At 39.1% G+C, this 144,179-nt stretch overlaps 6 protein-coding genes and 1 long non-coding RNA gene across 18 annotated transcripts in view; 1 reads left to right on the top strand and 6 right to left on the bottom strand.

Moving 5' to 3' along the window:
* LOC145478547 (uncharacterized) overlaps positions 1-21,456 on the bottom strand; it is a 28,774-nt gene extending 7,318 nt beyond the window's left edge. The window contains exons 1-5 of the mRNA XM_081456607.1: positions 19,625-21,456; positions 12,284-12,486; positions 8,568-8,769; positions 7,080-7,169; positions 6,898-6,994 (exon numbers count right to left, since the gene is read on the bottom strand). Of these exons, the coding sequence (XP_081312733.1) occupies positions 7,156-7,169; positions 8,568-8,769; positions 12,284-12,409 (342 nt within the window). The 5' untranslated portion in view covers positions 12,410-12,486; positions 19,625-21,456 and the 3' untranslated portion in view covers positions 6,898-6,994; positions 7,080-7,155. The remainder of the gene's footprint in view (positions 1-6,897; positions 6,995-7,079; positions 7,170-8,567; positions 8,770-12,283; positions 12,487-19,624) is intronic.
* A 1,046-nt stretch (positions 21,457-22,502) lies between these two features.
* Positions 22,503-32,243, bottom strand: LOC145478539 (arsenite methyltransferase-like). The gene is made up of 9 exons (XM_081456599.1): positions 31,514-32,243; positions 28,348-28,498; positions 27,676-27,812; positions 27,334-27,403; positions 26,342-26,423; positions 25,771-25,905; positions 25,119-25,205; positions 24,179-24,234; positions 22,503-23,708 (listed from the first exon to the last, which is right to left on the bottom strand). Exons 1-9 carry the CDS (start codon positions 31,783-31,785, stop codon positions 23,442-23,444), a joined length of 1,257 nt encoding a protein of 418 aa, XP_081312725.1. The 5' UTR covers positions 31,786-32,243; the 3' UTR covers positions 22,503-23,441.
* A 710-nt stretch (positions 32,244-32,953) lies between these two features.
* On the bottom strand, positions 32,954-35,485 carry LOC145471581 (uncharacterized). The gene is made up of 4 exons (XM_081454868.1): positions 35,295-35,485; positions 34,477-35,134; positions 33,395-33,799; positions 32,954-33,280 (listed from the first exon to the last, which is right to left on the bottom strand). Exons 1-4 carry the CDS (start codon positions 35,483-35,485, stop codon positions 32,954-32,956), a joined length of 1,581 nt encoding a protein of 526 aa, XP_081310994.1.
* Positions 35,486-39,762: 4,277 nt separating this feature from the next.
* On the bottom strand, positions 39,763-55,757 carry LOC145478540 (arsenite methyltransferase-like). 2 transcript variants are annotated; one of them, XM_081456600.1, is made up of 9 exons: positions 55,328-55,757; positions 49,928-50,078; positions 48,897-49,033; positions 47,802-47,871; positions 47,289-47,370; positions 46,497-46,625; positions 41,556-41,642; positions 40,311-40,366; positions 39,763-40,217 (listed from the first exon to the last, which is right to left on the bottom strand). In XM_081456600.1, exons 1-9 carry the CDS (start codon positions 55,495-55,497, stop codon positions 39,936-39,938), a joined length of 1,164 nt encoding a protein of 387 aa, XP_081312726.1. In that variant the 5' UTR covers positions 55,498-55,757; the 3' UTR covers positions 39,763-39,935. The 2 variants fall into 2 exon arrangements, with proteins under 2 accessions (XP_081312726.1, XP_081312727.1); XM_081456601.1 differs by having other exon boundaries at positions 55,339-55,414.
* A 5,360-nt stretch (positions 55,758-61,117) lies between these two features.
* Positions 61,118-84,258, bottom strand: LOC145478535 (attractin-like protein 1). The gene is made up of 26 exons (XM_081456592.1): positions 84,068-84,258; positions 81,249-81,341; positions 79,304-79,423; positions 78,839-78,979; positions 78,365-78,555; positions 77,281-77,343; positions 76,985-77,090; positions 76,369-76,468; positions 75,296-75,521; positions 74,524-74,844; positions 73,963-74,047; positions 73,775-73,839; positions 73,302-73,379; positions 72,686-72,880; positions 71,999-72,187; positions 71,348-71,419; positions 70,238-70,303; positions 69,167-69,260; positions 68,642-68,691; positions 67,969-68,051; positions 67,496-67,580; positions 66,419-66,582; positions 64,164-64,225; positions 63,577-63,655; positions 63,396-63,473; positions 61,118-62,631 (listed from the first exon to the last, which is right to left on the bottom strand). Exons 1-26 carry the CDS (start codon positions 84,235-84,237, stop codon positions 62,404-62,406), a joined length of 3,204 nt encoding a protein of 1,067 aa, XP_081312718.1. The 5' UTR covers positions 84,238-84,258; the 3' UTR covers positions 61,118-62,403.
* A 569-nt stretch (positions 84,259-84,827) lies between these two features.
* On the top strand, positions 84,828-115,437 carry LOC145478548 (uncharacterized). Of its 11 annotated transcripts, none has more exons than XR_014048283.1 (10): positions 84,828-84,911; positions 89,551-91,067; positions 95,387-95,648; positions 96,411-96,489; positions 96,989-101,809; positions 105,447-105,634; positions 106,392-106,685; positions 107,195-107,330; positions 108,105-108,236; positions 108,795-115,437. It is a non-coding gene; the product is annotated as an uncharacterized LOC145478548 (long non-coding RNA). The 11 variants fall into 11 exon arrangements; XR_014048286.1 differs by having other exon boundaries at positions 106,392-106,529; XR_014048278.1 differs by having other exon boundaries at positions 96,989-101,303; positions 101,702-101,809; positions 106,392-107,330; positions 108,105-108,323.
* Positions 115,438-134,095: 18,658 nt separating this feature from the next.
* Positions 134,096-144,179, bottom strand: part of LOC145478552 (transcription factor coe2-like) — an 11,779-nt gene continuing 1,695 nt past the window's right edge. The window contains exons 4-15 of the mRNA XM_081456609.1: positions 143,964-144,019; positions 143,378-143,451; positions 143,142-143,210; positions 141,734-141,815; positions 140,498-140,615; positions 139,447-139,577; positions 138,783-138,909; positions 138,530-138,618; positions 137,920-138,250; positions 137,245-137,490; positions 136,575-136,775; positions 134,096-136,185 (exon numbers count right to left, since the gene is read on the bottom strand). Of these exons, the coding sequence (XP_081312735.1) occupies positions 136,088-136,185; positions 136,575-136,775; positions 137,245-137,490; positions 137,920-138,250; positions 138,530-138,618; positions 138,783-138,909; positions 139,447-139,577; positions 140,498-140,615; positions 141,734-141,815; positions 143,142-143,210; positions 143,378-143,451; positions 143,964-144,019 (1,622 nt within the window). The 3' untranslated portion in view covers positions 134,096-136,087. The remainder of the gene's footprint in view (positions 136,186-136,574; positions 136,776-137,244; positions 137,491-137,919; positions 138,251-138,529; positions 138,619-138,782; positions 138,910-139,446; positions 139,578-140,497; positions 140,616-141,733; positions 141,816-143,141; positions 143,211-143,377; positions 143,452-143,963; positions 144,020-144,179) is intronic.

Consider the following 144,179-nt stretch of genomic DNA (forward strand, 5'->3'; position numbering starts at 1 on the left):
CCGACCCCTACTCCTCTTACCCTTGGGTGCCCAGGCTAGGGCAAGGCATGGGTTTTGTTGGTGGTCCATATTATGCAATACATGCCCTATCCAGCACCACCTCCATCTCCTGATCTGCTCACAGATGGTGCAAGTCCTAGCTCTTCACCTCACTTCTTCATTGGTAACCCTCATCATCTAATATGTCTTCAACACCCTCTGTAGGTACTTGTGGAGGAATGTGTCTGGCTTCACCTCATCCCTCTTGGTCATTTTCCAAGCCTCACATCCATAGAGTAGCACTGCTATGACGTTGGACTTAAAGATCCTGATCTTGCTCAGTTGACCACTTCTCCAGATCTTGACTAGTTTGTTAAATGCTGCTGCAGATTTTCCTAAGCGGCTTTTGATGTCGTCCTCAGCCCTCCATGTTTGGTCACTCTTGCTCCTAGATAGTCAAAGCCATCCACGTCCTCTATTTCCTGTCCATCTACTACAACTGCATTGTTGTTCTTTGCGTTGATCCTCATGAGTTTGGCTTTCTTGGTGCTGACTTTCAGGCCCATTTCCTTCCTGTTTCTATTCAGGCAGTCAATCTTTGTCTGGATGTGTGTGAATGTACTTGAGATGAGTGCCAAGTAATCTGGAAAGTCTAAGTCCTCTAATGTAATTGTTATCTTCCACCTGATGCCTGTTCCTGCATGTTCAACTGTCCTCCTTATAACCCAGTCAACCACCAAGAGAAACAGGAACCCTGATCATAACACCTGACTTCACCTCAAACCAGTCTGTTCTTCCATTGCCATTCACCACCACACTTGTGCAGTAACTGTACATGACTTGTACCATTCTCACAATCTTCAGTGGTATTCCATAGCATCTCGTGATTCTCACAGAGAATGTCTCTCTTTATGCTGTCAAAGGCCTTCTCATAGTCCGCATAGCATAGGTAGAGGTTAGAGTTCCATTCAACTATCTGCTCAACAATATTCCTGACTACAAAGATCTGTTCTGTTATGCTCCTTCCCTTTCTAGAGCCCGCTTGTTCCCTTCTCAACTCAGCATCTGTCCTAGCAACAATCATCTGAATTGGACCTCTTCTCAATGCCTTGGCTACAATGGACATGAGGGCAATACCTCTCCAGTTCCCATAACTTGTCAAATCCCCTTTCTTGGGCAGGTTGATGATAAGCCCTCTGGACCAGTCCCCCAGGGTCAGTTGCTTCCTCCCAAATTGTGTTGAATAGCCCATGTCGGATATTTACTGTAGTGTCAGTGTCAGCCTATAGAAGGTCTGCTGTAATACCTTCTATACCTGGCGCCTTATCACTTCCCATGTCTCCCAGTGCACTCTTGATCTCCTCCCTTGTTATCTCTCCTATGTCAATGCTGCCATTCACCACATTTGTCTTGTCCACCTCAGCAACAACCTCAGAATCTGGCCTGTTTAGAACCTCCATGAAGTGCTTTTGCCATGTGGCTTTGACCTTGCCTTCTTTGGTCAATAGCCTTCCTTCAATGCTCTTCACTATTCCTACCTTCCTTGGCCCCTCATTGCCTAACTGCCTAGTTGCTTCATATACCCCTTTCATTTGACCCTGCTTTGTATCGTATTCAGCTTCACACGCAACACTGTTTATCCAGTCTCTCTTATCCTTCCTAAGACTCCTCTTCACCTCCTTGTCGTTTTCTCTGTACTCATTTTTGGTTTCGTTCTTCAGCCTTTCTGATCTTGCACCATGTATCTTCTTCTTTAGTTTCCCCCTCTCCTTGATCTTTCTCCAACTTTCCATGCTGATCCAGCTCTTACTCCTCTTCTTCCTGTGTCCCAATACATTCAAGAAAACCACGATGGCAACAGCAACGTCACTAAACAAAAGGTTTAATGAGCAGAACAATGGCTGTGCATGTGCGTTATAATTCTTGGTACATTTCTCTGCCATCCTCTGCGAAACAACAACATGAAATGACCAAATTTTGCGTTGTCTGGAGAGCGTGAGCCGTGACGGCTAATTTTTTAAATGTTTATTTCGAATTTATCAATGTGTCCTAGATTCAGTTTCATGATAGCTTTGATAGTGATAAACAAAGTAAATGACTTAAGTTTAGTGTACAGCAAGATTCATAGACTTAGGTAAAATATAAAATCACTTTTTCATCGACGTTGTCCTTGGCGTCTCCGTCATGGTTTCTTAAGCTCCCTACTACCACACACAGGCACCCAATACACCCCACAGAAATTTAAATTACTTAATATTCAATTTCATTCACTAATTACATTGTGTACCTAGTTTTAATAACTGCCTTGGTCAGACTGTACATAGCTTAGTTCAGCACAACCACTTCCTATCCAGGTTTGTCTACTGTCAGTTTAAAACTGTCAGACTATAGTATACTGTCCATCCATTGTTGACTAGTATGTAATGAGACTTTCAGAAAAGATTCTTGATTATGACCTGACACATGATCCACAGTAACTGTTGTTATGGTTCATTACGTCATATTATTATGTATTGCCCGGATGTGAGCCCACAGTCTTGTACACGTGAGAATACAGTTTGAGTTCCGCCATCTTGTGTGTTGTGGTCGTTGCATTTCTCATTTGAAAACATAACATTCTGGTGACGAGGATGGGATCGGATAATGCCGAGCCTAGGTAAAATAGAAGAGTTTGATCCAGACTCGACGAACATTGATCGCTATTTGGAGCGACTGGAATAGTATTTCATCACGAATGGTGTTCCAACAGATTCGACAGACAGGCACAAACGCCGAGCAACACTGATTTCTGTTATGGGCGCCAAGGCCTACGATGTCCTTTCGGACCTATGCTCTCCGTCGACTCCTTCACAGAAAACGTACGCTCAGCTGGCAACTATCCTGAAGGACCACTTCACACCCAAAAAGCTGGTAATTGCTGAGCGCTACAGATTTCACAACTGCACGCAACGCGAGGGAGAAAGCGTGTCTTCGTTCACAGCCAACCTAAAACATCTGGCGGCCACATGTCAGTTTGGTGCTCACCTCAGCGAGGCCTTGCGCGATTGACTCGTCTGTGGACTTCAAAGTAAAGAGATTCAAAAGGAACTCCTGACAGAGGAACACAATTTTGATGAAGCACTGAAGAATGCCCTCAGCCTCGAAGCTGCTGGAAAAGATGTCGCTGCGTTCTCTCACGAAGGCTCGACTCCAGTAAACAAACTCGGAAAAGGAAACCGCCCACGCTCCCGTCCACCCACACATCCAAAGTCTCCTGGCAAGGGCCAAGGCAAGTTAAATTCTCTTCCAAACAACTCACACAACAGCACCTCAGCATGTTTGAGCTGTGGGAAATCTTGTCATCCACAATCGCAGTGTAAATACAGGCAGTATACTTGTCATTCCTGTGGAAGATCTGGTCACATTGCTGAGGCATGCAAAAGCAAATTTGCGAAGGTTCACAAGGTTGAAGAGCCAGAGCCACCCCAGGGCACTTCTGCATCTGATTCAATGGATCCATTTTTGTTCTCATTGTACAACCTCTGTACAGAGAAAAATGGCATTGAAATACCAGTTCAGCTCAATGGAGTTAACCTCTTCATGGAATTAGACACTGGGGCCAGAGTCTCTATCATTTCACAAGAGACATTCAACAAGCATTTCAAGGGAACTCCTCTCAAACCTTCCAGCACTCGTCTACACACCTACACTGGTCATCCAGTCCAGGTCACAGGTCAATTTCATGTGCACCTCAAGTACCTAGACCAGAATGCAACCTTGCCACTGCTAGTCGTGGAAGGTTCTGGACCGTCCCTTTTTGGGAGAGATTGGCTGACCCAAGTGAAACTCGACTGGAAGAAAATATGCAGCATCTGTGTCTCTGACTCTGACCTGTCACAAGCTGTGAGGTCGAAATTGCACACTACAATTCAGTCCCACCCCAATGTGTTTCAGCCTGGCCTGGGAACAATCAAGGGTATCACCGCTAAGTTAGAAATGAAGCATGATGCTCAGCCAAAATTTCGCAAGGCACGCCCAGTACCCTACGCCCTTCAAGAAGCAGTGGAAGCAGAGTACAGCCGCCTGGAATCCGAAGGCATTGTCAGAAGGGTAGAGTTCAGCGATTGGGCCACGCCTATGGTTCATGTTCCAAAGGCTGACGGCACAACACGGTCATGTGGTGATTATGCTGTAACTGTCAACCCACAACTCAATGTTCCACGGTATCCAATCCCACTACCTGAGGACATTTTCGTCAAATTGTGTGGAGGTAAGCGATTCACCAAATTGGATCTGAAAAGTGCATACCAACAGCTGCCATTGGACCCGGATAGTCAGCAGTATGTCACCATCAATACCAATCGGGGTCTCTATCGCTACAAAAGGTTGCCCTTTGGTATTGCTTCATCCCCTGCTATATTTCAGCACACCAAGGATATCATCCTCCAGGGTCTTGAGAATGTAGCAAGTATTCAGGACGACATCCTTATCACAGGGAAGGATGATGAACAACACATCATGAACTTGGACCTTGCTCTAAAATGCCTGGATGACTACGGGCTGAGACTGCAGCTTAACAAGTGTAAGTTCATGCAGAAGTCGGTCACCTACATGGGCTGTATCATCTCCACAGAAGGTATCTCACCAACTGAAGACAAGATAGAAGCCATCAAGCAGGCACCTCGCCCCGAGAATACCACTCAGCTGAGAGCCTTCCTCGGTATGGTTAATAACCATGGCAAATTCATTCGCAATCTTAGTTCCATTCTCCAACCTCTCAATCAGCTGCTTCAGAGGAATCAAGAATTCACATGGTCCCCCCAATGCGAGGAAGCCTTTAATAAAGCAAAGTATTCACTAACATCTTCAAACGTTTTGGTTCATTATGACCCCAACTTACCAGTGGTCCTGGAATGCAATGCTAGCCAATATGGCATTGGTGCCGTCATTCTCCACCGCTTCCCGAACGGGGACGAGAAGCCAATTGCCTATGCAAGTTCGTACTTCGAACTGATCACAAGCCCCTGCTGAAGATCTTTGCACCGGACTCGGCCACACCAGTGTTGGCAGCAGCAAGGCTTCAGCGATGATCACTCCTACTATCCTCTTACCATTACGAGATCGAGTTCAAGCCCTCTGCCGAAGTAGCTAGTGCTGATGCTCTACCAAGGCTCCCGCTAAGGTACAAGAAGGATGCAGGTGTTGAAGAGGAAATATTCCATGTAGCCAGCCAGCAGCTGAACAAGCACCCAGTCTCGGCTACAGATATTGCTAGAGAGACTGCAAGGAACCCAACCACCGCGAGGACCTTGTCTCTGACTCAACATGGTTGGCCTAACAACTTCTGCACTGACCCTAACCTCAAGCCATACTTCCATCGCAGACACGAGCTCTCCGTCAAGCAAGGCTGCCTCATGTGGGGTATGCGAACCATCATACCACCAACCTTACGACAACCCATCCTGGATGAACTGCAGAGAGCACATCCCAGAATCGCACGCATGAAGGCAACAGCACGCAGTCATGTGTGGTGGCCAGGAATAGACAGCGACATTGAGGAGACCGCTCGCAGATGCCAACAGTGCATTAACCAAAGGAAAGCTCCCCCAGTTGCACCACTATCTCCATGGTCATGGCCCACCGCTCCATGGCACCGTATACACATTGATTTTGCTACTCATCAATCCAATCATTATCTCATCGTGGTGGATGCACACTCTAAATGGCCGGAAATAATTGGTCCTATGAAAACTACCACTGCAGAAAGCACAGCCAACGCCCTGCGCACCATCTTCGCAAGATACAGGCTCCCAACTCAAGTAGTAAGCAACAATGGTCCACCCTTTTCTTCTGCTGAATATGGAGAATTCCTGCAGCAGCACGGTGTTCAGCGAGTGCTTGTCTCCCCTTATCACCCATCCTCCAATGGATTAGCAGAGAGATTTGTTCAGACCTTCAAGCACGCCTTGGATTCATCAGCCTCAGATCCTGCTCGCTCTATACAGCAAAGGATACAGAACTTCCTACTATCTTATCGCAGTACACCACACGCCACCACTGGAACTTCACCATCCAAGCTTTTCTTGCAGCGAGAGCTACGAACAAGGCTGTCAATCACTAAGCCAGACCTCAGTAGTCACGTGGCTACACAGCAGGGCAAGATGAAGTTTTACCATGACAGGCATGCCAAGTCTAGAGAACTGTCTGTGGGCGACACTGTTCTGACACGTGATCACTTATCAAAGCAAAAATAGCAGTCGGGTACAGCGTTGAAGCACAGTTCCCCACATTCTTATCAAGTCCAACTGGATGACGGCCGAATCTGGAGACGCCATGTGGATGACGTTCTTCAGAACAATCCCACCACTAAACCAGCAGAGCCTCCCACATCATCTCCGGATGAAGTACTTCAACCAAGTTCTGTTGTGGAAGTCTCACATTCTCCAACCACTGTTACACCTGAGTTTAATGTTCCAGTTCAAGAAGACTCGACCTGGATGGAGTCACCACCCATAGCTCCTGTCACTCCCGAACTACGGAGGTCCACACGTGTTATAACACCTCCACAGAGACTGATTGAACAGATGTGACATTACTTAAGTAAAAAAAACTGTGCTTCGTTTCGTGACATTGCTCAAGAAACTTGTTTAGTTGTTTGAACTGAGTCTGACTTGCAGCTAGGTTATTTGTACAATCAGGAAGACTCACAAGGACTGTCTTAACTCTTATTTATTTCTTTTTTTTTTCTATGTTACTTGTACAACATATCTCAGTGGAGGGGTGTTATGGTTCATTACATCATATTATTATGTATTGCCCGGATGTGAGCCCGCAGTCTTGTACACGTGAGAATACAGTTTGAGTTCCGCCATCTTGTGTGTTGTGGTCGTTGCATTTCTCATTCGAAAACATAACAACTGTACATTTACATCTATTTACCTGATTGGTCAAGGTTTGAATGTTTCAGGTCTGCCCACTGTCCATCCAGGTTTGTCCACTGTCTTTCCAGATATGTCTACTGTCCATCCATTATTAACTATGAAATGACACATTCAGAAAAGATTCTTGATTATGACTTGACACATGATCCACAGTAACTGTGTACATTTACACATATTTACCTGGTTGGTCAAAGTTTGAATGTTTTGGGTTTGCCCACTGTCCATCCAGGTATGTCCACTGTGTTTCCAGATATGTCTACTGTCTATCCACTGTTGAATATGAAATGACACATTCAGAAAAGATTCTTGATTATGACTTTGCACAGTAAATTTTTTTGATTACTTGATTTTAACATCTTTGTGACAACTTTTTCATAACATTTAATTGCTGTACTTTTAACCAGCCAATCAAAACACGGGAGCTGTTGAGGGCGGAAATGTCAAATTGTCAAATTAACCATTCACTCTCGTGGGAATTTCAAAAGTCTCAAGCTGCAAACATCTGAAACCAGCAGCAAGTAGTCCCAGTTTAATTGGCCATTTGAAATGGAAGCCATCAGAAGTTGTCAAACAGATGTCAAAAACTAAATTTCCTAGGTGGCAATGGTAAGGCATGTAGTACAGTAAAGTTCTGAGTATATATACAACTAACAGAATTTTAGAACAAGGAACTTTCCCAAAGGTGAACCTGAAGAACTCAAAGGTTTCTGTCCATAATTAGCTTTTCAACAATCAGCAGCTGACGTTACGAACTACTTTTTAGCCTGAATGATCATTCCAACTTTGAATGCAATCTCCACATTCTAATTTTTTGTTACCTTCGCCAGTTTGTTTCTCTACACAGAGAAGTTTGACTTGCCGCACATCTCATAGCCTTCATAGCAGGAAGTATAAAATGGGGTAGACAAGGAGGGAGAGGACTGGGGGAGAGGGAGAGAGGAGGAATGCCTGATATAAGAACCCCCTTTTTTCTGACACTTCTGCCACTGCTGGCAGGCACAAAATTCTGATAGGCTGATTCACACTATTTTTTTTCCTAAACCCAAGATCCAGTGCTTTGAAGATCTGACTTCAGGGTAGTTTTAATTGTCACTGCTGGTAGGCACAAAATTCTAATAGGCTGACTGAGTAGTTTTTTTTTTCTGAATTCAAGACCCAGTGGTTTAAAGATCTGGCTTCAGAGTAGTTTTAATTGAGTAGTGCTAATTGTTAGTTCCATATTATCTCATCAAAAAATAACCATCACGGCTGAAAACAAAGACATATTAACAAGTGCTTTGAGAGATTAAATCTTGCCAGCATAAGCAAATTTAGGCTTTCTTACAGGAATTTGCATTGCCAGTTTTTCTAATTGGAGAACGTATGTAGTATTGACAGTCATTGACAATCTATAAAATCAAATTATGGAATATGGTAGGTATTAGGTGAAGAGCCTAGTTCTTATAGCAGACATTCCTACCCACTGTTCCTCACCATTTTTACCTTCCCTAACCCTTTCCTGTAACCTCTTCCCTGTTTACACCTGCAAAACATCTCTCCCCTACTTCCACCTCCAATACCTCAATATCCTTTCACTGAAAAGCTGAACCCAAGACCCAGTGTTTTAAAGATCTGGCTTCAGATGAGATAATCAAATTCCTAGCATTTTCCAGTATTAATAGTATTTACCTGGTGTAGCCAAGGTGACAGATTTAGTTTCTTCCAGGTACAACTGTTGCCACGTACCGGTACTTGTATCAGTCCCCTGTTTTTTTTTGGTCTGTCTCTCCACCATTTTAGTCTTTAGCATCCAGTTCCTGTCTACCTTCTTTCCTTTTTTTTTTCCTAATAACATATTAATCCTTATCAATCCAGCTCTTTCTTGAGTGGCCTGACAAAAAGATAAAGAATAAAATTGTGGATGTATATTCATTTAGCATCTGAAGTCAAGCAACTACTTTAAAAAATAGTACTTCCCTCTCCTGTTCACCCATGACTTCACACCAAATGTTCCTCTAATTCACTACTAAATTCACCACATTTTCTGTAGTCTACACTCTTAAAAACAATAGTCTGAACATACTGAGTTTGTAAAATATCCAAAACTTTGCTGTGAAACCACCCAGTTTGTCTGTAGGTTTCCTCAACCTTTTACACTGTAATACCGTCTCTTGCATCTAAGCTTGAACATGTGATGCCAAAACATGCTCTAACTGGGTGTCAAATGTGGCATGATTGGTCAACAAACATTTCATGTTTAACAGACTGTAACACAAACTTTCTCATTGATGTCTTTGAGGAATATATACTAAAAGACTCTGAGAGTCTTGCTCTTGCCAAAATTTCATGGTTATTACAGAAGGGCTTGAAATAATGGCTGGTCAACAGACAATGTCCAGTTTAAAATTGATTTTGTCCAGTCAAATCATTGGAGTGACCGTACATTTTGTCTGGTTGTTTACAATTCAAAGGAAAATTTGATTCAGAGCTAGTTCTAAATTAAGTTGTGCATTATTCACATTTGTGAAAGAAGAAAAACAGAAAGCAAACAAAAAATATAACCAGACAGCCTACTTTGTCATCCATTAGTCATAACTGCAAATTAGCAGGTCTTCCAGCGTAGTGTGTCTATCAGTGTGTATATGCTAATCAGTGTGTATGCTAATACAGTCCAATTTCCACTAACGGCTACCTCTCTACAAAGGCCACTACAACGCTGTTATCCCGGTGGATAGTCCATACATTCACTCTTAATTTACCCTCTCTACAACAATCACCTCTACCTAACAGCAACAGTCATTAAAGTGCGTCCCAACTTCCAAAATAAATTTTCGTCAATGGCCAGTAATGTTAATCAACGACCGACAAGCCGTGTATACAAAACCTAATTTTTTAGAACATCTTTAGTCTCTGTTTCTGTTTGGTTTCTGTTTTATAGATATATTTTGATAGTGTTAAGTATTTACAAGCTAAAACAAGCATTTTTAAAGATAAAAAATTTCCCCCCACCCCAAAAAAGGTGTCATATTACACCCCTTAAACCTCCCAATAACAGCCACCTCTCTACAACAGCAACTTTCCTCTCTCCACAAGGTGCTCATTGTGGGGAGGTTCGACTTTAATCCTTATTCTCCCCATGGAACTTGCTGCGAACTAACCTTGCGACCTACATGTAATGTGGGAAGCCTCTTAAAGTGTATGGTACACAGGTCCGGGCTACCCTCTAATACAAATTCAAACCAAACGTGTATCTTAAAACTTAAGGCCTTTATGTTAAGGTGAAATTAAAAATAACAAATAAATTTGTGTGAATCACTTCAGCTTGAATAAAAATTGAATCAAGTAGAGACAAATCTTTAATTGACGTTGTAATGACCACGAATGAAAACCAGCTATTAATGATCACGACCTTGTTCACACAACGTTGAAGCTTAAAAAGCCAAGAATCAAGCCCTCTTACGTAACTATCAGGTGCTACAAAAACTACAAAGCTGACAACTTTCTGCACGACTTGTCCTTTACACCTTTCCACATTATCAGTGTATTTGACAATTTTAACGATCAGGTTGATGCATTTTTATAATGACATCTTCCTGGAAGTCCTTGATCACCACGTGCCAGTCAAGATGGTCAAAATTAGATCCAAACCCAATCCCTTTATCACACCGGAAATCCGTCAACTGATGAGAAAACACAACCAATGGCACAAACTTGCTGTGAAAACTAAGGATCCTCTTCACTGGAACGGATACAAATTTTGCCAAGAAGTTAAAAAGGAGATTCGTATGGCCGAAAAAGCGTATGTCAGGGCTCAAATTCTAAGCTGTGTATTCCGTACTTTTTGCATTGAATATGAGCTACTCCTCCAATAAAAGCTCCCTTAATGTACGTGCTGAATATTAAGCATCATGCTGAGGGGGAGAAACACTTTTTTAAGAGTTATGATGTAATGCATATCTCAGGTCAAAATCGTTTCTTGTCTGAGCAAAAATAGATTTGACTGGACAACTTGACTGGCACCAGCCAGAAAATTATTTCAAGCCCTGTAGAAGTAAAACCACTTTTGTGAAAGGTGTATGTATATTGACACAGGTCAGGGTCAATTTCTCTGAAGAAGTCTTCAATGTCCAATCTTTCTGCCATTTTGTGTGCTGAAATTTTAGGGCAAAAGTTCGCACCACGGTCTGTTAAACTTCAAATGTTTGATAACCTATCATGCCACATTTGAAACCCAATTAGAGCATGTTTCAGCATCATGTGTACACACTTACATGCAAGTGACAGTATTACTCAGTGTTGGAAACTACACTTTGATCATTTGCCATTCAGACGAGTGTCTCTCAAAATGCACTTGCCCGGTGTAATTTTCACTCACCCAGAAAGATGCCTCCCCTCCCAATAACAAAATGTTCATCTCCATGATGATTCACAAACCAAACATTTTTCAGGTATCTCATAAACATGGACGCCCAGCTTGCTATTTTGTGTTGAACTTTCTTGTTCTGGCCCATTTACGAGACCCCTCCTTAGATCCAGGACTGATTTTACAGGGAGTGGTAGAGAGGTTATTTTTTTCATCTACAACAGCATAATATATAGATTTAGTCAAGCCTAAAAGCGGAGCTCCTGGGCTGGATTTTTCAAAGCCTGATTAAGCTAACCCAAGATAAGCAAGAATTTTGATTTGAGTTTGGTAACTTTACGGTGAGGTTTTCCATTTATGTTGTTTGGCCTTCTGTTTTGAGTCTGAATACATGTAATCTCAAGGTCTTCAAAATACACAAAACAAAAGCAGTGAAAAAACATTTGTATACAAGAAAAAATTATACTTCGATTAACTTTTATAATCCTGAGTTAGCATTAACCAGCTTCCAAAAAACCCAGCCCTGTTTGCAACAAGTTAACCTGACATGAACCCACAATCCAATAAAAAAAAAAAACAAGCACTTGGTCAGCGGTCAACTTCAAAAAAAACTTGTGACCTCGATGGTTTTAAACTTGAGCCAGCGATGTGGTCATGTGATACTGGTCAGTGGATACCTTGTTTTGACAGGTGTCCATTGACCATAACATGGATGTCCAATATCAAAGAGGGATGCCACAAACTGAGGGTGCATGTCTCTGTCAACCTATCAGCTGGAGTATGGCTGCCATCTTGCACAACTCCATTGCCATCATCGTGTGTACACACCCACCTGTAATATCACTAGCTATGATAACGATGAGAAAAACATTTCATGGGTCTCCTTTTCTTCCCTATATGGGTATGAGACGCCACTTGGCGGCCCTTTTGGGCTGCCAGAGCTCCGCCATTATTATTGGCCGAATCTGAGCCTCTCAGTAACCCCCACCCCTGCTTGAAAATTCAGATTCAATTTCCTAGCATTTTCCAGTATAGTATTTACCTGGTCAGGCAAAGTGACTGATTTGCTTTCTTCCAGTTGGAACTGTTGCCATATACATGTACAACAGTCCCATGTCTTTCTTTTTTCGGTCCAGATCTGTCTATTCACCCTTTCAGTCTCAAACATCCTTCCTTCCTTCTTTCCTTGTCTTCTTTTCCTAATGACTTGTTCATCCACATCAACCCAGCCCTTCCTCAAGTGGCCTGACAAAAAAAGAAAATTATATACAGTACATCTTATTTATCATCTGAAGTCAAGCAATTACTGTTAAAATAGTATATCCCTCTCCTGTTCACCCATGACTTCAAACCAAATGTTCCCAAAAATTCACTGTAATTTCACAACATTTTCTGTAGTCTAAACTTTGACTTACAAACATCAGACCATAATGATTCCATTAAAATATTCAAAACCTCCCTGTGAAATCACACACATTGTCTTTGGTTCTCCTCAACCTTTCAATAATACATTTTTTTTTTAACATCAAATTATTACTACATCTGTGGTCTTTAAGAGACAATTAATACCCAAATAAATAAACATACAAATGTAAATGAGAGAGAAGCTGTAAATTCCATGTTGCATTAAAGAAACGGACTTTTAGCGTGTGATAATGAAGCCTCAAAAGCGTTTGTTAGAGATAAGAAACCTTGATATATCATCTCTGTGCTAGAGTGGTGTACATTAAAAGGTGATCATGAAGTTATACAGTCGAACCCACTCCATAAGGACACCTCTCTAATATGGACAGTTTCTTACTGGCACAATAATTTCCTCTAAAAAAACTCCATAATACACTCTCTAAAACGGATAACAGACATTAAATCTCAGCCTTAAGGAGCAAATTGATACAAATTTAACCTCTTTATTACGGACACTCCGCGGACCAGGTGTCAATAATTTGTGGTATGTACCATTTCCTATCAGCAGTTACAAACATTGTACAAACATTGACACTTAATCATTCAGTGATACCAATACCAGAACATGTCAAAATGTTAGTTTTCAAAACTTACATTTAAAAAAGCAAACACTCTAAACTGTCAGTGGACACCTCTCTAATATGGACACTTCCCTCTGTCCCTTCAGTGTCCATATTAGAGAGGTTTGACTGTATATTTGGGCAAGTTTCTCCAACATTCATAAATGAAGATTCACAAGATGATAACACAAAAATGAAATATTATTGTAAGACAGGAAAGCTGTGTCCAAAGTCTCTTTAGTCAAATTATCAAAAGATTTGAAACGCCACCAGTTTTTTGGTCCTTGTGGCCACATTTTTGTAATTTTCTTTGGTTCTCACCAACAATCACTCTTACTCATGCCAAATTTAGTAAAATGCGATGTTTCTTATCAACTTGCCAATTTTTTCAAAGAAATGTCCACCAGGGGACAAGCATTTGCTTTCAGTTGTGACTTCATCAAAATGGTCCATTGTACTTTCAACTGGGCACCTGCATGTGTTCAAGCACTTGTTAACTTTTTACAACTTCAAGGTTTTAAATTCACCTTCTCAAGAATTTTGACTTCATTATCTTTTTTTTTTTTTTTTGAAGTGTTGTCCCAAAACTTCAGAAATACATGCAAGGGAGACTTTGTTAATTTGTAGACAGCCTTAAGCCGTTGCACACTAATGGCTCATAGTATGATACCTCAACCAATCAGATTGTAGCATATGCAAAAGTGTACAAGTAGAATTCTAAGTATAGAAAATAGAAAACAGAACAAAAATTCTCTTGGAATAATTAACAGACCCAAAAATATACTGTGTAGTTGATAGAAATTTATGACCTCAAAGTATAGTATTGTCAGTTTGAAATTCAAAACAATCGTTTCACTTCCCTGTTCCTTTTACAATCACTATGCCATTTGTAGCAACTATGTGCGTCTCATAACCTCATATATTTCACACAAAACTGTCTCAGAGTCTCAACCTTTTTTGCAACGCTAAGAGGTCTCAGAGTTCTGATCTGTTCATTGTCTTGGAGCCCATGTACGTAAAGAAAAATGCTATTCTCCCATTCTCACAAAGTCTTAGATAATTTAGCCATTCACCACCCCTAGTACTTGTATCTTGTCACACAAGTATTTTACAGGATGTACCAGTTGCCATTCTTATCCAATATGTTCCTAAAATTTGTTTCCTTGATTTGCAGTACTAACTGATGGCACAAGTCAGCAACCTTAATTTCTACATACCAAACCCACTACCCACAAAGTAACCCCTTTAAGGTGGCTCGATCAGATTTTTGAGCAACGATACCGTTCAACTTTGAGCGACTACAGCACCACTATTATCAATCCAAGAGAAAATCAAACGTTACTGGTGTCCTAGAGAAAGATGTCAAAGTTTCAAATGGGGTACATTTCATCAGGATCTCAGTTACCATAGCAAAGACATGACACCATATCCCATTTTAAATAAGACTGAATAACTTGCCATCATGGATAATTTTGGAAATATGACATCAGGATCTTGGATTTGACATAGTTGTCTTGACAATGGCAAAATTTAAAAAGAAATCTATAAGAGCATTTTCAAGAAAATTACGAGTGAAGTGTCAAGGTGTCAAAATACAACAAAAATGAAGCTGTTTTAAATGTTACTGCAAACTATTTCCACAAGACTTGACTAAATGGTCTTAAATGAATCTTATAAAATCTAATTGCCTGGAGTGAAAATCTCAGAGAAATCACTCTGTTTGACTTTCAGTTCTAAACATTGGCTTGGATATCATCTGGTGTGTGGTATTATTTTGCTTTTTATCAAAAAGTGTCCCCAAAATTATATCCCTAAAATTGGACAGCAATTAAAAAACAGTAGATTAATTTTTTTTAGACTTGGCCTTCAATGAGATTAATCCACATTCAACGTAATCCTGGAGTTGCAAATTAACTGAAACATTTTAAGACTGCCAATTTTCAACATCAACTCAGGATATTTTAGCATGCTTTGGGAACATCGCTGGATACCAATAGTGCATTTTATGAATTCATGATACAGTGAAACCTGTATTAAGCAGACCCCATATTAAGCAGACACCCTTCCCACATTTCTTCACACATTTACTGTACAATACACCTGCATTCAGCAGAAACCTCTGTTAAGAGGACGCAGACACCAATATTAGGCCATTTTGTTGCACAAAACCTACAATAAGTGGACACTTCAAGGGATTTTTACTTCTAGAAGCTCAACTGAGACTCCTTTAACATTGTTCAACAATGTCATTTTAAAGCTAAGCGATCAATCCAGATTGATGCATTGACTGACTGGACATTGCACTATGAGTAGTCTTAGCTAGTCTTTGATCTTACACTGCTTTACACTGTGTTACAAAAGGATTAATAATAAATTATTGCACAACATATTAGAACCTGTTTTGAACAGACACCCTGTATTAAGCGGACACTAGTGAGGGTCCCAAGGGTGTCCACTTAATACAGGTTTCACTGCATACAGAAATGTACAATAGCATTGCCTGATTACAAGCCAAAAAGGCTAGGTACAAGTCTGTAAATTATGGGATAAGCAACTATTGATCCACATAGTCAGAAAGAGCACACCAAGATTCACAAAATCCCTAAGTTTACTGTCAATCAGGCTAGTTTTGACTGAGATACAGCCATTTAAAAATGCCAAAATTGGAGTCCAATTGGAGACCAATCTCGTTAATAAATGTGGATGCAAAGATTGGATCAAAAGCAACTGCAAGAAGACTTCAGGAGGTTTTACCTGATATAATACATCATAATCAAAATGCTTATGTTAAAGGAAAGTATATCTTCGACGCAGTTAGAAGTATTGACGATACTTTAGAATTTACTGAACGGAAAAAGATCAAAGGCTTTATGCTAGCAATTGATTTTAAAAAAGCGTTTGATTCGCTTAACAGAGGTTTTATGTTTGAAACACTGTTAACCTTTAACTTTGGCCCTTCCTTCGTGCGTTGGATTAGGACTTTGTATCAAAATATAACAAGTTCAATTATGAATAATGGTTTCTCGACGGGCCCATTCAACATATGAAGAGGTGTTAGACAAGGTGACCCCCTATCAGCGTATTTGTTTATTATCTGTCTTGAAATTCTTGCTATCTCCTTGTGTGCAAATAACAATATCCAAGGGATTCAAGACGATAAGGAAGAAATTAAACTTGAAATGTTTGCCGATGATGTTGCAGCCTTTGTAAGAAACAGGAGAGGCCTCGAAGCCCTTCTCTGCACTACTGACTTGTTTAGTAAGTGCTCTGGACTTGAAATCAACTCTGAAAAAACTGAATGTATGCTTTTGGGTAATCAAGTCTCCTTGGCAGCAATGGATGTCATTTCCTCCAAAAACATACGAATTAAAGACACGGTTAAAATTTTAGGTGTTTACTTTACTTACAATGAAAGTCAAAGAAAAAAGTTAAATTTTGATGAAATTCTTAAATCCATTAAAGAAAAGTTGCAAAGGTGGAAGTGGAGGCACCTTACCATTCTAGGAAGAATTCAGATTGTAAAGACGTTTGTGACACCATTGTTCATGTACCGAGCGAGTTTAATTTGTGTGCAAAAAGATACCGTAATGGAAGTCAACAGATTACTCTTCCAGTTCATCTGGAAAGGAAAAGATAAAGTCAAACGTTTATCACTTGTAAGTGATATCGATAAAGGTGGACTAAAAGCGCCTCATGTAGAATCGATTATTAAAAGCCAAAGGATCACGTGTTGCAAGAAATTTGCTGATGATCAACAAAGTAATTGGAAGATTATTCTTTCCCATTACCTAAAAAAGGTAGGGTCGAAACTACTTCTGCGCTGTGCTTTTGACTTAAAGAAATTGCCTATTAATTTACCCATTTATTATGAAGAATGTCTGCGATGTTTTGCAGAATATTCATGCGCGAGTAAGATAACTGAGCAAGCACTTTGTCAAGAAATACACAATACAGTGATTTGGAACAACAAGTTTATTTGTATACAAGGTAGGTCCATTTTCTACGAAGAGTTATTTAGAGAAGGAATTATTACACTTGGCGATCTTACGACTAAAGAAAATGCGGTATTCACAGGGTTTCAAATTATTAAAAGCTCTTCGCTTACATCCAAAGAAAAGTTTCAGCTAATGGCGATCATAGACGCATTACCTGCACAGTGGCGACAACATTTAAAAACCTGCAATAATTTTTCAAAAAACTCTACGTTTTCCAGTAATGCACAGTTACACCTAAATGGCCACAATGTAAACTTGGATAAGGTCATATCCAAGAGCATTTATAACGAAGTTCACTCAAAGAACGAGAGTGTACCAACAGCACAGCTAAGGTATACAGAGACATACAGCGAGACACTGGAATGAGAAGAGATATATCGAATTCCCTTCAAAGTAGCTATTGATTCTAGATCCCGTGAATTCCAATACAAGATATTACAAAGATATTTAGGGACAAACAAGTTTCTCCACAAAATTGGCCTAGTACCTTCGTCTCTGTGCACTTTCTGCAAAAAAGAAAATGAGTCTATCGAACATCTACTAATAAAATGTGAATATTCCGACAGTGTCTGGAGAAAACTAATTAACTGGCTAAACACGATAGAAATAAAAATCGAAGCACTATCAGATGTTGACAAAATGTTTGGACTTTGGAACAGACAAGTAGACTTTTATCTTCTAAACCATCTGTTGATCTTAGCAAAACAACACATTTACTCCTGTCGAAATAAAGGATTTCCTCCGTCACTAAAGATCTTCCTTGCAAAAGTTTCCTCAGTATATCAAATCCAAACGGTTATTTCCGATTCTAATGGCAAGCGAACATTTCATGACGCCAAGTGGAAGAAATTTATTACAAATAATTGTATTTAGGCCGGCAGCCTAAAAAATGTAACAATTGACGTAGTTTTATTAATATACTAGTAAGTATTTTTGGTATATTAGTATTTTCCTTATTAGTGTTATTAGTAACAGTATTTCTTGTTTTGTTTTTTTTTCTTCATCTATACTGTTAGTCTATGTAGTTTCTTCTAAAAAAAGTAAAACTTAGCGTAGTTTTATTCATTAATATAGATAGTAAGTATTTTGGGTGTATTAGTATATTCCTCTTTTAAAGTAGTCTTATTAGTAATAGTATTCCTCGTTTTTTTTCCATCTGTACTCACGTTAGTTTATCTAGTTTTTCTTTCTTTTATCTGCAAATGTAATTTCAATTGTTATTGTCACTCTTATTTATAAACTTATATAAATATCAATAAAGTACAAAAAAAAAAAAAATTGCACAGAAATATTTGGTCATCCAAACACAACGTCCGGATGGCCATACATTTTTTGTAAATTTTGATGTTTTTAAATGGTTGTATCTTGCTTACTATTGGGTCTATTTGCGCCAAACTTGGGGATTTTGTAAAGCTTGGTTTGCACTTTATGAAAATGTGGATCAATAGCTGCTAATCCCATAATTTGTAGACTCGTACCTAGTCCTTTTCAGCTTGAAATCAGGCAATGGTAGGTGATTTGAGACAAAAGAAAATTATAGTGAAGACAACAAGCAACATGAGTGAAAATCAGTGCAATATTTTCCTGAGTTGACGCTGAAAATATTAGCAGCCTTAAAACGTTTCAATTAATTTGAAACTCTGGGATTACGTTGAATATGGATTAATCTCATTTAGGACCAAATCTAACAAAAAAATTCATTGAGTGAAATGTACCCCATTTGAAACTTTCATCTTTCTCTAGCACACCAGTAACGTTTGATTTTCTGTTGGATTGATAACAGTGGTGCACTAGTCGCTCAAAGTTGAACGGTATCGTTACTCAAAAATCCGATCGAGCCACCTCAACGAAAAATTCTCATTTTGCACAAAGGCGTATAAGCACACCACACAGAAAAAAGTACTATTCAAAATAGCTTATGTTCATAGTGTATTTGAGATTTATAAAGGAATACAAGAGTTTTACAAAAGTTCAAAGCTACCACGTGCAAAATAAAAAAATATGCAAACTTCAGTAGATGGAAATCCTCTCTGTCTTAGAAAAATATTTTTGGCACCTTCTACCTTTTTTGCAACTTCTAGCACCTTTAGTATTGTCTAAGAGGATTTCTAAGAGGTTGGCATTTCGTTTTGTAAGCTTATGACCTCAAACAAAGGCCAGTCTCGAATACCTTTCGCTCAGAACAACGACGGGCACGTGCGAGATGTACTGAGAATTTGAATTTACCGCTGTATAAATTGTCAAAGCTCGACACAATAAAATTCAACCAACTTCAACGTTTACTTGGGTAATAGCAGTGGAAAAACACCAGTAGAAAAACTAATTTTCGTAAACAGCAGCTTTTGGTTTTAACCTGAACCTTACCTTTATATTAGTAACAGTTTTGTGGAATACTGATTTGCCAGGCTGTTGTCAGTAAGCAGCACAAAAGTCAGCCATTTTTCTTGCGCCCAAATCCGGCCAAACCAGGAAAATGCTTCAAACGGAAACTGATACCATAGATGCCATATTAATCGTGGTATTGGCACCAAAATAAGTTTATAATCTTCTCAAAACTGCGAACTCACGTCGCCATGTTTGGATTCTCTTTCGTTGCCAGTGTCTTCCGCGTCGCGGCAAAACAAGTGACGTCACGGAAACTTATCGCGGGAAAGACGGTTTTACGCGGGAGCCAACGCGGGATCACCTTACCATCTCGCGTTACGCCGCGTGAATTTATTTTTCTTATTTCCGTCTTTCCAGGTATAAATGCAATAAATGGATTTTTTCCCTTTTTTTTCCAACGGTGGCGGTGTCACAGTGATATGTGTATCCCCGTGATATGTGTATCCCCGCACACATATCACTAGTGATATGTGTATCCCCCGTGGGGATACACAAAACACTGATACGCGCCTGGGCATTCAACGAACAAAATGGCGACTCGGTTGCGAGGTTCCGACGAGCGCTGTAAAGAGTAGAAGAAACCAGAAATGAATTCGCGCCCAACGGAGCAGATTAGGATTTCTTGAGTTTGGTTGAGTTCCAACCGACTCGATTGTATATCTGACTAAAACTTCGAACAGCGAATACGCATATCACTAATTATTTCATGGCGCAGTGATCTCAGTGTGTATCCCCTAAACACAGCCGTTAGATTGGCTATCTACCTGATCGAAGAAAATGGCCAATTATTGCCGAAACGTGCTGGCTGCTTACTCGCTACGACGTTTATACCCAGGTTGAGGTTTGCGGAGTTTGCAACTCGAATGTCTAAATATCTAAACTGAAATCGCGTGCAGGGGATACACATATCACTAATTATTTCATGGCGCAGTGATATGTGTATCCCCAGAAACACAACTGTTATAATATAGCGCATCAACCTTGTCAAAACTGCAGGCAATATTAGCACCCGACGTTTTTACACGGCTTGGGTTCACTGAAGTTTGAAACTCGATAATTCCACTAAAAACGCGTGCACGCGTGCACGGGATAATAAGGGATACACATATCACTGATTATTTCATGAACCAGTGATATGTGTATCCCCATGGACACAGCTGTTATATTGGCTTTCTACCCAAGAAGAAAAATGCCCATAACATTTGCATTGTCAAAACTGGCTTGCTAGAAATATTCACACCCGGCATTTATTCATAGCTTGGGATTTCTGGAGTTTCACTGACCTCGGTTGTACACCGTCGTCGACCGCATGCAGGGGATACACATATCACTAATTATTACATGGCGCAGTGATATGTGTATCCCCTGAAGACAGCCGTAATCTAGGCTAACTGCCGAGGAATAAACGTCGAATATTATGAAACGTGCTAGCAATATTCGCAGTATAGCAATGTATACAGCTTGAGACTTAACATATCTTACAAAAAGTCGAACTGAAAAGCGGGTGCAGGGGATACACGAGTGTCACTAATCATTTTATGGCGATCGGGTCGAAGCCGTGATATGTGTTTCACTCCACGAATAATTCAGATGCAAACAAGGCGATGAACAGTGGAGAATATGCGTTACTCGAGGGGTGAGAATGCACCGCGCAATTAATATCGTCCTAGAAATCCGGTGCCGTGAAACTCAAATTGAAATATATCTAGATCCATTTGGTGTTCAACTTTAAGTTCATTATATCCTGCTCGCAGAAAACCAGTTAGGATCAAGAACACAATTCCAGCAGCAGATACGTAAATTTTTTCAACTACAAAAATTGAGATTTGTGTTTTGGGTTAGTCGTTCGTCCAGTAAGCGACCGGACGACGAGAGGGCTTTCAAGGAGGATATTGCTTTTTAAAGTAGAGGGGAGGGGGGTGGGGGATACACATATCACTGGTCGCCATTTTGGAGGGGATACACATATCACTAGTGATATGTGTGCGGGGATACACATATCACGGGGATACACATATCACTGTGACGCGGCAGTGGGATGGGAGGTGGGGTACCCTGTTGAACCAATCTCGCGATTATGGCTCCTACTATACAACGACCGTCAAACATGTCAAAGGTTTTGATAGAGTGTAGTTTCGGGTTGGCCTGATTAAAATAGTTACAAGATCTTACAAATTATGCCGATTTGGTGACGGAGTGTCTAATCAGCGCGGGTCGCTAGTAAATAGCGCGGGTTGCGGGTAAACATAAGCAAAAAACTTGAAATAAACGTTTTGATAGACCAATAAAGTATGATAGTTGGTAGACCTATCTTAAATAATATTTTTAAAACACCTGTTCCTTTGGCCGACTCTCGTGACCCATATTATGTTTATAATATTAAATGACCGGCGTGGTAATCCTGATAAGCCGTCATTTTGTTTTTAAGACCAGTAAGTTTAGAGCAAAATTCGCACAGAATACGGACAGAACCAAACAGAACAGTGAAGACCATGTCTCGAGTAACTAATTTTTTTTTCGAGGGGAAAGTAAAGAGGTGCAAAGGTTAGGTTTCACTGACTGCTAGCGTCTATCATCCTCTGCTCAGAAGATTCATACTTCTCGCCACAATGGAGAGTAACTTATGGATGACTAGGTTTCGGCTCCACTATATAGCATACAATGCTGAGAAACGCAAAGAACATAAATCCTATTTCATTACAACCGAAGTCATGGATCAATTAACCAGGGCTTCTTCGGGGGCTATCGAAAGGTTAATCGTACTCTGTCCGTTGGTTTTAAAAGTGTTACAACTTTCTGTAAACCACTTTGTTGTCACAAAAATTGAAAATGTAGCCACAGGTACTCATCATTTTTTTTTTTTTTTTGAAAACTGGAAACTCTCTCGATTATCAAAGGTAAGGTCATAAAAACTATTTTTACCTTAAAATCAGTCTGTTATCGATACATGTTGGACAGTTCGAGTACTGCCAAGGCCTGCTAATGCTAAGAGGTACAAAGAGTCTCTCATACCGTGAGTTTTATTTCGACTATCACTTCAAGCCTTAAGGTTTCCAGCTTAATGCCTTCACGGTGGAAACGCCAAACGGAGATCTCCCTAAGGAGTGTTTCACTTAGACAAACACCACACTGACACACAAACGACACTTAGCAGACTTAGGAAAACAAACAACGTTGACCCAAAAAAAAACAATGAGAAAGACCATTGCTAAACGAAATCTAACCATAAATAAAATTATTCGTGGAGGTTTCAACCAAGGAAAATCGAAACACAGCTGTTAAAAGCTAAACGTAACAAGAAAAAAAATCAAGCAACAAAACTACCATACAAGGAAAGTTATGTGTGGGCTGACCCTGAGTGTTGCACAGCTATGGGTGGTCACGAGACTAGCTAACACAAGACGAGCTAACGTTATCGGGTTTAACTGTTTAGACAAATTTAGTGTCTTAAGCCGTTGACGAACACGAGACTAGCACAAGACAAACTAAAATTTTGGGAAGCATGATAAAACGCTACGTTTAACTTTAAAGTTAAGACTGAAGAACGTGTATAAACTGGACGAAGGCAAACTCAAAGTGATATGAGGAGAAAAGTATCTTGCGCACATATTATTATATGTGTTCACTGATCAGCCATTCATTTACTAATGGAAGCTACATATCATACTGGCACTGGACAGGATCTAATACTACACACAAACGCTACTGAACTTCTGAGCTTTTTTCCTTCTATACTGCCAAATTGTAACAGATACTCTTCAAATGTCAAATTTGACGTTTAGCAACAACGATCTTCTCAATCTGTCTTCGCTCGTTTCGGACAAAAGCCATTTTCCTGCTCAACAGGTTTGGCACAGAAACTTTCCTGTTTAGTCGGCTTAGCGCAGCATGCCGCAGGAGCGACATCGTTTGACTCGCAATAAGCAAATGGGTCCGCCTCACTGACAACATCATCAGCGGGTGCGACGGTTCCAGGCTCCAACGGATGGAATTCAAAATGCTTCGAGAAACGAGACGCACGAAGGAGGCTTGCCACTCCAACAGAAACAATCTTCGGCGTCTTCTGCAAAATTTAACAATTGAATACGAATAGTTATATACAAATTGAGGAAACAGTCCTAAGAAAATACGCGCGCTAATTGGTTAAACTCGATGGAAACACACAACTAGCACGAGCTGTTGACGTAATGATGACGCGAGCAAAGAGAATTTGCACTTTGAAAATCAAAGTTAACAAGCTGTTTTCTTTTTTTTTTTTTTCGTCGCGGTGTTTTCTAAAAGAAATAGAAAACACGTTCTCCGTGTTTCTATCGAGTTATAGAAACACTCGTGAAAGTTTGGGAGAACTCGAAAAAGCTGCGGAAACACACACCTGTGGCTCGTGTTCCCACAGCATTTCTCGTTCTCCCAAACGTCCACTCGTGTTTCTATAACTCGATAGAAACACGGTACATGTTTTGTGTTTCTTAAATGGTAGTTACGTTTTGGTATACGTAAATTCTGACAAAACTCAACTGGGCGTAATAAACGTACCGTGAATACATTGTGAACGTTCAACCTGAATTCATCTGGATTGTCTTCCATGGAACCTAGCACAAAGGAAGGATTTCTAATAAGTAACACAACTGGACTCTAACTGCAGGTTTTTATAACTTATTATACATATTACTGACTCTTCAAACTTTTCCAAACTTCTCATACCCACTGTGAGCTTGACATACTCAAGAAGAAAAATCATACTTCCAGATCTGTAGCGGTTACCATTCACAGAAAACTTACTGTTAGTAAGTAGAGTAACTAAAGTTATATTTTTATTCAAGTGTTTTAGTAGTTTGCAGCGATCTATTATTGGAAATTCTTTTCGAGTGATTTCTATCAATGGTATTCGTAGTGAACAAGACGTCTGCCATTTATTTCAATATATGTTCCGATTTTCAAAAGTCATCTCCTCTCCACAACATATCACAATTTCTCAGAGCGACCCTGTGGCGAGCGAACGCTCAGTTCGATCACGTTTTTCTGCTAGTCGCAGGGTAATTAGCACAGTTCAGCGTGTCAAAAAGTGTACAGGAAGTCGTGGACCAAGGACGTATGTGGAGAGAGTAGGGTGCGATATTTATTGCACTTATTGCCTTCACTCCTTCCCTCTTACTACTGTTGATGGCGCGGAGATGCTTGTCAAAAAGTTAACTTACACCCCAAAACGAGACCATTTGGGCGCAGCTTTAGCTTTATCCTCGTTTGACCCATAAAATACACCATTCTAAATTTATAGTGACTTACATGACGATTAACACATTCCCCATCGAATGTTTTCATCGATGAAGAGATGTTAGAGATTTCACACATTGACGGGCTTTCTATCTCAAGGTGAGATGACCAAAGTTCCTCCTCTCTCACTCGGGAGTCACCCCACAGCCCATTCTGATTACTTGTTGTTTTGTTAAGATTGTATATATGATATAACACGTACCTTTGTAGGTCACTCTGGACCCATCTGTCTTGTTGACTTGCGGGATTTTTAACAAACGATAAGTCGCGGCTACAAACTTTGCATCCCCTGAATAGCAAAGAACAGTACTTTTAATTGATGATAAATCCTTTAGCTAAAAAAAATGAAACTTAGAAATAAGGTGAATGACGGAACGGAATCAAGTTCGTGTGGCTAATGGAGATAAAAGAAAAATCATTAGGCAGTCTGCTGGTAGATCACAAAGCTGTGACCACAGTCTACACTTTGTTCACTGAATGCCGGAATTAAGGGAATGTTTACTGTTTACTATGGAAAAACGAACCGTATTTTTTATTCATTTATTTATTTCTTATATGTAGACCATTTCTACTATTAAACATTTAAATACTTTTATTGTAAGTACATATTGCTACAGTCATGTAACAAAATTCCAGCTTCCTTATACTGGTCTGAATTCTTCATGATATCACGTCTTTAGTTCAGTTCAGGTCGGTTATGCCTTTATATTTTAAATGGTTTACATAATCATGTGATGAATATTTTGTCAACCTTTTCCTGTATGCTGCTTTAACGCAGGAACAAGTAAAATATCCCTTGCATTATAGCCGCTCAAGAATTGATTAAACAAAAAGAAACATTTTTTTATCCCTACCCAATGGTCTTCTTGCACGAAGTTCTGGCTTAATTACAAATGGTCTTGCAGTCACCAAATGAGGTCCACAGAATCCCACCTCTTTACAGAGCTCAACCAATTCCTTCCAGTGTAAAGCTCCTGCAACACCCTCGCCTACATGTACAAGCACAAAAAACATACACACACACACACGAAAAAAAAAAACATGTACAAGCACAAAATAAGAAAGGAGTCGACAACACAAAGATACATATCAAAGGCCCCTTGGGAACTTGGGGACTCCCATATGAAAAGGTTGGGGATGTTCGTTGGAAAATTTGAATTAAACACATAAAGGAGACCAATCTGTGAGTGGCTCCAGCTTATTTGATCCCTAAAAGATACCACTTAAAACAGAATAGGCTCAATTAACAGCTGCTGTTAATATGAGAGTCTTATGGGAGTTTCCCCCAGAGGTCCCATATATGGGCAACTGTAAGGAGTTATTTCAAAGTTATACTGCACACAATTGTTAGGTGTATTGATGATTATAACTAACTCAGCTCTTTGCATCTCTTACATTACAACGATCATTAGAAAGAACATTTACCCCAAAGCACTTCATCATTTTTCGCTTCTTCGCATAGTTTTGTGTCTGTGTAAACATCACTGAAGAAAATTTCACCTCCATCCTAAGAAAAGCCACAATAAGAAGCTTATGGTAAACACTGAAGCATTGGTAGACAGTAAGATTAACTCTGGTCAGCAAAAGGAACTGAAACTCTGAGATGGCTTCAAGACATTTAACTTTGAAGAGGGAAAGATGATGAATTTGTCCTGTGAGATACATATTTTTGGAAGGATCATTTGCCATCCCTATAATAGAGACTAATGTTCAACATATACCGTAAAATTCCGTGTATACGTATAACTCCCGCCTTATTTTTCAAAATCCCAGTCAAAAATACCAATATATTCTTGAGTACTCGTAAGGCATTTTCATGTGTGGTGCCCAGACTCCTCTCCACATTTCAAAGCTTGGCTACTACTAGTACAAGTAAGCAAGTAAGCACTCGTTTGTATTGTTTCAATCGCCTACGAATTTCAACTTCATTGAGCGTTTCGAAGTGACAATATTGAAAAAATCTCATCGAGGGAGCATCTTAGACGAAGTTTGATGTTTGTTGTCTTTATTTTTTTCCTAACTTCGAGCTTCCAAATTGGGATGGGCGCGGGTTATAATGCATGGACGTACATTAAATAAAGTTGAATAAGGTCATGCCATGGATTTTAGACTTATATCCTCATCACCATGTGTAGCTTAAGTTTCCATTCCAGCCTAGCGACATGTTAAGCCAGTACAAAAGATGACTATGAATATTTCTAGGAAGCCCTCGGGATGTATGTTACTCTATAACAGGGTTACTTTCCTTAAGAGAAAGGCAGTGTGAAAGTAGCTTATTTTGCCCAGAACACTGAGGGACTCTGGCCAAAGTTTTAAAATGCGGAGCACCAATGATCCAGAGTCCAGCATACTGCCTAACCATTAGGCCACCTACAACCACTTCCTCATCGTTATAAACATAATAAAGAGTTTCTCACCTTAAGAACTCGGTAGGCTTCTTTAAGAACAACTTTTTTGTCAGCAGTCAAGTTAACAACACAGTTTGAGCTTAAATAGAATTTAAACAGAAAAGAAACATTTCAGTGGCTGCATTCTAGGGTGGCAATTTTGGATAAAAGGACAAAAAAAAAATTGGTCACGAAACTGATCCAGGGATTTTGGTATTGTAAGAGGTCAAAGTTTTTGTTACCAGTTATCAACACATGTCGTTAAGTTTCCGGTGGCTGAGATTTCCTTTCCATTTTATAGCAAACTGGTCCATGATAAAAAAGACAATTCTAGATCTGATGCTTATTTGCTTATATTACACCAGTACTTACATTATTATGTCCACAGAATTGTCCTGTATGCCTACATCAGACAGTCGTTCCATTTCACCAAGTTTAAACTCAGTATTGGGCTTGGAATATCCAAACTGCTTGGCATGATAATCGACATACTTGTTAGCAATATCCACCTAGATGTACATCGACGACAGAATTAGTATCACAATGTCTTGGAGGTGGCTCAAAACAGCTTTCGGCACTTAGATTTTGATGGGTCGTTATAACCACTCTTTCTCACTTTATGCTTCAATCGCGGTATCAAAAAACTGCCCAATCATTGGTGAACACGTTGTTATCATTTTCGTGACACAATAGGTTACTATAGCAACAGTATGATCTGTTAAAAACACACTTAATTACAGCTTTAGGGGCTTATGATTTATAAACGGCACGGTGAAATTTTTTTTATATTATCATATTTTAATAAGCATGATAAGCATGATAAGACCTTTGGCAAAATTTGAAACAATTCTGTACATAGGGTTCAGAGCCACCTTAAATGTTTGAAACGACCAATCAAAATCTAAGTGCTGGAAACTGTTTTGAGCCACCTTAAGGAAAGCATCTTTAAAACATAGGTCTAAAATGCATACGTGTATGACCTATGAGTTATGGAAGCCACACCAAGGTGTTATGTGCAAAATGACATCCCAACCATGAACATACCTGTTCTTTAGTCATATCCACTCCAGTCACATGACCATTTTCACCAACAAGTTTACTAAGAACAAAACAGTCCTGTCCTGATCCACTCCCAAGGTCCAGGATGTGCATACCCTCAAGGGCTTCTGGGACTGCTAAGCCACATCCATAAAACCTGAAATCGTTCCATTTAAGTCAAGGCCAGTAAGAAGGCTTTAAGGTAAAAAAAAAAAATTTCCAATGTCAAAACATGGGCAAGTGAAAATAAAATTCAATTTTTCGGTGTCATCATGTTCCCACTACCAAGGTGATTACAAAATTGTTCTGCGAGTCATTTCTAAGAAGTTCGCTAAATTTGTATGAATTGTATAAGACTTGTTTTCCTTTACTCTGAGAAGGCAGAATTAAATGTGATCCTTTCAAAGTAACAAGGGAAACCACTGACTGTTGTAATACTGTCTCTGCACGATAGTCTTACCAACATTCTTCCAACTGTTGCAAAGCATTTGAAGTGGGTATAACAGCATAGTCTTGGAAGCAATTTTATTGCTGATCAGAATGAACTGAAGGTCGTTTAATTTAAAACTTAAAATGCATGAGAAGTAATCATTTCAGTCCGAGAGCATAAGAATGCATTGGTTTGTGTGAGTCTCATGGTTAATGCCCAAGACTTGAAAACTCTGTTAAGGCCAAGTGTCCTCTCTTTATGAAGGGAAAACCGGAATTCAAAAAAGTCGCTTAAATCGAGTTAAATCGGCAAAATAACCACACCAGGAGCAAGCAACACACGTATGGAATAAGGTAAGCCAATTTTATTGAGAATTTTCACTTTTAACTACCTCCATGGATATCTTGTAGAAAATCCCATACAAACCCTTATAATTCGATGCCATATCGTGTTGCTTGTGTGGTTCATAGAGAGAGTCTGGGCTGCCTGTGGATAAACTTGAAAAAAACCCGTTCAAGCACGTTCAAGTTTACGCAAACGCAACTGTTTCAATCTTCTCTAGTTTTTCCCATCTATATGTCATTTTGACTCCTTTGTTTGTCATGTTCCCCAATGGTTTTAAGCCGTTATTTTGATATTTGCAGTTAATTTGACCAGTAAATATTTGAAAGCCTGGTTTACCCTTGTGAGATAAGCACAAGCATACGCACAGAGAGAAGGATGCTCACAGAGCTGCTATGATTTTCACACACCCAAATCATGTGAAATTATCACCATGGGGGTGAGTAAAAACACCGTAAATTCTCTTGCAATTACTTCAAACCTCCATCAGATGCTGACAGATTAACTAAACAATAACCTCCATTTGGCGCGAAAATATGCTCGGATATTTGTCTGTTCCGAGAAACGAACCGTTTTCCGAGAAGCTCGAGAAAAACTGTGAGCTCCGAGGAACAGATAATGCCCAAGGACAAATATCTGAGCATATTTTTAAAGTCAATTGGAGGCTATTGTGTTTATTATGCTTCAAATAACCTTCACAACATGCGGGATCTGAAATTTGCACACACGTTTTAGAGTTCAGTTTTTCTCGCGACTTTTATGCGGACTCAAGTTGTAAATGTGACTGACTGGTAAGTGAAAACAGCTATAAGAGACACAGGAGACGTACAGCCGATATCGTAAACGCAGTCAACATTCAGAGTTATTCTTACACCATTTCGACTTCAATTAGAATGAAAGGGACACTGCGCTGACAAACATCACAAACCAACACATGACGGAGTGTTATTCCACAAGCCCTTAATTTTGTCTTGAGTTCGTCGAGATCGGAAGCTTAGCATATTATTACATGGCTCTTTACTATCCAACTGTAGCGAATACCGTCCAAACAACAGTACAAATATACAGCGATATTGTACAGTTATTTCTACAGTAGAAAACCTGTTTGCCGAGCAATCTTTGGCAGAATAAAATTCAGCTCATCGCCGTTCGCAAGCAAAATGTCAGTTAGTACAAACCATTTACATTAAACGAATTAAATTGTTCTTGTTTGTGCCATATAATAAACATCTTATTTTAAAACCGAGTTTAGTCGCTCTGTTTGGGGTAATCTTGACCTCGGTCGTGTGTACAGACCTCACTGCTTTTGGTCCTCGGTCAAGATTCTCCCATACAGCCTTCCTGATCGGTTAACAACTGAAGAGCTAAATATTAACCCGGATCGTGGGATATGAACGGCCCGAAACGCGAAGGATTGGGCTGGAGAAAGTCAGAATAAAATTAAGCTTAGCAATCAGTAAAGTTTGTTACCGTGCAATTGGATCTTGTCCTTTTATACTTAGTGAACTCGATCGATTCTGGGCTGCAATCTGTAGTCTTGATATGACAGCTACGTAAACTGGGCTCAAACAAAGCATATAATTTTCGGCAAAACCACAACTTCGCGGGGTCTTTCCGTAAACCTTATGTCGTTTGTCTCAAATCATTCTTCGAGAACAAGACAAATTTGGCGGCGACTTTTCGAAGAATATTTCGGAAGAAAACTCTGTCTCGTTCGCTTTCCTGACGGCTCAACTCAAGAAGTAAACAACGCGCGGCAAATTTGTCTACCTTATCACATCATCGCTTTGTTTAGATCAAGCTGAAATTTTCACATCGTCAAGTCCATTAAAGAATTTAAAATAAGGCCCCGTCCATAATACGTCAGAGAAATTCGAAAACGTAGCTTTATTTCTCCGGTTAAGCCTATCCGTGTTTTCCAAAACGCTCTTCAAACAAGAGGAATTTGAAAATGCTGGCTGACAGAACGCTAGCAGGTTTAAACAAAAATTAATTACACAGTCTGGCGCGCACTAAAATAATTACCGCACAGAAAGCTTGATTGTTTCTCTATAAAAATCGCTTTGACCACCTTACTTTTGACCGGCTTTCCAGCTTTTTAGTGTTACGGTCAAAAAAAAAATGCCAGACTAGATGACGACATGGCTGAAATACAAAGGGCTAACTCAGCCTCGGTAGCATTTCTTCTTAAGACTAACTTCAAATGAGTCCATCCTTTGGCTAGTTCTCATCAGTCTACTGTTTATCGAGACATCAAGAAGTTTCAGATCATCTCTTTGAATCAGTTTTCTATCCTTCATACGAGCGAAATATAAACAGCAAACTGATTTGACCACTCAGTGGTTTGCTAAACATAATCTAACGTACTGATATGGCTAAACAAGACTGAAGTTGTCTTACTTGCTGGATACCTCCTCGTGTATGAGCTTCAAAGCGCTCTTGACAGCGGAAGTCATCCCACTAAACTCGTCGATCTTGCTGGCGTTCGACTGAATGTCGTCTGAAGTCTTAAGTATTTTACCATAGTAGTTCTTTACACTGTCTTTCACTTTATCAAGCTCTTCGGAGTTCATTTTCTTGTCAACCAAGATTTCAGATCCTTCGCGCGTACAGCGTTTCAAAAGAGAAGTTTTACGATACCCCTTCTTGAGGCATTCTGGTATAGCAGTCATTTCCTAGCATAGACATATTGAATAAAAACACGATCTAACAATGCTATTAGCATGGCATGACTGGACATCAATCATTTGAAGTTTGCAAAACCGTAACGGGATTTTTCGCCGCCCAAAGTACATTAATGAGTGTGAGTAAGTACAGTCCAAACTAAGACTGATTTTACTAGACTGGTTTCAACTTTGTTCAGTTACCTTTTAAACTATCGAAAACAGTTTGACGAAAACAATATTGATTGTGTTGTATTAAGCTGGAGCGACAGTTCCCGTTATGGTCTGCCAAACTTTGTTTGATCATGATAGATCGCGTCTTCTTATGCATATGACGTACGTCTCCACGCTTGAATGCAACCAAAGTACCACTTCAACTCAAAATTATAATACTCTCCAGCCTTCAGGCTTCTAACAGGATACCCAAAGGATACAATCCCGCTGGTGAGTCAGTTCAATTTAAGACCTTTATGCTTATTTTTATTTGTTTACTAAATGATCCAATCGATTTTCATTTGTTTATTAACTGATTCAATCGATTAGGCTCGAGACTCTGGACAACTGAAAGGGCCGCAATTCGTGCAAAATATCTTCCAGTTGTGGCATTCGCTAGCCGCGACAGGAGTATGAATATATTTACACTTTGCACTTTGCGCAAAAATTTAGAACAAGGATATTTCCGTAATTATGTCTTTTTTTCGGAAACTCACTAGGAAGTAAATTAGTAATATCTCTACGTAGGATCTTTGTAAAGACTGTAATGAGCTCCAAAGACGTTTAGGTTCACTAAGCTTTAATCACGAAACCATCAAGATGGCTGACTCACATGGTTAAGAATCAAGATAGAAATGCATCATGGGAAATCGGTCAATCAGCCTCGCAAGGCATGATAGCTTACACGCTTTCCTCTTTATAACAGAAGATCACATATTTAACAGAACAAACAGCCACCAGACAAATGAGAACTAATAAATCAAACCTATTCAAATAATTTGTTTCACTTCATTGCTGTCCTATCATCAATCAAGTTCTTTCAATCATGTTACGTCCAAAACCCTGTTTGCAGGATTGTCTTTCATCTTGTCTTAAGTAAGGACAAGCCTTGATCCTTTTTCCTCAAGTCTACAGCAATGGGAAGTGTTCACCTGCAAGAAATAAGAGCAGGTGGGTTCGAGAATTAGTCTGAGTAATGGGCTGGACGTCGAATTACTCGGCCACTCCGGATAACAGTTTGTCCAGCAGATGAACTGGTTGCTGCGGGACTGGGGTGTGGCACTGGCGAAGAAGGTGTTGGTGGTTGGGCTACGGTACAGGGAGGCAAAGGAAACATAGGAGATGGGACTTCAGATGCTGGAGGTGATTCAGAGGTTGCAGGAGGCACTGTTGTGGGTGCTGACATTGGTGGTAAATCTGCCGTTGGACTGGACTGCAAACTGAGTTGTGGTATACCAGTGTCAGAGGAATATGATCCTAGCTTATCTGGGAGAGGTGTTATAGCCTTAGGCTGAGGTGGTGTAGGACTTCATTGAGAGGGGGCAAGCTGCAATTGAACCCGATTTCCTCTGATTTGTGAGGTGCCAGTCTGTATAAGGTAAGATCGTGGTCCAGCAGGACCCACTATCTCTCCAGGGATCCAAGCCTTGGCTGATGAAGTTGGTGGTGGTTTGGCATACACATAGGACTCAGGAAGTAGTTTGGGAAGTGGTGGTCCAGCACGCTTGTCATATGCTTTCTTTTGCTGTGATTTGCAGTGAATGTGCTCAAGCACTACAATGTCCCGTGGAGGGGTGCGTGGATCTAAAGTGGTGGTAGACTGTGGTAGATCAGTGCGAAGAGTGCGGCCAAATAGACGTTGAGCCGGGGAGAAAGTGTGTCCAGCGGGTGGTGTATTGCGAACAGAGAGTAACGCTAGGTCTACATCTTCAGGAGTAAGAAGAATGTGTTTAGCAGACTTCACGGCTGCTTCAGCTCTGCCATTGGACTGGGACCAGTAAGGGGAGGAGGTAATGTGATGAAACTTTCTCTGCAAATGTTTTGAATGCCTCAGATATAAATTGAGATCCATTGTCCGTAATGAGAGTATAAGGCACACCATGGCGTCCAAAATGCTGTTTCGTCGCTTGTATGACTGACGAGGCCTGGACAGGGTTCTCCCTAGTTTTCAGCACAACAGGTAAGAGACCTTTTCAAACCGGTAAAGCATTTGGTTAATGTTGGACGTTCTGCAAAGGATAAGCGACAAGTTGAACTTTTGCACCACGTTGGTTGAGCTAAGGTCAGCGCTGTCCCTCTAAGTATAAAAATAACCTTCACACAATCAAGTTTTCTTTTTTTCTCTGTCTGGCCCTACTGACTGCTTGTGTTCTTCTGAACTGCCATGCTCTGATATTGCAGCCTTCCTGTATCGTGTACCGGGCGCAGTAGCATATTTCACATTTTCGCCTGTTTTAATATGCTTCGTACCAGTTCTTACAAATTAAAGACAACAAAACATTCCCTCGCCCTCTTTAAATGCCAGACACCATACACTACATTTACAGCAGAATACAATGTCATCATCGATCCAGTCATGCTTGAAAACATGGGGCTTTGATGGCAACTGCCTGCTTATTTCACTTTAAATGCATAATTTTTTTAAGACTTATGAGCGTTTACAGGCGGTAATAAGTGCTCTTACAAGCGGTAAATTTTACCGGTTACCGCCTGATAAGGAGAACCCTGCTGGATAGAAGGAAGTCGATCAAGTTCGTAATAGTCACTGTAATGGTCTACAGTGACTAAATAGGCACAACCGTTGAGTGCAAACAGGTTCTGAGAGACCAGTTGCCAGAGTAGTGTAGGCACTGGGTAAGGCTTAAGTGGTTCTCGAGGATGTTGCTGGGCATGTTGTGCACAAGTAGCACACTTCTTGCAGATGTCTTCAATTTGGCTGTTAAGCCCTGGCCAGAACACACAGGTACGAGCGTGTCGGAGGGTAAACTCGACACCACGGTGAACTGCATGAAGCTTGTGAACAATGTTTGATCGAAGCGAAGAAGGTATGACGACACGATCTTGTTTGAATAGGAGTCCTTCGTGTATGGTAAGTTCGTGACGAAGAGACCAATATGGATGTACAAGGACCGGTACTGAAGCTTTGTCGTTTGGCCATCCTGTCTCAATGAAGGTGCGAAGGGCTTTCTGTTCAGGATCTGTGCTGGCTTCAGCCCTGATTTCCTGTACAATAGCATCTCGGAAACCTGAAAGTTCTGGGTTGTTTTCTTCAAACTCCACGCGGTAGACCAATTCATCATGGACTCCTGCATGTGTTGTGTCTGGAAGTGGCGCACGGGAAAGGGCGTCAGCAAAGTGAAGATCCCTTGCGATATTCAACAGAGAATGAATAACGCTGAAGCGTGAGCGTCATGCTCTGCAAGTGGCGCGGGGCAGAGGCCAAGGGGCGCTTGAGAATGGTTTCCAGTGGTTTGTGATCACTGTGAACGGTAATCTCTGATTTCCCAAAGAGGAGTTGGTCAAACTTGCGGAAGGCATGCACAATGGCTAGTGTTTCTGTCTCGATCAGCGCATAGCGCTGTTCAGTTGCGCTGAGAGAACTAGAGCTAAAAGCAACAGGTTGCCAGTGGACGTCAGTTGCTTTGTTGGGATGGTTCATAGGCTGAAGTAGAGCTGCACCAAGACCATATTCAGACGCATCAACTTGCAGAATCATAGGGGCCTGTACATCAAAGTAGCGTAGGCATGGGGCTTAAGAAACTAACTCTTTAGCTTTTGTGAATGCTTCAGTATGCTGATCAGCCCATAGGAACTCCTTGTCAACGTGTGATAGGTCACGAAGTGGTCTGACCACTTCACTGAGGTTGGGACCAAACTTGGACAGGTAGGTTATGGTGCCCAGAAAGCGTCGGGTGGCAGCCTTGTCCTGAGGTTGAGACAGTGCTAGGTTTGAGCCTCTCCGGGCTAAGCACATGTCCCATAAATGGTGCAGTACATGTTTTGAACTTAATCTTGTCAGGATTAAGTTTAAGATTGTGTTGAGAGAGACGTTCCAGGAGTTCTAGAACTGTCTGGTCATGATCATCATGTGCATCAGTTAGAGATTCACCACGGCCAACCACAATAATGTCATCAGCTATATTGAAGACACCTTCCATACCACAAAGAATATCGTGGAGACGACGTTGGAACTGTTCAGGGGCGGATATGATACCAAAGGGAAGTCTAGTCCAGCGGTACCTTCCCCAGTGAGTGTGCATAGTGGTCAGAAAGGAGGACACATCAGATAATTTGATTATTTGGAATGCATCCTTGATATCAAAAGTGGAGGAAATCTTGGCTTGGTGAAAGCGGTGAATGTTTTCCTCTAAAGTCGGGATGGGGTACACTGGTCTGATGATGGCTTTGTTGATTGTTTGAGATGGGTCTAGACAAATGCGAACTTTAGCAGGTTTTGTTGCAGAGGCTGGGCGCTCACGAACCACCATATTTGAGATCCACGGTGTGGGTTTGTTTACCGGAATCAACTGTCCTGTGTTGACAAGTTTGTCTAAAGCCTCTTTGATGATGGGAAGTTTGGGGGCAGCATAACGGTGAGGAGCGGCTTGTATGGGCTTGACCCCAGGGTTGAGAGTTATGGAAAAGGGTTCATCCAGTTCACCTAGCCCCTCAAATAAGTAGGGATAAGCTGACTTTATGTAAATCAAATGTTAACTCACCAGGTGGTAGCGCAGGTAGCTCTGGGGAAGTATGCAGCTTATACGCGGTGTCCACATCATACTTCAGAATTCCCATGCGTGTGCTGTCGGCGAGACCCAATAGTGGAGCATAGTACTGCTGAGCAGTAATAACTTGAGCCACTATGTCATACGGCACGCCACGTCGAGTGCAGTGCAGAGTGATTGGTCCTCTGGTTGGGATGATGGACTTTGAGTAATCCAGTAGTCGAACCACTGAGGGTGTAATTTGGACAGGAGGCAGCTGCTTGAGGTCGTTGATGTGAATTGTATTCCAAGAGCACCCGGAGTCAACTTGAAATCTGAGGTGCCTTAGTGATGATGACGTGGGACTCAGGTCGAGGTCAACATAGAGTCCTTTGATGGCCGATTGAACCTGATAAACTTCATGGGTGACAATGTAATCATCTTGCAGATCAGCCCCAGGGCTGGCCGCGGCTTCTGACACGACGTGTACGGAGGTGGCCCAGCATACTTGTTTCCAATGACCCCGTTTCCCACAGCCATGGCAAGTGTCGTTTGAGGCGGGGCAGTCACGACGGTTGGCATGTGGTGTGCGCCCACACCAGAGGCAGGTCGAGGTGCTTGAAGGGCATGAAGGCCGGACCTTGACACGTCGACTCGAATGATGTGGGGTCTTTGATTTGTCAATTGCTGGGGTGACCTTGTGGGTTGCTTCTTCAAGGTGGTGTTTTGCGATGGCTGATTCGGTCTTGAGCCCAGCCTCAAAGTCACGAGCTTTAGAAATTACTTGTGTAAACGAAAGTGTTGATAAGTTTTCCCTAGCAATAACATCACTGCGGAAGGGTTTAAAAGTATCATTGAGGCCAATAATGAATATGTCTCTTTGAAGGCGATCGTCTACTGCTGGGGGAAAATGACATTTCTGATATTCTGACCTGACCAGTGTGTGCCAGTCTTGTATTGACATACCAGGCTACTGTTTCAGAATACGCAGGAAATTGTGGGTACTTTGAATAATAGGCTCTTCTCCAAGGTAGTGCTGTGAGAGCTGAGTGAGCCATCTAGCTGGATGCTGTTTGTCATCATCAGCAATTTGAGCGTCGATTGTGGTGGTGAGTACATCCCATTCGGCCGGAGGAAAAGCTCGACGAAGAGCAGCCATAACTTTCGGTCTTTTAGCGGCGATCCAGTACGTAGTCATTGCTGTCTAATGTTTTGTCGGGGTTGACATAGTCTTCCATGATACAAAAGTCTCCAAAGTTCGCCAAGAAGAACTTGGACGCTCGGCGGCGATCGTCAGAGTTGGCGTCGAAAATTGGCCGGACTTTTCCCATAGTGGCGAGCAGAGAAAGATGAGAGCGGTCGAAGAGTTCAAAGGCAAGAAGCCTTTAGGCAAGTGAGGGTTACGAGACTTCTGACACCATGTAATGAGCTCCAAAGACGAGCTCACATGGTTAACAATCAAGATAGAAATGCATCATGGGAAATCAGTCAATCAGCCTCGCAAGGCATGATAGCTTACAAAACCTGGTACATCAAAGGAACAAAGCAAATGATGGAAAAGAACGATAGTGTGTTCACACTGTTGACTACGTTACATACTTCTTTTAACCCTTTGAATACCAACTACGCATATATGCGTAATTAATGGTCGTGCTCTTTGTATCACTTGTGACGTCATCAATTTAAATGTCATCAGATATTCTTGATAAGCTGATAGTAGTGCTAGGCTAGCCCTTTCCGCACAATGGCCAGGTTTAGATATCGACGACATTCCGACGTTGCAAATCGAAAAACAAGGTTATCAGTTTTGGTGCAAAACCGGTGGTAAAATGGTCCACAATGCCTATGATTGATAAAGGTCCATTTCTAGGCTTCGCCCGTAATTAAGATCCAACTTTTCACTGCAGCCAGAAAGAACATACAATGCAAAAGGTAGCCAGTGTACAAGGGCAGAGAAAAACAGAAAGGAAAGGGCCAACAAACGAAATTGAGAACGGTTAATGGCAAAAAAAAAAAAAAAAGTCCAAATTTTGGCTTATGCGCATGCCCGTAATTGAAGTTTTGCTCAATTTTGTACCTAATCCTCGAAAAAGTTCTCCTTTTAGCAAAAAAAGCTTTTTTTTAGCACAACTTAGGCTTATTTAGTATTTTTTGGCAAAAGTTTGGTATTCAAAGGGTTAAATGTTTGCAGAAGCATATCACCTAGAACTAGGTGATATGCTTCCGATGTTTATTTTTGTTCCCTGCTATTAGCCCCTTTTTGGAAGAGCGATGGTGTTGTCAATAAATCGTTAAATAAATAGATCTGTCTAATAGCAGCAAATGTCTATCCCAGATGTTCTGCTGCGCGTGCAAAACAGTAGCCGCCGTTTCGGGAAATGAGTCTAAGCAGTACAGTTGCAGGAATGCAAATCTGACTAACTAGAGAGGTGACAGGACAAAAATACAAGTATCGAGAAAGATGAAAACAACCCATTTACTTTAACGCTACGGATAGGTTTCAAACGCAGTTAGCATGTGATTTTAAAACATGCAAAAGAATAAGTTATACTCTAATCACCCTGAAACGATTATAAAATATTTTGTAACTAATCTTAATAAACACAAACACAGCATCAGGGGCGGGCATCTCGTTTATTGATGCAGGATACAGCGAGCGTTACATCATCATAAAGAAAATACAGCAGTGAATAAACAGAAAAATTAAAAAGCAAAGTTGAAAGAGATGCCTTCGAGTGGCTCTTGCATAACTTACAAATTCTTAAATAGCCTACTAGCCCCTTTGGGATTCACGCCTAAAATACTTCTACAGTTAACATGAACCATACATAGTGAACATACTCCAGTGTAATTAGCGAAACGTTACAAAATATATAATCTTTGTTATATATGAAAGTCTGTCTCAGTGAGTCAATTTCAGTAAAAAAAGGTGAAAGCCCAGTTCTAACTCACGAGCACCAGTGGTAGGTATAGTGTGATCGTCTGGGCAAGGGTAGCTCTGAAAAGAACTGTTGTCGGTGACTTTATATAATTTAGGAGGGATAAAGAAACTTGCTAATCCTATGGCTAACACTGTAACGTATGACATCAGGTCAGTGTCTTATTCAACAACAGTTCTTTTCAGAACTACCCACACCCAGACAATCACAAGTCTCTGGAAACGTTAAATTGTTTTCTTATAGCGCCAAAGGAGCTATGCTGTGATCATAATTAACACGTCCTTTTGAGTTATCCCTTCATTCAAAGGTTTAATTCCCAAGAGCAACAGAAACAAAACAAACCACTAAGGAAACTTAAGGCATGTTTATTTCCTCCCATTCAAAGTTACATATTAAATGTAGCCCGTATTTTAAGTTATATTAGTACACAACAAATATTAAACGCTATCAGCTGAGCTATACTTCCTTCCTATCTACTAGAGTGTCAGACTCTCAGTACATCTTGCAGTTTTCAAGTGAACTTTTAGCAACAAGGACCTTCATATTCAGTCCTCGCACGCTTCGGACAACCATTTTCCTGCTCAACAGGTTTGGCACGGCAACTTTCCTGTTTAGCCGGCTCGGCGCAACATGCCGCAGGAGCGACATTGTTTGACTCGCAATAAGCAAATGGGTCCGCCTCACTGTCAACGCCATCAGCAGGGGCAGCGGTCCCAGGCTCCAACGGATGGAATTCAAGATGCTTCGAGAAACGAGATGCACAAAGGACGCTTGCCACTCCAGCAGAAACAATCTTCGGTGTTTTCTGCAAAATAAACATTAAAAGCCCCGATATTTAAACACCAGCTTTCAGTTTTGGTAACTGATCGACAAACTCCACTGAGTGTGATAAACATACCGTGAATATATTGTGAACGTTAAACTTGAATTCACTTGGATTGTCTTCCATGGAACCTAGCACAAAGGAACGATTACTAATAAAAAACTAGAACTACGTTCTCTTAAAATTAACTACTTCGGTTCATAATTTTTTATAGATTTCTACTTTTTACGTTTTTCAAAGTTCGACCTTCTCCCATGCAAAATGTTGACCTCTTACTAAACAAACGCGAGGCCGTACTGGGGAATATTGGCTAGAGGTTGTTACAGTACGGACCGAACGCAGCGAGGTCTGTACACACGACCGAGGTCAAGATCCTCCCATACAGACCGACTAAGCTCGGTTAAGATGTTTATTATATGGCAAACAAGAACAATTTACGTGGTTCGTTTAATGTTACTGGTTTGTACGTAACTGACATTTTCCTTGCGAACGGCGATGAGCTGAAGTTATTTCCGCCAAAGTTTGCTCGTCCTCTTTACTTTTTTTCTCATCAGGCTTTTTGGCACTTCGATAAATAAATATTGTAAGAAGAAAATGGTCAAAATTTTTGCATTTTACTTTGCAACTTTTTCACCGCAAAACATTACCGGTCTACAGGCCGGTCTAGATGGGAAAATCTAGACCGCTTCAAATATCGATTTCAGCCAATCAAATTAGCGAATTGGGTAGTTCCCAGTCCTTGTGAGACACAGCCTCTTACTAACCGAGCGCGAGGCCGTACTGGGGAATATTGGCCCGAGATTGTTACAGTACAGACCGAGCGCAGCGAGGTCCGTGCTATTCCCAAGTACTGCTTGAGCAAGCTAGATTAGTGCGTGCTAGTAGTTTATTATATGGCACTCGGGCCATGTTTGATTATTGAACTTGCCGGCTTTCAAAAGCAAAAAGCACACGGCTTATGACCATTTCCATGGAAACGGTCCGTGTGGCAAAATCCAGAGAAAGAAACAATCAAAACGCTAGGATCTACCACAAGACTACCTTGCCATATAATAAATTACAAAAAGTAACCAGTATAAATAAACCTCACACGACAAGCGGGTGGTGAGATCGCTCATTTGGATACTGTGTAACAGTCGCAAAGTAACGAGGGGAATCATGGAAAGTCAAAGGGTAGACCAGGGAGGGAGGGAGAGAGGTCACAATGATTTACAAATGAAGAGGGGTACAGTGAGGGTATGGTGAAATATTTCATTCTTCCTCTCCTTCCCCTTTTTTTTTCTCATTTCTTGACTCGCTTATTTAGATTGTATCCGATACCTTTGTATGTTACTCTCGATCCATCTGTCTTGCTGCCTTGTGGAACTTTGAACAGACGATACGTCGCAGAAACAAACTGTGCATCACCTGAAGTGCAAAGAATGCATTTAAACACTTAAATCATAAATAAATTACTATTCGGATGCATATGTAAACTTCAAACTGTAGAATCAAGCGGTAACTGCAGTATTGTAATAACGGAGTGAAGCCATATATTCCCGGGGGGGGGGGGGGATTCCCATATGTAAAGGTCGGGATGCTCGTCGGAAAATTTGAATTAAACACCCCAATGAGATCAATCTGGGCGTGGTTCAAGCTTTATTTGATCCCTGAAAGATACCACTTAAAACGGAATAGGCTTGATTACAAGCTGCTGTTTAGGAAAGGAGCCCGTGCTGGTAGGCCGGGCTCTCGAGCCAGGTAGACATCGACCCGTGAAACGGAAATAAAAGCATTTCTTTTATTATTTCATCGAGTACACCCTAAAAGATACTTTGACCGCTAAAAATAGTGGCGTTTCGTTATGAACACCCTAAGGGAGACCAGAATCCTTGATTATACCCCTAAGTGAGATGAATATGCCCCCCACCCCCAGGATATAGTCCTCCCCTGTACTCACAATGAGCTCACAGAATAAAACCAAGCTCATTTTTGATATGTAGACTTGTAGAAATCTGGAAAGATCAAGTGAATCGAGGAGATAACTGTGTTCCTATCAAGGTTAAGACCCGGGGAGGACTTCCAGAAAAATTGAGTGAGGGTGTGCAGCCCGCTTCCCAAAACCCTTACCGTATTTATGACCAAAATCTGTGATATTCCCTACCTTATTTATAACCTGACCAAAAATTCGAAACCTTATTTATTACCTGACCCTTAAATCAAAACCCTGTTTCAGACCTGCGTTATGATTGGTTCCCTAGTATTAAGTTACCATAAACATAATTTGTGAAGGGCTTTTGTTGTTTTTCTTTTCGATAATGATGAAAAAGTGGCTTCTTCTTAAAAACTTATCCATACGAAGGCTAGAGTGCAAAAACCATACCCTATTTATGACCAAAATCAGCTAAAATCCTCACCCTATTTATGACCAAAACGGCTGAAAAACAATACCCTTTGGGACCGCACATACCTATATAGCCCATATAAGGGAGTACCCCCCCCCCCCGGGGGTTAAGAGAAAAGAACATGGACTGTCCTCCAATCACCGTTGGTCTAAATTGGAGCATGACCATTTTGCTCTGAATTAGAGGATGCTTTGAGCACTCTGTTCAGCAGTTGGGTATAATTATCAGGGGAACCTTTTTTTATGATCTCTTGAGAGGCACAAATTTGATTAAAATCAAAAATTTGAAGCCCCTCTCAAATGTGTACAAAAATGTATGTATGTATGCAGTATGCAGTCGCTTTTTACCCAGGAATTCGCGTTTAGATCTATATTTTAAAGTCATTTTACCCTCGGTTACATATGCGCTACCAATTTGGGGGTGTTGTACAAATAAAAACGAATTTAATTCTTTGGAATCCATACATTGTGGAGCCACTAGAGTCATATATAATCTCCCGCACGACATGCCCTCTGAGGATGTAAGGAAAATAGCTAACTGGGACTCTTTATTCGACACTTATAAGGTCAAAATAGTCACCTTAATTTACAATATCTACAACCGCATAACTCCATCGTGCTTGGAGCATATAATCCAAAGGAAAGAGTCTAAGTATGACCTCCGTCATCAACATCGTGTCAGCGTACAACGTTTTGAAACTTATTACATGAAAAACTCTATTTCTCACAGAGGATCCATTGTTTGGAATATTTTAGAACCATCTGCTGCCAGCGCTAGGGACTATGCCAAAAGGGCAAAAGTCTCACGCCCTCAGAAACTTGAACTTTAATGAAGAGTCACCGCAAATGGGCCGTCCCCAAATTGACAGGGATTTTGTCTTTTATTAAATCTATTCATATCTTTTATTGTACATATCTTACTTTTTATTGTCTACATTCAGTTTTAATAATTTTTTAATAATTTTTAATTTTTTTTTATTACTTTATTAACATTTTTTACATGGTCCCATAAGCTATATTAGCTTTGAAACCCACCGTGTTTAAATAAAAGATGTTGTTGTTGTTGTTGTTGTTGTTGTTGTTGTTGTTGTTGTTGTTGTTGTATAGTCTTGTCTGACATACGGTACTATAAAAAATTGCAAGTTTGGGTCTGAAACCCAGGGGGGGGGGGGAGGGGGGTACTCCCATATATATATAACCTATATGGGTATGTGCTACTGTGAAGGGTATGGTTTTCAGGCAGTTTATTCTGGGACAGGGTATAGAAATCAGACAGTTTTGGTGTAGAATGGGGTATTATGTACCGAAAAGGTGACAAGTGCATAAATAATTTTGTCTAGACCAGGGTTCTTTACCCAGAGTCCTATAATAGAAACTGAAACTCAGAAGTGACTTTGTAAGAATTGGTTTAGTTAACAGATGTTGGACTATGATGGTGGTAGAGTTCCTGAATGGAAGATAGCTATGGTTGGCGAAATGGTGCAAAATTCACAAAGTTTATATTCATTCACATTTAATGTTGTTATTATTATTCACGAATATATTTATTCACATTCAACAACTAAATTTATATTCAAGAAATATACTAATTCACATTTAACGACGTATTTCGTATTCACGAATATATTTACTCACATTTACGGGATGTATTCATTCACATTCAACGGTTTATATTCATTCACATTCACGGTCGAAATATTGGTTCAACATGGTGCAATATTCATTCAACATTTTCTGCGCACCGTCTTTGCGCATCATTAGGTCCCAGCTCACGCTCTACAATTTCTGAACGCAATATGGCGGACGAAGGAAGCCTTATTATATGAAGGGGTAGAACAAAGACCAAAGACCCCAAACACAAATGTTACATTGGCAGGAACTTTCGATCTCCTACAAGAGTGCGAAGGGGAATGGAACACCGCGGAAGTAGGATTGAGAGAGAACATCCAAATAAGGCTCGAGTGTAGCTCTCCAGCAATTACTACCTTTCGTCAGTATCATAGGGCAGCACTGAATGAAATACTGGGAAATATATGTCTTTTGCATGGAGAATGGACACGACACGACTCATCAAACTGCACAAACCTTGCAGTGTATTCTGTGACCAGCCCTGAGGTCTTACGAACTCGATATTCAATATCGGAGGTAGTTCTTGGGGAGCAGAGATGGCGCAGTGGTGACCCTCGCCTCCCACCAGTTTGACCCGGCGATGAGTTTGTGGTTGGTTCTCGCCTTGCTCGAGGGTTTTATCCGGGTGCTCCGGTTTTCCTCCCCCCACAAAAAAATAGCATCTCCAAATCCCAATTCGACCAGGATAGAGGGTCTGAATAAACGCCCGCTCTTCCTCTCTAAATATTTTAATTCTAATTTTTATTTTCCTTCTGCAACAAAGATCGTCGGGTTTCACGTGGACAAAGCTCAAATGCTTCTTGTTTCAAGGTGGACATTGAAACGTCGTATTGTGGAGTACGGGCTTCTCGATGATTTCGCATGAGCAACTAGACAATCTCGTAGAACGTTTCATGATGAGTGATCAGTCAACGGGATGGAAGAGGGAGAGTATTGGCCATGTTGACCCTGGAGACTCTAGAATCAGCTGGGCTGTCGTAAGACACCCTCACATTTTTCACCCCTATGACCACTTCGCACCCTTGATGGCCACTCAAACCTTTGCGTCGCTGAGGGAAACAAATCTAGGACAATGCTACAGTTCTGTTATTAGTAGAACATTTAAACAAAAAAACCACAACAACAACGCTAGTATAGTTTTTTTTTTACATTGTTTTAGGAGTACCTTGTTAAAGATTAAAGGTTAATTAAAGGAAAATCATCAATACCCCCATGCATGACAGTAACCAGGCTATGGTGTCCGTCAATATGCCACAAGCTATTTGGAGCAGCCACAGAACACGCTCTCCTAGAAATTACGACAGCCCAACGGATTCTAGAGTTTCCAGGGTCAACGCGGTCAATACTCTCCCTGATTCCATCCCGTTGAACTCTGAGACCTATTATGATCGAAGATGTCCGGTCACCAAGGAATACCCGAGTCCCATAATCACTCATAAAACGTTGTACGAGATTATCTACTTGCTCATCCGAAATCATCGAGCAGTCTGTTATCTCCTCTAGCCCATGTAATGTTTATGTTCAGTTGTGTATGTTTGGGGTCGTTTGTCTTTGTTCTACCCCTTCATATAATAACGCTTCCTTCGTCCGCCATATTGTGTTCAGAAATTGTAGAGCGTGAGCTGGGACCTAATGATGCGCGAAGGCGGTGCGCAGAAAATGTTGAATGAATATTGCACCGTGTTAAACCAATATTTCGATCGTGAATGTGAATGAATATAAACCGTTGAATGTGAATGAATACATCCCGTAAATGTGAGTAAATATATTCGTGAATACGAAATACGTCGTTAAATGTGAATTAGTATATCTCTTGAATATAAATTTAGTTGCTGAATGTGAATAAATATATTCGTGAATAATAATAACAACATTAAATGTGAATGAATATAAACCTTGTGACTTTTGCACCATTTCGCCAACCATAGATAGCTATATGTAGTCTTGGATAGGGTAGGGGTTTTTAGTGTCTAGGCTAGAATAGGGTTGCAAAATCAAGCTGATCATGGTCTAGTATAGGGTAAGGGCTTCAGTGTCCTAGTGAAACACCCCTACCCAAAGATTTTGACCTCTCCCAAACCCGGGTCTGAAATAGTGAAAGGGCTCAAAAAGCATGCATCCCTGCACAGATATTCACTGAGTTCCACCCTGGGTTCCTTCTGTATACTGCAATCACCTGCTCTTGTGTTATAGCTCCTTGAGAAATGAAATGCTAGTTCAAACAAAATGAAATATATTGTTATCCTTACCCAGGGGTCTTCTTAGCTTTGGTTCAACTACAAATGGTGTGGCAGTCACCAAGTAAGGTCCATAAAATCCCACTTCTTTAGAGAGCTCAACCAGTTCCTTCCAGTGTAAGGCTCCTGAAACACACTCACCTACATATACAAGCACAGATATATGGAAAAGCAATAAGGTTTCAATTGTGAAGTAGCTCACATTTAAAAAAGAAAATGAAACTAATACTTTAGTAAAACTCATGGCCACTGTTATTTACCAGTATTTCAAAGGAAACAAACCAGAGGAAACTTTAAAAAAAAAAAAAAAATAATAATAATAATAATAATAATAATAATAGTAATAATAATAATAATAATAATAATAATAATAATAATAACAATAATAATAAAAGCACTTGCTTACAAGTCTCTTACCCTTCTACCAACCCATGTCTGCGGTTTATTATTGCAGTGAATGCACAGAATCATCTCATACACAGTGCTTGGCATGGACAAGTATTGGTGCATTTACCATAGTCTATGTTTGTTCTCAGTCACTCTTTGATTGCAACTGTATGTGGTTTGTTTTGTAGTTACTTTTTTTCACTTCATCCCTAGTCAATGATAGTAATTTTTGACTACGATAAAAAAAGTTAACTGACTAGCAGAAAACACACTACACATAGCTGCAACTTAGATCAAAAATTAACTACAACATATTCATCAACAAGAAATAGTACTTAGCCAGATCTAAAAAGAATAAATAGGTTAGAGAGATAATGGTGTGACCAATAAAGACAATTACAAAGTGCATTATTTTACCCCAGAGCACTTCATCATTTCTGGCTTCCTCAGTTAGGTTTGTGTCTGAGTAAACGTCACTGAAGTATACCTCGCCTCCATCCTAAATCAAATGCAAGAAATTTACAAAGTAAGATACATGTACTTACAATGTACATGTAAGTCACAACATCAATTTAGAGTTACATGCTCCTCAGTGCTATGTTTCAGTCTGTATGTAAGTCTATTGAGCTATTAGGCAGCATTTATCACCAGTTTCAGTAACGTGACCTCACTAAAAGAATTTCTACTCCCCCCTGGATGGGATACTGTTCATCCCAGGGTAACCTGCCCAGCAATAAATTCACCAAGTACCCATTTTCACTCTTCCAGCTGGAGGCACACTGTGAGAGTAAACTGCCATGACCAATAACAGAGCAAAATGAACCCAACTAGGGTTCCAATCTGACAGCTTCATCTGGAGTCCTATACATTAAATATTAGATTACCACACCACACACATCGTGACCCATCATCATAAAGGTTGTTTCTCACCTTGAGAACTCGATAGGCTTCTTTAAGGACAACTTTTTTGTCAGCAGTCAAGTTAACAACACAGTTTGAACTTAATTAAGCATACAAACATAGGAAAGAAAAATTTCTGTTAGCTGTATAAAGAATGTACATATGGAATATGAGAGGTGGAAAAATACAAAGGATTATTTGAGTATGAAGCTAACCTTGTAATTTAAGAAGTCATGCATAAAGTAATGTTCAGCACTCTTTACTTGTAATGTTTGATATGGAAAATTTCTTCAATTCAAAGTTGATCTTAATATTATTGGAAAGAGAATGTGTTTCCATTTCCTGATGCAAACATAATGAAAGGTTTGTGAGAAATAAACAATGTTTGAATAAACAAGAGCTCGAAACTGAAATGCAATTGGTCAAGTGATGTCACTATTGAATTTTTGTTGTTATGTTATAGTCATGTAACCAGCATGATTTTTATTTGCATTAAAATTTTGCATAATTATCCATTAAATATATAGCTTTTTGGTTTTATTTCTCTTTTTTTGTGTGTGTGACTAGGTCTGCTATTACCCAGTACATTAGGAAGATTAATAAAAGGACTTTATAGACATACAGTATCAAGCTATTGCAGACACTAGGAAGACTTACAAAGACAAAACTTTTTGTTTCTTTCAGAGTGAATCAGATTGTGGACAATCAAGTGATGATACACATGTACATGTATCAAAATAATTATAACTCATTTATCTCTGGTGAAGAAAGTTTACTACATAATTTTAGTAGCCACTCTGCTGTGCTCTATTGGCAATCTGCAAATCTGATTGATTCTCTTATTATTTTCTATTCGCTGATAGCCAACGATCTTGTGTGTGCTGCTATTAAAATTGAAAATTATTCTTAAGTTTAGGATTAAAAATGCACAAAATTGTAGGTTTTGTGCAGCTGCAATCCTTTAGAGTGTCCTTTAAAGAATTAGAATACTTGCCTTCATTTTCTATGAGTGATAATCAACTTGGTTACGTCTCATTGACTATTAGCTCAAAGAAAACTCATGCTCATCATCTAATTGTTAAATATTATAATTAACACTGTATATTACACCAGTCTACCACTTACATGATTATGTCCACAGAATTGTCCTGTATGCCTACATCAGACAGTCGTTCCATTTCACCAAGTTTAAACTCAGTGTTGGGCTTGAAATATCCAAATTGCTTGGCATGATAATCGACATACTTGTTAGCAATATCCACCTATGGTAAAGGCAAAGATAAAAGAAAATTAGGGTTATTACAGCAATGCAAGATTGCAGTATATTACAACATGACTTTGTTGTATGAGTAACAAAGCAGGTCTAAAGATGTCAAGGTATTTGTATGTCAAGGCAATGAGCTTCCTGTCCTAAGCAAGGAAGCACCACGTAGAGCTTTCCTTTCAGAGGTTCACATCCGAGTTTAAATCCTTGAGAAGGGCTTGCTTGTATATGTACAAAGTTTCAACAGATGTTTTGACATGAATGTAAGTTTCATGACTTGCACTTCACAGCAGAACTCAAGTCCAGGGGTTTCATTAAGGCCAGACTGAGACACAGGGCAAATTACCAAGCTGTGAGGATAATTTTGCCCATCTGGTTTGACTATCTGAGGAAATTTTTCTTACAAAGAAGTTCGGTTCAAAAAGTTTTGCCTGCCTGTGAAAACTGGTTGTCCTCCTGCTAAAAATGTTAATGAAACCCCTGCAAGTCAAGTCAATAAGGAATCATGTTATAGATCATACATGTAAATCAAAATACACCTGGGCTATAAGAGAGGGCTGATACAAAATGTAAATCAAAGAGGAAACATATCTTAACTTTCTGATTTCTCCAGGGTTAAAGAATTGCTGATGTCTTAAACAATGACAACAAACACCCTTTATATCGACAAAGTTAAGGACAAAAAGAAGTCCTCACAAACCGATGTTACTTGCTTAAAATTGCAATTCAAATCACAAGGGGGGTGTTACATGGAGAATCACTTGCAACCTTTTTTGAGGAAAACTTTAATTTATTGTTCAGCCAAAAGGTGAGCAAAAAGATGAACAAAGTCAGGTTATATGGGCTTGTTTTGTTAACAGGGCAATTTAATGACAAACCCAGCTTAACGTACCTGTTCTTTAGTCATATCCACTCCAGTCACATGACCATTTTCACCCACAAGTTTACTAAGAACAAAACAGTCCTGTCCTGATCCACTCCCAAGGTCCAGGATGTGCATACCCTCAAGGGCTTCTGGGGCCACTAAACCACACCCATAAAACCTGAAATAATTTTATATTATCAAGAATCCAATCAGCCTAAATACGGTTAAACTGATTACCTAGTGAGGCAGTACAAAGCACAACATTTACATTACATTTATCAAAATTCTCAACACACATTAATATAGATGCATCAGTTTGCTTGTTTAGAAGTTATCAGAAAATGATAAAATGACCAAAATAATAATAATTGTTATAATAACAATGTATTGTAATATATAATAATGTGTTGGGGTTCTTGTATGATCACAAGACCAGCTAATCAGGAACACAAAACACCAAGAATGGATTGGAATTTGGAGTCTTGGTTTTTGAAAAGGCAGGAAAACCAGAGAACCTACAGAATAAACTTCAAAGCATAGATGAGGACCAACAAGAAACTCAACCCACATGGCACACCAGTTCCAGGATATGAAACCAGGCATGCACTGTTACCAAAGCATAACCCCTGCTTCCCAGAGAAGTTTTCATACATACATGTAAATTCAAGGCTCATTATCTCCAGGAGGCAAACTGCCGATGAAGAGTATGACAGAAAAGCCAGAGATCTTGTTGAATATATTATCAAGCACAAGGGGTAAGTAATAATCAAGTAATCTAAGTGTCCACCAATAACAGTCAGCCTATTCCAAATTTTATGACGTCAACATGACCATAAAGAGCAAAACTGACAGTGAACTTTCTTACTTGCACTACCTTTGACTAGTAATAAATATTGTTAGAGCATGTTTTTCAGGGAAATCTATCTGACTAGTAATCCCAACTTCTTTTTTTGGCAAAAAAATCAAAACAGGAATACTGCTAGTACAAACCCTACTTTTTTCATGTTTGAAATTTGTGTCTTGCCAGATTCGATGCACTGTGAAAATTTTAGAACATCTCTCCGAGGGAAATTCAAGAAAATCACAACTAAGCCAAATACACAATCAAAAAACATTAAATGTTTGAACATTAAATTTTGTTTGGGCATTTTTACTGTAATTCAAGATAACACACCATGATTTTAAAAGAGATGATGGTAAAACACTATTTCATCACTGCTTGTTACATTTGATAAGTTTGAGAGAACTAGGTTTAAAAGCAGATGCAAAACCAGGTTTCAAAATAGAAGTGTGCAAAGTGATAATTACAGTAACTACCCTATGAAATCACCTAAAAATATCTACCAATCAGAGTCTAATGATCATATAGATTGTTCATCAAGTGTGGGAATGAGAATCATACCCACTGAATTTTAACAAGAGTTTAATCGCAGCATGAGTCAACTTCAAGCACAATTCATGTTCGAGCCAAAGTTAAGCTCAAGTCAAATAATTATATATTTATAATTTCATTTTTTTCTTTTTTTACATTGTACATGTATATAGTGTCTTTTGATCATAATTATAACAAATATCAAAACAACTGTCAGTTAGGTTTGACGCAGAACACATTTCCACTGATGCAGTCACAAGCTAAGCTTTCATTTTGCATTTTGAAACAATACATGCACAAGCTTAAAACTTTGGGTATTCCTCACTGAACCTTGCCATCTATTAATTTTGTGGAGAAACTTTCTCCATAACACCCATACACAAAAAAGAGGGTCTCCAATAAGTTTTTCGGGATCCAGGAATTGGTTTATTTGAAGGCCAGAATTAGCGATTCTTAAGGAAAAGGAGGATGAGACTCGGTATCGTAATTATGACCAAGACGTCAGATTTGGCGATTTTACTAGGTGGGAATCAGGAAATGTCACTTTAAAGAAATTGAGATTTGGGAATTCTGGAGACGAATTGTACAAAGAAAATCAAGCTGCCAAACAATGACCCAGTCGACTTACACACTTAATTACATCCATGTTTTCTACAAATTATACAATAAACTCTGACGCACACTCCTTAGTACGCCAAAATCACTCAAATGGCTGACAGTCCTTACGGAAGCGCTAGGATGGCATAAAAAGGTCATTACTTAGAGAGGTTTCAAAACTGTACAGTAGCTTTTCAAAGGAAAATAGAAACAGTTTTCGTTCTAATTTTATATCCATACAGACTCTTATTTTGTAGAACTCTATACAACCTCCTATAGTTCACCTTGGTCACCGGTCATTTAAGTAATGTTTTGAACCGAAATATGCAGCACAGGTTAGAGACCATTAGACCAGGGTTGAAAATAGTATAAAATTCAGTAGTCTGTTAAGCAGAAACATACTCGATTTTATGCAATTTCCAGATGATTGTTACAATGGCTGAAAAATTGTGATTGAGAAACAGTCAAGTCTGAGTTGCAACTGACAGTGACTTGCCAAAGTTATGTGTAATGAACTGTGAGTTTACCGTGGCACATTGTGATATACATCTATAATGCTCTTCTTTGATTGCTCTCATCCCCGATGGACAAGTTTTTCAGGCATTGAAGTGATCCAGAAAGCAGGCGTTGCCAGACAAAGGGAGCAAAACAGAAAAATAAAAAAATGAAAAGAAAGGAGCTCTGAAGGCCATAAAACTGACTGATTCACTGACACAACTCATTTAAAACTTCGCATGAAAAACAAATGAACAATATCATTGTTTTAGTGCAGAGAGATACACCTAATTGAACCTAATAGTCAGTGCTTGGGTCTGGTGTGAGGGAATCTGGACCTGGACTTCAAGGATATTTTCTGTTGAGGTAAGACTTCAGAAAATATAACCAGGATCAGGATTAGCCAGTTTCACTCATTCATGTTTCACTCATTCTAGTTGCTGAAGCAACACAAATGACTAGGACTGGTCTGAAGTCCGACCACAGAACCATGTAAACATGAACTGATTTGAGACCAGTCTCGGACCGCTTGAGTTCATTGTTTTGATCATGCGCATGAGTGTTGTTGCACCATTTCAAGATGGCGGATAGCAACGGAGTCCAAAGGGGCCCCAAAAGAAAATCAATCTTACCAGTCTGAGTCATGCTGGCCTGAGTTTGTACTGGTCTCATGTAATCGGGGCTTTAGACTGGTTATTTTTCACTGCTTTTCTTTACTGCTAAAAAAGATGACACTGCGTATCGTGTACTGCGTAGCGAGCATAAAACACAGCTACAGTCGAAGCTCGATTATCCAGATTTCTCGATTATCCGGACTTTTTCTCTAGTCCCAATTTTTCAAGAATATTTATTGTCATGATCAAGATCCGTGGCAACATTCTTTTCAAAACTATAACATTGAAAAGTGCAGTCAAAAGCGAGTTTGTTTTGCTTTTAAAGAGCAAAAGCAGCGCTCGCACGCGTCGTAACTAATTTATTTATTTTATTATTTATTTAACTTTATTTATACACAGGTAAAATATCAGGACTTAAAGTAAATACTAAAATTGCATTAATTACATCGATAATGTACAATGAAGAACACTCGAATGAGTTCTGATTGGCTCAGAGTTGAGTGGTTCAAGATGTACAGTAGACCATATTGTTTTCCAAAGGATTTGTAAAAGTGTTGTTTCACGATTAAATGTTGCTTTATTTAAACAGTTTTTGTTCATCATTAATATTCATATTTTCGATTATCCAGACCCTTGATTATCTGGACTATTTCGTCTAGTCCCAATGAGTCCGGATAATTGAGGTTCGACTGTACACCACTTTGAATTTATTTGCCAATTGAATAAATTACAAATACTTGAATTAACTAGTTTCTGCATACCGCACAGCCAGCTATGGCAGGGTATTCTGTAGTTAAGCCAAACACACATTGGATATGATTGCTCTGTTGAAACAAGTAAGTGTTTTACACACACACAAAGAAAACAATAGACTACAAGTAGTCCCTCTTTCGCTTAGTCCGTCGTGCGTGACACAAAAGAAAACCGTGAGAAAAAAATGGCCGCGCAAAATCCTGGAGGCGAGGAGCACGTGAAAGGAGGGACTACCGCCTAAGCCCAAGAGTTTGAATTATGTGTTGCTCTCACAACGCAAAAATATGATTGGCTTATGTTAGGAGCGTTGACAACATGTTGTCAACATTTGAGATACCTGTGATGTCTTGCAGGAATGTTTTGGAACCAGAGCAAATCGAAGCAGTACCAGAGCAAATCGAAGTGTTGGAATCGTGCTTCGCAAGCCGTGATGTTCTTGCGAATCTGCCAACAGGCGCCTTGGAAAGATTTAAATTTATCCAGTGTTTTGTTTGGCAAAGCTCTCTGCCTGCACCCTGACTGCGAGCGTGTTAGTGATTTCGCCGCTCAACAGCATCGTCTAAGTCAGTGAATATAAATTCACTGAGCTTGGCCTTTCTGCCATCCATTTGAAAGATTGAACCGGACTCTCACTTGACGCCGGACATTCACTTGAAATTTTCCGCTGCTATCGGCAAACATTTCACCACAGTTGGATGATCTTCTATGTATAATGTATAATGTATAATGTAAATTCTCGGTTAAAACTGTGTTGAAATTTTCACAGTAACTTTTAGACGCAGCGAAAATCGTTACAAGAGGCCTCATTCGCCGTCTTCATTTTAAAACTTCTTTGACAGTTTCACTGAACGAACACTGAACGAAGATATACTTCTCACGGCATATGTTTTTGCCTGGCTACTTGAAGAGTAGAGTAGAGCAATTTTATTCAGATCTCCCGGGGCTATTGATAACAGGCGATAATAAGAGGACGTCAAGATGAGAAATCCTACACCGAAAAATCACTCGGCCGTGAAAGGGCAAACTCTTGGGCTTAGGCAGTAGTCCCTCCTTTCGTGCACTCCTAGCCACCAGGATTTTGCACGGCCATTTTTTTCTCACGAATTTCTTTCGCGTCACACACAACAGACTAAGCGAAAGAGGGACTACTCGTAGTCTAAGAAAACAATGCCTCCAGCCAATTTGGCCGCGGAGAGAATGGGTTGGCATCATGTGAATACAACAGGATAGCGCTCAATTACTGTGCCGCGAAACATGTCCAGACCCTCTGTCCAATAATTCTAGTATTTCATTATATACGTTAATTTTCACGCTGTATCGTTGAAATGGAAGCTACGCTTCAGTTTTTTGAAATTAACGGAGGTCGGAATCTGTTAAGAGAATTAATGACTGCTGAAGAATGTTTACTTCTTTGTCAAAGAAAATGTTCTTTGACACGTGAACTTTCATAGCGTGTAAGCTTAGAAAAAGGTTACATAACGACGCTAAATTCTGCTCACTGCAGAACCTATACGTAAACGGCAAACTGATTTAATCACTTCGGGTCGCTAAACATAACCTAACGTACTACATGGCTAAAGACTGAAGTTCTCTTACTTGCTGGATACCTCATCGTGTATAAGCTTCAAAGCGCTCTTGACGGCGGGAGTCATTGCAGTGTCTCCAACCTTGCAGGCGTTTGTCTGGAGGTCATCAGAAGTCTTAAGCCTTTTACCATAGTAGTCCTTTACACTTTCTTTTACTTTATCAGCGTCGTCAGAAATCATTTTCGCGGGAGTACTTTTAAGAAAGTTTTACCTTGGCCGGAGCGTTGTCTACAGCAGCCTCGACTCTAAAGCCAGAACACTTTTGTTTCCAGTCCCTTGGACGGGCACATTCTACTTCATTAATTCACGATTTTCACCAGTAATGTGATCAAAACTAAAAATCGTAACCATTCAAAAAATAAATTCAGGAATCTGGGATATGATAGATGATTGCCATATAAAAAACCTCGCCAAGAATCAGGTTTCTGCTGTTTTTCATTCGCCGGTTATTCGCAGAAGTGTGTCACCCAGTATTATAGAGCTTTGTATGGAGACGCCATGTTTGTGCCCTTCGGAGGAGCACAAACATGGTGGCCGTAAAATAACAAAAACATCTGTCGTTGAGTTTTGCTATTGAAACAAAAATTTTTACTCTAGAGCTCCGAAACATTGAAATAAATGCTTCTTCTAGTGCAAACACCGTTTATTTAGCAAAAACTAAAGCGATAACTCATCTTTTGACCTAAGCGACAGTCTTTTCGGGCCGCCATTTTCATGTCACGCGACGCAAAAGCTTGGAGCGCTCTATTACAAAAAGAAGAACTCTGTCGAGCTAAAACATTTTCAAACGTTACGTTCCTGCAGGGTCTTTTATCTGATGAAACTAAAACCTCTGAAGGAAAGATAATTTCTAATTTTGGAATATGACTACGTCACATGAACCAAGAATGTAGTCGATTTTTTTTCTCCCTTTTCCATCTTTCTTCCTCTCTTTTCTTTATTTTATTTCTTAAGTGCGTGGAAAATTTGGGAACCAGGATCGGCTTCTGATAAACGATAACTTTAAATTTTGCTCTAGTAAGTGGGATAAGCCGAACAAATTATTCCCAGTCTGTCTCACAACACGCACGCTTAAAATTTCAAATTATCTATGTGACCAATGAAAACCCATCCATTTTCTGTGATTTCTGTGGTCTGAAGATCTCGCTTGTGATTGCCATGACACAATAAACACTGCAGACATTTTTAGGTGTTCGCGGTTTTATAACTTTGATTGTAAACGCGACAGATCGAGCTAATAAAGGATCTGTACCTGTACAACTTAGTCCGTGAAAATAATTAGGCATAACTGAAAAAGGCAATGTCAAAATATATTCAGCTACAGAAAGATTAATACTGAATATTGAAAGAGCACAGCACGATTAACTGTCCCAGGGAATTTGAGCGCGATGTATTGAATACTTTTTGTGCGACGAGGGTTTAAAAGCTCAAAATTTTACAAAGAATGTGTGAGCTCATTAGCGCTTTTGCCACACAGAAATTTTGATATTTCTGAAAACCAATTTCTCGAATATTACACCCAAAGAGCCAAAAATTTCACCACTTACTAAGTTTCACAAGCTCTTTAAGTTTTTCTAATAAAATCGTGTCTAGCATGATGCCTTCTATGCGCAAAGTCGTATGTTAATGAGGAAAAATGTAAACAATGACGTCAGCAAAGATTCGCCTATACATAGCCCGCGAGCAGGCTCACCTTTGCGTCACACGTGGGAGCGGCGAAGAACAGAGCGATCCGGCGGGAATGAGTCTGGTGAAGAGGCCACAAGAAAGTGAGCCTGCCCTGATCTCTGTAATTTTTTCATTTCTGCTTCGTCTAAGCGAAGTGAAATACCATATTGATCGAAAAGCGGGAAAAGCGAAAAAACTGTCAATCTATTATGCTTGATGAGGAGCGATTAAATCCCCATGGAGTCGATAATTTACCGCACAAAAAAAAAAAAAAGTCGTCCACATTTGGAGTCAGAGGAAGAGCTGAGTGTGCGTATTACTGATGTTTTAGCAAAGTTCCAGTCTATTTCTGGTTAAATTTCCAACCAAAGACGGAGCAGGAAATAGCAGTTGAAAGTATGTTAATGAATCAAGATGTACTTGTCGTGTTGCCGACTGCATATGAGAAGAGTTTTACAAACATACGTGATCGCAAGCGGGCAACGAAACAACACGAAGGCGTTTGCCCGTTTACCCGCATCGTCAAAGACCAGATTGCCAAAGCAAGATTACTTGGAATCAAGTGTGTGTCCTTAGTAGACATAAACTTTGACAGTTTTTCTTCGCCAAAACTTTATCAACAACGGATATCGGGCCTGCATGTTGTTATGAAAAAGATTTACAATTTTCCCGAGAAATCTGAGCTGCCAAAGTTCATACTTCCGGTGAAAATTAATTGACTTATTCTTTTCTGCGGTTTCCGGGGTGGAAATAAAAAATTTGCAGTGATCAGTGCAGACTCACTTTCTAGTCTCGCGGCTTCGCCGCTCGATTTCGCGCTCGCGGTTACGCCGCGCGCGCTTGTGCTCCAACGTGAGCCTGCTCGCAGGCTAACTTATACAAAGGACTACCTCAGCCTCGGTAGTATTTGTTCCCAAGACTCATTTATAACGTCCATCCTTTGGCCAGTTCTCATCAGTCTACTTTTTATCGTGACACTAAGAAGTTTTAAATCAGTTATCTACCCTTCACAGCAGCTGAATATAAACAGCAAACTTATCTGACCACTTTGGTTCGCTCAACATACCCCTATATGGCTAAACAAGACTGAGACTAAAGTCCTCTTACTCGCTGGATACCTCCTCGTGTATGAACTTCAAAGCGCTCTTGACAGCGGAAGTCATCCCATTATACTCTTCGATCTTGCTGGCGTTAGGCTGAAAGGTCATCTAAAGTCTTAAGCCTTTTACCATAGTAGTTCTTTACACTTTCTTTCACTTTATCTAAGTTTTCGGAGCTCATTTTCTTGTTTAGCAAATTTCAGATCCTTCGCGCGTATAGCGTTTCCAAAGAGATGTTTTGGGGTACCCATAACTGAGGCCTTCTGGGATACCCTATTCCCCTCCATGGCACAGTTGGTGCATCTAAGCTCATCTAAGCGTGAACATACTTGATGATATTATACTGCTTATTGTCAGGAGCATGCTAGTGTAATATTTTCTGGCGTTTTGGTTCCACAAAGTATATCTCGCCCAAATGGCTTTAAACCGTCCTAGAAACACAGGGACGTCAACCAAATAAAGAAATACAAGCATAAGCTAAGCCACTTTTATTTAAATTCTTTTCTGTACGTAGCATTGAGCGCAATTTTCGAAGCAGGAGTATTTCGAGCAGTTTTCGAAGCAGGCATTCTCATACATTGTCTTATAAACGGCTAAAATCGTAACGCAATCGCCAACAGCATGAAGTCACGTATTATACGACGCCTAGGACGCCCATATGCGTGCACTAACTTTTCAAAGAATACCTTGTTATCCCTAAGGTACTCCTGGCAGAACACGTTTGTTTCCATTCCCACTTGTTTTCTTTTCTCTTCTCTTCTCTTCTCTTCTCTTCTCTTCTCTTCTCTTCTCTTCTCTTCTCTTCTCTTCTCTTCTCTTCTCTTCTGTTCCGTTCTCTTCTCTTCTCTTCTCTTCTCTTCTCTTCTCTTCTCTTCTCTTCTCTTCTGTTCTCTTCTGTTCTCTTCTGTTCTCTTCTGTTCTGTTCTCTTCCCTTCTGTTCTCTTCTGTTCTCTTCTCTTCTCTTCCCTGCTCTTCTTTTCTCTTCCCTGTCCTTCTCCTTTCTTTTCTTTCCTTTTCTTCTCTTTCTTTAAAGGCTTTTGTTCTTGGGCCATCGTAGTTTAACGAGGAATAAAACACAAATAGCGGTGATAAACATATTAAACTTACGCATTTTAATAACTTGACGTTTCGTATGCTACGCAACATACATTTTCAAAAGTGGAATAAAGACCGTTACAATTTTTGAAAACTATATATGAAATGTAAATAAGGGGTCTGGAAACGAGATCAAGAAACATCTGTTTCTTAACAGTAAAACAATAAAAGCCTAAGCTTATTAATAAAGTATCAGCTTCTCACTGCTGACGTTTACATTAAGAGCCGGCTTAAGTTGTTGGATGAGCAAAGTTTCTTTAATTTTACAATGATAATCTGTTTTACCAGAAGCTAGAATATCAAAATGATCCCACTTGATGTTGTGACCTGTGGCTTTTATATGGTCGGCAATGGCTGATGTGGGGTCATTCTTAGTGAGAGCCTTGAAATGTTCCGTTTTCCTATCATGAAACCGTCGTTTTGTTTTGCCTATGTAAAAGTCACTGCAGTCCCAGCAAGCAGCTTTATAAATGACCTTAGATTTTTGTGAACGAGTTAGACGGTCCTTGTATTGAAAGAAAGATTTGATTCGGCGAGTGCTTTGAAAAATTATCTTAAGATTGACAAATGAACAGAAATTGTATACACATGATTTCTTTCTTTTTTTTCCTTTTTCAAGTACGTGGAGAATTTGGAGCCAGGATAAAAAAAAATCTAGTGCCAGGGTCAGGTAATAAAAGCGATAGTGGTAACTCCAGTAAATGAGAGCCGGGCAAACAAATGATTTCTAGTCTGTATCACACCACATGGTTGATATCATGTTTTCTGTAAGGACTGGGCTTCCTTATATTGTATGTAGTTCTTATATTACCAATTCAGTATATTCAAGATTCCGTAAGAACATGAATTGGAGACACCCAGTGTATGAGAACTCTACAAACGTTTCTTATGAACATGATAGCACGTGTATAAACAGTGGCAGTTCAGTTCCTTTTGTAATTCACGTAAACACTGATTTGTCTCAGGTCCCCGGTGTCTCTTTGCACAAGCCATGCAAGACCAGGATCCGCCCTAACCAGCCCAATGAAAAGGCTTAGGAGAGTCAGAAGACTATCTGAACTACTGGACTAATTGGAGAAGTATTTAGGCCCAGGGTGTAACTGATTCGATGGCGATTTATGCTAACGAGAGAGCGAGCCGTGCTAGCCGCCATGAAAACCAGGACAGCTTGCTCCAAAAAACGCCCAACCATAGTTGATCTAACCTAACCAGATTTCGACTAATATTCGATCAGTTGTTTGGTGGGATAATTATCGAAATGAATTTTCTCTCCAATTGAGGTCGACTTATTTTCAAGCAGGGGACTTGGAACCCATATTGCAATGTATCAAGTTCACCTCAACAGTAGTGATGAGAGTTGCTGGTTAAATGTTTGCAGCCTTGGATGGGTTTGAAGTTTAAGGCCCGTCCACACTACGCCGAAGGAATTTGAAAACGCAGTGTTTTTTTCTACGGTTAGGCCTACCATCCACACTAACCGTCACGCAAATAGAGCTTTTCGAAAACGCTCTTCAAACCGGAGGAATTTGAAAACGCCGGTTTTTCGTTTTCGTGTGGACAGAAAACATTTTGAAAACAGAGCTTTTTGAAAACGATGACATCACGATCATCACGATTTCCCTCCCCGAGTTTTTTTTTTCCAAACACAAATCCAAAATGACCCGTGATTGTTGCGTTTTTAAATTCCTCCGGTGTAGTGTGGACGGAAAACATTTGATTTCTTTTCAGAGTGAAAACTCCGTTTTCAAATTCCTTAAGAGTAGTGTGGACGGTACACGGTTGTCTACGTGGGTTGATGTGATAACCCCTGTGTGCACCCCTTTGATTTCGCTTCATACGAAATACCTTAAAATTTCGTTATCGCAAGGGCAAATCTCACCATAGGTCTTCCCCTGTTACATTATAGCACATAAAATATATACCGGGAAGCGAACTCTTTTGTTTCTCGTTTTATTTCCATATTTCTGTACAAAACTTTACAATATCGTGTCTATTCCATAAATTTTTCGTCGAAACATTAACTTATTTTAATTCTTTTAAAAACAAAGCTATTAACACGTACAAACTTATAAATAAAAGGATATTCCTTATTTTTATCGCAGAAATGTGTTACAACAGGAAGCCATACGGCAGTCTTTTAGCCCGTGTATCACCATTTCCTGATAAAATCTGAAATATAACTACAGTAACCTTTAATTATGGGATCGCACCCACTTATTTTTTTGTAGTTTACACACTTTTCTTCTATTTTCAAACCCTGATAAAAGTTAAATTCGACTGCAGTCCTACACCACATGTTAATGTTTCTCAATGATTTTGATAATTTTTTAAGGCATTGAAGCTTATAACTACAGCAAAGCGCTTGATGTAATAAAAGACGAGCTTAATTTTTTTACTTGAGAAAATTATAATTTCAATAAAAATATACAATGAAATTTTAACGATTCAATTCTAAAATTATTTATCTGTTTGAGGCTTTGTGAACAATCTTGACAAGCAGTTCTCACGACAGGTTCTTGAGAAACTTTGGATAGCAGTACCAGCACAAAATTGAGCAAGATTTACGTCTTTCTAACTTCAGTCCAGTTATGTTCCCAGAGCCCACTCACACTCACTCTCCCTCCCCCTCCTCTTTTTTTTTTGACAGAGATTGGAGTGAACGGCATAAGGATGGGAGCTAGGTTTGAAACGTCGTGCCCGTACTTCGAGCTTAAGTTCCCTATTAACTGCAGCCAGGAAGAACAAGAGCCGCTTTCAGCAAATCTTTGTGCACATCTGAGGGGCTCCCGATCTTATTAAATCACAAAGAGAAAGAGAACCCCAGCCTCAACCCAGCGAGTGGTCACGTGAGCTTCTTCCAAACACGCCACGCGACATTAAACTTAGCAATATCTCTGCCGCACACCGCGGGTCAAAGAACTTTCGAGGAAATTCCCGACAAAAAAGGTACCCTTACCACGACCGAACTGGAAGAACATTCCCATCAGGTGATATCTAGCTGGTACAGAATTGCTCGTTAGCACTTCCTTCCGCGTTAGCGGAAAAAAAGGTTCTTGGTTAAAATTCGAATTCAGCCACGTTACAGCAGTAGCGATTTATATTACCTAACCACATTCAAGCAATTTACACGGTCACTGACGTTTTTGATATTTTCTTGGACTCAGTGATACGCTAATGGCCTGCAGCGGTACCAGGTCTCTAACACAGAGACAAAAGTGGCCGACTAAACGCAAGTCGACGCACAGCGCTTAGTAGTTCTTATGCGCGTAGCTTTCCCCACGGGAGTACTAACTGGGTGGTCCCCGTGGGTCGCTAACACGCTCGCAAAACAGACACCACTTTGGCCAACGGGAGCAAAGCCATCCTCGGTACCAGGCAGTCGCATTAAAACTGTAAGAACAGATGCCTTGCCGTTTGCACAGGTTTCCACAGCAACTGATCCAGGGTTGGGCTTAATTCCAAGACAAAACAAAACAAACAAATAAATAAATAAATAAGCGGTAATGGGGCCCTGGGCTCTACACTGGGTGCGAAGAGAGACTCCGAGAACGAGCCAGCATCGATGTTTAATAGGGATTCAGCTAACGTGTTTACTTCCTTGTTGCCACCCGATTCAGACCACGTGACGATTCATTTGGGAGGTTACGATTGTGCAATTAGTCACACCCAACTCATTGCATGGGAGTAAGTATGTGCAAACAGAACATTTGTAACCTTCCAAATGAATCATCACATCATCTGAATTGGGTGGCAACTAGGGTGCAAACACATTAGCCGAATCCGTGTACTGCCCAGAGATGTAATACTAAAGCGGAACAATTTGCATTCTATCATTTGTAGGAGACAGGAACGATTAGTGCCGCTATTCTAATAGAAATTGCTATTGTCCTGTTACAAACAAGTTCTTCGGAGAACTAAAAAAGTTGTTCAGGAGGACATTCTTTGGACTGCAAATAGTCCTATTACCTCTTTTTAACGCTCAAACAGGCCGTCACGTTCGATGATGACTTTCACAGCTTCGAGTGTTGTCCCCTTCTCAGATTAAGAGCCAACCCAAGTCTAGTCTCCTCCGCAGCCGTTTCTTTGGGGGGAGCGTTGCGTGACATCCCAAAAAACGGCTGCGGAGGAGACTAACCCAAGTCCAGCACAACCACTAAATGAGCTTAATCGCAGTCTAGAATTTTTTATACCCGCTGTACCTTAAGATATACCAACCTTGTTATTAGAATGGACGAAAATGGAAATTTTGGAAAATGGACGGCTGGCCATCTTCTGTCTTTCCTCGCGTCGTTGCTACCAGAAGGAAAAAGAGACAATTAGTGGCTGATTTAAGACGCACCTCTTTACTAACAATCGATCATTCTAGATGACGTTAACAGAAGAAAATGTTTCTAACCCGATTCAAGATGAAGGTGATGTAGCGATTTCTCACTTTCCAGACGATACCGGCAATGACAAGCAGCGATAGAAAACAACTAAAACAAGGAAGGAAGACAAAATTTAGTTATTACAACGAAATGGAGAACAAATTCCGCTGGAGAGGTGGATTCAACAGGAAGACCCAGCAAAAAAACAGTGATTAAACAGTTTCTCAGCAGATTTAATCCCAGTAGCCATTGCATTTAACCGTCACGTGGTATGGTGGGATTACTTTTTTCCTTTGCGATAATCATTTCTAAAATTCTTCTTACTCGCCGCTAAGAGATTTCGATCAATCGATCGACTTGAAAGTAAGCTTTCTATCCAGCGTGACTTCGTTTGGACAGAGCTGTTTTCATTTGTGTGCTGATTGGTTAAGTACCTGACACGATGTTTATTTAAGCCAATCACAGAGCTTACTAAAAAGACAAAATAACAATAATCCCGGAATTGTTGAAGTCACAACAGAACGACAAGCAACAAGCACTCTTGTGCCGGAATGTCACTAGATAGATGATGGGGATTTGCTTACAGCCAGGTCAACATAAACACGACCTAGCCTACCCGAAAAACGTGAGGAAGAATTCCAGAAGATCAATGGTTTCCTGCTGTTGTGTAATGGTTACCTACAAAGAGAAAAACACAGTTACATAAATAACATTAGCTTCTTAGTATGAGAACGTCAAGTGCTTAGTTACATTGGCATTCTCAAACTCTGAATTGCATGGTTGCCACAGACATCACTTTTCAAAATTTCCTGAATTTTCCCTGATAAAGACGCAATTTTCCTGAAGAAATAAATACAAAATGTCAGATCTAGTAGCGGCTTCTGGCCTCAACTTACAGCCCTCCTTTACACTCGTTCATCAAGATTCGTCATTAAGTAAAGATATCGTTGAGATCACAGTGACTCCAAATGTTTCTTCCAGCCTTCGATGGTATTAAATCAGCTGTGTTAAATTATTTCAATTTCCCCTGCCTTTTTTTCAAATTGTCAATTTTCCCTGACTAAAAATACAATTCCCTGTCTTTTCCCTGGCCTTGAAGAATTTTTCCCCTTGCCATTTCCCGACCTGTGGAAACCCTGATTGTCTTTACTGAAACCACAAATTTCTTGCAATAGTTGTCCCGAGAATATACACACTGGGAATATCGACCCGAGGTCCTGACAGGACGGACCGAGCCCAGCGACATTCGTTCAACATAGGCACGCAAGGCGTGCAAGAGTTATTTTTTTGTGTGAAGTGTCGGAGATAGGAGCATTCATGGTACAGTAATGATTTGGTTAATTTGACATTTTTTTCTTTGGTTGCGATGTTACATCGGTCATGGTAAGATAGCTAAATAGTAAGCCATAAAATGTTTGACTGAACAAACTACAGTAATCTGACATGTCTCCAGATTAATGTAGATACCATCTTATTTTCTAACAGGCAATTTGATTCGTTCTTTGATACAACCCGGTGTGACAAGCGCACATGCATAACTCCCTCACTCACCGATCACATAGCCCTTCCAACCCCCAAGAGGAATTTTTGCTCAAAAATACTCAAGTTAATTTAGGGACTTTGTCGCATTTTATACGAGACGTAAGTTTACCTTTTCACACAACACAACACAACACAACTTCACCGAAAATAGAAAGAAAGAGAAAAAAACCTCTGACACGTTGAAAGTCTGATTTAATTAAATCGCACTTTAACTTGGTGCCGCACAGTCTTCAAAGAACATTTGAACAGTTTTCATACTTTTTACCTTAAAAAATATCGGACTGAAATGAATATCATCAAATAAAACTATTAGACTGCTACTGCAGAGACGTAAAAACCGTCCAGAAATGAAAGGTTTTTTGTTTAATATCCTGGAAACAATAGCCGATAACTTGTCAGCTCTAATCGAATTTACTTCCATATAAAAAACAAAAGTATTAAGCTACCATTTGTTACTAAAGATAGCAAACATCTCGTGGGAAAGAGTGGTGACGATTCGTCCGCTCTAATTGAATTTACTCCCTTGTGAAAAACAAGAGTGTCACATTACACTTTGTAACTAAAAAACAAAAATATCTTGTTATATTTGCATGCAACAAGAACAAAACAATCGTTACCCGCACTTACTATTGTAAACGTTAGAACTGTTTCAAATCTAAAGTCTCGTCCCCTCTAAAACATGTCCTAAGAACTAGAAGCGACGATTCGTGACCTCTAATTGAATTTACTCCTTGTGAAAAACAAAAGTAACAAGTTACCTTTAACTAAAAATAAAAATATCTCGTTGCATTTGCATACTACGAACTCACGAACTGTTTCAAACCTCAAGGCTCATCTCGTTCATTTAACTAAAATCCTCAGCCTAACCCACAGAAAATGTCGAAGTAAACCCAATATATGAATACTTCCTCCTCTTTTATAGAAGAATGAATACGGCCGTTCTGAACTTTATCGGGATCAGATCTTCTCACATACCATTTACCTTTACAACAAGAAATTTGATTGGCTGTTTATAGTAGATCCAATCTGATTGGTGTGACATACATACATCTCTCACTCACTCACTCACTCACTCACTCACCCATTGACCCGTAACATACTCAACGCGCCGACTAAGAGGTATTTTTTTGTAAAAAACTCAATAAAAGACCGAGGGCCGATATTCTCCCAATCCGGTCCCGAGCAAGCTTGGTGATTAAGAGATTCATTACATGACTGAAAATGTGTTGCAAAAATGTCACGATTATTCTCGTCACGTTTTTGTTTGACAAAGTATCGATACTGTGACAAGAAATAAGCTTTGAGCATTCATTTGGAAGCTGCACTTACTTGGAGAATGGCGTTCTTTCCACCAGAATCAATGTCATAGACATAAACTCGCAGACCAAAGCGGTCTTCGTGATCGAACTCGTACTCGTGAAAAGGAAACACGGTTTGGAATGGAACCACGTCACGGGTGACCACTAGTTCCTCTCCTTCTTCTGGTGTTTCTTCTGAAAAACAAGGCAACACGAGAGCTGCATTACAAAAGTTCAGTTGCTACGAAAATGGGATAAAGAAAAAAATCTGACGAACCCATGACCTTCCTTAAAATGCTCTACGCACTGAGCTGTGGGGAGACTGGTAGAGAACCTGGGTACACGACAGTGTGACTACATGTACATTTCCATTTATTTTATATAACACTCTCTTGCACTTCTAAGAGACAACCATCTTGAGATTAAAGATAAAATGGCCAACTATTCAAGAGTAACTTGGCTACTCCAAACGCCTCTATTTCACCTTTGCAGAGAGCTATTTTTTAACGATCGTTCCTCCACGCCCACGCCGCTGTGACACCACAATCAACCAATTATCCGACAGGTAGTCTGTTCCAAGACTGTGCGTTCAGTTGCTCGTTCGGTTGCACAGCAACGTCGAGAAAAAAAACACAGAGGAGAAGTGCGGCGCGGTGTTCTCTCGATTCTCGCATCCAGCCTGTTTCTCTCTCCTGCTTTTTTTTCCTCGACGCTTTCCTCGCTGCTCACAACCAACGGAACGCTTAGAGCAGGCTACCCGACAGGACACAGCAGAAACACCACACACAAAATAATCTAATCTGGCCAATCACAACAGACTCACAACAAACTCACAAAAGACTAACAGACGCACTCAAAGCAATGAACCAAAAACACGCCACCACGCCACCGCTCCTAAGCGCGGGAAAACGCGCTTACCAAGACATGATTGGTTCCAGTTTTTGTTTTTCATTGGTTGGGGAAAAAACAATAACAACAACATGTTTTCCCTGGTTAGTTTGAAAGTACTTTCAAAAGGATTTTCCACAAACGAGGAGCTCATTAAATGCAGAACAAGGGGCTCTATTCATACTTGAGAACCTACATTTGTCTTGCTATATTTTCTTACCATAGAAAGAAGATACGTTGACCCACGCGTTGGATCCCAGGCTATCTTTAGTCCATTGAAGAACCATCTGAACACTGCGTTTCTCCTATAAATAGAAAGGGACACTCAACTGTCTCAAGCTTGATTTTTACTAGAGACGCGAGCGTAAGGGCTAACACAAAAGTTAATACACTTGGAAAAACAAGCACAGCAGAACCGAAATAATTCGATTTAGCCCCCTCTTTTTAATAAGGGCACGTTTTCTAATAAGCAGTTTTTGTGAGTGTCGTTTTCCTTATGAAATCCAGCGTCCCTATTGTGAAATTGACATTTAATTTTTAGACACTGACACAGAATAGACTGACTATGGACTGAATTACGTAGTCTGGAAAAAAGTGCTCCGTCCTTGAAAGCTCCCTTCCTTGAGCTACCAAAAGAAAATTAGCGCCAGGGCGATAAACTGAATCATTTTAATAAGGTATGCAGGAACTAACCATTTCGGGAAAATACTGAAAACTAAAACTCTTGAATCCAGTTACGTTGAATTCCTTTGTTACCAAAAAAGACTGGAATAAATCTAGAGAAAAAATAAAAACCTTTCGTTAATATATTTTTTTGTGTGCTAGGTTCTTTGCCGAATGACGGTTCCTTATGACCGTCAAAAACCAAATTCAAGGTTATTACATCTGACTAATCACAAGGGAAGCAAATAAGAAAATTAACCAATCAGGATTGGAAGCAACAATATCCAGCCGGCGCCAAGCGCGTCGAGAAAACGCGCGCAAGGCAAGTCGTGACTGTTTTTGGTTTTGCTTCTGACTGGACGAAGAAACACGCACATTGGTTATGATTGGCTAGGAAACGTAACACGAGTTTTTCAACAACTAGACCATATTCGTATTCTCGGTTATGGCCTGGAACTAGCTTGCAATGGAGTCTCATGCGGGCCATAAAGAGAGAAATTAAAAATAGATAAATGTCATTGTATTTGAAAAGGCACCCCGCATTAGGTTCAGTTGCAAGCTAGTTCCAGGCCAAAACTGAGAATACGAATATGGTCTATTAAAGAGCTCAACAATCAAAACCAAGGTAAACATAGAATTACTTCCGACAGAAAAACCAAAGCTACACTAAAAGACAAAAAGGCCAACAACATTGTTAACTCACAGTAGCAAGAGCCGCCATTAGATGCAGTACCAGAGTAGTCATCGTCACACCTGTGGAGTAAGCAAGGAAACTAGTTGGAAAGGATAGTAATCCCGGGTGTTCACCATTTGTCAGTATAACCCCGTTTGGATGACCGTTCGGTAATGGTAAGGGTTTTTTTCAAAATCAGGAAACCAACCGAACGAGATAGCGCTTACCATTAGAGATTCGATTTCCAGTTATTGTTTTCGACTGATGAAAGACTGGAAAAAAGAAAACTTAGCAAATGGGGTGTAAATTTCTGCCGTTCCGTTCCGAAGAGGAAAAGAGGACTACCTCTGGAGGTAGTCTACAATTTCCGAACGGATTTCCAGGAAAATTACTGTTTCAATTGACTCTCAACCGAGGTTTCTGGATTTTTAGGCTAAATGCTAAGCAACCCCTGATACAGTGAAATTCTAGTTAGAAGAATCAGTTGAAGGCTCCAACTAGCCAGCCCATAAGTTTACACCAGTGAATACACAGTATATCTTTGCGGAAACTTACTTGCTACAGTTGCGACCCACGACCCCCATGGTAAGACACTGGCAAATGCCTGTGTCAGCAGCACAGACTTTAGCATGGCTAGTGCACTTGCAAGCTGAAATGAACGACAAACTGACAAGTCATCATCATTATAATGTCGCCTTCTCAAACAAAGGAAATCATGACCGTGACGGTGTTTTCATATCTGAACTTAATTTCATTTCTCCGTTTTCTCCTCTGGTTAAGTTTCGAATGAGAAGATATATTAAATACTGAAGACAGTGTTTGACCACATTTCCAAACATCTTGAAGTTCGTCAGAAATACTCCTTTACGCGTAGTATTTTCAATTCTCTCCTCGGTGTTTGGAAATGTGGTCAAAAATGGTCTTTCGTGATTGATATATCACTTCGCAGCCGTTATTTTAGTCGTTACACAAGCACCTCTTGGCATAGAGTGACTACCCAGAAAACAGCTGCAAAGGAGGTGTTTTACAGAAATAATTACCGTAAATCTTCGAATTAGCGCCCGGGGCGCTTATTTCAAATTTAGGAGAAGACGGGGGGCGCTTATTCGAGGTGGGGGGGGGGGGGGTGGGGCGCTTATTTAATTTTCCCCAAATCGTGGTCTGACATGATCATTTTTTAAATACATCATCTGCTGTTTATTGACATGAAAAGCTGATCCTAAAGTTTAAATCGCGGCACCGTTAGTACTTAACGTGTTCACAAACTGAAACAATGTACAAATCTAATACTACATGAGGAAAACTATACATCCTTTGTTGTCTCATTACTCGTCCACGAAATCGGGGGGAGGGGAGGGGGCGCTTATTTGAGGGGGGGCGCTTATTTTCAATTTCGGCCGATAGGAGGGGCGCTAATTCGAGGATTTACGGTATGAGAACTAAAGTGGCTTGAAAGTAGCTTCATATATATGGCAAACTGGCCGGACCTAACAAAACAACTAGGCAGAGGAAGACATGCCCAACAGTCCCCCATCACCAAACTATCCAAAAAAACGACACGCTGGTTGAGCCCCGATAAACCACTCATAGAAAGGCACCACAAGTTAAAAAAGTTTATTATCAAACCTTCACATCTGCCTCCATTTCTGGGGTCTCCATAATATCCTTTAGCACAAAGTTCACAATGGTCTCCTGTGACAACACGAAAATACATAGTTACTTACTGTTAGACTATTTTTACAGCCACAATTAGGAAGTTACTGCTTGAGAAGTAGTTCTGGGAGTTGCAAACAAATGTAATGCCGCTTTGCCAACAAACACTTCCCATTCTCCATCGAATTTTGCTTTCTGCTGATTATGACTTAACATTCGGAATCCTATATTTGCTTTTAGAACACATGGACCTCACAAGGACTCTGACCAATCGCACTCAACAGACTCCTTCTGTAGCCAATCAGGAGCAAACCCCAGAGCAACCATGACTTCCCTTACGCGCGTTTTTCTGCGCTTTGTGCAGGTGAAGCAGGTTTCTTTCTTTACACGGTGCGTTATTTGTGTTTCAGTGATGCGATTGGCTTCGTGTGATAACTGCGTTTTTGTCTTGACGGAAATCGTACTAATTTATCATGTGGCGAAATGTTAAACTCGAAACAATTGCCGTTACTCTCATCAGTGCGGGGCGGTCTGTGGGGTTCTGCAGGGAGGCCCCTAAATTTACAGCTCACCTGTTGAGGTCAGGCCTGCCATGTCGCTCGTGTTGCCGAACGTTTCACGTTGCTTTCAAAGGCTTTGCTCCCAGCCCACCCCTCCCCTAAGTAAGTATAGGGTAAGTATTTTATTTCCACTGATGTATTTCAGTGTGACAGTGCCTGGTAGTTGCCGCTCACAGGGTCGTCATAGTTACCCTGCATGCTCAGCTCGTAGGACCTGGCTCCACCAACCTTTCAGGTACCACCCACACTCATCTAGTGTTGATGGGTTTAATGAAATAAATCAAAAACTTTATTTTCTAACAGCAGGATTTGCTTTTTTTTTTCAGTATCACCTACATGTAGCCTGATAAAGATAATTACTGGGTGATCGCGTGAACTTAGCCCAAGGGTTATCAGTGACCACTAGCTTGCAGATAATCTTGATGTGGGGGCGGGGGAGAGATAAACACGGTAAGTAATAGAACGTTTTACTAACTTGCAACGTACATAGGTTGACTTCCTGTGAAAGCCATTCTACTCTTACCATCAGTGTTGTCCTTGCATTCTCCACATCTGTTTTCCTCTGTGCATCTACTATGTCCATTACATTGGCAAGCTGAAAAACCAGGATTAAGCAAAAGTGTTGCTACATACACACTTCAGTCTTCAAGGATGACCACTGCGTGACTACAGTCAATTCCAAGACAAACAATTATGTGACTGCTATGGCCGGTAATTGCATGACAAATGAAGTCACAAAAAGGCAACCTACTGCATGACTACTGAAGCCTCCGATTCAAATGACTAAGTGCCTCTTGTAGCCCTCAAGTGGGCAAGCGACTGCCAGGCTCTAGGTAAAAGGTAAAGTCTACGTACAAGCCAAAATATGGCCCATCAGGCTGGTGCTTATCTCCAGTGTCAGTAGGATGAAGTGACTGGGAGAATTTCTACACCCCCCTCTCCCCTGGATGGGATGCTACTCCATCGCAGGGTTACCCGCAGGATTAAATTCACTGTTACTCATTTATACACCTAGGAGGACAGAGACACTGTAAGAGTAAAGTGTCTTGCTTAAGAACCCAACACAATGTCCCCAGCCAGGGACTGAATATGGAGCACTCCATGTGGAGTTAAGCACACCAAACATGACGCCATTGCACCTCCCAATGAGAGGCTATGGTCAATAAATAATTACCTGGACACCCTATGAAATTCCAGTTTGGCTTTGAACAGCTGTCAATAGAATTCCCACTCTCTAGGAATGGCCCATCTTTACCACCTTGCATGCACTTTCCCAAGCCAGTGCCAGACCCGTCATCACACCAGCCACACCCAGGAAGCATGTGACAGTCCCGACATGACTTCATTTCTGAGCAATGTAGACCTAAAAATTAAAGGGAGTTGTGTTATTAGTTTGTTTTGAATGCACGGTGCATGTTTGTTGCTTAGGTAAACCTTCTGTTCCAAGCTCTCTGAATGTATATAGACTGGGTATATAGACTGGAGAGCAACAAAAGCAAATTTGACCAGGTAGGGTTTTCACCTGTCTGTCCATCTGTCCATCCATCCATCTGTCTGTCTGTCCATCTGTCTGTCTGTTTTGCCTTCATAGTCTTTGCAAAACAATTTTTTCTCACAACCTCAAAGCTGAACAACCTGCATTTTCTTTCATTGGGTTTGCACTGAAACAAGGCGTGAATTTCATTTTTGGCAATTTGGATTTTGCTTCTATCAATACAAGTTGAAATTTGTCAGTAAACGCAACAAAATTCCAGCCCCCTTAAATTCTTTATGCAGCCACTCCCTTACGCAACATGTAGTAATAAAGTAGAGATGCTTGCTAGATACATGTACTTAAAAACTTTGATGCAAGACCACTGACCAGAACATGTTCCAGTTCCACGTTCCAGCAGCTGCATACACTGAAGGTATGGAAAAGTGACATCAAAAGTGGCCTTTGACACACACTGGCTGTGAGATTCACACCAAACACAACTGTCATCTGCATCTAAACAATCTCTACAGGTCTGTCGTAGATGGCAAAGGTCCACTTTAGGGTTGTGTGATGAGCAAATGTCTAAACGTAAGTAAGAACCATACCATATTGAATTACAACAAATTAATATTGATGTAATGACATTCTGGCTTAAAATTAGCCAATTATTGCTAGGTGCCTGTATGCACTTTAAAAAGTTCTGCCATGTAGTTGGTGTCGCCCCTCCCCCATCTGTTTTTGGGTGAAAAAAAAAGCCATGTTCTGCACATGTGCATGAAAGTTATCCATGACTCTCCCTCCCCCACTGAGGTTTAACCCCTACAAAGAGTGGGGAGGGGAGAGTTCAGGGACTGGACTAAACTTCTTCCATGTTGCCTCTAGTAACATATTTTGCCTTGCATTCTGAATTGTTTAGATTGTCTACTGTAATAACTGTTGTAAAATCAAAATTAAAGACTTAAAGGCTATGACAATAAATACATCTGTTACTGTAAATACATACCATTTGGTGCTGTAGGAGGAATTCGGGTAGGGGCTGGCTTAAAGCAGTTGAGTGAGGAGCTTGGTGTCAGGCAGTCTCCTGAAAAAAAAAAATCCAAAATGATGTACAGTACGCTGGCTTGACTGGTCTTTTACCTGATCATACAGCAATGCAATGTCTGCTGGAGGTGATTGGTTTAAATTTTGCTGCTGTGAGGAGGCCCAAAAAGTCATGCACTTTCTCAATGCCAGAGGCTACACAGACTTTTTTCTTCTCAAGCTCTTTGTCATGTCACACCCAGCAGACTAAATTGGGGGATATTCTTATTCTTTAAAGGGACACCTTTGGAACATATCTGCTCAAGAGGGGCCTGTGGAAGGTTAGGTCTAGTGTTTGTCTGTGGCTGGGACCACAATGAAAATCCACTTACAAGAGGTGTCTGCCGATGAGGGATGTCTGTTTGACTGCATCAGAAACAAACAAAATAGACTCACCAAGGGTATACTGAAGAAATGTTTTAAGCATTTGTCCTTGAAATCCACCAAAGGCATGCATGATGCTGCAAGAACAAATTATTTTTACTATTTACATTTTTGTCTTATGAACTTTCTAAAATAGCCAGTTACAGTAGGTTTCACTTATCTTAAAGCGTCACAATGAATATGTTTCAGGCATGCTTTACCTGTCAACAGCTACAGCGGAGTGTCCATAACGTGATGCTGTCTTTGGTACAAATGAATCAGTTGGAATCTTCCAATTGTTGCTCTCTAAAGATAAAAACATTGCCTGGTCAGGTATTTACAAGTAGTATAAGTGAGGACTTTTAAACTATTACCTTGCAAAGTGGCAATGTTGTTCCTAGTGTTTCTCTTCTTCCTACCTGCTCTAAATGTAGGTAATGCCTGCTATAAGGGGGGAGAAACATTGCAGACACTGACAACAAGGTTGACATTAGCACTGGCTTTCTTTCCACATAGTACATTACTGTAAGAGATAGAATACGCTAATAGACCTTTTTCACTTAGGCGGTTTGTTGTTCCATTACAGACCATGTGATATTCTCTTGAAAATTGTTCCTTTATCCATCTAAAAATTATTTATTCACATGCACACGACTATTTGAAAATTTGAAAGGAAGAATTCTCAAGAGAATCATCACATGGTCTGAAATGGGGCAACAAACCGCCCAGTCGAAAAAGGTCTATTCTAGAGTTATCAAGGATGCAATCAGTGACACACTTACCAATATCAAATACCATCATCTGACTTGGTACCAAAGCACTGTCTCCTCTGCCACCTAAAACAATCATTGTGCTACCAACAAGAACTGCAGAATGAAGATACCTTGGAACACCACTGGAATGCAGAGAGCTGTAGTACCATTCTTTCCTGTCTCTCTGATAATAAAAAGTTTCATCAGATGTTTTGAAGCAAGTACTGTTGAGCATTCTGTATCCACCATGGATGTAGATACGTCCTGTATCTTGGTGAAGCACACTGCTATGTCCATACATTGGTTTTATGTGACTTGGTGTAGTCTCATCTGTTCTCCACAACTTGTCCTCTGTAAAAAGGATTACAAAAATAATATTAATTAACATTATCCAACCAAAGACAATAGGTACTGATAGATATATATGTATACACTCAAGAAATAGAATCTTACTTGTAGACTCAACAGGTTTTATTATTTTGGAAAACATTATTCATTATGCCAGTCTCTGACAAGGCTCTGATTATTTTAACCAATCAAAAAGCAGTGGAAGATGTAATCTGAAAACTGTCCTACCAGCATGGTACATTGAGAATCTATAAGGTTGCTTTCCATTGTCAATGAGGAAAAAATTGCAATGGCTTATGACAATGACCTCTCCAAGCTGGCATTTCACCCTCAACTGCTCAAGTAGGGTTATTCATTAATGTGTTTTTTAAAATGTTTTCAATGATCACTCTTAGTTTAAAAAAAGAAAAGTTGTCTACCAGTAATTCACCTTGTACACGAACATTGCACTTACCTAGTCCAAAAACCTGGATTAAGTTTGTAACTCCCCTATCAGGACTATATCCAAATAAAACAATCATGTCATTTCCAACAACAGTAGCCGTGTGTCCTGTGACACCCACTGGTTTGTCAACAGGATTTTTCAAAAGAGTCCACTGTCTCAATGTTATGTTGAATGTCCATGTCTCATTGAAAACAACTCCTTTCTTGCAAGTGCCTCCAAAAAGGATCAAACAATTCTGAAACAAATGGTATACGTTAAAGTTAACTGCCAGAAACATTTTGAACTGTTACGAGTTAACAACAGAATTCCTATACACTTTCTCATGGCTCTTTCCTGCCCTCTATGTATAATGGTAGTTTAATAAATTTATGCAATTACACAATTACACATTTATTTATGAATTATAAATGTGATGAAAGGAAAACAAAAAGTAATATACATTTATGTGTAGTTATTGCATAGCTAAAGATCACCACAACATTATATTAATATATAAACATGTAACTACATAAAAAGACTGATGGAATATCCTCGCCATCAGTAACAAAACATTATCAGCTGAGCTGACACATCCCGTTGACACCCACAAAGAACTCAAGGAAGGGGTGGCAAATGGTCCTTTAAAGACCCATGGTCTCGCAAAATTTTTGCCGAATTTCATGGGTCTTGCAGTCTCGTTTTTTAGCGGTTATGTGTGTCTCGCAGTCTCGATTTTTCTCACAAAGCTGTTTCGCAGTCTCAAATTTTTTCAAGGCTAAGAAAGTCGATAAGTACCGATTTGTTTATTTTTTTGTAAAGTTAAATGACATCACAACATCTTAGAACCTGAACGTCTTGAGTTCGCATTTAAAATACTTTAAAGTCTCAGTCTCGCAATTGAAGAAATCAAAATGTCTTGGGCTCGCAAAGAAAAACGCTAATATTGTCGTCTCGCAAAGTCTCGCATTTACCATTCGCCACCCCTCAAGGAAGCAGTCAACACTGCCTTGGCTGCAGAATGTTCACTTATGATAGTCAACAAGAACAATATATACTACACGTGGTAGAAATAAAGATGTATGCGACATAACATTGCTTCTTACATCATATGCCACTAGCGAATGGCCATATCTTGCTGATGGTCCTTGGTGTTTTTCACTAGAGGCTTGAATAACTTCCCACATATTCTCTTTGATGTCATACCTAAAAGAACAACACTAAATTTTAAAAATCCTTATTAAAATTAAGTCTATTCTGTCAGCACCAAACAATAATGTACATTAGTTAAAGGGGCTAGGTCTTGCTATTTCAGGTAATTTTGTTTAATTTTTTTTTAAATAAGAGCTCTAAACGTCAAATTGGCAGAGCAAAAGTCTTTCATATGCAAAATCACGTCCAAATAACAACTGAGAATGATTTCCAACTGTGTAAATGACATGTTGACATAAACTGATATAAATTTGAAAAAAGTTGCGCTGATGTTTTTCAAATTTACCCAAATACAACCATTTTAATCCTCTCCAGTTTTGTCCATCCATGACCCTTCTTGGCTTTCCTGTGTTTTGTTTGAGATCTTCTATAGTTTTGAGCTGTTTTTGTGATATTTTAGTTAATTCTATAACCATTTGATCAGTGCTGAAATTGCCTAAAATTGTGTGACCTAGCCCCTTTAAGCTCTTTATTCGTTACATGTAAGTGAAATGTTCCAGTTGCAAATACCTTGCTAGTGTATCCAGAGGTCCTTTTGACAATGATAATCCACCATACAACCATAAATAATTTCCAATGACTACCATTGCATGAGAAGCAACACCATCTAAAATGTCTTAGAAATAATGAATAATTCAAAGAAATGATCACCAAAGTAATGTAAACTATCTTGTATAATTCGCAGATTATTAAATGTACTGCACAGGCTTTCTAGAAGTGCTTGAACTGATTAGAGTACGCTTAAATCATTTGTTTCACTTCTGGAAAACATGCACATCATCACAGTTTATGTAACAAGCATGTACCTTGGTTATTTGCCACTGGTGAGCTCCAAAAACTCCTTTTATCAGAGATTTGACAAGTTTCACCTGCGACATACAAAAAGATGTTGTATACATGTACAATTTGGAAAGTACCTGAGAACACATCCAACAAGTCAGAATGTAACTTCATAGTGTCTCTGTTTAATAGATACAACTAAACTCAGTCAAGTTAAATTATGTCCAAATGAATGCAAATATCAGTAAGTACCAGTTTTGTGTTTAGAGGTAGTCCCACTACCTGTGCATACATGTACAATAACAATGGAGATGAGCACAATCAAAAGCTAGTTGTCTTTATTAAAGACACAAATTATTGACTGTTGATTACTGGACTATCAGCTAGTAAACAGATCCTTAATCAAGCATTTTGTTCAAGCCTTGGCCTGTGTCATGTTCTCAAAAAGATACTTCAATCCCAGTGTTTCACTCAGCCCAAGAATATAATGAGTGAATTGACACACTGTCATGGCAACCTGACAAAAATATGCTGCTGAAGGTAAACTTCCATGGACTAAGATTCTGTCCACATGGAGTATGGCTAGTAGCTTTGTGCTATGGAAACCATGGAGTACTAGAAGTGATAAGCTACCTGGCTCTTCCAAAGCATTGTGCATACTGTCATTCATACATACATATATAAGTGTACAACTGTAACAATGTCAAAGCAATCCAACTGAGCAAGAAAAGGCACATGTACAAATGGTTAAGTCTGTATTGGGCTGAGTGGTCTGTACCAATGGAGCTCATCCTGGTCTCTGTGGCATGAAGCAACTTGCAGTATTTCTTTATATTCCCCCCTCCCTGGATGAAATGCTAACAGTTACTAGTCCAACGCAGGGTCCCCCAGAATTAAATCTAACAGTGTCTAAGGCTTACTGGATATGCTCCCGGGTAGAGAAAGGCACCTTGAGAATGTCTTGCCTATTAGAACACAACTCAATAACGACCCCAGTTACAGCTGTAGGGCTTAAACATGGACTACAGTACTTGATTCAGAGCCCAGCACAATAACCATCAGCCCAGGCCACCACATCTCCCACATGTGAAAGGAAGAAATAACACAAACCTGTGTACCCATTGGTACAGTTACACTTCCTTGTCTTGGCATCACAAGAGTTGTTATCACACTCAACACTACAGGTTGGTATGCTGCAGTTACTGGATGTCCACCCAGCATCACACTGACATACCATCTGACCTGATTGCTCAGTACAAAAACCATGGCTACCACATTCAATGGAACACTGTTTCTCAAAACTAAAAATTAAAAAACAATCATGATCATGATAAGGAAACATTTTCAAAACTTTTTCCTATTAACAAGTTACTGTGAACAAATTATTTCTTCTTTCACTTAACATACATGTAGGAGATTTTCATAAGTTGATGTAACTTCTACAACAATCAATGTAACTACCATGTACTGCTAAATTAGTTTCCGGAGAAATGAAATTTGATCTAGGGAAAATGTGAACATTTTTCAAACACCAAGATACAATCTTCAAAGAATATGAGTTGGTTATATTTATTTATTACATACCTGTATGTAATGTTAAACCAGCATTCTCTGCCGTTTGACTTCTCTTCTTGTCCTACGAGAACAATGAAGGCTGAGCCAGAATTTGCTCTCAGTCGAAGAAGTGGTTCAGCCTTTGCTCTAGTTCCAACTGTAAGGATGTCACTAAAGTTTATAACAATATGTTTGTCAACAATTTTTAGAAAATACTTTTACTTTCTTAATTTTACCACCACAGTCAAATAAACTGTGTATTTTGTAGCCTTGATATTGCGCGGATGTACTTACAGTTCTGGCGCCAATTTAAGAGCTTTTGTTAAAAAAATGCTCCCAGACAATCTTTTGTCCCCCCCCCCCCCTCCCCACCCTCTCTATACCCCTACTGTATTTTTTTGTGCTCTCGAACAACTAGTGAATGCCTGGAACAGGCTAATTCAAAGCAAACTTGTGCATCTATTGCAAATTCTACCCACAACAAAAAACTCCTACCTGACAATAGCAAGAAGTGGTGAACGGACAGAATTTCCATCATAAATAATCAACCTTCTTTTACCACAAGTACCAGAAAATGCATTTATATTGAGTATGACTGATCGGTTATTTCTGGGTCTGAAAAAGTTGAAAATAAAGGTAACTATTAAAACAATAAAAATGACATACATGTGAATATACATTGATTAAATTTTACAGTATCATGTTCAATACAAGACAAAAGCTAAAGGAGAGTCCAAGAAGACTTGCTTGACTGCACTTGTTCCTGAAATATTCAATACGCATGAGGCCAAAGAGTTTTTGCTACCCCCCTCGCTTAATTCCCACTGCCTCTCCCATACGTGAGTAACAAGGATCCATACCACATCTCATCCCCCTTTTAACAACTCTGGATCTACCACTGCTCTAAATATACAATTAAGATGTAATAATAATATTATTGTGTGTGTTATAGGGAGTGTACTATTATTTTATTCTGGGCAAAAACTAGGTAAAGGTACTTTGGGATTGGGGGAGCAAAATAGCTCATTGGCAGGGGTGAGGGGTAGGTAATGCTTTTGAAGTGAACAAGCAATCATGGCAGTCACAGTGAGCAAGAGAAGAAAACCTCTGGATCCAGAAGGCTTGAATTTCACTTCCATGCTGACACCAACTGTTAAACATTTCTAAATTAATAGTAATTTAAGTGTCAAACAATAGTAATCAGCATATCACATATACACATTTATCACACATAATTTTGTTGGATGTGGTAGTACCACAGGAAATTATTTCAATAACACTTAAAAGAGCCTTTCTCAATATGTCAATGGTCGTTTGATCTCTGTCGATTGATCTCTGTCTACTTCAAATTATCAGGAGGATCCTGTTTAAAAAGTGGTTTGGCTGCATTAGGTCAAATGGACTGCTGTAGGTGACTGTCAAGCCACAACTTACACACAGTCTTCAAAACTCCTTTCAGTAGATTTAAGAGTTACATGTAAACAGAACAAAATAGTAGAAACCTGTTAGAGAATCCTTTAGCCAAACAAAACATGAAAGAGACTACATGTACAATGTATTATCAGACACTGTGACTAGAAACAGTGCACCTCTGCCAGCAACACTTGTCAAAACACTGGTAACAGAATAAATGCAAAAAACCTGTCCAATAGAATGAAAATCCTTATTTGGAATATTTCTGACATACCCTTTCAGATGAAATCAGGAGAAGAAAGAATAAAAAATTCTTGGGGAGCAGGTAGGTCTGCAGTGGCAAATGCTTACAAGGTGCATGTACAGTATAGTAAATTCATTTGCCACATCCACTCAGCGATAATATTGTTAATCAAATGACTCTGGTGACACACTGAGAACAAGGATTTCTTCAGGGGATCTCAGTAAATTTCAAATTTCTGGAAAGCACCGTCAAAGAACTTCAGCTGCAACTTTCTCTAAAATGCTTTCAGGAACTGAATTTATGTACTATCTCCTCCACAGTGGCTTCTGCTGTTAGAGAAACTCTGTGGACAAGGAGATTCAGATCTGCACTTGAGTAAAAAGTAAAACAAATGTAACTTATCCATGGTAGAGAGTGGAAAATTCATCTCATGTCATGATGTGACAAATAGGAAAACCACTCTTTTGGTGCTGTAATCAGAGTCCAAGGATCAGATCTTGACCCTAATTCCAGCATGGAAGTCAAAATTGTGCGTTCTGGAACAAGAGGTACTCACTCTCCCCTCGCAACTCATTGTCGTGGCTTTCTGGCTTGCATTTAACTGAGAAACTGGAAAGAGGAAACCTCAGTCTAGAACTGGGGCAGGGGTAAGGAAAAATGAGGACAGAAAAAATAATCGTGGTAAAATGGTAGTTTCAGTGATTTCTTTTTCTTAATCACTTAATTAATTTCCTCACTCACCCAGAAACCTATTGGTATAAATCGGATTAATTTTTTACTTACGCATCTGTTTCAATAAGCCAAGCACACTTGGATGGTAAAGAATAATTCTCTTTTCCTTCTATTATTACAGGTTCACTATCCGATTCCCTACGCCTGGAGAAAAATCAAACAATATCAGCATTTCATTTTTGTAAAGCCTACTATGTTTTTTTCTTCTCATTGGAAATGAAAAAAAGTTACAATAAAGTTGGATGACATAAACTCAAAAAGTGGAATGTCCCAAACAATCAAATTCAAATGTAACAAACTACACTTTACAACTCCTTTGTTGCACTGTCCATAGGGCATAACACACAATTTTTTTATTGAACAAAATGACTTAGTTTCTTAAAGTGAGTTGTTTTATAAATTCAGTGATACTTTCTGCTGGCACAGCCCTCAGTGGCATCACGGTGATGGTCATCAACCCACTTAATGTGTACTGGATATTTGGGGGGAAGGGAGAGCCTGGCGACTGGGGTAAGATGGATCGATTTTGAGATGTTAGTCTGGTCATAAAGGTCGATAAACCAACAACTTTTGGCCCAAAAACATCTATGTTGTTACCTTTTCCTGTATTAAAAGAAAAGCGAAAGAAAACCTGCAGGGCTCCCCGCCCCCCCCTCCTTTTTTCACTTTCTCTCTTTTCGTTTGTTCGTTTTTCCTTCTTTTTTCATTATTATGTAAGTGTGTATGTTTGATCAGCAGTGTTGTCAGTAATTTTAGTGTTTTTCCGTTGGTAGTAACTAAAAAGTAAAGAAGCAGTCTAGCATAATTAAGTGTGTTGTAGAAAACTAAAATGTAGCTTGCATGTAACTTATATGTTTATGCAATTTATCTATAATAAAAAGAGCATTGTAAGTAAGCCAACCATAATTTAATTAGTGCGATGGTATTATAATACATGTGTATGTACTGCAACTAGTACATGTATAAATAGTGTAAGTATAAGTAGTATAAGTAGCAAGTATAGTGTAAGTGTAAATGTAAGTATAATATTAGTACTGTGAGTAGTGTAAGTGCTTGTCTTATAAATAAAATTGCATAAAAAAAAAAAGAAAAAAAAAACAGTGTGGGGCATTCCGAGCCAAAAGCAAAATGGTTCAATTTAATGGAGTTTACTTCATAGTCTCACTTGTGTCCGCGGTTGACAGATGGGTGAAAAAATTTTTAAGAGTTAAGAAAGACTAAAGCATACATGAAGTGGAAGGTTGGCCACTAGGTGAAGTTAGGCCTTGTACTGAGGATTCTAGTTCTCTCTTCTAATTACTGTAGTCAGAAAATGACTAAGAAAAATATGGCGTGAATGTTTCAACAGAAGAGGTAGGAGAAAGCTTCAGGTGATTTATGAAAAAGTTTCCTCAATGTTTTAAAATAATAATAATAATAATAATAATAATAATAATAATAATAATAATACATAATATTTTAAGAGGAGGCCTCCAATCACCATAAGGTGGTTTTCAGGAGGGTCCTCTGAGAAAATAACTGTTAAACCTTTAAAATACATTAAAATCTAAAATACAATAAAAAGGACAAAAACTTATGTGGTAAGCTAACTAAGACTAAATTTAAACTAAAACGCGAATTAAAATACTACTAACTAAGGTTGAAATGGTTCGATAAAAACTGTTTCAGTTTGTATTTAAAAATAGTTTTCGGCATCAGTAAAAAGTAAGGCAACATGTTGATATCTTCACATCTGTAGTGACTAGAATACACTGATTCCTGGGATGCAAAATTCCAAGTGTACATTAAAGAGGGTAACTCTAACCTAAATGTCTAGTGGACGTTAAGCAGCCGGAACAAGTGAACAAGTGAATACCTAAACGACCCCTTATACACTACTAACTAGCAGAATGAAAATCAATAGCATGTTTCAGACCCCTGGAGTTAGTGATGATGATGCCTTTTATTACTCCGTCTAGGAGCATAGGCCACAGATAAAGCGCCTCCACCCTCCTCTGTCTCTGGCCATCTGTTCAATCTGATTCCAGGTGTAGCCTTTTAACTGGATGGTCCTTTCTGTGTCTCTTTTCCAGGTGTTTCGTGGTCTTCCTCTCCGTCTACTTCCCTGGGGGTTCCAGCCCAGTGCTTGTCGGGCTACGCAGCCCTGGAGTTAGTACAGAGCTCTAATATATGACTACAGCTAACCATAAATGGCTTCCATCTGTGTTATTGTTTCTGAAGGGCTACAAATTTTCCGATGTTGATGCAGAAAAATGTACATGTAGTTCCCTGAGTTGCATTAAAACAAAATACCCAATGCCAAGCCAGAGTGAAAAAGAAACCCATTTAAGACCAAAATGGTCAAAATGTCTATACCTTTCTCAAACCAAAACTACTCAAACACCATACCCTTTGGGACTACACATACATATAGCCCATATATATAAGGGAGTACCCCCCCCCCCCCACCAAATCTCCCGGTGTCAAAAGAAGTGGAATTATTATACACATACATTATAAAGTTAATAGACATTAAACTTACATAAGCTTGTGTGTGGGAGAGATAAACTTAATTTTTTGTATTTTGCTGATCAAAAGATTACAATCAAAGAATTATTTCAAATCAATCTTTAAATGGATCTCGAAACACACAAAATTTTTCCACAGATTTCGCGCAACGATCAATAGCAATTCACTGAAATCTGTAAACACAGACAATATACACAATATTCCATCATTGCGGTTCGTCACAAAAGCTATTCCATCGATAGGAAACAACGGAATACGAAAAGTAAGTAAATTGCTCATGTTATTCTTTAAACAATTTCGACTTTTAACTCAACTGCGAAACGTATGATGAATTACAAGCTATTAAAGCAAAAACAGCTGACCTTTCACGGCAAAACTGACACAGGTCGTCCCACCAGTTCTCGTTGCAAAGGCAGAAAAATCCACTATTGCAAATACCATCGATGCAGTGAAAATTCCGTGTACATTTGCTTGATTCACAAAGAATATAGCCAGTCAGTATGATTAGAGAACAAAGCCACCAAGCCCTCATTCTTTTTCACATTCATCAAGCCATCGTGGATCATTGTGCCGAACTGTTGTGGCTGGGCTGTCGACTCTGTCAACGAAGCCCCGGGGGGAATGGACACAAAAAGACCATTTTGCTATTTCCTTTCGAGGTACCTAACAAAAGAGAGCTATTCATTTTGGGGCGAAAAGCGCGCGAAAGTGAGACAAAACAAATGGAAATGTTTGGGCTCCAGCAACTGTATCCCCAATCATTTGTAACAGTTTTACAACTATCACCTTAGGAGATGTTAGCAAGCCTTATTGAGGTATTTAAAGGTTAAAGAAGATCGATCCCCTGGGAAACAATGAAAAAGATTAAAGCAAACAAAAAACGAAATTGTTATTTAATGTTTTTTTCTATTTTCATCATTTTTAACAAGATGATCACTAAAACAAAAAAAGTGTCTTCAAGATTTACTTTCACCAGCGTGCAGATGCTTTTGGCCGGCTCTTTTGCATTTTGACCCTTTTGTCCAAGACCTCAACATGAAATCCATGTTAGCTGCAATGAACTGTCCTCCTGTTTGTCGCGCGCGCCGTCTCTGGATTCCAAGTGTTGGCATCCCAGAAAGACGTAGGTAAAATGGGAGAGCTCAAGCTAATAGTATTCCTTGCCCGAAGATATCAAGTTTGGAAAGCAGTAACACAGAAGAATAGGTTGGTATATTGCGGTTCATCATTCAGCAATAGCTAGCAATTCAACAAACAGCACATCTTTGCCATGATCATATTCCGCGCCATCTCCCTTTTCTAAAAGTAAGTCTCGGGGCCACTTGCAGGTCGATTACGTGCCCTTCAATGGCTTCCTTCTCATTAATCCCTTTAGATTATAAAATTTTTGTAGAAAAGAGGAGTTCACACTCGAAGGGGTATTATTCATCAGGGCAAATTTCAAAGAAGCAAAAAGCCGTAAAACAAATGTTTATCTTTATATTTCCGTTCTGATTTCACATTTGGAGATAAAACATATACTATAGACGAGGAAACCCCTTTTCTAGGTTTACGAGTGTTTTTGAGCCGATCGAACGATCGTTGTGGACGTACGAATATTTTAACGGTTAAAACCGAATGATTTGATCATGCCCCTTAGACCGCGAACTCCTCTATTATTACTGACTTTTTCGCACAAAAAAAGTCCTTAAAAGACTTTTTTGACTTAGAAATTTGTTGTTGGAGGGGGGACATGGGGGGCTTCTGAACACCGCAACACCGCAAAAAAAATTAACGAACACCGCATCACCGCAAGAAAAGTCAACGAAACACCATCACCGCAACACGTAGTTTTAGCGCCATGATTCGTTCATCTACACTTCAAGTAAAATAATAATTTAATACCTCAACAATTTTCCACAAAATAAACACATCACAACGCTTTTCATTACGCATATGTCGATACTGCTGATGCCTGAAAATCAGTTTTCCTACTCTTGTGAAGAAACCTTTCGCGAAGCTAGGAAGCGGACGAAGAAAAAAGAGAGGAGCGTAGGGAGATGGCCTTTACTCCAGATTCCTCTCTTCTTTTACTTCGCTCACATTTCTTGGTGTATAAACCCACTGACTGAAGCCCTATCTTGACTGAAAGTATTGCTTTCCGGAGCTAGCTGCGTTCGTGTTTGATATCAATAATCAAAGGTCAAGAAAGTCGCAGGACCTTGGAGGGGGTAGGGACTGGTATCAGAATGACCTTTAGGTGAAGCCGACTAGCAAAAGGAAAAAAATAGTAAACGTGTGCAAGTTATAAAGCTTCCTTAACTTAGCTTAGAAAGCCTTCTTTCTTCCCTGCCGATGCGACATCTGAATATATTTTGTGGCCGCTAGTTTTCACCACCTTTTCCTTTTTTGGTAGAAAAAAACTGCGCAGTCAATAATACATTATATTCGACCTTGGCGTTTCCAGAATTTCCAGGATTGTTTCTGTCCTCGCTCCTCCACATGTCTACCGAGCACTGAGCTCCGAGTGGCAGAGGTCGAGTTACTTGTCAAGTTACGCATAAATGAAAACAGCTTCGGATTGGCAGCCGAAGCATAGTAAAGATTGACTACAGACAGTGATGGTCTGTATTTTGTGACAAATTATTAACCTCAATGGTACATGTTTGTCATAAATTAGCATGGATTAACGAAGTTTACATGCTAAATTTACGTCAAATTTAGGTTTGAAAAAGGTAAATCAATAACCCCAGCACTGCAAACAATTTCATTTCGCTGAACACCGCAGCATGAAAAACACAAATATCGCACACCATAGGGTTTGAGATCACCGCCACACCGCAAGTTGAGATTTTATTCACCGTATCACCGCATTAAAAAAACATCAATACCGCAACACCGCAAATCCCCATCTCCCCCTGTTGTTGATGTAATTAACTAGTAATTGAACCTGGTTTTGTAGAATTAAGCAAGTAATCGTATCTATAAGAGAATTCTCGAACCCGGTTGGCTCTCCACACTCACCTATTTGTCACGTAACTGGCGCGCCATCACGTAGGTGTCCAATTACAGGTATCCAATTTAAACTTTTTTGTAAATATTGAATACCTGAAATACAATAATTAGTAATTAGTAATTGGACCTCGTGTCATACTATTCAGTGAGTAATCATGCTGGTAATTTCAAACTGGTCCCACACTGTGTACTCATCTGATTTTGAAATTACTCAGACAACTTACTGATTACTCCCTGAATTGTAGTCCACTGAGTCCGATTACTATTACAAATAGCAAAAGAATAACCTGATATGTTGTGATACAGTTTTAGTTTAACTTTGATTTAAATTGCTCAAACCAGTTTTTTTTTATTTCTCTTTCGTCTGATTGTGATGAAGAGTATGAGAAAATGAAACTAGCAAATGAAACTGGTTTGGAAATTTTTTTTAAAATCACCAAAGATAGATTTGAACCACAGCAGATATGTTATAGAAAAATATGATCTAATAACACATGAAATGTACGTAGCATCATCGCGGCCAGTTTATTTGGCATGTCAGGCGAATATATGAGCATAATGGAGCTTGCATCAGGAAACTTGCACTAGAAAATTTGTTGAAATGGCTCCTTGACAGTAACAGATCTCTTTACCAGTATACAATTAACCACCTTGATTTTGTGAAGTGAAAGTGATTGTTCTGAGACAGTCACTTATGATAAGTTAAACCATTGACCAGTAATTTGGCAGAATAAGAAATTGTTTGCTCTCAGGAAATATCTGTACCCACCTCAAGGAATTTCACTAGAAATTGTTGCAGGGAGCATTTTTTGAAAGCTGAGATTTTCAAAAGAAATTATGAAGCTACATGTAAACTGGAATATTTTCTAGAGGGGTTGGGGTTCACACCAAAAGACCTTCCATGGGCTGTGTTTGGATCCTTCCTGGAACAAAGCAATTAAATTTGTAACTCATGAGAGAGGTGTACCATTTGATAAAAGTGATGGGAAAGTCTCTAGAACGAACAGGTATGGTAATTTTACAGCAATCCAGAGACAAATAACAGACTACATTTTGCAATTCTGCCAACATCCTACTTTATTTTTTATAGTTATTAAAACTAATCTAGATAAATAGATACAATGTGTACAAACTTTAAATAAAAAAAAGATAATTGCACATCAAGGTATACATGTCACCTTGAAATCCTATAAATACCATTTATACCATGCAGCTTTTCCTTACTGCACACTCTCGCAAGTTTGTTTGTTTTTTTTGTTTTGTTTCATGTAAAACATCACATAATGTAAACATTTCTCAAAACAACGACTTCGTTCTTTCTCGTATCACTTGATGAAACAACTTCGCAGCTTTAAAAATCAATGTTCAAAGCTGTTGGAAAAAGAATTTGAAAGGTTTCAAAGATAAGGTATGTGGTTCGTAACGAATAACATTGATTTGCATTTGATCGAGCGAGCCTTACAATGTTGATAAACATTAGGGTGCTGAGACTGCACAGTACAGACTGTAAATCATCTTTAACACTACTAGCTATGTGACATAGATTCAAAAAAGACAATGAAAAAGAGAGAAACTACATGTATTAGGTTATTACCATCACTTTGGAAACTTTCATTGGGATCTGCCTTCCCCCCTTCCCCCTCCAAATAAAAAAAATTCATGAAGCTTTAGTTGAACTTCTTGTTAAAAAAATGAAAAAGTTGTCCTAGGTTTATATATTTCGATCGTGTTTGCCTGCCAAGCAAAATGAGATAAGATGAGATGAGATTAAGAGTGATTTAATTTCTTCCTCCTATGATTTTAGAATTTGGAACCTCTAGAATTCTTCTCGCATTATTTATTAGTCAACCAACAAACTTTGCTGTTACTGTTAGGGTTAGCTTTGCTATGGAGCAGGTTAAGAAGAATCCAGATGTACCAAGTTGATTGTCTTCCTATATGTCAACATCTTGCAGTCATTTATTTTGTTCAACATTGATTACAAAATTAATTTCAAATTTAGAAACTTTGGGTTCTACATGCATAACTTTAAATTCTGATTCATGTTTGGATATATTTGCACCAAATTTGGAAAAGCTATCTTAAAACATACAATTTAATACTGCTATGATGTCTGAAAATGTTATTAACTTTGTCGGATATAAATTTACAAATTAAGATCTAGATTCATGGGGTCCAAAATAGTTACTCCCAGTTATAAGCTGGAACAGTCATTTTGCCAAGACTCAAAAGTGATAGAAATTTGCAAAGATAAAATTTTTTAAAGCAATATTGTGCACCTTATTTGGGCAGTTCTAATATACTGGTACGGGTTTTATTATGGAGAGTTTAATATCAACAATTGCTTTGATTCTATTATTTTTGCCACATCCTTGCTGTAATTGATGTAGAAAACTTGTACATGCACTAGCTACTCAAACCTTTAGTTACAAAACATAAAAAGCTATTAAAAGCTAATTGCGACTCGCATATTTTATAGATGAGATTTTGATCTTCAAGTACAAATGAAAACGAAAACTCTAAAAACACTCTACACTCCTAGTCAGAGATGTAAGAAAGAATGATGCATTTAATACCCAGTCATGAGACCACGATCATTTACATGACATTAAAACTGGTCGAACATGGCAGAAAGATGATAGCTCAGGTACTCCTGTTCAGAGAGGAACATTGATGTCTGATATAGATGGCCTCCTTGATTTTTCTCTAAATGTTACATCATCCATATCAGACTTTCATAACTGCAATGTCCCACTCTGAACACCTCCACCTCCTCTCACATATTCAATCAATCATTTTCATGTGTCTGATTATTGTTGTTAAATAGGAATTAATTTATTTACAAATATAGAGCCTGTGGTAAAACCTCTGTCAGTTACAGCCCTTAGGCAGCCATTAATAAAAAAAAATGCTAATATTGGTGAAGGTGTGGTAGTCCTGGACCATTGCATTAGGAGGTATCAAACTTTTTTGGCAATTGCCCAAATCTTTTTCATGATATTTTATTACATTCACTGACCTCCAAAAGATGTATTTGTAGAAACCACCTCAAGAAGATGTCATGAGCCATGGGAAAGTCTGTTTTCAAAGGTTTTGAGGAGAGAAAATCTAGCGGTAAGAGACATTCCTTAACTGTCATGGCAGGTCAAAGGGATGATGCTAGCTCATGTTGAAATGTTTTAGTACCATTCTGAGGCCTTGATTCAGTTAAAAGGTAGCAAGACAATTACCCATAATTTTTTTCTTTATCGATCAATTTCTAGACCTTAGTGTAAAAGAACAGCTACACCATTAGGACTGTACTGAATTACAAAAAAGTCCTTAATCTAGTAAAAATTAGCTGTTACATGTAGTAGATTAAGGACCTTTTTGCACCAAGCTCTTTGATCAATTAGGATTCAGTATAGGGCCCCAATTTAATCAAGGCTTCAGAATGCCTTATGTGCAAAATTTGTATTGTTCAAGGATTTTGACCCAAGCAAGTGAACAAAAATTGGATGATACAGTAGTTTTAGCACTAAAACTGAGTTACATCCTCCCTTTGCCTTGATTAGGGGATATGGCAATTGGTTAAATGACCTCATGAATAAAGATGAAAAATGTACAACTGGGATGACATCCTTATGGTCATGAACTACATGTTTTGTAATGATGAAATCACATATTCTTGAGCTGGAATGGGCAAATACTTTTTTAGAGGAATTTTAGGGAATGTTTTGGTGAGTTACATGTTAACCTTGATCCCAGGCTCTCTCGCCTTTGCCTCCTTCAATGACAAAGGAGGCAAAGACGAGAGAGCCTGGGAACATGGTTAGTTACATGTAACTTTTTAATGCTTTTTTTTTGCAGGCCAAATAAAGTGTATTCATGAGCATGCAGTCTAAGTGTATCAGAAATTTTTGATCAACCTTGTCCTAATGCACTGGCTTAGGACTCTTAGTGATGAAACTGAGAGTAATAAGCAAGGATTAATGTTTGTATCACAGCAACACTTTATATCCCTAAGTGGCTTGTAACACACAGAGGTTTGTTTAAAAAAACTGTATAATTGATATATATTTACATTTATTAATCTTAAATTAGCCATTCAAATGTTGACTGATTGTTGACATCTTTGTTACAAACCTTTTAAACTGGTCTGCAGTCCAACATTATGTACAAGTTGTAGTTAGCTGAAATTACATTAAGCAGCAGGGGTAGTGAATGGTACCTAGACATTTGAGTATCTTAGACACTTTTGATCCAATTTCAGAATCTCAGAATCCTCCATGATGAGTCACAAAGTCACATTCATTGTTTGTTTCTGTCTCAGGGTGTAAAATTCTTCAAGTCTTAGTCGCAGATTTTCAATCAAGGGTCTCTGCATCTGTGAGTATCAGATTTCACCATTTGTCACCCCTGCTAGCTGTGGTTATATGAAGTTAATGTGTTCAGGTAAAATGTTGAGAGAGTTCAGTGGTGAATTCAACAAGACAAAATGTTCATGAGTGTAGTGTTTCTCTCTTTTTTGCCTATGACCCATACAGCCAATGTTGTTGAAGTTCCTGTCTGTAGTTTTCAAGGAAGTAGTTCTTTCTTGTGCCAATGCTTGGTTAACCCAATTCATGTTATTCTTTCCTGTATGATACGCAACCAGCAATTTGAAGCAATGTTGATCCATGCCACCTTTATCAAGTGAACCTCCTGAATGGTTTTATTTGTAAAACTAACCTTTCTCCAGGTAGCTAGTTAATGTCCAACTGTTGCGGTGATTTGCTTGCGTACCAAATTATCTCACTCATTAGAGTCGATTAAACTTGATGTGAATTGTCCAAGACAGAGTTTTGATGTTCAAATCAGTGCAATTTATAGTGGACATTAATGATGAATCCTTAGCTGCAGGAATTGATCCTACCAAGTACAGAAAATAGCATTAGAGGTGTCAGTTTATGTCCAGTTTAACAGAACAGTAGATGTTATTTTCTAGCAGATGGTCAAGACTGTTAAACTCCATTATATTCAGCTCCCTTAAACATATGAAGTATTCTTATTATAATAGATTACCACTGAAGGTCAAAATGCTTTAAATAGCTGGAAATATAAATTCTCCTAACTGTATCAGGCACAGATTTGGGATAAAATGGTTTCTGAAACAGCAAACCTTAAAGGCTCAAGCCTCTAGGTCTTCTAGAGGGGTCTGAGGTCATGCTTCCCCAGGAAATGTTTTACTAAACTCTCCTGTATTTCTAAGCTGAGTCATTCTGAAAAATCTGACTGATAATCTTTAAAATGGTGGACACTGATATGGATCCATGCTTGTGTATACCACACACTATGACTGTTGGACTCTGAGAATTTTAGTGTTATTAATTTACTGTATTGTCTCTTTTCCTAAGGAAGATGCACAGTTATAATAAGATCAATCTGGCTTTAAAAATTGTCATGAATACTCATATTCAATAGAATGGGAGGTCTTTAATGCTATCCTTACCAGGTTGTGCTGAATTATTTACCTGTAAAGTGTTCCGTTTGCTGACCAAAAGGATTAAGTGCTTGAAGAACATTATCCACAAGTGTATGATTGCCATACCCCAGGCCAGTCACCTGGTTGATTTCAGAAGATAAAGTAAATAATTATAGTAATTTTCAGCTTCTCAAATAACTGTCTTGCACTATTCTTTGCCTCTTCAGCCATTTATCTTCTCACAACTTACATTTCCACCATAACTTCTTGACCCCAAGCATAATGTTTAAGGCAAGTACCAACAGATGTCAGCAAACACTGTAAAAGAACAACACTGTACAATCATGTAAGGGTCAAAATCATCTGTCAATTTGACATTATTTTAACTTGTTAGGCTTGTTCATTTAATTTGCTAATAAGGAACATATTAACGAACTTGTAATAAAAGTTTAGTTTCTTCTACTTAGTTGGAACTTCATAATACTTTCTTGCATTAGTAAGAAAATATTTCTGAATATGCCTTGCACTTAAGCTTATAGTTTTGTTCAGATTTATGGTAAAAAATAGATTATACTTTAAGGTTACTACAGGTAATAAGAAAACAAGAGTGCTCTCTTGTTAATTCAGGTATTCCTTCTTTAGACAGATGGAGATGTACATGTAACATCAAATATCCTGGGTACAATTTCAATTCATCTTTCTGATCCTGAAACTTAAAATTTTAAAAACCTGTGTACTTTAATAATAGCTCAACTTCTTGAGAGACAGTGACCCCATGGTTAGTGTGCTCAACTCTGGATTGAGCAGTCCAGGTTCGAGCCCTGGCAAGACACTTTACTCTCACAGTGTCTCTCTTCACCCAGGTGTGTAAATGGGTATGGGTAAACTTATTGGTGTGGGTCACCCAGCATGGAATAGCATCCCATCCATGGGGAAGTAGGAATACTCCTAGTCACTTCATGTTACAGAAACCGAGATAAGCTCCAGCCTGATGGGCCATTTGGCTCACATGCAAACTTTACCTTAACCTACCAACTTTGATATTTTCTTTTATGCAAAGAATGAACATCTCGTTAACTAGTTTTTAATTTCTTGATGTCTTTGACAGTCATAATAAAATTAAAACATTACTCCTTTACAGCTGCTCAGGCCAGAGTCACATGACTCTGACCAGAGTGGCTGCAAAGGAAAGTGAACAATATTATTAATAATAGGTCTGTTGTCACATTTATGCACAAAAGAGGTGTTGCTACCCCCTCCCTCCATAGATGTGATGTGATTTCACTTACCTTGTGAAGTAGACATTTGTGGTAATAGGCTTGATTTACGCTTCTTCTTCTTTTTTGTTTTGTCCTTCTTCAAGTAACAGAGTCCAGTTCTGGTTCTTGCTGCCACACAGTGTTATGCTCCTGGGAGCATAACATTGTGTGACGGAGAGAGGACTAGAACTAGTCTTCATTATAGGTGTAAATCCATGTGGAAATCATGTTAGGAATTTTATAAATCCTAGTGAAAAATCTAAAATCTTTCAATCTCTTTTAATAATCTTACAAGATTCTTACAAGATTGTTTGCAGGTTTTAGGTCTCAATTTTTAGGAGACTTGTTTTAAGATTCTTTGTGGAAATTTATAACTTACTAGGTATTTTATCTTGTTTTTTTTCTTGATGTTATTATTATTGTTATTATTATTATTATTATTATTATTATTTAATATAAGGTAAATCTTAATGTTAATTTATATTTTTCTTTTAATTTAATATTATTTTAAGTTGGACTTCAAAATTCATTATGTTATAATAGCATCCTTAAAATAATTATTTATTGTCACATTCTTATAAGATTTTGTAAAATTCTTTCAAGTTCATGTATGATTCTTACAAGAGTTTTTCAAGTTCTTCTAAGATTCTTATACATTTTTGAAAGATTCATACAAGATCTTATAAAGTGCTTCATATAAAATGCAATATTCTTACAAGATCCTGTAAGTTTAAGGTCTTGTAATCTTGAATTTTAAATTTTTCAGTGATAAAAGCTTTATTTGTAAGGTCATTTCAAGGTTTTGAAAGATTCTTACAAATAAAGTTTTATAAGATTCTTGTAAGATCTGATAAGAGGTTTTAAGAATTAATATAAAATTTTAACAAGATTTCCACATGGGAATGGCAGTCCAACTTGACAGCAACAGCTTCTGTTAGTCCTGAAACATGATTTTGAGAAAAATCATGAAATAAATGGCAATAAATACATGACTTCAAAAATCTGTTTGCTCTTTTATACATGGTATGTAGAGGCAAAAAAATGGTTGTGGACATTTGTTAAACATTATTCGATGGGTCTCTTTTGATATACCAGTAATTTGAATGCGATGTTAATATTCTAAAGAATCTATTTGTTATTCTGTGGTTTGAATTTTTTTAGGGAAACTACTAGTACTGATAATTCACAATTATGTTCCTGAGTTCAAGTGAGATTCCATTCAGTATACATAGCAACTTTGGAAATACGGCATTACTATTAAAAAGCACCAGAATTAAAAATCAATGCATAACAATTCCAAATACCTGTTTTAAAGTCATGTAGAGGATAGATTCATCCTAAATGCCTCTGTGACTGAGCACTCCTGGAAGTTATCTTTTCCTCTCAGTTCTGTTGACATTATGGAGTCATGACTCTGGCAGCGTTTGGATATCTGATCTTAATTAGCAAAGATTTTTACAAGTTTTTGTAAGTTTTGGTTGAGAAGACATATCAAACACTCGAGACAGTGTTTGACAACATTTCCAAACACCTCGAAGTTCGTCAAAATACTTTGCTACGCGTCAAATTTTCAACTCTCTTCTCAGTGTTTGGAAATCAAGTCGTCAAACACAGTCCTTTGTGTTTGATTTATTACTTTTCAAGTGTTGTAGGAAGTGGATGTATGGCTGAAGCATCCTGCCTTAGTTCACTTAAACACAAATCTGCTTAATGTGTTTACTTAGATGTAAAAACAAAACAAATTAACCTGTCTGACCAGTGAGTTTAATGGTGTTCCATAGGGAGAGTGTTATTGTGCTGCTTCCTCTCTGGCAATTCTCAGAGTTTATTGTCATATCAAGACAATGATTATCTCCCAGGTTAATGCATATCCCCATTTGTATTGATTTCTCAAAATGTCATTTGAAAGCTCAGTCCATTGGCCAACAGACAATGTAACACTACTGACAATGAATTAATGCATGGAATTTCCTTACCTCTTATAGAAAGATGACTGTTTGAGAGTACATGCACTTCCATGACTTCTTCTCGGGTACATACTTCCTCCATATTTGAGGACCTTCCAATCAGCATTTCAGCTCCTTTGACAGTAAGGCAGTTGGACGTTCGCTGTTGGGAAAGTTGTCATGACATGGTCTTCTCTAGCTGTTGCTGATGTTGAAATGCAACTGGAACATCCTGTCAGTTCATTTGTCAGAAAAACAACGCTGCCTAAGGTGGAGAAATATTTTAGAAAACATTTAAAAGGTAAAAACAATTCAAGCATCACTTAGTTGAATTATGTTTCAGAATTTGTTAACTAGTATGTTCCCCAGAATCATGTTTACTCCTCTCACTTCTCAGAATGTGTTGTCCCATTATCTTGTTAAGCTATAATTGATTATGCATACTGAAACTGCAGTTTCAAAAGTCAAAATCAAAAGTGACAGACAGGTGAAATTATTTACATGTCGGGCATCTAATAAAAGGTTGAGCCATCTCAGACAGACATTGTCAAGTAGGAGGACCTGGCCACAATATCGCAGCAAAAAAAAGTTAAAATGTGAACATCCTGCCAATTTACTCAGACACAAAACTGCTCAAGATGAAGGAATAGTTTAATTTATTAAAAGTATTTCAATTTTGAAAACTAGGTGAAAACATTGTTATCAGTGAGTATGGATCGTGAAAATTTGGTTGTGTGTCAAGACTGAACTTAAAAGACTCAAAACTTACATGTATATATAGTGTGGATACACTTTTATGATTCTCCATGCTGATTGCCATAGTGTGAAATGTTATGTTCTGATAATTTTGTGACACGTCGACACAAAATGCCCCAGGTAAAACCATGCTTGTTTCCCTCATTAGTGATGGTCATTCACAATGTAATTGTTCTATGTGATTATGCAGTGTGGAAACATGTACGAACAGCAAGTTTCAGAAACTTGTCAGAATCAATACATTAAAATTCCGCACCCCTTTGAGAAGGCAGCTGCTGAATAAGCAGTGTTGTTTTTATAGTCCAAGGATGATGATAACCAACTGTTATCTCCACGTTGATCAGTACTCTTGGACTGAGGAATGATGACACCAGGACACCAGCCAGGTACATAGCAGCTTTCTCGAACTGTCCCTAACACTGCTTCCTGTCAAATTCACTCAAACACGGAGCTCTTCAATATATAGGAAATGTTAGTAAGTTCTGGTACGTGTAACAATACAGTACAAGCCTAGTGTAATCTTCCCTATATTTCCTGGAGTATTGTGAGCTCCAAGAATTTGTTAGTGCACGGCCAAGACAACGTAATTCCTTTAAAATAACACTGACCATGCATCTCTGAAATTGACTTGCTATTATAAGCTGTGCTCAGAACTTGGCAGAATTGGAAGTAGACTCCGAGAATTTGGTGGTAGATCAAGACAATATTGCTTGCACACCTTTTGATTTTATACTGATTGCTGTCCTTGAAAATGTCATAAACACTGTCTGGCAAAGCAAGATGAACATTCTGATACTGAAACTCCTCACCTCTTGTAGAAATGCAGCAATTTGAAGGGAACTTCTCAATTTTATCCTCTAGTTCACACGTGCTCATTTCTGTTAGGGCAACCTACCCTCATTTCCAGGTACACTCTGGTAGTAACAGCAGCTGGACACCAGTGAGGACAGTTGATATTATGACTGTGTTTTCTCAAACCTGTTGTTGGAACATCCTTTTTATTCACCTACGGACAAAGCTATACTCAAGATGGAGGTAAGTAACCTTTAATTTCAAGGACTAAAAGAAAGCAAGTCAAGATTAACTAAATTCCACACCTAGAATCCCTGTTATAATTGCAATACTATAGTATATTCTGGGAATTTGGTGGTGCAAGAAGAAACTATTGCTTAAAAACAATGTTCATGTCCAGTGTGCATCATTGATGCAATGAGGCATGTAAGCTCCACTAATACTGTGCTTTGCCCTCTTAAAACTGACTGTTTTACTAAATGTATGTTATGAGAATTTGGTTGTACATCAAGGCAATGTCTCCTGTAATACTATCATCGCTCTTCATACCTTATAACTTGTCTTCTCAAGACTGCTTTGTTGTTGTGGTTGTTCATGTTACATGTAGGTGAAGACTGATTATTCTTTATTCATGTTGTTCCAGCAGTAGCAGAGTAAACATTTCTGTAAGGTTGTGCGTGATGTTTTTCAACTGCTCTATCTATGCTTGAAGCTTTGTTGTCTGGGTTTGTTTTCATTAGTAATACATGATTTGAGATGGCACTGAAAGTATTTTTCTAGTGGAAACTAAAGCACAGCACAAGTTAGAAGTTGAAAATGTGAATAGCCAACATTTATGCCTTACCTTTATATGATAAGGTGATCCAAAATGTCTTGATCCCTTCACTCAGGTCAATGAACATCATTGACCCAAGTAAAGGTCCCTATAAATGAATGAAAAAAAACACACCTGCGAACATCAGGTGATTTGAATTTAATAAACAGTGTTCCTTTTCCAACATTTTTCATGTCCCCGAAAATGGACACTCAGAAAAATTTGCCCCCGAAAGTGGGCAGAAAAAAGAAATCACAGACTTTAATTTATTATCATTGTTTACTGTTAGTTACCAGTTTATATCTTTAGCTAGAAACTGAAATGTTAAAAAATAGCAGACTCACACCATTTTTGTAGATTTATTATCATAAACATCAAATAGCAATATATATTATTATTATTATTAATATTAGGTTAGTTACAATATTTTAACTCTCTTCGCATTTTCTTGCTGTCTTCTCCATTCTGTTTGCTCCCGAAAATGAGCAGCATCCACACGCTACGTTGATAGCTATGCTTTTTACAATTGTTCTTATTAACTTTTACAATGCAAAAATCCACAGGATCTAATAAATTAATCCATGAGGGGGTGCGCTCCTTAAGCTGAATAATTTAGTATCCAGAGAAAGCCAAGAGTGTACCAGTGTCAGTCGACACTTCATTTGGAACACCCAGGGCCTCCTGGATGGTTCTCATTTGTTTGTAACCTTTGGCCTGGTAACAAATCAGCACTGATACCAGGCCTTGACATGTTTGTGGCTGGAATATGTATCGAAAGAAAAGCATGAAGGATCGAACTAAAGCCGAACTGCTCAAAAACCAAATTTAAAGCCGGACATTGATGCCAAACCAAACATTTATTGTAATTATTGTTAGCTAATTAAAAGCAACTGTATGCTATATTGCACTGAAAGACAACACCAATTATTTCAAACCTCACTTTCTACTATTTTTTTTTCCTTTGATTTCTTGGGCATGATAAATCAAGTCCAGCCAATAGAGGTCATCTGACTTATAATTTAGACATATGAAGTGAGGATTGAGAACTGATGTTATCTTGCATTGCAATGTAACATACTTTGTATCCACATACCCCATGCCAGGTTGTAGAAAACTCCTATATCGTCTGTCATTGCTTGGTCCTCCAGGTTGTAGAAATATCCTCCATTGTCTATAATGTCTTGGTCTTTCAGGCTGTAGGTATCTTTTATACTGTATATCATTTCTTAGTCCTTCAATGCAAAGGATACTGCTGTTTCAGCACAACTGTTGCTAGAGAATTGCTTCATTGACATGACAGGCATCCAAGTGGAGCAACCAAGAGGTACAGACTCTGAGATCACATCTCGCTCTTATCCTCACCCCATGAAAAGTGAACATCTCGTGGAAGTGGTCACGCACTAAGTCAAAGACTGTTTTTTTTGTCTCTTGATTTTAAGGGCTGTGTATATTTTCTAGTCATTCACTGGTCACCAAGTAGACCTAGATAAAAAGAGGTTGCCATAATTCATAGTTATTCACATCTGACTTTTATCCAGTGGTTTGTCAGTTATGTTCCATCCTTTGAGATACACATGTATCCTGATCTCGTGGAATGACTTACAAGGCTCAATGATTCAGAGAGACTTCCATTGTTGGGATGTTTTAACCTTCCTGGATAGTCCATTGGTGTTGGGCACGAGGCTAAAATCTTCACCCCATGAAAAGTGAATATCTCATGGAAACAGGAAAAAGTTGTGTTCAAAGGCTATAACTTGCTTTTTGATTTTGAGGGCTGTATAGCATTTACAGACTTTCACAGGTCACCAGGTAGACAGCTGAAAAAAGTTTACCACAATACTCCTTGACATCATTTAGTGATGGTGGAGTCAATTTGCACCATATGCACCTTATGCACCTTATATACACCTGTTGGTGCTACATGAGAGGAGATGATGATAGTGATGATGGGTCAATTTGACTCATTTAAAACACAAGCTGGGAAATAGATTTCTTCTTGGTCAAAACTGATGTCCAAGAAATTAGTGAACAGAATCATGGTCACCTTTGAAAAAGGTGTTGAGAAATTCATCCTTGAGTGAACACCAGTGAGAATTAAATCACCATCTTGTTCTACTAAATGAAGATGATGATGACTGTGATCCAGACTAGTTTTCCAATGATGCTGACTGTGTGCAGAAAGATACATATTAAGTTCCATAGCAAGACCACATTAAGAAAAAATATCTACCTCCCGTCACTGGAATTAGCAGGTGTGCTCAAGTCGTTGAAATCTGAAATGCTGTGTGTAAAGGCCAGGAAAATACAATCGAGTTAAGATTTAACAAGCACAAAGTTGGGAATTTTTGTGATGTTCCACAATGGTCCTGTGTTTCAATGGCTGATTGTTCGCAAGTAGCCCACATAATTATAAACATTTTCAGATTGAGTAGTGGCGTCTACTTCACACATAAGGTGACAGTGTAGTTTGTAAGTTAAATTGTTGTTAGGACCAGATAAAAGACGATCTGGGTAAGGAAAGAGTCACAGGGATGAGGCAATTGGCAAAATGACTGGTACAGTATAAATGATGATAGTGAAGGATGAGTATGTGGGGTAGTCACCCGAAGCATATTGTTTCTACACAGGGAAGGTACATAAGATTTTCTGACAGGTGGCATAAGATCCTAATAAGCGATCTTCTCATCACTGAGAAATAAAATGTCTCTTGAAAGATTTCATGGCATGTTAGGAGGGCAGCCTCTGTTAGAAGTGATCACTATCACTTTATTTGTTACATATTTAAACCAAAACTTGATGCTCATGATGTTTATAAGAGAGTAGAGATGTTCAACGATGATGCAATCTGCTGAATAATTTTGATCACATTCAGTATTTCTAGAATTCAGGCAAGTTTTTGAAGCTCTTCCTGGCTTTTCATATTTAGTATTTTGGGGTGTGTGCAACTCCATTTTTCACAGGGTCCTCCTAAATTCCATATGTAGTAGGTCTTAATATGATCTTGTAACATTCACTTTTATCTTCATCTTGTAACATTCACTTTCATCCAAGACTTCTTCTACAGGAGCTGCAACAGTCCTATGATATACATCCTCTGTTGAAAAACCAGTGTCCTTAGTTTGAAGACAATGCTCACAATTACAAAAATGGTTACATCATCAATGTTCAGTGAAACATCTGAGGGACAGAGGAGATTCCACAGGCATAGGAGTAAGCTGCAACCTACAAGATCATTGGATAACTTTGTGGACATTGGCATGAAGCACTGCAGGCACCCACTTTTGACAAGCAAGGTGTGTTACTATAGTGAGAATTGAGAGGGAGCAGGAAGAATACGGGAATGAACATGTTGATAAATGATTAACAAGTACGCTTTGAAGTTGTCAGGTGACATCAGCGATGCGGAAAAAGTACACTTTTGAAGTTGTTGACATTACTCTTGATCCCACCTCCAACAGAAGGGATCAGATCCTCAGAAGTATTCCAATAGTCTTCAGAGTGCCAAAGCACCTGCACAGGATCCAGTTGAGTGATGTGTGATCCATGGAGATGGTTGCAGAGATGCATGTGTATTAAAGCAATAGACCGACTGAGGTAAACATGTCTACATCAATTATTCTGAAGAAAGTTACTTAGGTGTCCATCAACAAGCAGGGTATTAGCTTGTTATCCTTACTGGACAAAATCTTCTGTGAAGTCATCCTGAAGAGTCTATAATTATTATATGTTCTATATCATCTGAAGTGCTGAAAGAGATAACCAATCTGGTAATGGGAAAGCCTCATCTGACATTTTTAAGGTTATCATTTGATAGTATAAGAACAAGGGTGACTGGATTGAAGGATAATCCTGTTGTGAATAACACACTTAAAGAGGTATTGTTTCACCCAGGGACATGTACAGGATTTTGTGAAACTACCCTGACAAGTGGGGTAATGCCCACATTGAACATCTTCGTATCAAATGGGAAAAATGTACTTGTTCTTTGATAGATTTGCACGAGAGAATAGGAGTTGCTGTAGGATTTGGAAGATCAGCTACAATGTCGATAGTACAAAACAAAGATTGCCCCTGAGTTGCTTTGCCATGTTGAATGTCAGGTATTTACTGTTGAGCCACTAATTTTGTCTAACAATGCAGACCATGTTCCAGGCTCCTATCATGTTGTCATTTACTTTCTTCCTTCATTGGATAGTGTCTCACACCATTCTTCATGGGTTGTCTAGCTTAATTCAAGAGTATAGTTATAGTCAATTATGGAATTGAAGGTGTTGATGACATTGTTCCGCTTCATATTCAGCCAAAGCTCTTTATAGAGAATCGTACCACTCATCCTCTTTCAAGAACAGGTTACTTTTGCTTGGTATATAGGGAAATTTCAAGCTCCGATCTGTACAGTCCTTTCAATGTTTTAGTGAGATTAATAGTGAGGTCTGATGGTGGTGGTCTGATGGTTAATGTGCTCACCTCCAGATTAAGCAGTCCAGATTCAAGCTCTTGCCAGGGACATTGTGTTGTGTTCTTGGGCAAGACACTTTACTCTCACAGTGTTTCTTTCCACCCAGGTGTATAAATGGGTACCGGCAAATTTAATGCTGCTAGTAACCCTGTAATGGACTAGTTTCCCATCCAGGGGGAGTAGAAATACTCCCAGTCGCTTCATGCTACAGAAACTGGAGATAAGTGCCAGCCTGATGACACACTTGACTGGTATGCAGACTTACTTACACAACCTAGTCAATAAAGCCTGTTGAGAAACTTGTAAGACAGAGGCTGCACAAATATGGGCAAATTCCAGCAGAAAGCACAGACACCTATGTGTATAAGCGGTAAGGTGGCAGGTACTCATCAAGGAGGCTGTAAAAGAGGCAGCTGATATCTGAGATGCTAGAAAGACATCAAATAATTCTCCTGTTTTACAAAAGAAGAGACCTTGGAGTAAGCCTGCCATCATCAGTGAAACCAATTTACAAGAACTCCAGTTACATCCGACTAAGGCTGAATGATCTGATCGTAGGAAATCATCTTCCTATCCTTGAGATTAAAGCAAACTCCTTTGTCAAGTCAGTGTGAAGAGTCTATCATCAAGTATTGGGGAGGTGTAGCAGATGAAGAAATTCACTAAGGGCATCCACTAATGTTGACTAAGGGAAAAGTCAGCCATTTTGGGGGTTCAAAACACCAACAGTCACCAGCTGTCTATAGGTAAGGGTGCTGTTACACTTACTTTCAGGTAAGCTACCTCAGGCTGTCAGTAACTGGTATGTAATCATTCTGTTATCCTTGTAAGGCGAATCTTCAATGAAACCATTTTGAGGTGTCTTTATCCAGAGCTGTTGACAAAATGCTGCAGGAGGAGTACTAGGACTGAAAAAGCAACTTAATAGGATAATTATGATGGACAGAGGGTCAATTTTATCAGTTTCCACATTCTTCATTTTCTCCAGGCTGATATTACTCTTCAGGTGAATGCTTGATCTGTCCCTGACTTCTAGAATCTTGGGTAATACAGAGAAAAATGACATTAGTTTTACTGTCAAACATTGCCATTGGATGACTAGTAGTAAAAGGGGAGAAAGCCAACCCATCTCTACCTAGTGGAGGACAAGAGAGGAAGAAGAGATAAAAGAAAAACAGAAGCTCTGTATGTATGAACTGAGAGCAAGACTTGTGACTTGATAGGACTGACGAGTGTGGACTTAGTCTGTGTTTTCATGTGAACCACTTGTTGATGATGACAAAAATCTTCAACCGAATTGCTTGTTGAGGTCGTGTATGCCAGGTACACATTACCCGGAGTAATCTTTAACCATTCATTGCCATCCCTCACCACTTCAGTGCAGGCTCTCCACTATCTCCATCCAAAGTGATCCTGTTTTTTCTTTGCTGAATGTTTCCTTCAGATTACGCTCTACCTACCTGGTTTTACTGCTCCTTTCTTTGTAATCTTAGCTGTGCGACTGACCATTATGGAGAGACCTGAGAGTTAACTTCATCTGAAGCATGCTGATGTATGTCTGAATTGCTTCTGTGGTATGTGTTGGCTGCAGCAGCCTATGCTCCATGGGGTAAACTGCAGAAGTCATGCACATCTTGAAGCTTCAATAGCAGTGCTTGTTGAAACTTTCATATCCCATGCAAAGAAGGCCAGAATGATGTATTGCCATGAATTTAGTCCTCTCCAGTTTCACTCTTGCACAGATGCTCCACTTGATTTCCATCCAATGCCAGGTCCTGTTTCTTATCTTACGACAAATTAAACTGCCTGTTTACCTACATGAGCCTACTAACATTCTTGTCTTGATCTGCCTATCAGTAGTAATAGGTAATTTTCCTTATGATGCTAGCATGAGAACAAAATACAAAATATTTGTCTTATCTTGATCCTGGATTTATCTTCTTTCATCACCACATTGGTAGCTTCCTATCTACCCACACTAACTACTAAAACTGCCTATCATGTGACGATCTTTTTCAACCTGTTTAGCGCCATAGTAGTACCAAGGGGGCTTCTGTCTTGTGTCCATTGTTGGTCCTCTTTGTTCACTTTTCCAGTATCCATAGGTTGTTGCCAATGTGAAGTCTACCTACGCCTACAATTTGTAGACGGTCTATGCTATGAAGACCCACAACATGCATTGTAGGCCTTCTTTGGGGAGATTCCTCCCACAGGGCAGCGTTGACAAGGAGACAGATGTACATGTCTAAATGTCAGCACTGCCATAGTGAGAAAATCCTCCCCACTACCTGCAACTCATCATTATTTTTGCTAACTGCCTGACTGTCTATTCTCCTCCTTTGGTTGGTTGGATGATCCTGGTCAGCTGGTCTCAAAGGCCGCCTACATAACCAATCTAACCTGATGTGTGTGCATTGTCCCATAATCCCATGCCCCTGATGCCTCTCAATTTTTGGGAGGGTTTACTCTTATTTATAGAGTTCTTGAATGCTAACGAAAAAGATCAAGTACTACATGAATGATTCATATTGCAAATAAACCGGCCCATATTTTAAACTTTTTCAAAGAGTCAAAACCTCACAGCAATGAAAGGCATTAGGGCAAGTACCTAGAGTCCTGACAACTGATCTATGTATTTTCTTAACTACTTGTAACCCTAAACTAAGTTTTTAGTATCCTAAATCATAAGTTCTAAACTTACATTGTATGTCTGGTTGAACCTTACTGAGAGAATCTCACTTATCAGCACATAGTCTGTCAAGTGAAATGTAATAGAATAAATTGGCCTAGGCGCAACTGAGCAGGGAGGAATTCGGAATGCAACATAGATGACAAAATGTCTCCAACACGAAGTCAAATTGAAGCCAGAGTGAAGTCAACAGTAAACCGTAGTGAAGGCCAATTGAAGCCGGAAAGAAGTTGAAGCATGCCACAGTGAATTTAAAAAAAGCCGGAGTGAAGTGAAGTGAATTGAAGTGAAGTGAAGTCGAAAGTAAGCCGGAGAAAAAAAAAAAAACCTGAATGCAAATCACTGGCCGAATAACCTGCAAAGAAACCCAAATGAATTTAAAGGCAATAGGGAGGAACCACCCCATCCACAAGGGCCCATTAGTAAACTTATCTAAATTATCTACATTAAGTTAAACCGAATCAGAAGTACATGGACTTCTGGCCGAAAGTGTGTGCTTGTTTGCTTTGTGAGGTTCATCCAGAGCTCTATTTACCCTCCCCTCCCAGCCCACAATTTAACTAACCACCAGCAATGTCTCACTCATCAGAATCTTGTCTTGCTTGGATGAGGCTGAATAACTGAGCAGAGTTGGGCTGATCTGGGTTGAAGTTTGACGAATGTTCACTGCAGTGGATTCTTGGTTTAGAGAATTGATGCTGAAGAAATGGAGGAAAATGAATGAAAATGAAAAATTTCAGAAGGAATAATGTTACTGAAAAGTGAAGTAGACTTCAGGTAAAAATTACAGTGGTAATGAAAGTATAGTGAATAAGGGTGATGAAAAATCATCACTCATACAAATGTTGCCATGGCAACAGCATAAGCCAAACATTAATTAGTTATTGTAATCTTTGCATTTGCAAAGTCTTGAATATGCAATAACAAAATAAAAAACACTATAAGTTGTATTTTTTAATGAAATTTTCAGTTGTAAATGTAACGAGGCTTACCTTGAGAATGTATTTTTGAAGCTGACGGAATCCAAGGGTTCTTGGCAAATATGTAGTGGTTCAATTGAACTTGTTTTTCTCTGGAGTGGTCCCATAGCTAGAGCATCCTGGCTTTAATCTGTTTAAGACAGAGGAATGCATTTAGTAAATTTTAGACATGTTGAAACAAAGCAAACCTGCCTGACCAGTGAATTTACTGGTGTTCTAGACAGAGATTATTACTGTTTTTTTTCCTCCTGTCTGTAATGACTGGCAGTTCTTAGAATTTCTTGTTATATCAAACAATATCTCGGGCCAGAATAATGAATAATCGTATCCATTTGTATTGATTGCTCTGGTATCAAGATCTGATAATTTGGCAGTTTATCAAGACCATACCTAAACTCATATTACATACCAAATAGTCCAGAGAGGTAATTATGGCACGATTTCCACTAAATCGTATTGTCGTTACATTACGCAAGCTGGATGGACAATGTAACACTACTAGCAATAGTTGTAGGACTAAGAATTAATGCATTGAAATTCCTCACCTCTTGCAGAAAGATGACTGTTCAAGGTTCAATGCAGCTATTAATGGAGCTCTACAATAGACCACCTCTCAATGTTTCTCTTCCCCTTGGTTGGATTCAACCTCCACACTTAAGGACGCCCAAGTTGGCACTCCAGCTACTTTGACAGTAAGACGGCTGAACTCTTACAAGAAAAGCTGGTATCCTGGGATGTTCTCAAACTGCCACTGCAGTTGAAATATGACTGGAATATGCTGCCAGTTCACTGTAACACATAACTGCTCAAGACAGAATTATTTTTAATATTTAGCAACTTTTAGAAAGGTTAATTAAGAATAAATGTAAATCTTATTTTAATCCTCCTTTCTGTAATATTTGCCATTGTCATGTATATGCTCTGAGAATGTTGTGGTACATCGTGATAATATCTCATCCATGTTTGTATTTATTTCTATACTGATGCAACTTATTGAGAATTGGTTGATCAATCTTGTTCCTTCTCCATAGTAACTGCAGTACTACACGCTAGTTGTAAATTTTGAAAATTTGGTGGTACTGTATGTTAAGACAATATCTTCCACAATCATGTTTTTCCCTCTGATAACTAAGACTTTTGCCTCAATATATATATCAGGACTTAACTATGGGTAATGAATACTGAAACAGTATCAGAAATCACAATCAGTTTTGGCACTGAAATTTCACACCTCTTGTTGGATGACTGCTGTTATAAAGGGGTGTAGCAGCTACAGAGAAACTCAACTCAGCATTTTCTTTCTCTCAGGTGGATGCTGTCATCTCTTACTAATACAAGAAGCTGTCCTCATTTTCAGGTCCACTGGTGGCAATTTAAATAACAGTTGGACACCAACGAGGAAGGCTGACTTATGTTCCTGAAGCTTAAACATGATTCATCCTGCTGATCCACTCAAAGCTGCCCAAGAGAGAGGAATATTTTTTGGAAGCTAAGTAAGTAAGTAAGTAAGTAAGTAAGTAAGTAAGTAAGTAAGTAAGTAAGTAAGTAAGTAAGTAAGTAAGTAAGTAAGTAAGTAAGTAAGTAAGTAAGTAAGTAAGTAAGTAAGTAAGTAAGTAAGTAAGTAAGTAAGTAAGTAAGTAAGTAAGTAAGTAAGTAAGTAAGTAAGTAAGTAAGTAAGTAAGTAAGTAAGTAAGTAAGTAAGTAAGTAAGTAAGTAAGTAAGTAAGTAAGTAAGTAAGTAAGTAAGTAAGTAAATAACCGTTATTTAAACACGATAAGTAATTAAGCTTGCAGCTTGTGGGGTCATGTGTAAATAAACAATAAAGAATAATTACAAAATAGATCACAGGAGTCATGTAAGATATTAATCAAACCTGAATTTAGTTTTCCCATCTGCGATGTTTGCTATTATAACACGAGGTGTGAGAATTTGGTAAAGAATCAAGACAATGTATTCTAACAACAAAGCTATAATCATAGATTTTCTTTATATTGATTTCTATACTGTCATAAACTTTGAGAATTTAAGATGAGGGTTGGTAGATCAAGACGATATATCCCTTGTAATCATGCTAGTATTTCTCCATTAAAATTATTGTTTGCTGTATTGCTGTGAGTTTTGAAAATTTGGTGGCACATCAAGACAACGTCTCCTGGTATCCTGTTTTTCTTACCGCTTAAATTGTGATCCGTGGATATTGTAAGATGGCAATCCTTATTTATTGTAATTGCTACTGTGTATTAACGATATACTTCTCTTTCAATCAGGTAGATGTTGTTGTCAATTAGGAGGACCCTTCCTGGTTTCTAACAGCACATTTGTGTCATGGAGTCTTCAGCAACCTTAAACTAACCTTCATCTCCACATAAGTAGACTTGGACTAACTGAGCACCAGCAAGGTACTTTAAGCTTTCTCTTGTCACTGGAACTTCATTCCGATGAACAGAGCTTCCAGAGCTCCTCATAATGTAAGTTAGTAGTTACTGGTGAGTGTAAGCCTGAGTTAAATCTTCAATCTTCCTTAGTTTCTGTTATATTTGCTAGTCAAGACTAATACAAGTTCTAAAAATTTTGTGGTACACCAAGACAATCAAATTTCTTTTGAATTATGCTTTAGAATCCTCCTCCTCTGGAGCTAGCCTGTTGTTAGAAGCAGTGAGAATGTGGTGTTTAGCTTAAATGTATTTGTCATAGAGGTAGAATCCTTTCCCTCTCCAGACTGATTCCTTAAATGTAGGCTGCACAAATTTGGTGGTACTGATCAAAACAATATTACCTACAGCCTTTTGATTTCATACTGATTATCATCCTAAAATGGAAGTTTTATTTAATGGAAGTTTTATTGTAGTACCAAAAAAAGTTTCCGAATTATGGCAAAGTGAATGTATCAAAACTTCCTACCTTGTTTAGAAATACAGCAAATTAGCAAGCACTTCTAAATTTTACGTTTTTCTCAGATGGATGCTATTATCTGTTACAATAACCTACCCTTGTTTCCAAGTACAGTGTGATAACAACAATGGCTTGACAGCATTGAATAGAGAGTGTTTCTCAAACTGTGGCTGGAACATCCTGCTGAGTCACTTGAAGACAAAGCTGCTCAAGATTGAGGTTAGAAACTTTAATTTACAAGGAGTGAAAAAAAAAACACCAGTCAAGTCTTGCTTAATTCCACACCTACAGTCTCTGTAATACTTCCATTTGAAAGTGTGTTCTGAGAATTTGGTGGTATAAAACAAGACATGTCTCCAGGAATAAAGTTCTTTGCTCCCTCAAAACTCTATGGTTTACTAAACTATATCATGAAAATTTGGTTGTACATTAGGACAATGTCTACTAGAATTCTGTCAATTCACTCGTCATACCTTGCAACCTTGTAATATCTTCCCTTCTCAAGACTGCCTTGTTCTTGTGGTAGTTCATTCCAGTTGTTTCAAGGGTACATGAAAGCTGATAATTCTCCAATCTTGTTCCACCAGTAGCAGTGTAAAGGTTTCTGTAAGGTTGTGCATGACTTTCTTGTACTGCTCTCTCTGTGCTTGATGTTTTCATTGTTTGGCATTGCGCTAAGAGTGTCGCTCTATTGGTAACTAAAGCACAGTGCAAGTAAGTACAGTAAAATGAGATGCCAACATTTATATATAGCTTACCTTCGTGATAAGTTGATCCAACTGTCTTGATCCCTTCACTCAGGTCAATGATGTTCATTGTCCCAAGTGAAGGCCCCTATAAATGAACAAAAATAAAACACACCTGCAAAAATCAGATGACTTGAAAGTGAAAGGTCTTCTTTTCACCTCATTTTTCCACGTCCCCGAAAATGGACGCTTTCAGAAAAAAAATTGCCCCCGAAAGTGGGCAAAAAGATCATATATGTTTTATTGGTTACAGTTTGCTACTACATAATATCTTTAGAAACTTAAGTCTTAGAACAAAGCATACTGACACCATTTTGTTTACTTTTATTGTCAATATTATTTAGCAATATGTATTATATTTAACTTAAGTTAGTTACAATAATATTTATTCTCTTCACTCTGTCTTGCTGTCTTCTCCATTCTGTGTGCTCCCGAAAATGAGCAGCGTCCACAAGCTATGTTGACGGCTATGCTTTTTACAATTGTCATTATTAACTTTTACAATGCAAAAAATCCACAGGACCTAATAAATTAATCCATGAGGGGGTGCGCTCCTTAAGCTGAGTAATTTAGCATCCAGCAAAAGCCAAGAATGTCCCAGTGTCAGTTGACACTTCATTTGGAACACCCAGGGCCTCCTGGATGATTCTCATTTGTTTGTAAGCTTTGGCTTGGTAACGAGTCAATACCAATACCAAGCCTTGACATGTTTGTGACGGAATATGCATCAAAAGAAAAGCGTGGAGAATCGAACTTATGCCAAACTGCCGGAAAACCAAAGTTAAAGCCGGACATTAATTATTGTTAGCTAATTAAAAGCAATTGTATGGCATATTGCACTGAAAGACAACACCAGTTATTTCAAACCTCACTTTCTACTAATTTTTTTCCTTTGATTTCTTGGACATGATGAATCAAGTCTTACCAATAGAGGTCATCTGACTTATAATTTAGACTTATGAAGTGAAGATTGAGAACTGATGTTATCTTGCATTGCAATGTAACATACTTTGTATCCACATACCCATGCCAGGTTGTAGAAAACTCCTATATCGTCTGTCATTGCTTGGTCCTTCAGGTTGTAGAAATATCCTTCATTGTCTATAATGTCTTGGTCTTTCAGGCTGTAGGTATCTTTTATACTGTCTATCATTTCTTAGTCCTTCAATGCAAAGGATACTGCTGTTTCAGCACTACTGTTGCTAGAGAATTGCTTCATTGACATGACAGGCATCCAAGTGGAGCAACCAAGAGGTACATGTACAGACTCTGAGATCACATCTTGCTCTTATCCTCACCCCATGACAAGTGAACATCTCGTGGAAACAGGAACAAGCAGTGTTTAAGCACTAAGTGAAAGACTGTTTTTTGTCTCTTGATTTTAAGGGCTGTGTATATTTTCTAGTCATTCACAGGTCACCAGGTAGACCTAGATTAAAAGAGGTTGCCATAATTCATAGTAATTCGCATCTCACTTTTATCCAGTGGTTTTGTCCAGCTATGTTCCATCCTTTTAGATACACATCAAAAATTTTATCCTGATGTGGTTGGATGACTTACGAGGCTCAACGATTCAGAGAGACTTCCAGTGTTGGGATGTTTATCCTTGCTGGACTGTCCATTGGGTTAGGCACAAGGCTAAAAACCTCACCCCATGAAAAGTGAATATCTCACAAAAACAGGAACAAGTTGTGTTCAAGTACTAAGCCAAAGACTATAATTTGCTTTATGATATTAAGGGCTGTATAGCATTTACAGACATTTACAGGTTACCAGATAGACAGCTGAAAAGTGTTTACCAGAATAATCCTTGACATCATTTAGTGATGGTGGACTCAATTTGCACTTCATATACACCTGTTGGTGCTACAGAAGAGGAGATGATGATAATGATGATGAGTCAATTTGGCTCATCAAAAACGCAGGCTGGGAAATAGTTTTGTTCTTGGTCAAAAAAGATGACCAAGAAATTAAGAGAATCGCAGTCTTCTTGGAAATTAAGAGGTGTTGAGAATTCATCGTTGAGCGAAAACCATTGAGAGGTAGATCACCGTCTTGTTCTACTTAAATAAGATGATGATGACTGTAATCCACACTAGTTTTCCAATGATGCTGACTGTGAGCAGAAAGATGCATATTAAGTTCTGTAGCAAGACCACATCTGAAAAATATCTGCCTCCCATCTCTGAAATTAGAAGGTGTTTTGAAGTTGTTGAGAGCTGGAATGCTGTGTGTAGAGGCCAAGAAAACACAAGCATGGTAGCATTTAACCAGTGCAAAGTTGGCCATTTTTGTGATGTTCCACACAGTGGCCCTGTGGTTCAATGGCCAGTTGTTTCCAGGTAGCCCACATTTAAACATTTCTTCACTAGTACAATAGTTTCCAGATTGAGTAGTGGCATACACTTCACACATAAGGTGAGAATGGAGCTTTGTAAGTTAAAATGCTGTTAGGACCAGATAACCGACAGCATCATGATAAGGCTAAATAACTTGAAGGATGAATATGTGGGTTTTCCACCTGAAGCATATTGTTTCTACGTAGGGAGGTTCACAAGATTTCCTTAAAGGTGGCATAAGATCCTAATAAGCCATCTTCTCATCGCTAACAAATAAAACATTTCTGGAAGCATTTCATGGCATGTTAGGAAGGCAGTGACCACTACAACTTTGTTGCATGGTTAGACCAAAGCTTGATGCTCAAGATATTTACAGTAGAGTAGAGATGCTCAAGGATGATCTGATCTGCTGCAACATTTTGATCATGTTCAGTCTTTCTAGAATTCACACATGTTTTGAGCTCTTCCCAGCTTGTTCCTTCTAAACTACAGTGTGGTAGGTCTCTGTGATCTTTTAACATTCAATTTTACCCAAGACTTCTTCTACAGGAGCTCCACCAGTCCTTGGATATGACTAGAACCTCTGTTGAAAACCAGTGGCCTTGGTTTAAAGATAATGCTTGCCATTACTGTTACATCCTCACTAGTTCAGTGAAACATCTGTAAGGAGCCACAGAAAATTTTACTGGCAGAATGGTAAGAGCTGCAGCCTACAGGATCATAGGAAAAATTTGTGGCTATTGGCACAAAGTTTAGGTACAGTGTACCTACAGTAGTTTTGACAAGCAAGGTGTGTTACTAAGAACTGAGAGGGAACAGAAAGAATACTAGACTGACATACAACTGAACATGTTTGACGATCAATAACATGTAGGCTTTGAAGTTGTCAGCTAATTATATCTGAGATGCTGAAAATGTACACTTTTAAAGTTGTTGAGATGACACCTGACCCCACCTCCAAAGGAAGGGATCCTCAGAAGTATTCCAATAGTCTTCAGAATGTCAAAGCACTTGCACAAGATCCAGTTGCATGATGTGACATGTTCCATTGAGATGGCTGTAGAGATGCATGTGTATTAAAGGGATAAAGAGTGACTGGAGCAAATGTGTCATTATATCACTCGCGAGGAAAGTTACACTGGCTCACTGCAACCACATTTAGCAGGTTATAAGTTTGTTATCCTAACAGGACAAAATGTTCGGTAAAGTCATCCTGAAGAGGCTAATGTATATCTTCTACATTGAATGGAATGCTGAAGAGGGAGATAACTAAGCTAGTAATGGAAAAGTCTTGACTGCTGCATTATTAAGGTTAAGTATTAGCAAAAGGGTGAAAGGATTGAAGGGTGTTTCTGGTTTGAATATCCCACTCAGAGGTATTGTTTCACCCAGGGACAAGATTTCATGAAATTACCCTAACAAGTGGGGTAATGCCCACATTGAACATCTCCTTATCAAATGGGAAAAATAGACTTGTTCTTTGATAAATTTGCATAAGAGAATGGCAGTTTCTGTAGGATTTAGAAGGCCAGCTACAGTGTGGATAATACAAGACAGTGAATATCCCTGAGTTGCTTTGCTATGGTGAAGGTCAAGTATGTACTGTTCAGGCACTAGTCTTGTATAACAATGCAGAAAATGGTCAAGGCTGCTATCACCTGGTCATTTACTTTCTTCCTCTGTTTGATAGTGTCTCACTCCGGTCATCTTTGGCTGTCTGGTTTAATACAAGTGTAGTTACTTGCTCATAGATTGTAAAAGGTCTTGATGACATTGTACCATTTTAGATTCAGCCAAAGCTCTGTGTAGATGGGCGATCACCCCGAGTCCCAGCTGGAGACATTGTCTTGTGTTCTTGGGCAAGACACTTTAATCTCACAGTGCCTCTCTCTACCTTGTTGTATATTAGGGTACCAGCAAATAATGCTGGGGGTAACCCTGCGATGGACTAGCATCCCATCCAGGGGGAAGAAGAAATACTCCTAGTTGCTTCATGCTACAGAAACTGGAGATAAGCACCATCCTGATGGGCCACTTGGGTCATTAATGCACTTGAAGTCTTTTTCCAGACAAGGTTTGTGTACACAACCTTGTCAGTTACAAAACAAAGCTGGTTGAGAACCTTGTAAGAAAGGCAGAGGCCGCAAATTTGCAGATGCCAGCAGAAAGCACAGACTGAGCCACATGTATTAGTGACAAGGTGGCTGGTACTCAACAAGGAGGCTCTAAAAAAGCCAGCTGGTATCTGAAATGCTAAAAAGACATTGACTGACCTGTTTACGGAAGAAGGCCATCATCAATGACACCAATTTATAAGAGCTTGACAAAGCAGGCTTAGGCTGAATGTTCCGAGTGTAGGAAATCACCTTCCTATCCTTACCATTGAAGCAAACTAGTATCACTCTGCTTTACAAGAAAAATCATCTGTTGAGTCATCGTGATGTCGTCCAAAAGGCAACTACTGTCAGCCACAAAGGTGTCCAGTCATAATTAAATCGTCTTGTTAAAGAACTCTATCAACCCTCTATTTTTGAAATAGTTCAAGTCCACTTGCTTTAAACAAGCAAGGTAGATTGTAGAAGATCACATTGTAAATATCTGGTTCTCTGCAGAAGTGCAAACACCTATCAGTCATATCCACAGTGTGGTATTGAAAACTAGGAATTATCAAGAATAGTATTGGAGAGAGTAAGGTGTGACAAGCAGCTCCAAGAGAACTGTCAACTAATGTCCTGTCTGAGGTGCTGAGGAAGATCGTTTCATAAAATAATGAGCATGGGTTCATCAATGGTCAGAAGAGTGGTAGTGGACCTAGCCAGACCAGACCAGCTTCATGCTGATCATTCTAAGTAACCTGCTGAGCTGGCTGCAGATTTATTTTGTTCTACTCTAAGTGTTCTAAAGTGTAGGGTGACTAAGGGGCACCAACTGTCTGTAGCAAGGGTGCTGTCACACATATTTTCAAGTAAGCCACACAGCCTAATAGTATTTACTTGTAGGTTATCATTCTGGTGTCCTTGAAAAGCAAATCTTCAATAAAGCCATTTTGAGGTGTCTTTGTCCAGAGCTGTTGGCGAAATGCTGCAGGAGTACCTAGGCTGAGAAAGGAATGTTGTCAAAGAATCTATCTTCCGTTTGCACTATGAGAGAATAACCAATTAGCAAAATCATGACAGACAGAGGGTCATTTTTTCAGTTTCCACACTTTCCTTTGTCTCTACATGTATACTACTCTTCAGGTGCGTGCTGAATCTGTCCATGACTTTTCCAATCCATAGTAAATTTTGGATAATACAGAGAAACATTACATCAGCTCTATTGCCAAACACTGCCATTGGGTGACTAGGAGTAGAATGGGACAAAGCCAACCATTTCCACCTAGGGAGAGACAAGGGAGGAAGTAGAGAGAAAAGAAGAACAGAAACTATGTAAGTGTTAACTGGGAGCAAGGCTTCTGACTTGAAAGGACTGACTTGTAACTGTGGACTAAGTCCTTGTTGTCATGTGAACCTTCAACTGTACTGCTTGTTAAGTATTCATGTATGCCTGAGGTACACTGGACACAGTAATCTTTCACCATTCATTGCCATGCGTTGCCACTTCAGTGCAGGTTTTCCACTATCTCCATCCAAAGCCATCCATCCATTTGTTCTTTGCTGAATGCTTCCTTCAGATTATACTCCATTTACCTGGTTGTAATGCTCCTTTCTTCTTAATCCTAGCTGTAGGACTGACCGGTGTGGAGAGACCTGAGAGTTCACTTCATCTGAAGCCTGCTGATGTATGTCTGGATTGCGTTTGTTGTATGTGTTGGCTGCAGCAGCCTATGCTCCATGGTGTAAATTGACAGAGGTCATGCATATCTTGAAGCTTTAATAGCAGTGCTTATTGAAACTTTCATATCCCATGCAAAGAAGGCCAGAATGATGTATTGCCATGAATTCAGTCCTGTCCAGTTTCACTCTTGCACAGATGTTCCACTTGATTTCCATCCAATGTCAGGTCCTGTTCGTTATCTTACTACAAATTACACTGCCTATTTACCTACATTAGCCTACTAGCATTCTTGTCTTGATCTGCCCACCAGTAGTAATAGCTAATTTTCATTATGATGCCAGCATGAGAACAAAATACAAAATATTTGTCTTGTCTTGATCATGGATTTATCTTCTTTCATCACCGCATTGGCAGCTTCCTATCTACCCACACTAACTACTAAAACTGCCTATCATGTGATGTTCTTCTTAACCTGTTAAGCACCAGGGTAGTACCATGGAAACTTCTGTCTTCTGGCCATCGTCAGCGCTCTATGTTCACTTTTCCAGTATCCTTAAGATGTTGCCAGTGTGAAGTCTACCTATGCCTACAATTTGTAGACGGTCTTTGCTATGAAGACTCACAACATGCATTGTAGGCCTTCCTTGGGGAGATTCCTCCCACAGGGCAGCATTGACAAGGAGACAGATGTACCTGTCTAAATGTCAGCACTGCCATAGTGAGAAAATCCTCCCCACTACCTGCAACTCATCATTAATTTTGCTAACTGCCTGACTGTCTCTTCTCCTCCTTTGGCTGGTTGGGTGATCCTGGTCAGTTGGTCGCAAAGGCTACCTACATAACTGATCTAACCTGATGTGTGTGCATTGTCCCATAATCCCATGCCCCTGATGCCTCTCAATTTTTGGGAGGGTTTACTCTTATTTATAAAGTTCTTGAATGCTAATGAAAATTTGTTGCTAAAGAAAGAAAGGGTAAAGTACTAGTCCATATTTACAGCTTTTCCAAAGAGTCAAAACCTCACAAAAATGGAAGGCATTAGGGCAAGTACTTAGAGTCCTGACAACTGATCTATGCATTTTCTGAACTTCCTGTAACCCTAACCCTAAGTTTCTAGTTTCCTAAATGATAAGTTCTAAACTTACATTGTATGTCTGGTTGAACCTTACTGAGAGAATCTCACTTATCAGCACATAGTCTGTCAAGTGAAACGTAATAGAATGAATTGGCCTAGGCGCAACTAAGCAGGGAGGAATTCGGAATGCAACATAGATGACAAAATGTCTCCAGCTTGAAGTCGAATTGAAGCCAGAGTGAAGTCAACAGTCAACCATAGTGAAGGCAAATTGAAGTCGGAAAGAAGTTTAAGCATGCCACAGTGATTTGAAAAAAAGCCGGAGTGATGTGAAGTGAAGTCGAAAGTAAGCCGGAGAAAAATAAAAAAGCTGAATGCGAATCACTGGTCGAATAACCTGCAAAGAAACCCAAATGAATTTAAAGGCAATAGGGAGGAACCACCCCATCCACAAGGGCCCATTAGTAAACTTATCTAAATTATCTACATTAAGTTAAACCGAATCAGAAGTGCATGGACTTCCGGCCTAAAGTGTGTGCTTGTTTGCTTTGTAAGGTTCATCCAGAGCTCTATTTACCCTCCCCTCCCAGCCCACAATTTAACTAACCAGCAGCAATGTCTCTCTCATCAGAATCTTGTCTTGCTTGGATGAGGCTGAATAACTGAGCAGAGTCAGGCTGATCTGGGTTGAAGCTTGACAAATGTCCACTGCAGTGGATTCTTGGTTTAGAGAATTGATCCTGAAGAAATGGAGGAAAATGAATGAAAATGAATGAAAATGAAAAATTTCAGAAGGAATAATGTTACTGAAATGTGAAGTAGACTTCAGGTAAAAATTACAGTGGTAATGAAAGTATAGTGAATAAGGGTGATGAAAAATCATGACTCATACAACATGGCAATAGCATAAGCCAAACATAATTAGTTATTGTAATCTTTGCATTTGCAAAGTCTAGAATATGCAATTTCAAAATAAAACACTGTAAGTGTTATTTTTTTTAACAAAATTTTCAGTTGTAAATGTAATGAGGCTTACCTTGAGAATGTATTTTTGATGCTGAAGGAATCCTAGGGTTCTTGGCAAATATGTAGTGGCTCAATTGAACATGTTTTTCTCTGGAGTAGTCCCTTAGCTAGAGCATCCTGGCTTTAATCTGTTTAAGACAGAGGAATACATTTAGTAAATTTTAAAGGTGTTGAAACAAAGTAAACCTGCCTGACCAGTGAATTTACTGGTTTTCTATATACAGAGATTATTATTGTTTTTTTTCCTCCTGTCTATAATGACTGGCAGTTCTTAGAATTTCTTGTCATATCAAACAATATCTCAGGCCAGAATAATGAATAATTGTATCCATTTGTATTGATTGCTCTGGTATTAATACATGTAAGATCTGATAATTTGGAAGTTTATCAAGACCATACCTAAACTCGTGTTACATACCAAAAGTCCAGAGAGGTAATTGTGGCATGATTTCTGCTAAATCTTATTGTCATTACAATATGCAAGCTGGATGGACAATGTAACACGACTAACAATAGTTGTAGGACTAAAAATTAATGCAATGAAATTCCTCACCTCTTGCAAAAAGATGACTGTTCAAGGTTCAATGCAGCTATTAATGGAGCTCTACAATAAACCACCTCTCAATGTTTCTCTTCTTTTGGTTGAATTCCACCTCCATAGTTAAGGACACTCAAGTTGGCATTCCAGCTACTCTGACAGTAAGACAGCTGAACTCTTACCAGAAAAGCTGATATCCTGGGGCCTTCTAGAACTGTCACTGCAGTTGAAATATGATTGGGATATGGTGCCAGTTCACTTTAACACATAACTGCTCAAGACAGAATTATTTTTAATATTTAGCAACTTTTAAAAAGGTTAATTAAGAATAAATGTAAATCTTATTTTAATCCTCCTTTTTGTAATATTTGCCATAGTTGTATATATGCTCTCAGGATGTGGTACGTCATGATAATACCTCATCCGTGTTTGTCTGTATTTCTATACTGATGCAAGTTATTGAGAATTGGTTGATCAGTCTTGTTTTTTCTCCATATTAACTGCTGTACTACACGCTAGTTGTAAATTTTGAAAATTTGGTGATACTGTATGTTAAGACAATATCTTCTGCAATCATGTTTTTCCCTCTGATGACTAAGACTTTTGCCTCAATATACATATAACAGGATTGAGCTATTGGTAATGAGTACTGAAACAGTATCAGAAATCACAATCAGTTTTGGCACTGAAATTCCATACCTCTTGTTGGATGACTGCTGTTATAAAGGGTTTGTAGCAGCTACAGAGAAACTCATCTCTGCATTTTCTTTCTCTCAGGTGGATGCTGTCATCTCTTACAACAAGCTGTTCTCATTTTAAGGTGCACTGGTGGCAATTTAGATAAACACCAACAAGGAAGGCTGACTGTTGATCTTGCAGCTTAAACGTGATTCATCCTGCTGATCCACTCAAAGCTGCTCAAGATAGAGGAGTGGTTTTTGGAAGGTCACAGGAGTCATAAGATATTACTCAAACCTGAGTTTAGTTTTCCCATCTATGATGTTTGCCATTATAACATGAAGTGTGAGAATATGGTAAATATGAATCAAGACAATGTATTCTAACAACAAAGCTATAATTATGAATTTTCTTTTTATTGATTTCTATACTGCTGTACATTTTGAGAATTTGGTGGTAGATCAAGACAATATATCCCTTGTAATCGTGCTTAGCCTAGTATTTTTCCATTTAAATTATTGTTTGCTGTATTACTGTGAGTTTTGAAAATTTGGTGGCACATCAAGACAATGTCTTCTAGTGTTCTTCTAACTGCTCAAATTGTCATCCCACAATATTGTAAGCTGGCAATCCTACTTCATTCTAATTGCTATTATGTATTAACTGTATACTTCTCTTTCACTCAGGTAGATGCTGTGGTCAATTATGAAGACCTGCCCTGGTTTCTAACTGCACATATGCCTCATGGAGTCTTCTCCAACCCTCTTCTCCACATTGGTAGACTTAGATAAAGTGAGCACCAGCACGATACTCAAAGCTTTGTCTTCTCACTGGAACCTCCTACCAATTAACTTAAACACAGAGTTCCTCATGATGTAAGAATGTTAGTAGCTACTGGTAAGTGTAAGCCTGAGTTTAATCTTCAATCTTCCTTAGTTTCTCTTATATTTGCTAGAATTTGGTGGTACACCAAGGCAATTAAATTTCTTTACAATTATGCTTTAGAATCCTCCTTTGAAACTAGCCTATTGTTAGAAGTAGTGAGTACTTGGTGGTTAGCTTTAAGATATTTCTCATAGAGCTTGAATCCTTTCCGTCTCCAGACTGATTCCTTAAATGTAGGCTGCACAAATTTGGTGATACTGATCAAAACAATATTACCTACAGCCTTTTGATTTCATACTGATTATCATCCTAAAATGGAAGTTTCATTTAATGGAAGGTCAAAGTGAATGTATCAAAACTTCCTAACTCTTTTAGAAATACAGCGAATTAGCAAGCACTTCTAAATTTTACCTTTATCTCAGATGGATGCTATTATCTGTTACAATAACCTCCCCTGGTTTCCAAGTACACTGTGATAACATCAATGGTTTGGCAGCATTGGAGAGAGTCAGAGTGTTTTGAATTCTCAAACTGTGGCTGGAACATCCTGCTAAGTCACTTTAAGACAAAGCTGCGCAAGATTGAGGTTTGTAGCTTTAATTTTCAAGGAGTGGTGAAAAAAACATTCAAGGCTTGCTTAATTCCACACCTACAGTCTCTGTAATACTTCCATTTGAATGTGTGTTATGAGAATTTGGTGGTAAAACAAGACAAGTCTCCATGAAGGAAGTTCTTTGCTCCCTCAAAACTCTATGGTTTACTAAACTATATCATGAAAATTTGGTTGTACATCAGGACAATGTCTACTAGAATTCTGTCAATTCACTCGTCATACCTTGTAACCTTGTAATATCTTCCCTTCTCAAGACTGCCTTGTTCTTGTGGTAGTTCATTCCAGTTGTTTCAAGGGTACATGAAAGCTGATAATTCTCCAATCTTGTTCCACCAGTAGCAGTGTAAAGGTTTCTGTAAGGTTGTGCATGACTTTCTTGTACTGCTCTCTCTGTGCTTGATGTTTTCATTGTTTCGCATTGCACTAAGAGTGTCGCTCTATTGGTAACTAAAGCACAGTACAAGTAAGTACAGTAAAATGAGATGCCAACATTTATATATAGCTTACCTTCGTGATAAGTTGATCCAACTGTCTTGATCCCTTCACTCAGGTCAATGATGTTCATTTACCCAAGTGAAGGCCCCTATAAATGAATAGAAGTAAAACATACCTGTAAAAATCAGGTGACTTGGAAGTGAAAGATCTTGTTTTTGCCTCATTTTTTCATGTCCCCAAAAATGGACGCTTTCAGAAAAAAATTGCCCCCGAAAGTGGGCGAAAAGTTCGCTTGTTTTAATGGTTACAGTTTGCTACTAGATAATATCTTTAGAAACTTAAGTCTTAGAAAAAAGCATACTGACACCATTTTGTGTAGTTTTATTGTCAATATTATTTAGCAATATGTATTATATTTAACTTAAGTTAGTTACAATAATATTTATTCTCTTCACTCTCTCTTGCTGTCTTCTCCATTCTGTGTGCTCCCGAAAATGAGCAGCGTCCACAAGCTATGTTGACGGCTATGCTTTTTACAATTGTCATTATTAACTTTTACAATGCAAAAAAATCCACAGGACCTAATAAATTAATCCATGAGGGGGTGCGCTCCTTAAGCTGAATAATTTAGCATCCAGCAAAAGCCAAGAATGTCCCAGTGTCATTTGACACTTCATTTGGAACACCCAGGGCCTCCTGGATGATTCTCATTTGTTTGTAAGCTTTGGCTTGGTAACGAGTCAATACCGATACCAAGCCTTGACATGTTTGTGACGGAATATGCATCGAAAGAAAAGCGTAGAGAATCAAACTTAAGCCGAACTGCCGGAAAACCAAATTTAAAGCCGGACATTGATGCCAAACCAAACATTTATTGTAATTATTGTTAGCTAATTAAAAGCAATTGTATGCCATATTGCACTGAAAGACAACACCAGTTATTTCAAACCTCACTTTCTACTGATTTTTTTCCTTTGATTTCTTGGGCATGATAAATCAAGTCCTGCCAATAGAGGTCATCTGACTTATACTTTAGACTTATGAAGTGAAGATTGAGAACTGATGTTATCTTGCGTTGCAATGTAACATACTTTGTATCCACATACCCCATGCCAGGTTGTAGAAAACTCCTATATCGTCTGTCATTGCTTGGTCCTTCAGGTTGCAGAAATATCCTTTGTTGTCTATAATTTCTTGGTCTTTCAGGTTGTAGGAATCTTTTATATTGTCTATCATTTCTTAGTCCTTCAATGCAAAGGATACTGCTGTTTCAGCACAACTGTTGCTAGAGAATTGCTTCATTGGCATTACAGGCATACAAGTGGAGCAACCAAGAGGTACAGACTCTGAGATCACATCTTGCTCTTATCCTCACCCCATGCAAAGTGACATCTCGTGGAAACAGGAACAAGGAGCATTCAAGCACTAATTAAAAGACCGTTTAGCCTCTTGACTTTAAGGGTTGTGCATATTTTCTAGTCATTTACAGGTCATCAGGTAGACGTAGGTGAAAAGAGGTTGCCATAATTCGTAGTGATTCACTTCTGACTTTTATCCAGTGGTTTGGCCAGCTGTGTTCCATCCTTTTAGATACACATTTATCCTGATTTCATGGGATGACTTATGAGGCTCAATGGTTCAGAGAGACTTCCATTGTTGGGATGTTTATTCTTGCTGGATAGTCCATTTTGGGCACAAGGCTAAAATCCACACCTCATGAAAAGTGAATATCTCACAGAAACAGGGGCATGTTGTGTTCAAGTACTAAGCCAAAGACTATAATTTGCTTTTTGATTTTAAAGGCTATATAGCATTTACAGATGTTCACAGGTCACTGGGTAGACAGCTGAAAAACGTTTACCACAATAATCCTTGACATCATTTAGTGATGGTGGACTCAATTTGCACCTCATATACACCTGTTGGTGCTACAGAAGAGGAGATGATGATAATGATGATGAGGCAATTTGGCTCATCAAAAACGCAGGCTGGGAAAGAGTTTTGTTCTTGGTCAAAAGTGATGACCAAGAAATTAATTAAGAGAATTGCTGTCTTCTTAGAAAGAGGTGTTGAGAATTCATCCTTGAGCGAAAATCATTGAGAGGTAGATCACCGTCTTGGTCTACTTAAAGAATATGATGATGACTGTAATCCAGACTAGTTTTCCAATGATGCTGACTGTGAGCAGAAAGATACACGTTAAGTTCTGTAGCAAGTCCACATTAAGAAAAATATCGGTCTCCCATCACTGAAATTAGAAGGTGTGTTGAAGTTGTTGAGAGCTGGAATGCTGTGTGTAAAGGCCAAGAAAACACAAACATGGTAGCATTTAACCAGTGCAAAGTTGACCATTTTTGTGATGTTCCACACAATAGTGCTGTGGTTCAATGGCCAATTGTTTCCAGGTAGCCCACGCTTTAACATTTCTTGACTAGTACAATAGTTTCCAGATTGAGGAGTGGCATCCACTTCACACATAAGGTGAGAATGGAGCTTTATAAGTTAAATTGCTGTTAGGACCAGATAACAGACAACATCTTGGTAAAGAAAGAGTCATGGGGATGAGACAATTGGCAAAATAACTAGTACAGTATAAATGATGGTAGTTGAAGGATGAATATGTTGGTTAGCCACCCGAAGCATGTTGTTTCTACACAGGGAGGTTCACAAGATTTCCTTAAAGGTGGCATAAGATCCTAATGAGCCATCTTCTCATCACTGATAAATAAAACATTTCTTGAAGCATTTCATGGCATGTTAGGAGGGTAGTGATCACTATAACTTTGTGCCATAATTAAACCAAAGCTTGATGCTCAAGATATTTACAGTAGAGTGGCAATGCTCAAGGATGATCTGATCTGCTGCAACATTTTTATCATGTTCAGTCTTTCTAGAATTCACACATGTTTTAAGGTCTTCCTAGTTTGTTCCTCCTTAACTACAGTGTGGTAGGTTTAGGTGATCTTGTAACATTCAATTTCACCCAAGACTTCTTCTACAGGACTCCACCAGTCCTACAATATAACTGGATCCTCTGTTGAAAACCAGTGGCCTTGGTTTGAAGACAATGCTTGCCATTATTGTTACATCCACAGTAGTTCATTGAAACATCTGTAAGGGGCCACAGAAGATTCTACAGGCAGAATGGTAAGAGCTGCAGCCTACAGGATCATAGGTAAAATTTGTAGACATTGGCACAAAGTTTAGATACAGTGTACCTATAGTACGTTTGACAAGCAAGGTGTCTTACTAAGAACTGAGAGGGAACAGGAAGAATACTGGACTGAACGTGTTTGAAGATCATTAACAAGTAGGCTTTGAAGTTGTAAGCTGATATCTGAGATGCTGAAAATGTACACTTTTGAAGTTGTTGAGATTACGCCTGACCCCACCTTCAACGGAAGAGATCCTCAGAAGTATTCCAATAGTCTTCAGAATGCCAAAGCACTTGCACAAGATCCAGTTGAATGATGTGACATGTTCCATTGAGATACCTGTAGAGAAGCATTTGTATTAAAGGAATAAAGAGTGACTGGACCAAATGTGCCATTATATCACTTGTGAAGAAAGCTACCCTGGCTCACTGCAACCACAACCAGGATATAAGTTTGTTATCCTAACTGAACAAAATTATCTTTGAAGTCATCTTGAAGAGTCTAATATATATCTTCTACATTGTCTGGAATGCTGAAGAAGGAGATAGCCAAGCTAGTAATGGAAATGTCTTGACTTCTGCATTATTAAGGGTAAGTCAGTAAAAGGGTGAAAGGATTGAAGGATGTTTCTAGTTTGAATAACCCACTCAGAGGTATTGTTTCACCCAGGGACTTACACAGGTTTTCATGAAATTACCCTAACAAGTAAGGTAATGCCCACATCAAACATCTCGTTATCAAATGGGAAAAATAGACTTGTTCTCTGACAAATTTGCATGAGAGAATAGGAGTTTCTGTAGGATTTGGAAGACCACCTACAATGTGGATAGTACAAGACAGTGAATACCCCTGAGTTCCTTTGCTATGGTTAGAGTCAAGTATGTACTGTAGAGCCAGTAGTCTTGTATAACAATGCAGACCGTGTACAAGGCTCCTATCACCCTGTCATTTACTCTCTTCCTTTGTTTGATAGTGTCTCACTCCATTCATCTTTGCCTGTCTGGTTTAATACAAGTGTAGTTACTTGCTCATAGATTACGAAAGGTCTTGATAACATTGTACCATTTTAGATTCAGCCAAAGGTCTTTGTTGATGAGCGATCACCCTGAGCCCCCGCTGGAGACATTGTGTTGTGTTCTTTGGCAAGATGCTTTAATCTCACAGTGCCTCTCTCCACCCAGTTGTATATTAGGGTACCAGCAAATAATGCTGGGGGTAACCCTATGATGGACTAGCATCCCACCCAAGGGGAAGAAGAAATACTCCTAGTTGCTTCATGCTACAGAAACTGGAGATAAGCACCATCCTGATGGGCCACTTGGGCCGTTAATGCACTTGGAGTCTTTTTCCAGAGAAGGGTTGTGTACACAACCTTGTCACTTACAAAACAAAGCCGGTTGAGAACCTTGTAAGAAAGGCAGAGGCTGCAAATTTACAGATGCCAGCAGAAAGTACAGACTGACCTACGTGTATTAGTGACAAGGTGGCTGGTACTGAACAAGGAGGCTGTAAAAAAGCCAGCTGGTATCTGAAATGCTAAAAAGACATTGACTGTTCTGTTTACGGAAGAAGTGATCTTGGAGCAAGGCCATCATTAATGACCAATTTATAAGAGCTCAACAAAGCAGGCTTAGGCTGAATGTTCTGAGTGTAGGAAATCACCTTCCTATCCTTACAATTGAAGCAAACTAGTATCACTATGCTTTACAAGAAAAATCATCTGTTGAGTCATTGTGATGTCATCCAAAGGGCAATTACTGTCAGCCACAAAGGTGTTCCGTTGTAATTAAATCTTCTTGTTAAAGAACTTTATCAACCCTCTATTTTGCCTCCTCTTTTGAAACAGTTGAAGTCCATTTGCTTTAAACAAGCAAGGTAGATTGTAGAAGATCACATTGTAAATATCTGGTTCTCTGCAGAAGTGCAAACACCTATCAGTCATATCCACAGTGTGGTATTGAAAACTAGGAATGATCAAGAATAGTATTTGAGAGAGTAAGGTCTGCCAAGTAGGTCCAAGAGAACTGTCAAGTAATGTCCTGTCTGAGGTGCTCGTTTCATAAAATAATGAGCATGGTTCATCAATGGTCGGAGGAGTGGTGATGGACCTAGCCAGGCCAGACCAGCTTCATGCTGATCATTCTAAGTAACCTGCTGAGCTGGCTGCAGATTTATTTTGTTCTACTCTTACTGTTCTAAAGTGTAGGATGACTAAGGGGCACCAACTGTCTTTAGCAAGGGTGCTGTCACACATATCTTCAGGTAAGCCACACAGCCTAATAGTATTTACTTGTAGGTTATCATTCTGGTGTCCTTGAAAAGCAAATCTTCAATAAAGCCATTTTGAGGTGTCTTTGACCAGAGCTGTTGGCGAAATGCTGCAGAAGTACCTAGACTGAGAAAGGAATGGTGTCACAGAATACAACTTCCATTTGCACTGTAAGGGAATAACTAAATAGCATAAACAGAGGGTCATTCTTTCAGTTTCCTAATTCTCCTTTGTCTCAACATTTATACAACTTTTCAGGTGCATACTTGATCTGTCCATGACTTTTCCAATCCATATTAAATTTTGGATTATATAGAGAAACATTACATCAGCTATATTGCCGAACACTGCCATTGGGTGACTAGTAGTAGAATGGGAGAAAGCCAATCATGTCCACCTAGGGAGGGACAAGAGAGGAAGAAGAGAAAAAAGCAGAAACTGTAAGTGTTAACTGGGAGCAAGGCTTGTGACTTGAAAAGAGTGACTTGTAAGTGTGGACTAAGTCCTTGTTTTCATATGAACCTTTTTTTGTTGATGATGAAAATCTTCAACTGTATTGCTTGTTGAGGTGTTTGTGTATGCCAGGTACATTGTCCAGAGTAATCTTTCACCATTCATTGCCATCCTTTGCCACTTCAGGGCAGGTTTTCCACTATCCCCATACAGAGCCATCCTGTTTGTTCTTTGCTGAATGTTTCCTTCAGATCATACTCTATCTAAGTGGTTGTAATGCTCCTTTCTTCTTAATCCTAGTTCTAGGACTGACGGGTATGGAGAGACATTAGAGTTTACTTCATCTGAAGTATGCTGATGTATGTCTGTATTGCTTTCGTTGTGTATGTTGGCTGCAGCAGCCATGAGGTAAACGGACCAAAAGTCATGCACATCTTGAAGCTTTAATAGCAGTGCTTGTTGAAACTTTCATATCCCGTGCAAAGAAGGCCAGAATGACATATTGGCATGGATTCAGTCCTGTCCTTTTTCATCCTTGCACAGATGCTCCACTCCTCTACTTGATCTTCATCCAATGTCAGGTCCTGTTTATTATCTTACTATAAATTACACTGCCTATCTACTTATTTTAGCCTACTAGCACTCTTGTCTTGATCTGCCTATCTGCCTTTCATCACCACATTGGCAGCTTCCTATCTACCCACACTAACTACTAAAACTGCCTATCATGTGATGATCTTCTTCAACCTGTTCAGTGCCACAGCAGTGCCAAGGGGACTTCTGTCTTCTGGCCATTGTCAGTCCTCACTCTCTTTTCCAATAACCATAGGTTGTAGCTGATGTGAAGTCTACCTGCGCCTACAATTTGTAGACAGTCTATGCTATGAAGACCCACAACATGCATTGGAGGCCTTCCTTGGGGAGATTTCCCCTGCAAGGCAGCATTGACACGGAGACATTACTGTTCATGTCTAAGTGTCACCACTGCCATAGTGGGAAACCCCTCCCCACTGCCTGTGACTCAAAAGCTATCTTTCTAACTGCCTGACTACCCATCCTCCTCCTCAGGTCAAATGGATGATCCTCATCAGTTGGTCTCGATGGCTACCTACATATTAACTGATCAACTTGATGTGTGTGCATTGTCCCATAATCCCATGTCCCTAATGCCTTTTGATTTTTTTTCCGGGGGAGAGGGGGGGTGGTTGTGTTTACTCTCACTTTTAGAGTTTTCAAATGTTAACAAGAAATTTGTTCATTAAGGAGGAAAAGGTAAATATTACCAGCCCACATTTTAAGCTTTTTCCAAAATGTCAAAATGTCACAAGAATGAAAGGCATTAGGGTAGGTACTTAGAGTCCTAAAAACTGATCTGTGCTTTTTCTCAGCTAACTGAACTATGACTAGAAAAGGTCATCAAGCCTGGAAAGAGTTGCCAAGACTGGTTTCCTCTTCCAATGGTTGAATGGCCTTGGTTTCTAGTTTCCTAAATCATAAGTTCTACTATAATGTCTGGTTGAACCTTACTGAGAAAATCTCACTTATCAGTGAATCGACTGTCAAGTGAAACGTAATAGAATAAATTGGCCTAAGCGCAACTAAGCAGGGACGAATTTGAAATGCCACAGCAATGAAGAAATTCCTCGAACACAAAGTCAAATTGTAGCTGGAGTGAAGGTGAAGCAAACAAAGTGTAGTCGAAAAGAAGCCATGGTGGAGTAAAAAAGGCCGGAGTGAAGCTGAAAATAAGCTGAAATGAAGTCGAAATTAAGCCGGAGCAGAAGAAAAAATGCGAATGCGAATCACTGGCCAAGAACCTGCAAAGAAACCCAAATTAAGTAAAAGGCAACAGGGAGGAGCCACCCCAACCACAAGGGCCATTAGTAAGGTTAACTAAATTATATACTTTAAGTTAAACCGAATCAGAAGTACATGGACTTCTGGCCGAAAGTGTGTGCTCGTATGCTTTGTAAGGTTCATCCAGAGCTCTATGTACCCTCCCCTCCCAGCCCACAATTTTACTAACCACCAACATCATCTCTCTCATTAGAGTCTGGTTTTGCTTGGGTGAGGCTGAGCATACTGTTTGAAGTTGGGCTGATCTGGTCTGAACCTGGACAAATTTCTGCAGCTGTAGTAGATTCTTGGTGCTTAGGAAATGAAGTCAGACTGAAACAAATAGAAAAGAATGTTATTTCAGAACAAAATAACCTTCTGATAAGGCTATCATGATCAAGGAAGTTTAGTAAGCGAGGAGTGTAAGTAATCAGGGCACATAGAAATTATTGCCATCTTAACTGCATAGCTTTTCAAACTTTAGACGTGCACTGTTATCAACTGCTTATTTCAAACAAGTTTGATGGCAAATTTTATCAATGGATATTATTGGTGATGTGAAAGTTGTGATCAGCCGAGTGCCATATTAAAGCTTTAAAAATCTAAGTTTGGAGTCTTTCCCTGATCTTTGCAACAAAATTTACGAAGATGCTCAGCACAGTCCTAAGTGTTTCGTTATGTTCCACACTTTTTATGGCAGTTTTACTTGGGTTTCGAAATTCGATGTAATGTGGCAACTGTTTCACATATCTTCTTTGTAGTTCTCGAGTGCATAGTTTTCTTTTTAATTTAAGACATTAAAGAGTGAAAAATCCACCGTCTTATAAATGTGACAATTTGTTTAAAAAGAAAACGTGGCATATTAAATAGTTGAAAACGTGCTAGAAAACGTGTAGAAAATGGGTTCAAAATTAGTTGCAACGCATTTCAATCCGTTGGAAAATGTTTCTCAAAGCCTTATGATATTTTCAGCGCGTTGGCAACGTTTTCCGATGCATTGGAATGTTTTTTTTCAAAACGTTTTCGCTGCGTTAATAGGGAGTTTACGAAACCACGACGGCAACGGCAACGGGAACGTCACTGAACAAAAGAATTAATGAGCAGTACAATGGCTGTGCACGTGCGTTATAATTCTTGGTACATTTCTTTGTCGTCCTCTGCAAAACAACGTGAAATGACCAAATTTTACGTCGTCTGGAGAACGTCAACCACGACGGCTTATTTTTTGAATTTTTATTTCAAAATTATCGCTGTGTTCCGGATTTAGTTTTGCGATAGTTTTGACAGTGATAAACAAAGTAAATGACTTGAGAGTATCGCGACATTCGTAGGTAAAATATAAATTCATTTTTTAATTGACGTTGTCCTCGGCGTCGGCGTCGTGGTTTCGTAAACTCCCCAATGGAACATCCATGGCGCGAAGTATAATATTCACATGACAAAAAAGTAGATGCAAATTATTTACACGGCATTTTGAATTATGCACAGCAAAACGTCTTTTATCTTTTATAATACTTCGCTAATGAGATTGAACGTCCATAAATATTAATGTGTCGGTAACCGTCTTGTGACCGCGCGAAAATTTTTCAGATACACGTATGGGCAAATCGGAAACAAATGACTTTGTTGCTCGCACATAAAATTTGAGTTGTGAAACTTGTCAGATTTTACATTTTACACAGGCTATTTCGTAAAACAAAATTTATAGAATATATTTGGCGTGGCAGTCGAACTTTCAGCCTAATATTCAGTTGCCGATTCCAAACTAAGAAACTATCTGTGATAATAATAATAGTAATTTGCCAAAAGTAAAATGAACATTTCGTTTTAGTCTACTTGAAACTGCACGGTTTGCCCAGAAAGAGAGTTACGGTATGTTTGGGTGCGTAAAATTGTTTCAAACCTTTCCCCGCCAAAATTTGATGCGTAGCGTTTCGCTGACTTTGGGTAGAATTAAATTCCGAGAAAAACGGAATAATAAAGGCAAAAAGAACTTTAGAGAGGATTGACTGACTGAGCTTCGCAGTCAAACGCGTTGGGAAAATACACTTTATAGTTTCTAAACTTCTCTAAGAGGTCGTTTTGGTAAAGACGCCGTCGACATTTCTGTATGAACCCTTACACTCCTTTTAGGAACGTCTTGATCAATTTTACGAAACACTGAATGAAAATAAAACCAAAACCTGCCCGGTTTGTCTACTGTTAGTGATAAACAGAACAAGGCTTACCCTGAGAACGTGTTTTGATGGAGGAAGAAACGCGAAGGTTGGCAACATGGTGTTTCAATGCCACGTGCTTTGTGCTGGAACGAACTTTCCTGGGGCTAAATTCCTTCCCTTCGCCAGGGCTGAAAATTCCTGTGAACAAGGATAATACTTAAATTAATGGAAAATCAATAGTTTTATGACAGGTTAGAAATAAGTAAAACAGTTTAAGCGAGAGTGAAGTTTTATTCGGCATATCAAGTAAGGGTTGGAACATGTGTTTAGCAGCCATAAACCTAAAAAAGCAAATGAAAACAAAGCTAACTGACCTTATTGCACCTCTCTGCTAAAATTTACTCAAACCTCTGAAGTGTTGCGAACCTTTTTTCGTTAAAAATGCTGACAAAGGAGGTAAAAGGAAGATTTTTTGAGGAGTTCTCTCAAACAAAACTCTGAGGTGTTTCACTTGTTTGTCAAAAGCTGGATGGAGACTGATCACCCCACCAAACCCCACCAAACCCCACCAAATCGTGCCTGGCTTTTAGCTGACCGCCTGCTAATGCCTTTCCCTGATTGGCTCGTTGCATTGCAAGGGCTTTCCATCGCTCCACCCACTAATTTGCATTTCACGGTAAACAATAATGAAAACTTTGTTTACAACTTAAAATTTATGTTTTGATGTTTTTAATTTAACAGAGCAGCGCAAGGGACGTTTTCATCTTGTGAGGGTTAACTCAAATTGAGCTTATTTTTTCCTTTTATTTCCAGAGTATCCAGTCACAAAAAGTGACATTGATGTAAATCACGTGGGCTTGTCAAAATTTGTGATTGGCTCTTTTTTCGCGGAAAATTTCACAAGTGACATTGATGTGGGATAGCTCAAGGGATAGGCTCGATTACCAGCCGCTGTTTGGGAAAAGAGCCCGCGCTCCTCCCCCGGAACGTAGACCGGACTCGAGAAAGCGGCGGAAATCGAGCCTACTCAAGGGATAGCTCCAAATTCTAACATTAGCGCTTTTATACAGGCAGATTTTATTCAGATTTTTCGGTCCTACAAGAGACCCTCGGCCCGACATAAAAAGTCGGTACACACGAGGGGACTATTCCCTGCGACTGGTTCCTGCAACAAGTCGCGGGGACAAGTCCCATCGTGTCAACTGGCAATTTTTGCTTCACAATCTAGTCGCAGGGACGAATCTTTGGTCCGGCTGCGACTAGTCCCACGAATTCAAACCAGTTTGAATTTTTGGGACAAGTCCCTGCGACTTGTTCCCCAAAACGCTTCGTGTGAACTGTTCGTTGGACAAGTCCCTGCGACCGGTCCCTGCCTTTAAACTCTTCAGGGGACTAGTTGCAGGGACTAGTCGTAGGAACTAGTCCCCCCCCCCCCCCCCCCCCCGTGTGTGCCGACCTTTAATTTTCCAACGTCTTCAACATTTTCCGGAAAACAGCAGATAAACCCCAAATTTTTTTGAGAATTTAATCCTGGTATACTCACAATTTCGGTTGAATGATTCGCATTTTGGAAATCATCAATTGTTGGACCTTCCGGAAACTTTGCAGGAAATTTATTTAGCCTTTGCCCCCGTTTCAAAAGTGCGGAATTTTTAGTCGAATCACCCCTCTGCACTGTAAACTCACAGCTAATTTGTTAACGAAATCTGACATTCGATAAAAAGAATCTCTTTTCAACTTTAGCTTAAGTGAATAAAAATGCTGAAAATCTTACCTGTTGTCTTTTATGTGTTTCAACACTTCGGGGAGGATCAGGAAATCGTTTTGGGTGAAGTTTAACTCTACGGTTGAACCAGCAGCTATAGCGTACTGAAGAGGATAAATTTTCTTTCGTAAAGAAGACTCGTGAAGAGATGAAGACGTTTTTTACTAATAAAAATGCTAGCAAAAAATTAATGGTTTGTCCAGAGCACGTCTTATTGTGTCTATAGGGAACACTTTATATCGCTACTAGCCGGGCCAAGAGAAAAAAGGCTGTAGGAGGATTGGAGAAAATTGATAAATTCAGAGATCTTTTAATCTAACTAGTTTTTCTCCCCTCGTAGTCTATCATCAGTGAGTACTAACTAAGAAAGCTGTGTACAGCGCAGGAATTGTCAGCACGCTACTCTGATTGTCAGCACGCTGCTCTGTGGCAGTGAGACCTAAACTGCTGACTGCTGACGACCTGGACATGTTATCCCGCATCCTCGGGATAACAGTGAAGAACAAAGGCCAACAACCTCAATAAAGCAGGTCACTATCATGTATACGCTGCTTCGTCAACACCGGTTCCGCGGACTCGATGACGTCCGAAGCCGGATGAATGACGATCTTATCCCTACAGACCTCTTAGGGAAACGATTAGAAACTACGTTTTAAGGCCCGTCCACTCTACGCCGGAGAAATTTGAAAACGGAGCTTTATTTCTACGGTTAGGCCTACCTTCCACACTAATCCGTCACGAAAACGGAGCTTTTCCAAAACGCTTTTCAAACTGGAGGAATTTGAAAACGCTGGCTTTGCGCTTTAGTGGGGATAGAAAACATTTTGCAGACGTAGCTTTTCGCCACGAAAATCATTTAATATTCCTGCCCGAGTTTTTCTTAAATACAAATCCAAAATGACCGGTGATTGCTGGGTTTTCAAATTTCTCCGGCGTGGTGTGGATGGAAAACATTTGATGCGCTTTCAGAGTGAAACCTACGTTTTCAAATTTCTCCGGCGTAGTGTGGACGGGGCCTCTAAGATATGTACAAAAGGTACATGAATTCCGACGCAAGGACGTGCGAGGTACTGGTTGGTTAACCAGTATTCCGCACGTCCCTTGTAAGAGGGAGACGAGCGATGAAGGTCAGTTGCAAGATCTCAATAACCCTACACAAGGCACAGTTCGTCTACCAGGACCGGGGCCATGGCCGGGTTGTTCAAAGCCCGATTAAGCTAACCCAGGATAAGAGAGAATTTTGATTTGAGTTTTGTAACTTTGCGGTGAGGTTTTCTGTTTCAATTGTTTGGCCTTTTGTTTTGAGTCTGAATAATCTCAAACTAGACAAAACATAAGCAGTGAAAAAAAAAATTATACAAGAAAAATTTACACTGTGGTTAACTGTTAATCCCAGGCTAGCGTTAACCGGCTTCCGAACAACCCGGCCCATATAAATCTCAAATTTGGACTGTTTAGCCACAGCAAGCACCGCACCCAACCAACCTCAAATTCTACAGTGCGCCTAATCCATGGACGTTGTCCAACTGATGCCTACTGCCTTCTAGTCTTCCCTTTGCTCTCCACAATCTTCCAGGTTCAGTTTATTAATGGCAGCTACACAATCACATCACCACATTTCTTGAAAAATGTGTTTAATTTCAGATCATTGGATTTAAGAAAATGTTTCACACCAAACTACATTTACAGCGAATTTATTCTCTATGGAACCTTTCTGGAATGTGCAATTGTGCGAGACGATTTGATATCACGGCCTTACTGCATGCAGCCCAGGTGCAGCCACTGCATATATTAACAGAATCAAATCGTCCCTTTTATGGTACAGGAGTACTTAGTACAGTGTTACTGTAATAAGGAAGTGTTAACGTAAGATATCTGATTCAATTGAAAAATCTTTAAGAATAAATAGAACTTACTTTACCAATTTGTTGCAGCTAAATGAGCGGCCAAAAGGTTTCAGTGGAAGTCTAGTGCGCAGGTGTAGTGCAGAGCGCCCTTAATTCTTCATGACAGTTTTCCTGCCGTCACGCAACTCCCGAGTATCGCGTGACAAAGCGAAAGAACCAATGTATGAAAGCTTGGAATGGAAACCAGTTCTAAAACAATTAGATTCGAATTAAAATGAACCTAATATATTAGATTTTTCCTTGCAGTTGCGTTCTAACTGCAATTCGGTTTAAATGTTACGCATTGATTCGTACAAAGCGACTGAAAATCTTATATTTACTAAATGTAATAACATACACTTACAACAAATTCTTTTTGCACATCATCGTACACGAAAAAAAATAAATATTCACAGTAAGTGTAATATTATAAATTCGAGTTTGCAGGTATTACAAAATAGCTCATATCCATTACATAGAAAAATAAGTTACGACTCCATCATTATTTAAATTCCTTATTAATTTCACAAAAATGCTTGCAACTGTTCAATATTACTTGGAAAATATGTATGGTACAAGAATATATTAACTTCTTGGATAACATTACGCCGTTAATTTGTGCATTTTTGACTATTTATAAATTCATTCAAGGAGAGACGAAACTGCAAAAAATATATTTTCTAGGTAAAAAAAAGTCAGATTTATCCAACCCCCAAATTAAGCATTTCTGTACAAAACCTAGGTAAAATAAGGTAAAGGATACATTCGCAATGCGTTCTGTGCAGCGATTAAAATTACATGTGCCATTCCTGCTTCTGCACTGGAAAAAGATGTTCAGCCTTATAAATTGCAATTGCCCAAACTACGTACAGCACGAGACAAATTCTCTTTTACCTAAAGTTTGTGAAGCAAAATAGCTTTTTTTTCCTGAAAGTCTTATCAGTTATTGACCTCCAGTCCATGAAGGGTTTAATAGATCACTTTCAAAATTCGATCCATGGTAGAAAGCAGCGTTGCGACAAAATTATCGAATATTTCGACATGAACTTTGGCTACAGATTTTTCAAGATTTCAAGACTTTTATGATTCAAAGCTCTTTCGTCAATTTACTGAAACGATAATTCAGCGACAACGAACTCCAGCATACCAGAACTATACTACTTATGTCGCTACGTAAATAGAAAGTGTAGTTGTTGTCAGATTGAAACTGGTTCGTGTCCATCAGTGAAAACCACTTGTACTTAACTTAAATAAGAACCAGTAAGATGCAGACGTATTTCCGGCTGTCGCTTGTGTCCGCCGAAAATAACGTCTGCGAACCCGAGCCAGGAAACGATTTCTGTGACGTAGGAATTTTAAGCCAATCGCAGTTTAGCTCAAGTAGCCCCAGAACTACTGCGCGAGGTATTTGCTGCGAGGAGCACTCGAGTCTCATTCTATCATGGAATCTGATTGGCCAAGGGGAAACAAAAATGATTACGTCACAGAAATCGTTTCCTGGCTCGGGTTCGCAGACGTTATTTTCGGCGGAGACAAGCGACAGCCGGAAATACGTCTGCGTTCGCAGGCTAGATGAGTCCTTGAAGTCTGCTTTCCCAAGCATTTGTCTCCTCTCTCCTGTGCAGTCGTTCAATGTGATTGTGTAGGCATACTCAGTGCGTCGTCATTCTCATATTAATTGCAGTGGTTGTCTGAACTCTCTTTCTCTCTCTTTTCTGACACTCTACGAGTTACCAGCTCCCACATGGTTTGCTAGTTTGGGCTGAACAGCTGCACTTACAGGGATTGCAAAGGTGCCACCAAAGGAAGAAGAGACCATACCTGTGAAAATACATCCAAAACACATAATGTCACTGCACCAGAATCTCAAAACACTTGTCAGTCTTCTCTACTTCGCGAATAGTCAACACGTATCCCGTGAAGTCGTCAAGGAATATTGCTTTCATACTTAGCAGGCAAAGCCAAAACGAACTTTGGCAAACTTCATATATCGCGGGACAATTTGTTGATTGATAACAAGGCGTGATGAGACATTATAACATGCTGACTTGGCCTCAGAACGCATGCCGGAAATTCCATTTCCAAGGACCACGATTTAAACACTTTACGTGGGGAGATGCCCTAAGACCCCCTACAGTGGACCACCTCTCAAACCCCTATCTCTAAAATCCTCTATCTGCCCCAGGACTGGGTGTACACCAGAAACTAACCTGGCACAAGAGCAGCGGAGTTTGTATGAGAGACAGAAGGTGAACCTCCCTCTGACACGACAGGTGGTCTCATCACTGGATTGAATGCACTCTTCTGTTTCACAGCTTGGATCATGTTTGGCGGGAAAGCAAACATCCCTGCATTCCCATTTGGTGGTACACTGTTAGGTGTCGGAGGCAGTGATGGAGACTGAGGAACAACTGCAACAACAATCAAAAAGTAAAGATTACATTAGTTTAATATACAAACAACTAACTAATAGATTTAAACGAGAGAGTTACGGTGGCCAAAGGGCCTGCGTGCTTGAATTTGGATCAACCATTGCTGAGTCGAGGTCACTATGTTATTTTCTTAGAAAGACATTCTAATCTCTCAGTGCATTTCTCCACCCAGGAGTAGAAACAGGTACTGGTAAATTAAGTGATGGGGGGTAATTATTGGCTTGTAAAAGAACACAATGCTCCTAGCCCTTAAAACAATAGCAACTAAAAACATGGAATGTAGAACAAAAAATATTTTCCAATTGAAAATAATCACTAGGTAATGAGGCAAGACTACAATATCTATAAAAAGGAAAACATGATTAGACTGGGCAACACAAGTGAAAATCCAGAAACTGATCACAAAGTAAAATGAAACCTGAGTCAGTGATCTTAAATAATATCTTACATGTGGCACCATTGAGGAAACCAGGTGATGAAGGAACAGCCATATTGTGTAGAGTTATTGATGGTGGAAGCCCTCCTGAGTAACCATTGATACCATTGGGTGCACTAGTCATGCTAATTGCAGCTGACAGAGGTACTGGCACATCAGAGTTAGCAGGGGAGGCTACATGTCCTTCACTTGACAAAGAAGCACTATGTGGATATCCTGGCAGCATATTTACATGTCGTGTGGTGGGTGTGCTGCTTCCTAAAGTACAAAAACATGGCTCAAGTTACATTTCTCTCTTGATTTAAACATCATGGTCAATCAATAACCAACAAAAGCTTGCTCAAACAAACAGCTAACATTTATCTTCAGTGCTGAGTAAATTTAAAATGTCAAAAATGCCAGCCCTTACATTAAATAATAGTAATAGGGGTTAATTTATAAACAATTCTCAATTAATTCTTGCAGGTTCTAACTGGAAATGCAGTACACAAAACGTTTTTACATGCTTATCATTTACTTAACTTTAAACACCTATTGTCATGTGTTTTAGGAGGGTTACAAGCTAAGAATCACAAAAATATACCTCACTCTGCTCCCAGTTATATGTTTAATCAAGGAGTAAATTAAAATTATTATTAATACTGCTATTTAATTTTTTGCAAAACTTATATTATTCATTCTATTTACCTGATGTAACAATAACTTCATTATTGTTGACATCAGTCTGTGCAGTGGAACTTCCTATTCTCTGCTGTTGACTGCCAGGGTTTGCACTGCCGTAAACAACAGATGGAGCATCCGGATTACCGATAGCAACATACGTTCCTCCATTGGTGATTGCATCAGGTGATATGGCTGTTAAGTGTTGTCCTATCATCATTGAATGAGCACTGCTAGCAGTGGTTGGGGGAGGACCTCCAGTGGGTGGATATTGCGACCCGTGAATTTGGGTTGGAGTGCGAGGAATGTTGTAGCATACAGCTTCAGCAAGATCTGCTGCTCTCTTTAATATGATTTCCTGAAAAGAAACAATTGTGAACATTAGTAACTATGACATAGAAAGAAATGAAGAAATAAAAATGAATTGAGGAAACTGGAAATGGACTGTTTTGACTTGAAAATTAAAATTACACAGTCAGTAATCTTGTATAAAAATAATTTTCTATTTTCCTCATCATCCAAACAACCGGCTGCAACAGCCTATGAGGAAAAAGTCTATCTTTCACTATTTAAGGCACAATATGAAAAGCACACATGTAAGAGCAATGTAAATTTTGTACTTTACACTTAAACTCACCTTGGGCAACTTTTCAGGATCACCAGGGTGTCGTGGAATCAACTTTGTCAATCTTTGGAAACCATAGTCAATGGTAGGCTCACAAAGTGCTGCGTAAAAGTCACAACAAAATTATTGAAACAAAATCTGACTTATAATAATTTTAACTGACTCAGCTAGAAATAGAAAACAATACAAAAGACTTAAGAAGTAACAATTTGGTGGCTTACTCTAGAAACCTGTTTAAATTTTTACACATTTTCCAGTGGCTTACCAGAATAAATGAATCTTCCAGGAGCAGTCTTGCAGTACTGTTTATTTCTATACATCAGTGTTACCTCCACCATACCTGGGATGGGTCTGGGTGGGGCTTGGACACGGATAGCATTGGGGGTAATAAACTGCAAATAATGGCAGGAAAAAAATCATTAAATAAATATGTTAACCAGTCCTGACGTCTTAGTAAGAGGGGGAACGTAAAGATCAAGAATAGATATTTTCCAAGAGACAACTGATAAATTGTAAATTAAAGTATATTTTTGCATGGTGGCCCAGCAACAGGGATCCAATTGGCTTGTAGCTGGCTGATAGTTGGCAAGGGGCAAGGCCCAGAGCCAATTAACAAAGTCAATAAAAAACCAAGAACAACCATCTTTTGTAATTTGTTTTAGCATAAAAAACGTCTATTTAAAGAAAAATGTTTTTATCTCAAAAAGGTCATAAAAACACCAAGTTGTTTAGAGCCTTTTTTAAAGATTTGGAGCACTATTGTCCATTTTGTGTATTTCCCAGAATCTAAAACTAGCGCAAGGCAAATGGGTCTGTACACCACTCCAACTTGGTGAGCTTATACATCATTGCAAATCTTGGAGTATAAAATGAATATAAATAATAAATGGCTTACTTTGTAATCAAATGATTGATAAATTGATCATTACCTCACTCCAAACAATCAGTGAACCAAACACGACTTGCAGACCATCAAAAAAGTTATCTCCAATCACCACAACATTAGTTCCACCTGTTGTCCATCCCTCATTGGGACAAATAGCCTTGATACTTGGATAAGCTGAAGACAAAAAATTAAGAGGTTTAAATTTTTGTCTTCCTTGTTGTAGAATAGAAGCCATTACTATTGATTATGTCTAGGTGTGAACACACTTTGATGCACACGCTTCGGAGAATTTGGATTACCATCTGTCAAACTTCAAATGACTGAAGGATGGATCATGCTACAGTTGAAATCCAATTGATGTCCATTTCATAATGCCCCTCTGAACCCTGAGCTATGTCATATATGGATAGGTATATATCCCCCTGGGGAAGTACTCTACAAAGTTTTACATGGGGAGGTTCTGCCAAGGTCTAACCCCTTAATATCCTTTTGTATACCATTTTGACTGAAAAAAGGTACCTCTTTCATATACTTTCATAAATGGCCCGTATTGGAATAAATCGCCAAAAAAGGAAATCTTATTATTTATATGTAGCACCTAATAAAGGAAATGATACAGCAATAAGGTGCATCTGTTCAAATATTTTAATTAAAGGTCCTTTAAAGTACCTAATTGACAGATTTCCCTACGTTTTCATTTACCTCAACTTGTGAAATCTCTGCCCTTTTATATACTGGAAACCTGAAAAAGGTAGCCCTTTCGGGTGGAGCCTTCCTATATAGGCCATTATAGGTAGTGCCCCCCCCCCCCCCCCTGATATCACCCATACCATTATAGGGAGTACCTCTCCCACCGATATTACCCAGCAACTGTTACCTAGTAGTTAGGGCCACATGATAAGAATGTGATACTGAGGTATGTTGTGGTGTTGGACATTCCATCCTGGGGAAGTAGTGATAGTCCTGGTTGCTTCATGCTACCAAAACTGGAATAAGATCTGACAATGAGCCAGAGTTTGAGTGAGACTTGGTACAAGGAGATATAGGAACTGAATGAACAGCTTTTATTTTAAAAATAATAAGAAGAGACTCACCATAGGCTGATTCTACTTTGCGGCTTTTTCTTCCATGTTTGGAATTGTTATGCACAAACATGTTATCAGAGCACGCCAACATTCCAGCAACAGGATCAGGTGAGGAGGAAACATGTACCTGCAAAGAAATAAAAAAGAAAAATTAGCTAAGAAAGTCAAAATAAGAAAAAAAATGTTAAGTGTTGTGCCATAAATGCTCTGTAAGCCTCCCACTTCTCATTTACATGTACTTAACAGTAACTCTCCTGGTCCCAACCGTCTGTCCCAAGGGATGCCTATTCCCTGAAAAGCCAACAGACCTTTGCACAAAGAAAGAGGTAAAATTTTCTGCAGCAATTTTTTTTTTCCATACAGTCATGCCATGGCCAAATTATAATATGAAGTTAGGTCTCTTTTTTAACATTCTGGGGGAGGGGATTGCATCTGAACTTCCCACCTCCTATCCTCACCTCACCTATCTTCTTTGTGCTCTGTTGTGCGTAAGACCCCCCCTCCCACCTCCTATACCTTTTACATTTTGTTGCCACCCTTTCCTTAGTGGCTCCCAACTTGTGGTAGTTTATCTATTGCAAAACATTCCTCTCCTCTCTCACCTCCTGTAAAGTTTCTGATTATAAAAGTAAGAGAAACCAAGGTGAAAACAAGAGCAGGAAAGAGTAGATGGGGAAGAAAAATAAAATACTACGGATACATTCAAATACATGTGCAGTTAGCAAGAAGAAAGTTGCACTGCCAATGAAGAAAGGTTTTAACTAAGATGATTTCCACTGAACATTTGAGCAATGATGGCAAAAATAAAGTTACCAAAAAAACCTCATAGGATGGTAATATTTTGAATAAAGGTAGGAAGATCTTATCGAGACTCAAGGTCTAAAGCTGACCCCGCAAGAGAAAATTGAACTCGAAGTTATCCATATTTCAATTAAAACGGATGTTTCGCATCAGTTGAAAACACAATAACACACACATTAAGCATTCTTACGAGGTTTGACATTAAATTTCTAGAGAATGCTTGGGGATTAAATTACGGGGTCACCCAGAGAATGAACCACAGTGAGGTGTTTTAAATAGTATTGAAAAAGTTACTGTGCTGTGAGCAGATTTTTAGTAATACTTTTTGCACTTATTGCTCGAACTTTGAGCGGAATCCATCTTAAATACTAAAATTATAGTAATAAATTAACAATAATTACTAATAAATTAATACACTACTGACTTATGAAATAAATGTTTTACCTGAAATCGTCTCATATCCCTTGGATTTCCCGCATTTTTCAGACAATTTTGATTGCACTTGAGAAAGAATTTCAAAAAGAATCTGCAAAGTAACAGAAAAGTATTTGACGCTTCTGATTAATGTCTCTTTTCTCTTTACAGTACTATAAACCATCCATCGTGTACATGTGAGAAGAATAAAGAAAAAGGTCTGGCATGCACAGTTGAAAAATTGTTACTGAACTTGTAAACAGGTTTGTAACAGCACTGAGAACATCAGATTAACCCTGGAACATTTGCTTTTAATCTGAAGTTTCTTTTATTAGTAATATGAAAGTCACAAATACTCATAAATAATATTATTATCTCTTAAGAAGAAGTATGTTTCACGTTTGATCTACTCCTCTAGAACAAAGAAATGAGTGGGGTACAAACAATTTGGCTGAATGTGACTAGATTTATGCATGGTATGTACCAGGAATGCACGCTATTGTAATAAAAAGGAAATGTACTGTTTCCTTTTTAAGATATTAACAATGTTAAATATTGTGCATAGATACACCCAAAAGTTTTTTTAAGTTTAAGTAACTTAATTTAACTTCTATTTCAATTACTGCCCTGAAACCTAAATTTCTCGCTAGATTTATGGGTGGGGTCTGCTAACAAGCCACCAAGCTTACTTCTTTCAAACTAATTTAAACTAACTGAGTGATTTTTCTGAGCAGCATCAAGATAAAATTACACAACACTAACTCTTATCAATAACAATTTGTCAACTATTTACTACTCTCAACAAAATGCGAACAAACTCATGGCAAGATAATTAATTGAACACTATTTCCATGGAAACAGGTAAACATTTTTTTTTCAAGGCGACTATTTATACTATCTGTAATTGAAATGAAAACAACACCTGATTCTCTCTACAGTGACAAAAACTCAAATTAACTTTGGCATTTCTTTTTAGATGTAAATCTACAAAGGTTATCAAGCTTTATGGTGAACTAATAACTAGCAGTTCAACTGAATAAATATATTAGAAGAATTTTCTCTACGATACTTTATTTAGGAGAATAAGTTTGACCGTATTATTGGTCAGGCAATTTTTAAAACTTATAGCACAAAGTAAGTATTAAAACTTTAGAAATGGCATTATCACTTTTTTTTAATAGTGTTCAGAATATATTCCTCTCAAAAATCCCATTTTGCATAGGTATTGTTCAGATAAACAAAAGCAAAGAACAATTAAAGCATACTTTACACCTCTCAATGTAATCTCTTGCATTCACAAGGCAAACAATGGCAGAATAAAATGCATTCCTTCAGCAAGACATATTACATGGTATACTTTTCCCTTTGGGAAGTTTTTGGACCCAAAACACCATATGGGAACATATCTTACTATATCACAATGTTACATTTTATGTACCTGTCTACCACAACAGGGTCCGATGGAGTCTCATTTTTGTTACCACATGATTTCTTTTCACAGCATCGGCTGTAATCAGGAGAAGACAAAAGATTACAATATTAGTATTCAACACCATGAATTCAGGCATTTTTGGTTAATGACGAAACATAGTATATTCCAAAGACCCTCCACAACTAATCACAACTGTAGAAAATTTCGTAATATTGATTTATCATTATGAAACAAAACTTTACCTGCACATTACTTCGTGGGTCATGAGAACACGACACATTTCAGGGTTTTTGTCTTGGCCCTCATACACAATAGGCTGAAGTAAACAAAACGGTTCTGTGTAAGTTTTATATTAAAGCAAAATATGAACGTCTTGTTTTCTTTCCAACTTTACTTGTAAAATTAGTTAACTTTTTAATCAAAGACAAACCAGAAAACTAGGGGTTCTAAAATTTTCCCAACAATTTGTTTTTGCTCAAACCGAAACCATTATATGAGAACAATAATTAAGCTTATTGAGAACTTTTTTTGACAAATATTTGCAACTAAAGAACGTTTAAAATTTACTAATGATTTACCAAATATCGACATCACTCCATTTATACACACAGTAACAATCTGATCGTAAATCTTGGTTTTTAGGTCAATAGGTAATTGAACTTTCAAGATCTCTGTTGTCAGCGTTAAATTTGCCAGGATCATAAAACTCATTAGTGTAACTGGAAAAGAATGTTAATTACTCTTCAAGTGATGGGAAGAAAATTATGGTAATTTCTTTTTTCAAGCACCAACGCAAGAAAAAAAAGATACTGTTTATAAGCTTTATACCTGCTTCGTCGTCGAGTTAACAAGCCGAATGAAGATGTCTTGCTCACTTCGAATTCCTAGAGGACGAGTACAGTAATAAAACTTTAGAAGCCTGTAAATACAAGGTTCTACGTTTTCTAGTTTGCACCGCGCGCGCGAATTGTTAATTTCGACGCAGAAGACCACAATTTGCTTCTTTCAGAACTTCTATTTTTCCAACCGTCTATGACGAATGTT

The sequence above is a fragment of the Orbicella franksi genome, chromosome 2, assembly GCF_964199315.1.
Source record: "Orbicella franksi chromosome 2, jaOrbFran1.1, whole genome shotgun sequence".
Classification (NCBI taxonomy): domain Eukaryota; kingdom Metazoa; phylum Cnidaria; class Anthozoa; order Scleractinia; family Merulinidae; genus Orbicella; species Orbicella franksi.

Bases quoted from the DNA above. Each gene is read 5' to 3' on its own strand.
- LOC145478539 (XM_081456599.1), bottom strand. From the start codon at position 31,785: ATGACTGCTATACCAGAATGCCTCAAGAAGGGGTATCGTAAAACTTCT. The intron at 26,424-27,333 runs GTGAGAAACTCT...GGCTTTTCTTAG, and splicing joins AAGCCTACCGAGTTCTTAAG to GATGGAGGTGAAATTTTCTT. The intron at 25,206-25,770 runs GTAGGGATAAAA...TTTGCTATTCAG, and splicing joins TCGTGCAAGAAGACCATTGG to GGGATGCAAAGTTTGTAGCC.
- LOC145471581 (XM_081454868.1), bottom strand. From the start codon at position 35,485: ATGATTCTGCAAGTTGATGCGTCTGAATATGGTCTTGGTGCAGCTCTA. The intron at 33,800-34,476 runs GTAACCGGTAAA...AAACATTTGCAG, and splicing joins AGGGTTCTCCTTATCAGGCG to AGAAAGTTTCATCACATTAC. The intron at 33,281-33,394 runs GTGGGTCCTGCT...ACACCACCTCAG, and splicing joins CTTGGATCCCTGGAGAGATA to CCTAAGGCTATAACACCTCT.
- LOC145478540 (XM_081456600.1), bottom strand. From the start codon at position 55,497: ATGATTTCTGACGACGCTGATAAAGTAAAAGAAAGTGTAAAGGACTAC. The intron at 50,079-55,327 runs GTAAGAGAACTT...AAATTATTTCAG, and splicing joins CACGATGAGGTATCCAGCAA to GTTTTATGGGTGTGGTTTAG. The intron at 40,218-40,310 runs GTATGTTTATCA...TTTATTTTGCAG, and splicing joins ACGTTCACAATATATTCACG to AAAACACCGAAGATTGTTTC.
- LOC145478535 (XM_081456592.1), bottom strand. From the start codon at position 84,237: ATGAGGGCTTGGTGGCTTTGTTCTCTAATCATACTGACTGGCTATATT. The intron at 78,556-78,838 runs GTATGTAATAAA...TTTAATTTTTAG, and splicing joins TGGTTTAACATTACATACAG to TTTTGAGAAACAGTGTTCCA. The intron at 66,583-67,495 runs GTAAGAAAATAT...CTTGTTTTTCAG, and splicing joins CAACGTATCTTCTTTCTATG to AAGAAACACCAGAAGAAGGA.